This window comes from Raphanus sativus, chromosome 2 (genome assembly GCF_000801105.2).
Source record: "Raphanus sativus cultivar WK10039 chromosome 2, ASM80110v3, whole genome shotgun sequence".
Lineage (NCBI taxonomy): Eukaryota > Viridiplantae > Streptophyta > Magnoliopsida > Brassicales > Brassicaceae > Raphanus > Raphanus sativus.
Window position 1 is genome coordinate 21,205,162 of NC_079512.1, and position 142,424 is coordinate 21,347,585.

The 142,424-nt window shown below is 34.0% G+C and overlaps 18 protein-coding genes, 2 long non-coding RNA genes and 1 pseudogene across 27 annotated transcripts in view; 9 read left to right on the plus strand and 12 right to left on the minus strand.

Annotated features, from left to right (window-relative positions):
* Positions 1-159, minus strand: part of LOC108839959 (probable LRR receptor-like serine/threonine-protein kinase At5g59680) — a 2,568-nt gene extending 2,409 nt beyond the window's left edge. Inside the window, exon 1 of the mRNA XM_018612748.2 lies at positions 8-159. Within this exon, the coding sequence (XP_018468250.2) occupies positions 8-159 (152 nt within the window). The remainder of the gene's footprint in view (positions 1-7) is intronic.
* A 15-nt stretch (positions 160-174) lies between these two features.
* Positions 175-3,321, minus strand: LOC108832530 (probable LRR receptor-like serine/threonine-protein kinase At5g59680). The gene is made up of 3 exons (XM_057004210.1): positions 3,240-3,321; positions 2,586-3,126; positions 175-730 (listed from the first exon to the last, which is right to left on the minus strand). The coding sequence occupies exons 1-3, from the start codon at positions 3,319-3,321 to the stop codon at positions 175-177; spliced, it is 1,179 nt and encodes a 392-aa protein (XP_056860190.1).
* Positions 3,322-6,846: 3,525 nt separating this feature from the next.
* Positions 6,847-11,193, minus strand: LOC108828369 (receptor-like protein kinase At5g59670). The gene is made up of 13 exons (XM_057002578.1): positions 11,057-11,193; positions 10,439-10,979; positions 9,437-9,915; positions 9,202-9,346; positions 9,020-9,091; positions 8,855-8,926; positions 8,717-8,785; positions 8,446-8,609; positions 8,114-8,322; positions 7,876-8,002; positions 7,731-7,796; positions 7,455-7,641; positions 6,847-7,357 (listed from the first exon to the last, which is right to left on the minus strand). Exons 1-13 carry the CDS (start codon positions 11,127-11,129, stop codon positions 6,967-6,969), a joined length of 2,595 nt encoding a protein of 864 aa, XP_056858558.1. The 5' UTR covers positions 11,130-11,193; the 3' UTR covers positions 6,847-6,966.
* Positions 11,194-12,649: 1,456 nt separating this feature from the next.
* LOC108832531 (probable LRR receptor-like serine/threonine-protein kinase At5g59680) lies at positions 12,650-17,444 on the minus strand. Its single transcript, XM_018606009.2, has 13 exons — positions 17,350-17,444; positions 16,641-17,181; positions 16,021-16,496; positions 15,801-15,945; positions 15,638-15,709; positions 15,319-15,390; positions 15,178-15,246; positions 14,931-15,094; positions 14,577-14,806; positions 14,386-14,512; positions 13,649-13,714; positions 13,383-13,572; positions 12,650-13,269 (listed from the first exon to the last, which is right to left on the minus strand). Exons 1-13 carry the CDS (start codon positions 17,429-17,431, stop codon positions 12,879-12,881), a joined length of 2,625 nt encoding a protein of 874 aa, XP_018461511.1. The 5' UTR covers positions 17,432-17,444; the 3' UTR covers positions 12,650-12,878.
* A 3,625-nt stretch (positions 17,445-21,069) lies between these two features.
* LOC108827989 (ATP synthase small subunit 6-A, mitochondrial) lies at positions 21,070-21,451 on the plus strand. Its single transcript, XM_018601524.2, has 2 exons — positions 21,070-21,279; positions 21,405-21,451. Exons 1-2 carry the CDS (start codon positions 21,159-21,161, stop codon positions 21,449-21,451), a joined length of 168 nt encoding a protein of 55 aa, XP_018457026.1. The 5' UTR covers positions 21,070-21,158.
* Positions 21,452-22,124: 673 nt separating this feature from the next.
* On the minus strand, positions 22,125-23,307 carry LOC108827980 (putative pumilio homolog 19). The gene has a single exon (XM_057002579.1). The coding sequence runs from the start codon at positions 23,305-23,307 to the stop codon at positions 22,282-22,284; it is 1,026 nt and encodes a 341-aa protein (XP_056858559.1). The 3' UTR covers positions 22,125-22,281.
* Positions 23,308-39,204: 15,897 nt separating this feature from the next.
* Positions 39,205-40,966, minus strand: LOC108826147 (uncharacterized). 2 transcript variants are annotated; one of them, XM_018599530.2, is made up of 5 exons: positions 40,612-40,966; positions 40,338-40,509; positions 40,022-40,054; positions 39,780-39,874; positions 39,205-39,591 (listed from the first exon to the last, which is right to left on the minus strand). In XM_018599530.2, the coding sequence occupies exons 1-5, from the start codon at positions 40,930-40,932 to the stop codon at positions 39,367-39,369; spliced, it is 846 nt and encodes a 281-aa protein (XP_018455032.1). In that variant the 5' UTR covers positions 40,933-40,966; the 3' UTR covers positions 39,205-39,366. The 2 variants fall into 2 exon arrangements, with proteins under 2 accessions (XP_018455032.1, XP_018455038.1); XM_018599536.2 differs by lacking the exon at positions 40,022-40,054 and having other exon boundaries at positions 40,612-40,963.
* A 3,213-nt stretch (positions 40,967-44,179) lies between these two features.
* On the plus strand, positions 44,180-46,346 carry LOC108840315 (UDP-glycosyltransferase 76E2). Its single transcript, XM_018613149.2, has 2 exons — positions 44,180-44,783; positions 45,299-46,346. The coding sequence occupies exons 1-2, from the start codon at positions 44,300-44,302 to the stop codon at positions 46,186-46,188; spliced, it is 1,374 nt and encodes a 457-aa protein (XP_018468651.1). The 5' UTR covers positions 44,180-44,299; the 3' UTR covers positions 46,189-46,346.
* Positions 46,347-52,413: 6,067 nt separating this feature from the next.
* Positions 52,414-53,754, plus strand: LOC108821731 (protein SENSITIVITY TO RED LIGHT REDUCED 1). The gene is made up of 2 exons (XM_018594722.2): positions 52,414-52,590; positions 52,720-53,754. The coding sequence occupies exon 2, from the start codon at positions 52,774-52,776 to the stop codon at positions 53,611-53,613; it is 840 nt and encodes a 279-aa protein (XP_018450224.1). The 5' UTR covers positions 52,414-52,590; positions 52,720-52,773; the 3' UTR covers positions 53,614-53,754.
* An 803-nt stretch (positions 53,755-54,557) lies between these two features.
* Positions 54,558-55,906, plus strand: LOC108817093 (E3 ubiquitin-protein ligase RDUF2). Its single transcript, XM_018589700.2, has one exon. It carries the CDS (start codon positions 54,646-54,648, stop codon positions 55,831-55,833), a length of 1,188 nt encoding a protein of 395 aa, XP_018445202.2. The 5' UTR covers positions 54,558-54,645; the 3' UTR covers positions 55,834-55,906.
* A 7,068-nt stretch (positions 55,907-62,974) lies between these two features.
* On the plus strand, positions 62,975-64,783 carry LOC108841210 (zinc transporter 2). The gene is made up of 2 exons (XM_018613991.2): positions 62,975-63,666; positions 64,300-64,783. The coding sequence occupies exons 1-2, from the start codon at positions 62,994-62,996 to the stop codon at positions 64,689-64,691; spliced, it is 1,065 nt and encodes a 354-aa protein (XP_018469493.1). The 5' UTR covers positions 62,975-62,993; the 3' UTR covers positions 64,692-64,783.
* Positions 64,784-65,845: 1,062 nt separating this feature from the next.
* Positions 65,846-67,192, minus strand: LOC130508620 (small polypeptide DEVIL 18-like; annotated as a pseudogene).
* Positions 67,193-70,731: 3,539 nt separating this feature from the next.
* LOC130498618 (uncharacterized) lies at positions 70,732-73,248 on the minus strand. Of its 4 annotated transcripts, XR_008937508.1 has the most exons (3): positions 71,418-73,241; positions 71,217-71,252; positions 70,732-71,124 (listed from the first exon to the last, which is right to left on the minus strand). It is a non-coding gene; the product is annotated as an uncharacterized LOC130498618 (long non-coding RNA). The 4 variants fall into 4 exon arrangements; XR_008937502.1 differs by lacking the exon at positions 71,217-71,252 and having other exon boundaries at positions 71,418-73,248; XR_008937507.1 differs by having other exon boundaries at positions 70,732-71,252; positions 71,418-73,248.
* Positions 73,249-75,417: 2,169 nt separating this feature from the next.
* LOC130498880 (uncharacterized) lies at positions 75,418-76,908 on the plus strand. 4 transcript variants are annotated; one of them, XR_008937901.1, is made up of 4 exons: positions 75,418-75,885; positions 75,967-76,064; positions 76,202-76,291; positions 76,489-76,908. It is a non-coding gene; the product is annotated as an uncharacterized LOC130498880 (long non-coding RNA). The 4 variants fall into 4 exon arrangements; XR_008937899.1 differs by having other exon boundaries at positions 76,259-76,291; XR_008937900.1 differs by having other exon boundaries at positions 75,978-76,064.
* Positions 76,909-80,128: 3,220 nt separating this feature from the next.
* Positions 80,129-82,000, plus strand: LOC108843324 (suppressor of disruption of TFIIS). The gene is given in 8 exon segments (XM_018616502.2): positions 80,129-80,322; positions 80,420-80,485; positions 80,593-80,643; positions 80,646-80,689; positions 80,828-80,953; positions 81,055-81,267; positions 81,358-81,423; positions 81,568-82,000. Coding segments are annotated over 8 exon segments (789 nt in total). The 5' UTR covers positions 80,129-80,273; the 3' UTR covers positions 81,742-82,000.
* Positions 82,001-83,052: 1,052 nt separating this feature from the next.
* On the minus strand, positions 83,053-83,973 carry LOC108843325 (mannose-P-dolichol utilization defect 1 protein homolog 1). Its single transcript, XM_018616503.2, has 2 exons — positions 83,815-83,973; positions 83,053-83,724 (listed from the first exon to the last, which is right to left on the minus strand). Exons 1-2 carry the CDS (start codon positions 83,971-83,973, stop codon positions 83,155-83,157), a joined length of 729 nt encoding a protein of 242 aa, XP_018472005.2. The 3' UTR covers positions 83,053-83,154.
* Position 83,974: 1 nt separating this feature from the next.
* Positions 83,975-85,412, plus strand: LOC108843326 (uncharacterized). The gene is made up of 5 exons (XM_018616504.2): positions 83,975-84,246; positions 84,399-84,505; positions 84,692-84,773; positions 84,873-84,964; positions 85,041-85,412. The coding sequence occupies exons 1-5, from the start codon at positions 84,205-84,207 to the stop codon at positions 85,246-85,248; spliced, it is 531 nt and encodes a 176-aa protein (XP_018472006.1). The 5' UTR covers positions 83,975-84,204; the 3' UTR covers positions 85,249-85,412.
* A 7,634-nt stretch (positions 85,413-93,046) lies between these two features.
* LOC108825493 (methyl-CpG-binding domain-containing protein 6) lies at positions 93,047-94,350 on the minus strand. Its single transcript, XM_018598794.2, has 3 exons — positions 93,936-94,350; positions 93,594-93,719; positions 93,047-93,522 (listed from the first exon to the last, which is right to left on the minus strand). Exons 1-3 carry the CDS (start codon positions 94,248-94,250, stop codon positions 93,274-93,276), a joined length of 690 nt encoding a protein of 229 aa, XP_018454296.1. The 5' UTR covers positions 94,251-94,350; the 3' UTR covers positions 93,047-93,273.
* Positions 94,351-95,261: 911 nt separating this feature from the next.
* On the minus strand, positions 95,262-97,956 carry LOC108839632 (actin-12-like). Its single transcript, XM_018612387.2, has 5 exons — positions 97,602-97,956; positions 97,083-97,155; positions 96,615-97,008; positions 95,618-96,231; positions 95,262-95,532 (listed from the first exon to the last, which is right to left on the minus strand). Exons 2-5 carry the CDS (start codon positions 97,140-97,142, stop codon positions 95,467-95,469), a joined length of 1,134 nt encoding a protein of 377 aa, XP_018467889.1. The 5' UTR covers positions 97,143-97,155; positions 97,602-97,956; the 3' UTR covers positions 95,262-95,466.
* Positions 97,957-110,542: 12,586 nt separating this feature from the next.
* Positions 110,543-111,915, minus strand: LOC108822757 (uncharacterized). Its single transcript, XM_018595916.2, has one exon. The coding sequence runs from the start codon at positions 111,607-111,609 to the stop codon at positions 110,776-110,778; it is 834 nt and encodes a 277-aa protein (XP_018451418.1). The 5' UTR covers positions 111,610-111,915; the 3' UTR covers positions 110,543-110,775.
* Positions 111,916-136,280: 24,365 nt separating this feature from the next.
* Positions 136,281-137,445, plus strand: LOC108841333 (WUSCHEL-related homeobox 2). Its single transcript, XM_018614100.2, has 2 exons — positions 136,281-136,614; positions 136,911-137,445. The coding sequence occupies exons 1-2, from the start codon at positions 136,314-136,316 to the stop codon at positions 137,351-137,353; spliced, it is 744 nt and encodes a 247-aa protein (XP_018469602.2). The 5' UTR covers positions 136,281-136,313; the 3' UTR covers positions 137,354-137,445.
* The last annotated feature ends 4,979 nt before the right edge of the window (positions 137,446-142,424 follow it).

Genomic DNA, 142,424 nt, shown 5'->3' on the forward strand with positions numbered 1-142,424 from the left:
GACTTACAAAGAAGTGATTCTCGGTGGTGTGGAGATATCCACGTGGCTGCAGTTTAAAGCGTCCCACATAAGCTGTAAAGGGACACATGGATCGCCTTGCCAGTTGATTCTACTCAATCCATAAGTGGCTTCAATGTTTCTAATAGCAACCACTGACATAAATATTTTCAAGTATTAGAAATAAAAAAACAAAAGAATCGACCTTACATGAATAAAACTATTTATGTTGGAAACACACTGAAACATACCTTCGTTTTCGTTTGTTTCAGACTGTGGAAACTGGATAACTGTGTAGACTTCAAAAGCGTTAAGTAAAGGTGGAAGGGTAGATCTGTTGGTTCTTTTCAGCTGAAAAGTGCATTCCCCTTTAGCACAGGTTCTTGGCGTCACGCTTAAGATGGTAGTTATCTTTAACTCGTCAGGAATTATAGGGTCAGTCGACATAAGTTCCCCATTCCACACCATGTTGAATTCCCTGGTTTCATTAGTCTGCAAGTCTTGGATCTCAGCAAAGTGTCTATACAAGTAATATAGGTCATCAGGCTTCTCTGTATTAGTCCAGTCAATTGTCAATGGCTCACTAGCATTAGTAGGTACGGCTGCACTTGCAAGTGCGGCTTTTGGTGGTTCGTAGTTGTTGGAGTTTCCCACACTGCTAGTGGTGGTTATCTGAGTCCACTCTTTCCAAAAATAAGCAGTCCATATGCGATCATAGATATCATCCGGGTACCTTACGGTGGAAGACAGTAATGTTTAGCAGTGAAATAAGCAAATAAGAATTGATAACAATATGTAAATGTTTAGTAACAATCTAGGCTTTGAAAGCGCGAGTTTATTTTCCTTTATTTTTTTTTAAATTGACAAATATTTAGTAAATGTCATATTTTTATATATTTGTTTTTTTTTTTATAAAAGACTTAAGTTTTTTTTATCGTGTTTCATTTTAAAAGAGTATAGGCCAGAACACAATATTCGGACCCGAAGAACCAACCCGAAACCGACCCAAAAATCAGGGTCCCGAACCCGATCAGACTCGGGGTGAATATCCGAATGAGTTCTAAATTGCTATATCCGAAGAACCGGTCCCGAATCCGACCCAAACCGAGAACCAAATGAATACCCGAAGATATCCGAAATATATCTAAAAATATATGTTATAATTATATTTATAATTATTTTAATTTTTAAATTAATTTTATAAGTTAACTATAGTAGTTATTTTTGGTATTTTTGAGTATTTTTGGATAAAATATGATAGTTTGGATAAAAGTTTACCAAAAAAACTGTATGAAATGTATATTTTTGGTTACTATTGAATAATTTGGATACAAAAATTTGAACCGAATCAGATACTTTGGTTACTTTAAGTACAAATAACCGAACCCGTTAGATACTTTGGTTATTTGGTTATTTTGCAGGTTCTTATGCATGAGAACCGAACCCACCCGGATCCGGAAAGACCCGACTCGAACCCAACCCGAAATTTTATAATACCCGAATGAGGTTTAATTTCAAAACCCGAATGGGGTTTAATTTTAAAACCCGAAAAACTCGATATCCGAAAGAACCAATCCGTACCAGAATGGGTATCCGAACGTCCAGGTCTAATGAGTATTTATGTTTAGAAAATTAAACTTTATTTTTAATGAATTAAGTTGGTATAACTCTGATATATTAATTTTATTATGTGGTTAATTTTTTAATAAAAAAATATATACTTTTAATAAAGATTTATACTTTTCAATGAAAAAATTCAAATTTTTTTATGAATGCTTAAATTATATTAAAAATAAAAAACATAATAATTAAGTTATTAATTTTTGTTCACTACACAAAATATTAAGAATGATTGAAAATAAATTATTTGAATTAGAGAAAAAAATAAGAATTAGATCTGATTTCTTAATCAGCCCAAATGGCCTAAGAGAGATGATGTGGGCAGTGGGCTGGATCCAAAAAAAATGACCCAATAAAAATGTGTTATTAATATTACTTGATTGCCCTTAATGAAATAAGCAATGTGAATTAAAGAAAGGACATGTTTAGTAAAAAATTCAAATGTGATTGTACTTTAATAGCATAGATTCGTTAGGCCTTGAATCACAACCAGCTTAGAGCATAGCTCTTGAATACTGTAATCAAAGCATCTCAAATTATTTATGGACTATGTTAAAAAATATATTAATGGTATAATTAACATGTAATGAAATAGTTTAAATTTTTTATAAATTTATTTATATATATGACATGTTTTTGAAATTATCAGTTTTAAATTTAGTAATATATCTAAAAATTTAAAGTTTATATCATAATTTATATATTTATTTCAAAAAAATTTTTTTTTTTTTATTTTTCAATTCCGGCATATTTGACAGCTCAACCTGCACGTGCTGTTAGATTGCCTTATATTATTTTAGTCCGTTATAATATCATCAAATTGCTCTGTTTCATTTTTTTGTGTCTTGTTTAGTGTCCAGAAATAATCTTACACCTTGACATAGCTATCGAGTGTTAGGGTTAAGTTGTACATAGCCACACAAAGCAGAGCAAAAGAAAGAGACATTGTTATGTTGGAGTTGAGTTACCTTAGCGTTGTCTTTGATTCACTAAGATATACCCGAAAGAAAAGATTCAGAGAACCAAATTGAGTGCTATAAGAATCATTTCCTATGGGCCGTACTTCCAAGGTCGAGATCAACGGTGTAGTCGTCCCAGTCTTAACAAGACAGACCTGCAACTTGTTTGATGTTGGGATGTGAATGATCTCTTCTCGTGTACCATTCACTAGCCTACGCAAGTCTATAGTGGTCCATGGATTAGGTCCAAGATACAGATCAAACGTGGGGTTATTGTCAAGGCCATCATAGTTTCCATACAAAAACCTAGCCCTGATCAGATGATTTCTCCCCTTCTCGACGGGTAGGTTGTAGCAATTTCGTGTTCCATTAGGAAAGTATCTCAGCGTTGTGTATGGCTTCAGCAATCTACTCGCCAGAGTTGGCTGAATTCTACCAGTTTGTCCACTCTGGATGAATGTTGCATCTGAAGAGAACTGTAACCCTGTTGACTCCTCTTTATAAGGAGATGGTTCATTTGTTGGTAGCCCACAGTCCAAACTGATGAACCCTTTTAAGCGATACATAACAACAGAATTAAACGTTAAAAGAGAGAAGAACCAAAATGGTGATGAGGAGAAGCAGAATACACATATATGTTTTTGTCAATTAAGATGTGTATACCTTGTTGGCTCTGAGCTTGGACAATATGAATAATAGCCAAGGTTTTGATTATCAGCAACCAAAGTCCATGATACCTCGCCATATTCTCCTTACGAATAATCAAGAAAACCATTGGCTGAGGAGGATAAAAGGAGACTATATAAAGCAAACCAGATCCGAAACTGACAAAGAAAAGACTCTTCCAAGTCAATAAAAAGAATGAGTAAAAATGTGTTTTCTAGTGCAACTTTACCATTAGAAGAGGAATAGCCGAATAGGATATATATAAAACAATGTTCAACCATCGCTAATATGAAGTTGAATGAGGTCATTTGTGGAATAGTACATCAGTATAGTTTCTTGGTCAGACAATAATGCATCTTACTTCCTGAGAACCTTTCAATCACACAAAAAATATATTGATTTAAACTGCTACCACTACCAGTCTCACCACAATGATGCATGAAGAAATGTTCACAAAGAGTTGACATTCTAATGTTGGTTGACTTTTATATTTAGTAAACGTGGTTCTGTTTCAATCCATATCCAGTATAAAGCTTTAGACAGACAATGATCTATATGCTGACTAAATACGAACATTAGTAAGATGAATAATTTAACATGAGCTTGAAGAAGATGAATAATGATAAAGAGGTGAATGAAACTGTCCGTAGTCTCCGTTATTTCTAATGCTACTTTACCATATGAAGAAAGAACTAAAAGGGTAAATAATGTTGTAACATCACTATGAGTCTGTATAGTACTTTAGTTTCCTGGTCAGACAATATGCAACTTGCTTTAAATATATTAACTCCAAAGAATGTATCAAACTACGCAAAAAAAGATACTTGGCTTTAATTACCCACTAGACTCAAGCACCATTACGCAAGAAGAAAATCTGAGAAATAGTCAATTGGTCGCTGACTTTAATTTGTTTCGTAAAGACAACCTCTCCAACTTCCATTCAGATGACTAGTTGACATTTTTTTTTTTAGACATTTCTTTTGGTTGGTTTCATCATGAACATACAGCTTAAAACCCACAGTTAGGCCTGGGCACAAAAACCGGACCCGAGGACCCGAACCGGAACCGACCCGAAAAATCAGGGTATCGGGTTTACTCGGTTCTTCAGAAATAATCGTTTGGGTCCTAAACTGTTGTATCCGAAGAACCGGTATCCAACCCGACCCGAACCGAAAACCGAATGGGTATCCGAAGATATCCGAAATAAAATATATATTTCAAAATATTATTTATAATTATATGTATAATTATTTTAATTTTAATTATAAATTTAATATATTAGTTATTTTCAATAATTTTGTATATTTTCGGATAAAATATTGTAGTTTGGATAGAAGTACTTAAACAAAACTGTGTCAAATGAGTATTTTTGGTTATTTTTGGTACATCTGAGTAGTTTGGATATAAAATACCCGAACCGAATCGGGTAATATGGTTATTTTGGGTACTATTATCCGACCCCGTTACAGATACATTGGTTATTCGGTTATTTTCAGGTTCCTTTACATCAGAACCGAACCCACCCGAACCCAGAAAGATCCGACTCGAACCCGATCCAAAATTTTATAATACCCGAATGGGTTTTAATTTCCAAACCCAAAAAACCCGATACCCAAAAGAACCGATCCGTACCCGAATGGGTACCCGAACGCCCAGACCTACCCACAACAAATGAAAGGCTTCAAACTTAAAAGTTTAGACTCAGGGTATGACTATGTGCTTAATAGAGTAAAACTTTACTCTGGATTTGACATTTACTCTCGTTCCAACTTTTTTCACTAATCAAGTGAAATGTAAAATAAGATAAAAGTGCATTGGTGAACTATCTCTCTACTAAAATGAAGTAGAAATGAGACTAACACATTTTCTCCACTTTTCATTTTCTCTTTTTATTTCCACTAAGTTACGCTATTTGTCACCAATACGCGCCCAATGATTTACGCTAACGATGATAAATGATTCCGGACAAGCAGTACCATCAGAGCTCTATACTCATTTCCTAAGAGTTAAAAAGTTGAAAAAATGGATGTTCATCCAGTTCACTGCCATCTATTTAACAATGGACATTACATACAGTTTTTCTAGCTGCCTATAATTCTTAATGCCATAGTTTCAGTTGATCCGCTTGAAAAGCGTTTTCTTGTATCTTGCTAAGTGCATCCAGGGATAATACAACTAGGTCTGGGAATCAATCCGTATTAATCGGCTAATAACTCGTAATAAAAGATAAACCGCGATAAACGGCGTTTTGCGCGGAATGATTTTTTTTTTAAATATGTTATATTTAAATATTATAAATAATATATATTTTATCAATAACTTCTTTTGCATTTGATTAGGGATAGACATTCAGGTACCATTTGGTTCAGTTATGTTATGTTCTATTTGGATCTTTCAAAGTTTGGTTCAAATTTTTGTAGGTTTGATTTTGGGTTTAGGTTTGGATAACCTATTTATTTTATTTAAAAAAAATAAAGTTCATACATACTTTAAATTTCACAAAATCTAAAAATAAAATATAATATAAATTTGAATGATTTATGCCAAAATACTTAAACTTAATATAAAAGCTGGGTTAGCTTAAATATTTAGATAGAAAATCAATAGATATTATAAGTATTTTTGGTATTTTTGGTATTTTGAGTATTGTTTAGCTACTTTAAGCATGCACTTTTAACTATTTATATATATTTCTAAGTATTTTAGACAATTTAAAAACATTTTATGTATTTTGTATTCTCTTTTAGATACTAAATTTTAAAATAATTAATATATTTAAGTATATAAATCTGGTTCGAATATACTCGGATACCCGAAATATTTTGTTTCTGATCAGCTTCGGTATGGTTCTCTAGATATCAAAATTTTGAACTCGTTTGGGTATATAAACAATTTGGTTAAAATTTTGTACAACTTTTTCGGATTGAATTTGGTTCGGTTATTTGGATTCAGATATTTGCGCAACCCTATATTTTTTAATGTAACAAAATTTTAAACGAAAGTGATGATGGTTCATACTGATTTTGGATATGCAACAATTTTTAAATAAAAACATATTCTAATATGTATGTGGTCCATTCAGTTAATCATTAAAAAAATTCAAAGTCAATTAAAGATAAACGACATGCTGAAATAAAAAAACGTTACCATAATACCATTAATCACAAAAATTTCAGTGTGAGATTTTTACTATTTATAGTCATTTAAAAAAAATCAAAAAGTAACATATAAGAAAAAAAATCTAATTTTTATTAAATATTTAATGTGGTTGTTTAATTTATTTTAATAATACAAAATTAAATAAAAATACGGATGATAAAACCATTGTTATCAAATGTTTATTATTCATAATCATTAGTTGTGATATATATGTTAATCATAATAAGTAGTTTTTAAAAAATGTTAATCATATTAGATAATTTTATAGTTTTTATTTAAAAAATAATAGAAAATATTATTTTGTACACTACCAATTAATATAATAGATAATTTAATAAAAAAATATAATATATGTTTAGATGAACCGACCTAATTCTGATAATCATTTTTATGATTGGCTACAAAAAAAAATGTTGTAATGTTTCATGATCAATATGCAGAGGACTCGGCTTGAAAAATCAAGTAACTTGTCTTTCCACACTGGCAATTTTACGAATTATGCTATGTAAATAACAAATTTATTTGTTGAGTCTGTATTGGTACTACAGGTATACAACACTCAAAACTATCTTGCCCCAGGAACTAGCGAAGTATCCAAGCTAATGTTAATTTCTTGAGATTCTAAGCCTTGATTGTTACTCATCCTCGAGTTTTCACACGCAATACATTCTTTTAGCTCGTTGATAACCTGAGACATGACTGGTCGCTTTGAGGAAGAAGTATCAGTACATGCAACTGCCAGCTCAAGAGCTCTCCATGCAGAATTATAGTCATAACCCCCACAAAGGTTTGGATCCATGATCTCAGTTATATCACATTGGTTAAGCTTAGTGCCAACCCATTCTGCTATGTGATACTCTTCAGAGATCACGGGTTTGTTTGTGATCATCTCCAATAACACGACCCCATAACTATATACATCACTCTTTTCAGCCAACCGGTTTGTACGGTAATACCTATACAAGACAAGAACACGGTAAAACTATCTCTAACCATTTAAAATGCATAGAAAATTTCAGAACAAGCGTGCGTGTGTGTGTGTAAACTACTTACTCGGGATCAATGTATCCATGAGTACCAGCAACTTCCGTGAATTCCTGAGCTTCGCATCCACCGAAAGATCTTGAGATTCCAAAATCAGCAAGTTTAGCCTTAAAATTCTCGTCTAGCAATATGTTGGCAGTTTTGACATCTCTATGAACCATCGGTGGTGTGCATCCAATATGTAAGTACTCCAATCCTATGCAATAGAATCATCTATATCAACTGATTTGATGTAAACACAATTGAATTGATATCTTGTACTTGTTTTTTTTTTAACTTATTAACCTAGAGCTGTCTCCAAAGCTATTCGTAGACGAATACTCCAGTTGATGATGGATCTACCTCCTTTTCCTGCATACATAAATATCATTCAAATCATTCTGAGTTTCATGAGTCACTGCTACACGTGAAATCACTATAAAAAAGTCACCTGACAAATGTTGTTTTAAGTCTCCATTGGGCAGATTCTCGTAAATGAGGGCCAGATGATCTCCTTCATAGCAATAACCGACGAGACTCACCAAATTTGTATGGTGAACTCTCAGAAGAAGATCAACCTAAGGCAAGACACATATCAAGAAAATATTTAAATCTATAACCCATTAACCCTAGTGAATGTAGAAACATATCATATAGTTTAACTAGGAAGGCTAAAGAATTATGAAAACCTCTGCTTTGAATTGTTTGTAGCCTTGTGTTGAAGTTTGAGAGAGTAGTTTAACAGCCACTTCGGCACCATTTACAGTACCTTGATACACCATACAGGAACCTCCTTTGCCTATAACTCTTTGGAAGTTATTTGTCATTTCGACGACCTCGGAATATGTGAACCTTCTGCTTTTCTTATTAGCAAATGTATCATTCTCCGTAGGTGTACCTGAAGGCAGGGGGTAGATCTATAATCAGCATAAGGACGTTACCATATCGGTTTTTATATGTTATGAAAATTACAAGAACCGTTAGGTTTTTTTTTTTTTTTTAAAGTCTCTCTAGAAAGTACCTTGTACCGTTGCTGATTTTTTCTTTCTCAGTACAAGGAAAAGAACCAATACAGCAAAAATTACAGCTACAGAAGCAACTGATGCAACAATTGGCACAAGAATGTTCTTCTTAGGTCGTTTTCTACATGCATTAGAGAGACAAAGCATGGGGTTTCCTTCAACCCTACAAGAAGACAAGGGAGGGTTGTTGAGGACAACAATTGCACAACACAAAAGGGCTTGTGGATCGTTACTGAATATATTTCAAAAGATATGACGAAGGTTTCTTACAATAGCTCTAGTCCTTTCCTTTGCAGAGCTTGTGGAATTGAGCCACTAAGATTGTTCCGACTCAAGTTTCTGCGAAATATGACCATGATATGAAGTGAAATTCAGAAAGCATCAGAAAATATGTTGAGAGAAACTTACATGAACATCAAGGAGTTTATGTTGCCGAGAAACTCTGGCACTTCTCCAGTCAAGCTATTATTTGACAAGTCCCTAATGTAGCAAGTGAGAGTATGGTAACCATATCTTAGCCAATGTATCCCATCTAACAACGGTTCATCTCTAATCAGCAATAAAAATACTTACAGTTTTCCTAGTTGTGGAAGATTTTGAACGGCAGCTGCTATGTTTCCAGTTATACCACTTGAAGATAAGTTTCTAGGCATTATTGAAAATTACATTCAAAAGTGTTAATGATCACGATTAAATACTAAGAGATCTTGAAGAGTGAATGTGCATGCAAGTGTCCTAGTGAACTCACGACTTACAAAGAAGTGATTCTTGGCGGTATAGACATATCCGTGGTACTACAGTTTAACCCGTCCCACAAAAACTGTCTAGGGACGCATGGATCGCCTTGCCAATTGGTTCTACTCAAGCTATAGTTGCCCTCAATATTTTTAATAGCAGCCACTTTACATCAAAAACGTTTTGATGGTGTTATAAACTAATATATGAACTGCCACAAGTACTATATTATATTTGTGATTTGTTTCAACATACCATCATTTTCATCTGTTTTAGATTGCGGAAGTCGGATGCTTGTGAATATTTCCAAGGCATTAATTAGAGGTGGAAGAGTTGATCTGCTGGTCCTTGTGAGCTGCAAAAGGCATTCCCTTCCTTGGCAAGTTCCCACGCTTGAGACAGTAGTTATATCAAGCTTCTTAGGAATGATAGGGTCAGATAAAACTTCTCCGTTCAGTGAGATGTTGAATTCTCTGGTATCATTTGCCTGCAAGTCTTGGATCTCGGCAAAGTGTGCGTACAAGTAGTACTCTTCACCAGAACCTCCTGAAGGCAAAACAATCGTGAATGGTGCACTAGCATCAGTAACCGTGGCAGCATTTATCAGCACATCTTTTGGTGGAAGATATTTGTTGGAATTGTTCACTTCGAGAGCGGTGGAAATATTACTCCATTCCTTTTGAAAGTATTCTCCATATGACACCCATTCGCGATCGTAGACGTCTTTCATGTACCTTTTGAATAGTGTTGTTTTAGCAGTACGATAGGTAAATAAGACGAAAAGAAACTCACTCCTTTTTACATTAAGTGTCATTTTAGAATAACTTTTTGTTACAAATATAAATATCATTTTATAATTTTAATGCAATTTTGGTAATTAACTTATCTATTTTTATTACATTGGACGATAAAAAAACTTATCTATTTTTATTCCTAATTAAATGAAAAAAGAACAAGAAATGCTTTAGAATTTCAATAGTTAAAAACTGATAAAACTGAACATTTAATTTGTTTTTCTTAATTTGTTTAAAATGCTTTAAACAATATCAGAATTTGAAACGGATGACTGAAAAAAACAACTGGGAGTATCCTATTCTTTGTTTTTATCTTGTCAATGAAACCACCTATTGTCTTGTGGAACAGGTCAGAAAAGTGAGGTTGCAAAAAAAAAAAAAAACAGGTCAGAAAAGTGCAAACACATACAGAAGCAAACCAGAGCTTTAAACAAGAAACGTTGTTAAGCTGAAATTGACTTACCTTATATTAGATCCTGACTTGCTAAAGTATGTCCGCGAGAGACGCCTCATGGAACCAGACTTAGTGATATAAGAATCGTTTCCCAGTGCCCGTATCTCCAAAGCCGAAATAAACGGTGTAGTTTCACCAGTCTTGACAAGACAAATCTGCAACGAATCTGACGTTGGCATGTGTAAGATCTCTTCGGAAGTACTATCCGTCCCAAGTCTTTGCAGATCTATTGTGGTCCATAGATTAGGTCCAAGATACAGATCGAACTTTGGTTTAAGGTCAAAGCCATCGTAATTTCCATACACGAACCTAGCCACGATCATATACATCCTGCCTTTCTCAACTTTTAGACTGTAGCAGTTCCGTTTCCCTTCTGGAAAATATCTCAGCGTCGTGTATGGCTTCGCGAATCCCTCAGGATTTTTTGCGATTCGACCATTTCCTCCGCTACGTATGAACGTTTGGTCCGAAGAGAACAGCAGTTTAGTGTAACTCTCTTCATAAGGAGACGCTTCAGTCGAGGGTAAGCCGCAATCCAAACTGATGAATCCTGTTAACAGACATTGTAATGGTCCACTTCTGAGAACCAACACGTTTATAATGTCAAAAATATATAATTTATGATACCTTGTTGGCCTTGAGCTAGAATTATATGAATGATGGCGATTAGTGGCAGCAAAACCCCAATTTTTTTTTTCATGTTCTCTTACCTGCCAAGAAAATATCAAGAAAATCATTCCCAGGCTGCTGAAAATAAAGGGAGCATGTATAAGCTAAAAAGAAAGACTTTGTCAAGTCCTTTCTAAAAATAGACTTTGACAAGTCAACATAATGAGTAAACGCGTTTTCAAGACTTGTAGTGCAACTCCACCAATGGAATTAACGGACAAGAGTGGCCCAACATCACTATCATCAACGTATTCATGGAAAATATGGACCAGAGATAGAATTACGTCACGAAGGAACTGTTGCATGATAAAAGACGACTCAATTATATAAGGCTATAGTCCAACAGAAATCAACTTTCTTTGTTTGACTAGTCGCATATTATTTCTTTGAAGGGCAGATATAAATCAAAGACAAGAGATTACAAACATTTTCTGTTCCTTTAGTTTATATTGATAGAGAAGTTGATGTAGGACCGTGTCACATTTGGTACAACAGTAGTTTTTTTGATGTCACAGTTCCTTCACGTAACGTGATTCTGTTTCTTCTACATATTTTCCATGAATACGTTGATGATAGTGATGTTTCTTGGGTCACACACGATATGTATCTTTACACTTCCGAAGGAGCTATCAATCAAACAAAAATATATAAGAAGAAACAAGTTCAAGATGGGAAACACGATTTATTAACTAATGTTAGCACAACTCATACTTTTTTGGGTCAAGTTATCACAAATCATACTTACAAGGCCGTCTCAAACTTTTCACGGACCCTGTTCAAAAAAAGAAGATCTGTTTTAATAATCTGAAATAATTTTGATTCTTTTTACAAAATACCACTATAATATAAAATAAATACATTAATTTAACTATTTATAATGTAAATAACACCAATTTTCTTGTTATTAATGTAAAATCATTGATCAAATCACTGAACTTGAATATTTAGCATTTTTAATGCAAAATTATCGATCAAATTATCAAGTTTGAACATTTTTTTAACTTTTCAATTTTTTTACGTTATATCCACGATCAGAAATCATAATATATAAATATAATAGAGTAAAAAATCTAGATAGTAAGCTATATACTCTTGATTGGACAAGTCACTCTTTTTATTTGCAACAGTAGTTGTATGTTAGCTATATTTTCTTCGTGTTTGCTATTTTTAATTAAAAATGGTGAAGAAAATATATTTTTTCTCTGTATTTATAATCACTAATTGATAATTGTTTCCTAAACATAATCAATTAGAATATCAACTTTTTATACTACCATTGAATATTCTAACACACATCAACAACTATTTATTACTTTCCAAAATTTATAATTGATATAAATACTAATTACTGCCTAATTTATTGCCTTTTTAGTTGGTTACATAAAAAAAATTGCAATTTACATTTATTGGTTATAAATACGAAAACTAAATTAAAATATAGTTATTTCTGATATTTATAAAAATATGATTTTAAATTTATAACTATTAGTAAAACAAAAAAAAAGTTATAAACCTTCTAAAATTTTGGACCCTGTTCGACCGCTCCACTTGCACGTGCTAAAAGACGGCCCTGCATACTTAGAAGTTCAAATTCTCTCAGGAACTTGAGTCTAGGTAACTCGCAAGCAGTACTCTTAAGACAAATTGACATGTACTCAAGGCACGACGAAATCAAAAATCACCAAAGAACATAGAATATGAGATTTGTCAATTTCTCAAAGTCAAATGACTAATTGATTTGTTAATTCCATACTGGTACGACAGGTAGACAACATCAAAACTATCTTGCTCCAGGACCCACCGAAGTATCCAAGACAATGCTCATTTGTTGAGGTTCTAGGCCTCCATTGTTATTTATCCTCGAGTTTTCACACACAATACAATCTTTTAGCTCGCTAATAACCTGAGACATGGTTGGTCGTTTTGAGGAAAAAGGATCAGCGCATGCCATTGCCAGCTCAACAGCTCTCCACGCAGAGTTAGAGTCATAAGCCCCACCAAGGTTTGGATCCATGATATTAGTTATATCACCTCTCTTAAGCGTAGAGCCAACCCATTCTGTTATGTGACACTTTTCAGAGATCACAGGTTGGTTTGTGATCATCTCCAATAACACGACCCCGTAACCATAGACATCACTCTTCTCAGCCAACCTACGTGTACAAACATATCTGCAAGACAAGAATATGGTATATACTATTTTAACCATTGAGGAAGCCAAGGTATAGAAAAATTAAGATTAAACATGTGTTAGTTTGTATATGAAAGCTAAAACGAAACTTACTCAGGATCAAGGTATCCATGAGTACCAGCAATCACTGTTAATTCATGAGACTCGTTACCACCTTGAAAAGATCTTGAGAGCCCAAAATCAGCGAGTTTTGCCTTGAAACTCTCGTCCAACAATATGTTTGCAGTTTTGACATCTCTATGAACCATCGGCGGTGTGCATCCAGTATGTAAGTACTCCAGTCCTGTGAAATGGAATCATGTATTGACTGATTTGTTGTATAGATATCTTATCCTAAGGTTTATTAAGTTAGTACCAACCTAGTGCTGCCTCCAAAGCTATCTGAAGTCGAATTCTCCAGTTGATGATGGATCTACCTTCATTTCCTGTATGTTAGATTATCACATCTACTTCTGAGTTTTGTAAGTTAATGCAACACGTGATATAACTAAAAAACATTTGATTAGTATATTTGCGGAATGTGGAATGGTGTGTCAAATGCAATTCCGAAAATATTTTTACCGATCAACAAAATGTTGTGGAATGAAAAAATGCAAAACCGCATGTTTACTTTTTCGCTGACAAAAATATAAAGAAAAAGTTTATTAAGTGAATGTGTTTTAATAGATTATGGTGGAAAAATTTATAAACCAACACTTTCATGTTATTAAATTATATATTAATACTATCTTAAATTTTAAAACACATAGCAATATTTTTTTTAAATAATAAATAGTTACGTTGTAAATAAATTCATATTATAATTTGTATATTATTAAATCTCAATCTATTATTAAAACATATTGAAAGATAAGCAAGATATTTATAATAAGAACTAAAATATTTTTAATAAATTTTTGTTGTTTTCAAAATTTGTAATAATTAATTTAATTATTGATATTTGTATTTATTATAACACATTAAATACCATATAAAATAGTTTGATCAATTTAATATGTATTTCCACCATTCCGCAAATTTTAACATTTTCTGCAATTTAATTATTTTTTTCTGCATCTTAACTATTTTTTTCCGCGATTAAGCAATGTATGATTACCTGACAAATGTTGTTTCAAGTCTCCATTGGGCATAAACTCATAGATGAGGGCCAAGTGATGTCCTTCAAAGCAATACCCGACGAGGCTCACCAAATTTGTATGGTGAACTCTTAAAAGAAGATCAACCTAAGGTAATATTCCTTTCAATAAACTATTTACATTCATAACTGATGCTAAAAACAGATCATACCTCTGCTTTGAATTCTTTATAGCCTTGAGTTGAAGATTGAGAGAGTAGTTTAACGGCCACTTGTTCAGAACCATTAATAGAGCCGTGATACACCATGCCGAACCCTCCTTTACCTAAAACTCTTTGGAAGTTATTTGTCATTTTGATGACCTCTGAATATGTGAACTTTCTGCTGTTATTATTAGCAAATGTATCATTCACTGTTGGCGTACTTTGTGGCGGAGGTAGATCTGTTCATCAGAATAAGAACGTTACCATATCTTTCTTAGTCTGTTTCTCTCCTTCTAATGTAAAGGAGCAATGGCATTCAAAAGATTATAAGTTTTCTTATTTGATTGTCTCTCATGAAAATACCTTCTACAGTCTTTGATCTTTTCTTTCTGAATACAAGAAAAAGAACCAATACAGTAATGACAACGGCTGCAGAAGCAACTGATGCAACAATGGGCACAGAAACTTTATTCTTAAGCTGTTTTCTACTTGAATCGGACACACGAAGCCCTGGGTTTCCTTTGACACTGTTGTTAAGGACATCAAATGCATCAAAGGGTTGCAGATATTGACTGATAAAATTTCAAAAGCTATGTGGAAAGTATCTTACAATAGCTCTAGTCCTTTCCTTTGTAAGGCTTGAGGAAGTGAGCCATTAAGATTGTTCCCGCGTAGATTTCTGTCAAAATACGATTATTTGTCTGCGTTTAATTTCGGGAAGTACTAGAAATTTATTTTGAGAGAAACTTACATGACCAACAACGATTGCATGTTGCCTAGAAACTCCGGCACTTCTCCAGTCAAGTTATTATTCGACAAGTCCCTAATGATAGCGAGAAGTAATAAAGATACGAAGGTTGATAAATTTTATTCGGAAAAATAGCATAAAAACCAACACGTTGGATATTTAATATGTTATTGAAACAAGTTTTATTATTTAAAGCGTCATTAGTTGAGCTCCAAGGTTTAAAGTGTAAATTTTTGCCAATTTCATAATTTTCTATGTGATTTTCCGAATTTTATTCCCATCCATCCATATATATATATAATACCAATAATTTGTTACTTACAGTATTTCTAGTTGCGTAAGACTCTGAATGGCAGCTGCTATGGTTCCAGTTAAACCACTTGAAGACAAGTTTCTAGTGAAATGTTCAAAATCCCATTCAAAGTGTTAATTACTAAGCAGACTTGAAGAGTGTGTGTAGTATACTACTAAACTTTCTGACTTACAAAGTAGTGATTCTTGGTGGGATCGAGACAACCGTGTTGGTGCAGTTTAAACCGTCCCACCTAAGCCTCTGAGGGACGCATGGATCACCTTGCCAGTTGATTCTACTTAATGCATAGCTGGCGGCAATGCTTCTTATGGCACTCACTGACATCAGAAAGGTTATAATGTCTTCAGTTCTCTACTGTATAATAAGAAAACTGGAAAAGGAAAGTTACGCACCGTCGGTTTCCTCTGTTTCCGACTGTGGAAACTTAATGACGGTGTAGACTTCATAAGCATTAAGTAGAGGTGGAAGAGTTGATATGTTGGTTCGTATCAGCTGAACACTGCATTTCCCTCCATCGCAAGTTCTCGGTGACTTGCTAAAGAGAGTAGTTACACTTAATTTTGGAGGAGTTAAAGGGCCATGATAAAGTTCTCCATTCCAAAAACTGTTGAATTCCCTGGTTTGATTTGCCTGCAAGTCTTGGATCTCAGCAAAGTGTGCGTACAAGTAATATTGGGCATCAGGATTTGCTGAACTCCACTCAATCGTCAATGGCGCACTGGCATTAGTAGGTGTGGCAGAAACTTTTAGTGCATCTTTCGGTGGTTCATATTTGTTGCTATTATCCACGTCAAGAGTGGTGGAAATTTGGTTCCATTCCATCTTAAAGTACGATTCCCAAACCCGATCATAGGTATCGTTAGAGTACCTGGAAACAATATGGTATTTTAGAAATTGATTAGTGTATATTATTCATGTAAATGTTATTTAACAAATAACAGCACAAAGGTACAAAAGACAAGAAAACATATAGAATTAAGAAGAGCCGTTCTTTAGCTGAAATTCGGCTCACCTTAGATTAGATCCTGACTTTATAAGATTACTCCGGTGGTGTAGATTCAGGGAGCTAGAATTAGATATATAACAGCCATTTTCCACTGGACGTAGTTCCAAAGTCGAAATTAGCGGTATAGTTTTGCCAGTCTTAACAAGACAAACCTGCAACGAGTTTGATGTTGGCTTGTGTAAGATTTCTACCAGTGAACCATTCACCATCGTTTCTAAATCTATTGTCGCCCATCGATTAGGTCCAAGATAAAGATCGAACACTGGTTGAATGTTAAGACCATCGTAATTTCCATAAGTAAATGTTGCTCTGATCAAATGTCGACGCCATGACTGCACGTTCAGACTGTAGCAGTTCCGTGTTCCATCTGGAAAATATCTCACCGTTGTGTATGGCTTCATTAATCTACCCACCGAACTTGCCTGAATCTTACCAGTTTTCCCACCCTGGATGAATGTTGCGTCCGAGGAGAAGTTCAGTCCCGTGTTAGTCTCAATATAAGGAGACTGTTCGTTCGCAGGCAGCCCACAATCCAAACTGATGAACCCTGTTGAGTGTTTGAAATTTTACCATAGAAAAACAGAGTGCATTTCTGAGTATTAAAATAAAATTTGTCTTTGTGTTAAAAATTTTTAAAAAATAAAAAAAATAAAGTTCGCCATGCAGCCTAAAACAAAGATGTCTGTAGAAGACGTATATAGATAAAATAAGATACCTTGTTGGTCTTGAGATTGAACACTATGAAAGATGGCCAACGTTGCAATTAGCATCAACCAAAGCACAAGAGAACTCTCCATATTCTCTCGACTCCCAAGGAGAATTATGAAGAAAACCGGTGGCTGACCTATGGTAGATAAATAGTATATAAATCAGCATAACCCAAATCGCACATTACGAGAACTTTCTTTTTTTTGGCAAAGTCAATAATGTGTTTCCACCATGCAACGAGTACGGAATAAACAACAAAACCCAAATCATACACTAAAAAGAAAGAATTTGTTAGGTCAATGGTGAAAATTTGTTCTTGTGCCAGATTCACCCGGAGAAGAAGGATACAATATTATGTCCAAGAATATATGGAGTTGACCCAGAAGCACGTTATGGATCACATTGTTACACCAAGGTATAATCAATTCCAAGCGTAATTTCCTTTTCTTTTCTCACGAAATTACGCGAACCGCAAGCAGACAACTCTGCAAAGATTTGTTAGGGGACACGTCCTGGCCATATGTTAATTACTACACAACCTAACTTTTCCCAAGGAATATCCAAGTGGCCAAGCTCATTTTCAAAAGTTCTTCAGAAAATCTCCTTCATAATAGTAATTTTTTATGGCCATACTTCTATATCCAAAAGCATAATCATTAACAACAGACACGGCATGTCACTACGATTTCTACAGTCAGTGATTAAAAGATTCATATACAAATCAGTTTCAGATCCAAAAGAGTCAAACACATTTTACAAATGAGCAAATCATAAAGAAACTGATCCTCTTACATATTATTACATGGTCATGGTACGTTGTAGCACATACAAACTATCTTGCCCTGGGAAACATCCTCATGCTCACTTCAGGCGTACACTGACTCATACTTGAAATGTAAAATTCTCTCGGGAACTTGAGTTTAGGTAACTCACAAGCAGTATTCTTAAAAAAATTGACATGTACTCAAGGCACGACGAAACCAAAAATCACCAAAGAACATAGAATATGAGATTTGTCAATTTCTCAAAGTCAAATGACTAATTGATTTGTTAATTCCATACTGGTACAACAGGTAGACAACATCAAAACTATCTTGCTCCAGGACCCACCGAAGTATCCAAGACAATGCTCATTTGTTGAGGTTCTAGGCCTCCATTGTTATTCATCCTCGAGTTTTACACACAATACACTCTTTTAGCTCGCTAACAACTTGAGACATGGTTGGTCGTTTTGAGGAAAAGGGATCAGCGCATGACATTGCCAGCTCAACAGCTCTCCACGCAGAGTTAGAATCATAAGCCCCGCCAAGGTTTGGATCCATGATCTCAGTTATATCACCTCTCTTAAGCGTAGAGTCAGCCCATTCTGTTATGTGAAACTTCTCAGAAATCACAGGTTGGTTTGTGATCATCTCCAATAACACGACCCCGTAACCATAGACATCACTCTTCTAAGACAACCTACGTGTGCAAACATATCTGCAAGACAAGAATATGGTATATACTCTTTTAACCATTGAGGAAGGTATAGAAAAATTAAGATCAAACATGTGTTTGTATATGACAAGTCAATAATGTATTTCCACCATGCAACGAGTAGGGAATAAACAACCAAACCCAAATCATACACTAAGAAGAAAGACTTTGTTAGGTCAATGGTGAAAATGTGTTTTCTTGTGCCAGATTCACCCGGGGAAGAAGCAAACAATGTCCAAGAATATATGGAGTTGACCCAGAACCAGAAGTACTATCCAACCATATGTTAAATACTCGCAACCTAATTTTTTCACAAGGAATATCCAAGCGGTTTAAACTCATGTTCAAAAGTTCTTCAAAACATCTATGGGTTCTCTTTTGGTTTGGGGCCATACTTTTATATCCGAAAGCGTAACCATTAACAACAGTCACGGCATGTCACTACGGTTTGTACAGTCAGTGATTATAAAACTCATATACAAATCAGGTTCAGATCCAAAATAGTCAAACACATTTTACAAATAACCAAATCATACAGAAACTGATCCCGTTACATATTATTACATGGTCATGTGCCGTGTTACTTTGTAGCACATATCAAACTATCTTGCCTTGGGAAACATCCCAGTGCCAAAGCTCATGCTCTCACTTCAGGCATACTTTGAGAATCAATATTCATATTTCTCCTGGAGTTTTCAGATACAAGACACTCTTTCAGTTCATTAGCAATTTGAGACATATTTGGTCGTTCATTAGAGAAGGATTCACACACGACATTGCCAGTTCAAGAGCTCTCCATACAGAACGAGACTCGTTCTACAAGAAATGGAAAATGTGGATGAATCGAATGTGTCCCTGTGCAGGTTCGGACCCATCATGATCTTAGTAATATATCCTCGGTTAGTCTCAAACCCAACCATTGTGTTATGTGAGACTTTTGACGGGATTGGTAAATCACGGCTGGTTTGTGATCATCTCCTATAACACAATCCCGAAGCTGTACACATCACTTTCCTCACCCAGCCGACTAGTTCGTTAGTATCAGCGGATATATTTTTTGTTTTAATTTTTTTTTTGAAAAATTTTATTTTTATGTTTATGTTATTTTTTGTAATCATATTTTTGTTTAATATTAATTTAATTTAATATAAGTTTTTGGTAACTATATTAAAATGTCAAGTTGCATAACTATATACGTATATCATATGCATTTCATAAATTATCTTTAAACTTTATTCCTAAAATTTACAATATATTATATTTTTTATTAGTTACCTAGCATAATTAGTCGACAAGAATATTTGTATCCAAAAAATCGATTCAGAATCGATCCAAAAATCAAAGTCTCATACTCTATTAGATCTGGACTATATGCTCATGGTTCTTAAAGTGTTATATCCGAAAATAATATCAAATCCAATCCACACCGAAAACCAAACAAATTTTTTGAAAAATAATTTTTAATATATTCTGTTATATATATATATATATATATATATATATATATGTAAATGAGTTAATATAGTATTCACTAACTTTAAGTAAAATCATATTTAATAAAATATTTTTAATCGAATAACCTATTTAAACACCATTAAACTAAAACCCGTAGAATATATTCTTATAAATAATACTTCCATACAATTTAAATTAGATATTGTGCATATAATTAGGTACCAAATAGAAGATGGTTACGTTATATATTTAGATGCTATCTTCTAAAGAATTTAGATGCTGTTTTAAAATATGTTGATTGAAGTAATTATTAAATGGCGATTTTGATGCTATCTCACACTTTTCTCATCTTTATTTAATTTTAGTTTTTTGTTTGATTAAATAAGATATTGAGATGTAAATAGAATAAGTAGATCTCGATTATTATGCTGAAATGGTGGTTACATCCACAATATATAATTTGATGCAGTTAGTATTTTCTTAAATATAGATAGTTGAAAATAATTAGTTGGACTAAACCTCTATCAACTGGTCAAGTTTTTAATCTAATAGAATGGATTGTACTCATTTTCAACAACCGTAAAAGAAAATGAGAACTCATTTTCAGCACATTGTAGTTGGTTGACTACTGCTTGATATTACACTGGATCAAGGTATCCATTTTACACATAACCAAATCATAAAGAAACTGATTCTGTTATAAATACTAGTTATATTGGGCCGGTTTTGAGTGGGCCACTCAAAATCTTTGATCCATAATGAATTTGGATCCAATATAAGTCATGTACCACACTCGGCACTTTTATCGTCTAACGCGAAGCAGTCAACAGGAGCCGAAGTTTGAGAGAGAGAGAGAGAGAGAGAGAGAGAGAGAGAGAGAGAGAAATGAGGTTGTTCGATCCATGGCCAGTGTTCTTCAAGAGGGAATGGAAACGTTGCTGGCCGTTTCTCACCGGTTTCGCCGTAACCGGCGTCCTCATCACCAAGCTCACCGCTGGATTCACTGGTAACTCTTTTCAGATCTGTCCGTATTTTGTGGAATCAGATCGGATTTATCCGAGACTTTGTTATGTATTGTCGATTGTTGGATCGATTGCTGTGGGAACCCTAATTCATTTGATTGATTTGCAGAGGAAGACGCCAAGAACTCAAAGTTCGTCCAACAACACAGGCGGTAATGTTCTTACTCTTTCGAATCAATCATTAGTGTCGCGTTTCAATGTTCATTTACGATTTGGGAAATGAATTAGAAACTGAATGTGATTTGATTTCTCTGCATCTGTTAACTGCTCGTGATATTGTAATACTTATCAATCTTAACTCGTGATTTTGTCCTATGAAGTAACTATCGTCTTAACTAGCATTTTGTCTCATATCTCAGTGCCTAATGTTCGATTCTCTGCATAATCTGTTTTATGAGCCAGTTTGACTATGTATTATACTTCATGTAGATTTACTATAGGTGCTTGATCAGACTCATCTGTAAACTACCCTATTAATTATGACAAAAAGTCAAACCCTTGATTGGTTTGGTTATAAAACACTAACAATTCTCTTCACTTGTTTATGTTTACTTTGAGTTTCAGGTGATCACTTGTGTTTATGGAAAACCATTGCGCCAGTGCTTCCGCCTTTCGAACCTATTCCAATAACATCAAAAGAGAGACTTTTCTCTTTTCTCTTTTCCTTTTTTTTTTTGTTTTTTTCACAACTCTTGAAACAAGCTTTTAAATAAAGCCTTACATTTGCGAATGATTGAATTCATCAACAAAGCTTTTTGGTTCCTAGCTACGCATTCCTCATTTGCTTTAAAATTTGTTCCGTCTGCTATTGAATTGAAAACTTGGTTTGGTTAAACAATAGAATTCAGTACAAACACCAAATATCATTTACCATCATTAGTGGCAAATCTCATCATAAGAGTTTAGTTAAGAAAACCATAAAACCTCAGAGCTTTCAGCATACGTCAGTAGCAATAGAACCTAGTATTAACTAGTTTGAGACAAACCTAATCAACCGAGTTCAAGATTCCTGCAATTCCGTTAGAGTAAGAGCCACGCAAGAGATCACGAAAAGGCCTGAGCTTATTCACCAAATCCCTAAACAGATCAGCCGTAGCGTTAACCTCCGCCTGCGTGACTCTCAGTGCCTTGTACACCACGAAATTCCCATACGTACCCCTGGCTAGTCTCATCAACCTGTCTCCTTGGCACTCCAAGAGCTCTTCCACCACCACAACCATCGACTCCTTCGTATTCAAAAGCTTCTCCACGATGTAGCTCCCATACTTCTGGAACGAAAGCCCAACGCAATGGCCACGTAGACTAACCGCAATGTCACGCGTGCAATGCAAGTCGTTCAGGTCAAGCACGTGTTGGACCACGAAGTTACCATAAGCATGGTGGCTGAAGGGGACGGCGTTGACCACGACCGCGTGCAAGAAAAAGGTTCTGAAGTGAGGATCGTCCAACACGGTTATGCAAAGGTTGAGCGAGACGCAGCCGTGTTGGTCACAGGCCAGATAAACCGCGTGCTCGAGAATGTGGGGGAACAATGCCTCTTTCATCACGTTGCTGAACACTCTCAGCCCTTGAATGACAACTTTGGACGCCTCCTTGTCGGTCATGATCTCGAGGAAGCTGCGGAAGAAAGCGGCGAAGAAGAAGGTGTCCGCGTCGGCCGTTTTACCGAGGAGCTCCTGTAGGAGGTGGGAGCCGTTCTTGTTTCTTGCGATGCTCAAGAAGTAACGGGAGTTTGACGTTAGGAACGAAGCCATCTTCCGAAGATCGGCTGCGTCTAACTCTGAGATCACATCTCTAAACTGAGACGCACCACCGGTCATTAAGTTGCCCAACGATTGCATGAACGTGTCAGTTTCTTGAGGTGTAGTGGTGGCCGAGCGAAGTGCGTTGATTAAAGATCGATTATCTTCAGTGAGATTGACGACTCTTCTTGGAGGAGGAGGAGGAGGAACCATCGGAGACTCTTGTTCGAGGGATGATCTTGCGGCGGCAGAACGAGGCGTTGTCGTCATCGGAAAGGGATCGGCGCCGCCGTTCCGCAGTATATATATACGCTAACTCTCTACGGAGTTGGTAAGGGTTTTTGTGGTGTGATTGTAGAGAATGAGAAAGTGTTGAGATCTGTGGAGTGTTGAGGCTTATTAAAGGAAAAGTAAAAATAATATATATATGCATGGCGAGGTCGTTGGAGTAAATTTTTTTGGCAATGGTGAGGTAAAAGGCAAAGAGTGTATGGCTTTTCATTTTTGTGCCAAGTTTTTTTTTGAGTTTTATTTGTTTTATGTAAAGTTGGTTTTGTTCGTAATGCCCTGTCGTTTTTGCCTCACTTGCATATATCACTCACATGGTTTTATTTGTGATGATATGTTTGGTTTTATTATTACTCATGGATTTTTCTTCTTTGTGGTGTTATATTCATGTTGTTTTCTGTAGGAATTTGCAAAGATTACATCCCAACTGTTTTTATTATATTTTCGTGTTTGTGAATTTTATCTTTGTCTTCAAAAAGAATATTCTAAGATTTTTTTACGCTCAGAGACACATTTCATGATTTGAATTACACTTTAAAGCACTTACCACATGAGGCACACTTTTCGGTTGTGTAAAGTCTCTACTACCCTTTAACTCTAAAAGTTTGTTTTTTTTTGCGCAAAGAAAAAAAACAAGAGAGAGAATAAACCTGATTATCATTTCAGTCTTCTGAATCTCTCTCTCCCCTAAAATGTTATTGAGCACATAAGACCCAAACAACTAAACGATGATCCACCGCAAACAACATCGTTCAACCAATTTAACAATCAAAGAGTTTATATAATTTTGGAATGTATTCCTTCTTTTACCTTCGCTTTTCCTTCAATGGGATTTGCTCAGTCCGATTTTCCAAAAAAGATGTGGGGTATTCATGGCCAGATCTTCGAGGTCACTGGTTATTGCCTTTTCTCCGATTCAATTATATTCCCCTGTTTCGATTTTCTGAAAAGTTAGTTTTGTGTTCTTTTGGTTCAGTGGTTGGGTTCCAGAAATTGAAAGACACAAAATGGTTCTTAAGGCAAGTTTCATATCTTTTCCTGAGTATAGCGACACTCTAACCTCCTATCCTCGTAACAGTAGCTCGCGGTGGTCGTCATGCTCTGAATCCGCCCTGGCGGCTGGTCAGAGCCTTCGTCCTCGGTTCGATTGCAGAGAAACTTCGTGAAGCAACAATGGTCAAGTTCCTCTGTTTTACACATCTGGTCCTTTAGGTTTTGGATGTACGCAATTTGACCCCCAACATTCTTTAATTTACTTATAGATTCTCTTGTTTTTGTCCTGTACTTTTTAATTATACGTTTTAACCCCTAACAACAATTAACAACAATTCTATTATGAACAAAATTAATATCCACACTATTTACATCCATAAAAGTATCTAATAAAATAAAATTTAAAAATATCAAAAGGAAACAAAATATATATGCATTTTTATATACTATTAATGTTTTTAGATATTAGAAACAAAATAAAAAATGGTAAAAGTAATTTTAAAATAATAAAAATTAAAATAATCTCAATCACATTTCTATCATTGTTATAAGCTAAATCTTGTAGAGTTTTCTTTGCGTGTTTTCACTTGTCCACATCCACATTTTTTTGTTAACTGGATGTTGTCCACGACATTTTGCTTCCAAGATTATGTCCACAAAACCCAAGATATTATTAAAACAAAAAACTCTGATTTATATCTCTAATTTGATTTTATAAGCAATTATATTATCTATATTTCTCTAATCAACAAAATTCATCCACTTTTTATGTACACTACCCACAAAATACTCTCTAACCATATGTCCATGTTTTTGCTGGTGGTGATAGTGAGTGAGAAACGTGAACCAATTCAAAACGTGAGTGGCCAATACCCCACTGCTGCTTTCTCACCCGTCCACACATAACCCGTCCATACACACATCACCCGAGCATAAATCACTCGAACACAATTCAACCGACCACAATTCAGCCGACCACAACTCAGCCGACCACAAGGGCCATTTTGCACGACCCCCCTTCTCACACTGAACACAAGCAATTAAGTCTCATCCATTCGATTTAATAGTAACCATTTTAATCAAACGGTGAAAAGCCTCATCCATTCAATTTAATTGTATCACTAGATTTTGACCCGCGCTTTCAAAGCGCGGGTTTATGTTTGGTGAAAATTTTATATAATCACATTTATATAATCCGTCTTGTATATGTATTTATATAATCTGTCTCATATATGTATTTTATATCCAGATTTATGTTCGGTAAAACTATATTATACATGTATTTTTAGGTTTTTAATTTTGAATTAGATATTTTAAATATAAATCAATATAACAGTTTTATAGTTTTGATCGGTGTTTTGAAATTCGACTGAGACCTGCGGTTGAACGAATTACCGGTTGATCAAAGATAAATTCAGTTCGGGTTTGAAAAAAAAACCAAAATTTAAAAATCCAATAAAAACTACTGAAATCGAAATCCAGTTACCGGTTGAACTACTGGTTGAACCAATAAACAATTTTTATTTTTTATAAATAATTTTTGTTAGATAGTTGGGATTATAGAAAAAAGCGGTTTAAAACCAAACCATTAAATAGTTTGAGAAAAAAAGATGCAGTTTCAAACATGTCCGGTTGGAAAAATATTAAAATGATGCAGTATCAAACACGGAATAATCACATACCAAAATTGAATTAGGAAACCGGTGGTTAATGACAAACCAAAAACAATTAAAAAAGAAACCAATGCAAAATGTCCAAAATATCATTAATGAATACAAAAGAAAGCCTCTTTAATAGGGGTAAACAGAGTAAAAATTCAAATGTGCTTGTACTTTAATAGTATAGATTTTTAATCTAACGGTGGAAACTAGAATCCTTTTCCTATAAACCAAAAAAATAAATATAACAAAAATTATTCGTTTGAAAACAGCGACAAAAATAAAGAAATGAAAAGAAACTAAACTTTCTCTCTAGCGAAACACCATCTTTCCTTACAAGGGTAATTTTGACAAATCAAGCCCTTGGTCCCACCAAAAAGTGCTCCACATGTGAGAAGTGTCCCTTAATGTAAACCAAAGACAAAATGTGTCTTTTTATGTAATCAACTCATATTCTAATGGAGATATGTTATTTGAGACCGAGTGATTGTGGTTTAGTGGTAAGGAGACGGGATTTGGACGCTAACACGTTTCATATTTGATTCACCTGCTGCGCGAAATTAAGTCACAATTATCTTGGTCACCTTACACGGATATAGACCTATGTTTTAGGATCCATTTGAATACCCGAAAAGAGGGTCTATCCGTGGATTGCAACTCCTCTTGGGGATTAGTCTGGACCTCTCCATGTATCTGAAATACCCCCAGATTAATAAAAAAAAATGTTATTTGAAGAAAAATTCATATACAGGCGAAAGAAAAAAAAAACAATGCAATATAATTTAAAAGATTGTTACAATATAAATTTCAAATAAACGCATAATTTATTATTATCATCATTATTTAGAAGATTGGTACAATACTTTATTATTCTTATTTATATTATAACCACAAAATTGAAAACACCAAAAAGTGCTCCACATGTGTGAAGTGTCCCTTAATGTAAACCAAAGACAAAATGTGTCTTTTTATGTAATCAACTCATATTCTAATGGAGATATGTTATTTGAGACCGAGTGATTGTGGTTTAGTGGTAAGGAGACGGGATTTGGACGCTAACACGTTTCATATTTGATTCACCTGCTGCGCGAAATTAAGTCACAATTATCTTGGTCACCTTACACGGATATAGACCTATGTTTTAGGATCCATTTGAATACCCGAAAAGAGGGTCTATCCGTGGATTGCAACTCCTCTTGGGGATTAGTCTGGACCTCTCCATGGATCTGAAATACCCCCAGATTAATAAAAAAAAATGTTATTTGAAGAAAAATTCATATACAGGCGAAAGAAAAAAAAAACAATGCAATATAATTTAAAAGATTGTTACAATATAAATTTCAAATAAACGCATAATTTATTATTATCATCATTATTTAGAAGATTGGTACAATACTTTATTATTCTTATTTATATTATAACCACAAAATTGAAAAATATATGACTTAAAGTACAAGGTACAGAAAAAAAATTCAGCTTCATAAATACTAGTCTCAAAAGAAAAGAAGAAATACACTATATGCCCTCCATATTGTCATTCTTTAGTCCAGGTAAAGAATTCTTTGGCCGGTTCTTTATTTTTCATTAAGGAAACGCCTTTGACTTCAGCAATATATTCGCGTATCTGACCACATCGAGCTCGGGCAGCTCCTCTATATGCCCTCCATATTGTAAGATAAATTCCACTCCTTTTATCCCATAATCGACATTTCCATACTATTCTCGGTGATCCTTTCTCGTTAACCGAAAGGCCGTTTATTGAATTGGGTAATACCATAAGGGTACCATGGGTTTCGCGTCTGTTTGACCAGCAGTTTACAGTGAGTACATGACCATTTCCAAATCGGTTTCTAAATAGTAAACTGTTTGGAGCGCATCCAAAACTCTCTTTAAATCCAAAACACATAGCAAGAACTAACATTAAAATGTGACGATTCATTTTTCTATCTAAAAACTCAATGACCTAATGTGTAGTATTTATATATTTTTTTGTGTGATAAATAAGGTAATTGGCTAAATATAGACACACATATATAAACCAACTACTTATGGTCGGATGAGCATTCAGTGTCAGAAAAGTAAGGTAATTCCATAAGATCAGATCAGGTAATTTAAACTCGCAATTTAATGTTGATCACTATAATTAAAGAAACCAAAAAGTCTAAGATCGTCGAAAAATTATGCAAGTGTAATACCGAGAAAGTCTCTTCGCATCACTTACTCTCTTCTTGGTAACAGAATGTATTTCATATGCTGGTCTTTAGCTCGCATGGATTCTTGTCTAATCTAAAACCAGCTATCAGTTGCGAATAAGATGAATGAAGCAAACATTAATTCCAATTTGAATGGTTCAACAAAAATCCTAGACCAACTCTCATTGCGAATGAATTTCTAGTCCAACAAGATTCGGGTTTCGTTTATCGTTTACACTCTCGTGTTTCTCAATTGTCCTATGACCCTAAGTTCTTTCTAGTTAATTACTCTAGATTATAGTATCACAAGCTATGCTGATGTAGAAATCTATGAATAACCCTAAAAATCAATGATTATCAGTTTGACATTAAGCTTATGAAAATTTCTAATTAATCTAAAAAGTGGTTTACTCATATATAATCAAAGAAACATAATCATAGATAGAATAACTGTATAATATAGCTCGAGAAAGAAATACTCGAGTTCCAATTAATCTCTCTAAAGGTGTTTACTGATTTTTTTCCAAATTTTTCTAATGTAAAAAAGACAATAATAATAAAAAAATAAAGCGTAGCTCAAACAGTTGGTTAAAAACATAAGACCATCCACAATGAAGGTGTTGAAGTTTGGAACATAACTATGTGGCATCAACAAGTGTTGTAAACTTTCGACAGCTGAAACTTTCTTTGTGTGGATCTGTGTCGCCACATGGCGCAATTGGATTGGGAGAAATTGTTGGACAGATTTTTTTAATTTTTATTTTCACCCAATAATTCAAACTTATTTAATTTATAATAGAATTATTTTTTAGAAAATAAAAATTATATCAAAATTCATGATTATTTGTGATCTATAAATACAGATTATTTTCATTTCATTTGGATATAGAGAAAAACGTTATTTTATTATTATAATCAACTATTTTATTTTTTTTAATAATACTAATTATCACATAAATTTGTTTTAAAACGACCGATACATAAATAAAATAAAAAACTATTGAAAATATGTTATTTTAGATTTTAAGTTAATTATAATCAAATTATTAATATGTAATAATTATATTGAAAATGATAAATATAGAAATTAAAAATAGTGGGGTAGGGTGTTGAATCTTTTAAAACAAATTATTGTAGATGTTAAAAATAAGATGAGTATTGAATAAGTTAGGTGAAAGAAAGAGAAGATGATGTGGAATGTTAAAAAGAAAGAATGAGGGTGTTGAAAATGAAATGAGTGTTGAAACCAATGACATGGTCTAATATAGGTCTACAACTTGTAGGAGTTTCTTTGCAAATACTGAAGACTTTGGACTAACTTGCAGTTCTGTAAACTTGTGTTGGCTGGCTCCAAAAGTAAGGGTGTCAAGCGACACTCATGAGGAATCGATCAACACTTAATCAAAATCACGAATTCGCTTCAATAATGAATGACAAATCTCATTACGAGAGTTTAGTTAATAAAAAACTTAAAAAACTTTCAGCGTATGTCGTAGAACCTAGTAGGGGGCAGAGGCAGCTAACAAGGAAGGGAGGGGGGGGGGGGGGTCGTCAGCTGACCCCATTACTTAAAGTGTTTGATCAGACTGCTATAGATACATGTAGCTCAGTTTGAATCCTTAATGGATTTTGGATTTCACAGAATCTAAATCACTAACTATCTTCTGCATTTTTTCATGGTTGGTTTGAAATTTCGGCTGATCTGTAGAACCTGAAAATACATAGCTGATTGCAACCAAATTTTTTTTTTTAGAATAAAAGGGTTAAACCCAGGTCTATTAAAGATACAGATCTAATTCCAGGTGGAAGTACAATCCACAGATAGACATTTTCCTAGGCATTCAAATGAACCGAAAACAATAGCCCATATCGGTGTGGTCAGTAGAGTTTAAACCCATGTTCGCCGTATTGGGTTTTTAATTCCCTAGCGCCACTGGACTACCACCACTGGTCTGCAACCATAGTTTCCAAGCAGAAATATAATGATCTTCTAAATTATCGCGAGACAATTAAGCCGTTACACTTAATCTTGACTATGTGAAATCTTCGAAGTCTTATATGCACTTGAAGTTTGACCTCGTATGTTCTATTATCTAGTAGCTTATGTTCCAAGCAACTCAAAATGTTTGAACCCTTTGGCACATCTTGGTCAAGATTCTCTTATCCTGTTTCCTTAACCAACATTGTTATGGCTGATTTAATATACACCGTTAATTTGTGTATGTAGGAAATCGACTTCCAGACCATTTTCTTTCAGGACAGGGGAAAAAAACAAAGAAGAACGCAGAATTGATTTGATAACTGTTTGATGAAAAAACTAAGTAAATAGTTAGCAACTAGTAACGAAACCTATTTAACTGCAATAATAATTTTACTGAGCAAGATATATCTCCAATAGTGTTTCTAGAGTAGAGAGGAAATTAACTAATCTTGATCCATCCGTTGCACATTGGAAGCATGGTCTTCATCACGTGTCAACTCTTGGGTCCACTCTTCATCCAGTTCTGTCAGTATAGATATGTCTCCAAGACGAGGATGAGGAGCGGATGCTGGTGGTGGTGGTTTTTGATCCTTGGAATCAATGATCGTGGTGAGAACAGCTTCTAATCCCTTTGACGCGTATATTTCCATGAGATCTTCTATCCAATCTCCTTCTTCTATATCCATGGCTTCGACTTGTTCATCCTTCTCGATCATGGTTTCTGTTGGTGGGGCCGTTTTCTCCTCTTCCACGGGTGCGGCAAAACAGATATGTTGTAAAGCATTAAGCATCGTCGACGTTGAAAAAGAATCCACGCTTGCCATCGTGTATTAGTTTTTTTTTCAAATTTGTATCAGACCACCGGTGTGCTGGGTTAGTGGCGTAGGGGTTTTGTTCTGTTGTGCTCCTAGTTCGAGTCTGGGTCGGATGCAAAGGCTGGTTCTGGGAAGCTCCTCCTGGAATTAAAAGAAAATTGTATGTGTTAAGATTTCTGTAGTGATGCGTATTTATACTACTTTAAGCTTTTTTTTTTTTGAATGACTAAGCTTTTTGTTTTAATATTACCTTCTCCATGTTGTAGATAAACATGAAATTAACTTAAGGAGTAAATAAAAGCAATCCTAAGAGAATTAGGATTAGGATAGTTAATACCTAAGAATTTAGGAAATCTATTAGCTATATAATGATATGCAAGAGTGTTGCATAGATTATAAGTTTTATGAGTTTGTGTTTGAGTGCTTAAGTTTTGAAAAGTTTCTTAAGCTAATAAAGAGTGTTCTTTATATATTGAGATCTTGTGTTCTTTATATGTAGTCTATATTGCTAAAAGAGAAAGGAGAAGCATTTGAGAAGTTTAAGAGTTTTAAACAGATAGTTGAGCATGAAGCAGGTACAACTATAAAGACATTAAGAACGGATCGAGGTGGAGAGTTCACCAGCACAGAGTTTCGAGTGTTCTGCGAGAAGGCGGGAATACAACGACATCTGACCGCTCCATACACGCCACAACAGAATGGAGTAGTAGAGAGGCGTAACAGGACGTTGCTAGAGATGACTAGAAGCATATTAGCACACACGAGCGTACCAAATCACCTATGGGGGGAAGCAGTTAGGCACTCTACGTACCTAATAAACCGTATTGCGACCAAGACCTTAGTCTCTCAGACCCCATACGAAGCATTCAAAGGAAGAAAACCAAATATTGAGCACATTCGAGTGTTTGGATGTGTGGCTCATGCAAAGGTAGAGTCAGCAGGCTTGAAGAAATTAGATAGCAGATCTCGTACCTTAATACACTTAGGAACCGAGCCCGGTTCTAAAGCCTACAGGCTGTTTGACCCTACACACCAAAAGATTCTGGTCAGTCGAGATGTCGTGTTTGAAGAAAATAAAAGTTGGGATTGGAACAAATCAAGAGGAAAAGAAGCAGAGGAACCAGGAAGTTTCAAAATTATCTTTGGAGAATATGGTAACCAAGGTCTCGAGGAGATTACAGATGATGGCGTTACAGATAAAGAGACTATCAAAGATATTAAAGGAGAAAGTACCGACGCAACGGAGGAAGAGAACAACGACTCTCAAAATAGAGTTAGATGAAGAAACAGAGGAAACAGAGTTGCAAACCCGAAGATCTACCAGAATCACTAAGAAACCGAGTTACCTCGATGACTATATACTTCTAGCTGAAACAGAAGGAGAGCGGTTATTATTCATGTTAGACGAAGAACCATGGGATTTCAAGAGCGCAATGGAAGAGCAGGTATGGCGTGATGCGTGCGAGGACGAGATCAGTTCGATTGTCAAGAACAAAACATGGAATTTAGTTGATCTTCCACCAGAAGCCAAAGCAATAGGGTTAAAGTGGATATTCAAGATCAAACGAAACGCAGATGGGAGCATAAATAAATATAAATCGAGATTGGTGGCTAAGGGGTATATTCAAAGACATGGCATTGATTTCGAAGAAGTATTCGCGCCGGTTGCTCGTATTGAAACTGTGAGGTTTCTCGTTGCTCTTGTAGCACCAAAGAGATGGGTGATCCATCATCTAGACGTAAAAACCGCTTTCCTCAACGGTGACCTAAAGGAGGAGGTATACGTCAAGCAACCCGAGGCATTCGAGGTACAGGGAGAAGAAAGTAAAGTTTACAGACTTAATAAAGCTCTGTACGGGCTAAGACAAGCACCCAGAGCGTGGAACGAGAAACTAAACAAAGTGTTAGAGCAGCTACTATTCAAACGATGTTCAAAAGAACCAGCCTTGTATCGCAAGCAAGAAGACGACCAACTTCTCCTTGTTGCGGTGTACGTTGATGACCTTTTGGTCACTGGTTCCGATGAACACATGATACACGAGTTTAAGAAGCAAATGCCTAGCAACTTTGATATGAGCGACCTTGGATTACTAACTTACTATCTCGGGATCGAGGTAACACAAGAGAAGGGGAGGATCACTTTGAGTCAAGCTAGATATGCGAAGAAAATCTTAAGTGAAGCTGGTATGGACGAGTGTAATGCTACTCATACACCTATGGAGTTTGGTCTAAAGTTATCAAAAGCAGAGGAAGAAGATGACATCGATCCGAAAGAATACAGGCGAATGATTGGGTGCTTAAGGTATGTACTACACACACGACCAGACCTTGCTTTCCCCGTGGGTCTACTTAGTCGTTATATGCATCAACCGAAACGTTCGCACGGAGCGGCGCTAAAACAAGTACTAAGGTATCTAAAGGGAACGACATGAGTAGGTCTCGTGTACAAGGAAGCAAGTTCAATGATATTGGAAGGTTTTAGTGATTCAAGTCACAATATTGATGAGGATGATGGTAGGAGTACCACTGGACATATATTTTACTTGAATGATAGTCCTAATACTTGGTGTTCTCGGAAGCAGGAAACGGTGGCGTTATCTTCTTGTGAGGCTGAGTTCATGGCAGCAACCGAAGCCGCGAAACAAGCCATATGCATGGCTGCAAGAACTACTAGGAGAAGTCGTTGGAGGTTGTGATGATCAAGTCACCATAAGACTTGATAATAAATCTGCCATAGCACTTACAAAGAATCCGGTCTTCCACGGTCGCAGCAAGCACATTCACAAGCGTTACCACTTCATACGAGAATGCATCGAGAATGAGCTAGTAGATGTTCAACATGTTCCAGGAACTGAACAAAGGGCCGATATTCTGACTAAAGCTTTGGGAAGAATCAAGTTCAAGGAAATGAAAGATCTAGTTGGAGTTCAAGACATTGAAGAAGTTAACTTTAAGTTTAAAGGGGAGAATGTTGGAGATAAACATGAAGTTAACTTAAGGAGCAAGTAAAAGCAATTCTAAGAGAATTAGGATTAGGATAGTTAATACCTAAGAGTTTAGGAAATCTATTAGCTATATAATGATATGCAAGAGTGTTGCATAGATTATGAGTTTTATGAGTTTGTGTTTGAGTGCTTAAGTTTTGAGAAGTTTCTTAAGCTAATAAAGAGAGTTCTTTATATATTGAGATCTTGTGTTTTTATACATACGACTGAGATAATACTCCAGTAGGAAAATAAAGGTTAAAAGGTTTCCTTTCTTCTGCTGTAAATCATATTTAGGATTTCCTTGATCGATTGTTTTTTTTATAGCAGATAATGAAGTTGTTATTTACTACTAGGACTAGGACCGGCAAGAAAACAAAAACTCAGTTCTGAAATTTATATATAGGATTAACACAAATGATAGAGAATTGGGGATCAATGTCACTTTCCATGGAGTTTTCAACTCATATCCTGATACTTAATGCCGGAAGGCTAACCAATGGCATAATTGTGAAACTGAAATCCATTTTTTTTTTAACAATGGTTAATATCTTACAACAAACAATATGAAAATAAACTCCTGATCACTTTTTTTTAATATAGGTAAATCACCACTACCTTATCATATAATCTATAGTCCTATTGGATATGATAATCAACTAGCTAGCTATAACATATGCATTGATGAATAATTTAACTAATAATGATTCATGATGAAATCTATTCTATTAATTATTCAACATGTCCAATTGATATTAGTTGTGTCCATTTAAAAAACTCCAACTTTTACATAATTATATATTAATCTATTTAATATAAAGCGATTTTCTATCTAACTACAAGCAGTTACGTTTTCTTTATTAAAACGGTTGGATTTATGTATTTACCTTTTTCGTGTATCAAAGGATACGTGGTTAATTTCTCCTCAAATCATCCTTTTATACCCAGATTATTAAAAACAACCACTGGAATTTCAAATATCTCCATAACCCAGTTTATCAAAATAATTCATTTTTTCTATTTTTGAATCATTGCAATCGAATACTGGCTATCAGATCTGTATATTTGATGAAAAACAATAAGAAAAAGGCTAAGTCATAGTCATTATTACGATGGAAAAAGTTGCAGGAAACTTGAAAACTGTCTTGAGGAGAAAGACAGTTTAATTACAATTGTACCATTAATAAAAAAAAATCAAAACAAAAAAGAAACATACAGGTTCGAACAAGAGAGCAGTTACCATATAATCCCTTCCACGACCACTAGACCAGAATATCTTATTACCATAACTGTCCTATTCTCTATACATATCAAAATATAACTAGAATTTATTTCAATTTCATGAATTACAAATTATTTGACTAATTTATCTACCAAATTAGGATTTTGCCTATAAATTAGTAAATAATTATTATTATGAAATTAAATTTAAGTTGAATTTTTAAAAAAATTATTAGATTTATCTAGGTTTTTATCGGGTCAACCATTGCCAGATCACATATCAATGACGAACTTTTGAAGTTTTTAATTGGATTTTATGGAGTTCTAAAATATAATTTTATAAGTAATCCTAAATTTGAGCTGGATTATATGAGGATCACTAAATTTACCTTTTTTATCCCGGATTTGGATCTAAAATGAAAACATCGCAATCAATATTTTCGAGTATATAGACTAGACTTAATGGGATTTGAGATCCAGACTTCTGGGTAGGTTCCACATTGATTTGACCAATAGATACTATTTTCACCGAGAGGCATTTTTTCACCTTTTACGAAAGAAAATATATACTATTTTCACCGACTATTGCAGTATAACATTTAATTATAATAAAATTTGATATTTTCTACAAAAATCATTATCGCAATAGGAAATCATAACTTACATCACAGCTCAAGAAATTATGATTTATTCAACCATACATTAATTTATTTAAATTTTAAATATGGCACATACATTAAATTTATCAATTAACAAAGCACATATGATGTTAAAAAGAGAGTTTAATAAGGTTTAAGTGGATTTATAATAGAAATAATTATTTATATAACTTATTTAGGTTAACGGGTTTTAAATAGGTTATTCGATTAAAATATACTTGATTAATTATGTTAGGTAACTGGTAAGAAAATATAACATGTTGTAACTTCTGTTAATAAGATTTAAAAATAATTTCAGAAGTGCTTATGGTATAAGAGAATAGTAATGAAACTTTATAAATTTAATATAGTTACCAAAAATTATAGTAGATTAAATTAATATTAAACATAAATATAATTACAAAAAAATACAAATATAAAAATAATTCTCAAAAAAATAAAACAAAAATATATCCGCCATGTTAAAGACGGGTCAGAATCTATTACTTATTAATTCAGTAAACCATGGGACATAATCAGACGCCGATGCAAACCAAACCACAAAGTTTTTCAGATTACATATAAAATTACAAAAACACAAAATATATATGACAATTTTTATATTTTATATAAAAAAACAGTTTAAGATAAAATCTTCTCACTCTTAATCCTCTGACGTCTCTTTAAAAACTTTCTCTTGGTATATTCAGTTAATTTGAGTTCATTTAAAAACAATTTTTAATCTGATTAAATTAGGAATGTGTCCAATTAACAATAGTTGATAGATGTATGATATTAAAAAAAATATCACACATTTTCTCAACTGTTTAAAATTTTAATTTAAACAATGTTAAAGAAAATACATTTGAAATATTTTTTATCTTTTAAAAAAAATATTAAAAATATTTAAATAGGTTTAGAAAGGTGTTATGCATCTCCAACTCAACTGCATAATTTGCTGCAAAATGGTAAAAAATGCAGTTATGAGCAAATAAAGAAATTATTACTCCAAAAAAGCATTACTCTAAGATCAATATAATTGTCAGGTTCAAAATGAGTAATCCTATAAGATTTAAATTAAATAGGTCATATTTATTGTATTGTAAAAGTTTTACACATATATATATGTACATACAAATATACATATATATTTTGAATACTCATTCGTTTTTTGTTGCGATCTGATATGGTATCAATTTTTCGAATATAGAATTTTAAAACATGTTCAAATATACAGGTCATATCTTAATCGGGTTGGAAACCCTGATTTTTATAACAGTTCCAAGTCGAAATTATGTCGGTTTTCAAGTACGGATATTATTAGCTAATTACATTAATAACTCATTAATGCTAATAAATGCAAAAAGACACCTACCTAAAATTGTAACTATAGTTTGTTATTTAAAAAATAATAACTATCTTGAAAAAAATTAATAACTATTTTGGAATAAAGTTTAAAATTAATGTGTAAGATGGCTATAACGCAAGTGTTTAGTTATGTAACATCACAAATTCAATACAATTATCAAAACCTCTTCCTACTAATTCTTTAAGAAAATACTAGATCATGACCCGCGCGACCGCGCGGATTTTATTTTTGTTTTAACACATAACATATATTCTATAGTAGTTAATACAATTTGAAATTTTTTCTTTTCACATACAGTAGTTTTATATAATTTCGAGTTTATCCAAAATGTATTGTTTAAGAATAATGTTAAAACTGTTTTTTGTATTCAAAGTTTTTCATTGGTATATTAGAGATATGTATGGTGCAAACACGATTAAAATATCAGTATATTATAGATGCAATTGTGAAGCACTAATCTAATAGTAACCAATACGATTTGGACTAACATAATAGATGTAAAGGGAAAACACTAATCTAATATTAACCAATACGATTTAGACTAACACAACTGAAGTCTTCATTATAATTTTAATAAAATAGTTATAAATTATAAGATACATAAAACAAAAAAATTTATGGAAAATTAAGAAATAGCAAGAAAGATTAAACGTGCGGATATATAAATGTTTTATATTTGGTCAAATAATTTAAATGAAACTGTCGTCTATATGAGTCTGTAATGCTGCTGACAAAAAAAATAATTTAAATGAAACTGTATTAACCGTAAAATATTCCATAACCTATTAAGTTAGATATAATAAATACAAAATCTCATGACACCGAGATTTTAGGTATAGTAGAGTAAACTTGGAGAATGGGATTTTCCATATTTATGATTTTTCAAATATGACAATTTGATTGTGAATATTTGATTGCCACTGAGACTTTAGGCATGATAGACTCATAATCGTTTTTTTTGTTTAAATTGATGTATCTGTTATTGAGATAAGAATATATGTTAATTAGTTATTCTATTTAGTTTATATTCATAACTTGGTGAAGGGGTTTTCCCATAATCTATTATTTTTAAAGTATAAATGGATGTTTCTGTTATTGAAATAAGAATATACGTCAAGTTATTCTATTTAGTGTATATCTTTAGTATTGAGTTTCAAAAAATTTACGATGTGGTTGAAACATGTTCTTAAATTATTTGGTTAATTGAATTAATTGGTTTGGGAGATAACCGGACCAAGATAGTCAAAATTATATAATGACTGGCTAAGGACTCGTTTATTATTTATATTTTTAGTAACATGTGTAATATTTATTTTTATTTCTATTTATTTATATTTATATTTTTAAGAACTCAGATTCGTATAATATTTATATTGAGACATTTGTTGTATTCATTTGAGTATAATAAAAGAAAGGGATTGTTATATTTGTACTATGATAATGTTAGTATACTCTTAACGAAAGAATAGATATTTTGTTAATAATTTACGGTGGAGCTAAAGAGTTTTGTTAATAGTATACGTTGATATTAAACTACGGTGGAGAATATGTTGAATGAAAGAATATATACAGCAAATGTGATGTTAAATGATAATTATGGTGGAGTTAAATGATAGAAGTTTGGTATTAAACTCTTTAAGGAAATATTTAAATGAAAGGTTAGGCTAAGAATAATAATGTAAGGTTAGGCTAAAAATAATAATGTAATGTCCAACTTAAAAATCCACCTAGAAAAAGTTACAATGTTTCTGTTTTAATAAGATAGATTATATACGAATATGATTATCAGAATCTAGTTTTCCTTAAAACACTTACATTGAGACATATAATTTATTTTCGATAAACAGAGTCTTTTCGTAGCAAACGACCACAACAAATAATTCTGCTTACATTACTTTGAAACCTTCGATATACTTAATACTTTACAACCTATATTCAAAAAACAATGTATTGCCTGAGATTCAAATTCCATTTTTTAAACTAAAATTGCATTGTTTGGAATTCAAAGCTATTGTAAATCATGATCTCTTCTATACAAAACACTATTGCTTTCATGAAACAAATATTCTATAAGATATACACGTTCTCAACACTTTTAGAGACAAAATCTTTAATGGCTTGAAAGAAACATGAGAATATCTAAACCAAGCTAAGAAGAGGACGTTTCACTGCAATATTCGAGATTGTTTATTATTGCAAGCCAAGATCTTTTTTCAACTGAGCTAGCGTTGCTTCGATCTCATCAATATTGTCTTCTATACTGTTCTTCGTGCTACTACTATTCCCTGGTGATTTCCCCGTTGAGGAGCGTTCATCAAAATCAAATCTTTCTCCTTTTTTGCTTGATCCATCATCCTCTTCATCGGTTATGTTTAGTTCTTTCTCAAGGAACTCCACAAACTCTTCCCCAATTTCCTGATGACAAACAAATTAATGATAAGGTTTTAGTCTACATTCATCAGAACAAAAGTTCCCAGGGTCAAAGAAAAATCTAAAGTATACACATTACCATAACAAATCAGAGGAACTAGGTTTCTATAGAATTAGGTACAAGGTTTATTGAAGAAACTAAAACTATTTTTATCAGTAGTTTTGGGGCTTACCGCTAGTTCTTCCCAAAGACTTTTAGGTTTTCCTTGTGAAGACGCACTTGCTTCCCAGTTCTTGAACTCTTCTTGAAGATCTTTGAAGAAATCCCCTGTCAATACCCCGCAGACAGAAAGTGAGCTTCTAAGTAAACAATTATACGATGTCCTGTGCATCAATAACTCTAGACGTGCCAAAAAAAAAAAGAAGAAAAAATCTAATTACAGAAAGAAAATAGATTTAACAAGGTTGCATCTACCGATTGTTATTTGAACATCCTTCACGAATTCACCTGCATTATAAAGTGTGCTGTGCATAAGATCACACTGACCTCAATCAACCCTAACTCCCCCCCCCCACCCCCACACCCATAAAACAACACATGAGAGAGAACACCTCACAACATGACTTCTAAACACTATGCACATTTTCACATACTCTATTCAGCATTTATGTGAATACTTAGACCATAAAAAGTTTCCCACTTTACAAAGCAGGATCCATTAAAAAAAAACACATTTCATTACAACTTAATAATGGTGCATTCAGTGGGTTAGTCAGGGTTGGTGTTTTACCAAGTCCGTAGAAATCTTCCTCGACTTGACTATTGCTTTTCCGGCTTGTTTGTTGACCCGTAGAGTAACCAGACGACGCACGAGTATCTGAACCGTACTTACGCCGTGAATCAGAGTTAATCAAAGTGGTGTACGCATGCTTTATCCTCAGAAACTTCTCCTGCGCATTTGCCTGTAAACACCAAATAACACAAGCCAAGAAACACAATATAGAATCACAATTTCATGACTTTATACATAACATATAAGCATAGTTCCAATTCGATTAAGTAACCTCTTTATTAACATCAGGGTGATACTTGAGAGCAAGTTTGCGGTAAGCCCTCTTTATATCTTGAGGAGTAGCTGATGGAGAGACGCCAAGAACCTCGTAAGGAGAGGCTCTAGCTCTCGGCACCATGATTCGATTCCTCTGTCGTCGTCTTTCATCGCAGCTCCTTCGGTTATAGAACGAACCGCCGCCGCCATAGCACCGATTCGTTACGGGAAAACCCAGAAATTTAATCCGATAAAGGAACTGGATTTGAGGAAGATGAGAGGAAAGGAAGAGACTTTGTGGTGTTGGAGACAGAACCGAAGATGTTGCGGCATACATAACTGTAGTTTGTCTCGATGGATCGAATGAATGTCTGGTCTCCCTTTTTGGACAAATCGAATGCTGGTTTTTTTTTTAACCGCTCTTCTGGTTTACGGTTTATTCTTAACCGTACCGTTCTTGTCTAACTTATAACCGCCGCTAAACTCTGTTTTTTTTTTTGTTGTAAACTACCGCTAAACTCTGTTTCTTGTTTGAATAAAGTTCGAAGCTTTGATCTTCACTTCACGCATGAACAGATTTCTCGTTTTCCGAGGAAGAAATCTTCATGATCATCTAGTGGCATCTCTGTTGATGCGAATTGCAGCTAAGCTTGTTGGATGGAATGTGGGAAAGTTGCAGACGCTAAGAAGGTGTTCGATGAAATGCCTAAGAGAGACATTATTGGTTATTTTGCTATCTTTAGAGAAATTAATGAAGAAGGTATATAGTTTTGATGCTTTCATCGTTCCTAGTCTTTTTAATCTGCTTGGTCAAGAATTTGAGAAGATGATACATTGTACGCTGCTCAAGTGTTCGTTTGAGTCTGATGCTTTTATAGTTGTTAGCTCGCTTATTTGATATGTACTCGAAGTTTGGGGAGGCAGAGAATGCGGTGATCAGCGATTTGGTTGTGTTCAACGCTACGATCTCTGGTTAAGCTAACAATAGTCAAGCGGATGAGATTGGTGAAAGATATGTTTGTGGGAATGCTCTGATTGCAGGAGTTTCGCCTATGGGAAATGAAGAGAAAGTATGTGAGGATCTTGAGATTGATGTGTTTGGATGGGTCACAAACCCGACGTTGTGTCCTGAACGTCTACTATATCAGGCCTTGTATATAACTTTCAGAATGCGAAAGTGTTAAGTTTCTTGGGCTTCCACTTAAAATCAATTGGCAATTAGTGGAGTGGCAGAGTCCTTTATATATTATTAATGTCCCTTTCATATTTTCGATGTGGAATCTTCTCTCCAATACCCTCCCTCGAGATAATGGTGCGTATAACCATTAATCTCGCAGAATCCATCATACTCCTCCGAGATAATGCTCTTTTTCTAGCTATCTCGAAGAACTGAGCCTTCTCTGGGCCATCAGCTAATGGGTTGATCGGGCCACTGTCCGGGCCGGATTAATGGGCCGGCTCTAATACCATGATAAGTTTCTTGGGCTTCCACTTAAAACCAAGGGCTTCCACTTAAAACCAATTGGCAATTAGTGGAGTGGCTCAAGTCCTTTATATATTACTAATGTCCCTTTCATATTTTCGATGTGGGATCTTCTCTCCTCTCCAATAGAAAGCCTTTGAGCTTTTAAACAGATATTAATAGATGGTTTTAAACAGATTGGAGCTATATGCTTGTATGGTGGATCTTCTTATAGCTGTAAACTGGTCGAGTCCACATCCATTAGCCCGTATCCATTTGTCCATTTATTGTTTGTGTACAAAGAGTGACCATGTCCATTAGAACCATGTCCACTAAGAACCATATCCACTAAAACCCATATTTTTATGGGCTGCCATAGAGTCCATAATAGACCATATAAGAAAACTTTAAATTTTAATTTATAAGCCTATAATTTATAAGCCTATAATTATATATACAAGTTCATAAAATTAAAATTAATCTATAAATACAACAATACATTAGTTCACAAATACAACAATTTTGGTTTTGGCAAGAAAACTTGATTTTGCGATTTTAACGGAAAATTTTGATTTTACGATTTTGGCGGGAAAACCTGATTTTCCGGTTATGGCAGAAAATCTCGATTTTGCGGTTTTGGCAGGAAAACTCGATTTTGCAGTTTGACGGGAAAATCGATTTTGCGGTTTTGGCCGGAAAACCCGATTTTATGGTTTTGGCGGGAAACCCCGATTTTACGGTTTTGGCGGGAAAATCTGATTTTACGGTTTTGGCGGGAAAACCCGATTTTTCGGTTTTGGCGGGAAACCCTGATTTTATGGTTTTGACGGAATAACCCGATTTTAAGGTTTTGGCGGGAAAACCTGATTTTTCCGATTTTGGCGGGAAAACTCGATTTTCCGGTTTTGGCGGGAAAACCCGATTTTCCGGTTTTGGCGGGAAAACCCGATTTCTCAGTTTTGGGAGAAACCCCGATTTTACGGTTTTGGCAATTTTACGGTTTTAGCGGAAAATTCGATTTCCCGATTTTGGCAAGAAAACTCGATTTTTCCGGTTTTGGCGGAAAAAATTCGATTTCTCAGTTTTGGCGGGAAAACCCAATTTCTCAATTTTCACGGAAAACCCCGATTTTACGATTTTGACAGAGAAAATTCAATTTTCCGGTTTTGGCGAGAAAACCCGATTTCTCGGTTTTTGTAGAAAAATTCAATTTTTTTTTGAAACCCTAAATTTTTTTTTGTCCATTGGACAACCCATGTCCATGAAACCCAAAACTCGTAAAGACCATTTTAAATGGTCATCCATATTTTGTCCATTAATAACCCATGGAAAAAATGGATGTGTCCATATTAAGTCCATTTAAATATGGACGTGGACGACCAATGCACGACCCGCCCATTTAACACCTATAGATCTTCTGGGCCGAGCAGGGAAGCTTGTTGAAGCCTATGAGATGCTCAAGGCTATTGCTAATGCAGCCAGATTTGTTTGTGTGGGGGTGCTTTGTTAGGCGCGTGTAGGAATCATGGGAGATTGCAGATCACGGTTGGCAGAGCTCGAACCAGAGAACTCAGGGAATGAGTTACTTCTGTCCAATGCTGGTAGTTGGGAATGTGTTGTAAGAATGAAGAAGAAGACAATAAAGAAGAAAAGTAGAAGAAGTTGAGAAGGTTTGTTGGCTATTATTTTCGTATATAGACTTTAATTAGAAAAAAGACAAAGTAAGACTTTAACTGAAAGTCCAGCCATGGGCCACGTGTGTTTGTGCATGTGCTGGTACTTCCTTACAGTTACCAATTAAGAAAAAGTTGTTAGACCATCTCCAACCCACCTCTATTTTAATCTCTATATTTTCCTCTAAAATAGAGAAACTCTATTATAGAGGTGGATTTACTCCAATGTATGCTTCTATAATAGAGTTCTTCTATTTATAGAGGAAAATATAGAGATATGCTATTTTCACCTTTAAATATAGAGACAAAAAGTAGAATTCCTCTATATTTTCCTCTAAAATAGAGAAACTCTATTATAGAGGCATACATTGGAGCAAATCCACCTCTATAATAGAGTTTCTCTATTTTAGAGAAAAAAATAGAGGTGTACATTGGAGATGCTCTTAAAGCTTTCGGTTTCATTCTAATTATGAATAAAGAAATTAATAAAATCTTTAGAGCAGAGAAACAGCGAATGTCTCAACCTATATATCAGATTCAGACCATATCAAGGTGAAAGTATTGAGAGAATGGAGGAAAAGCGAGTGAAGAGAAGGATCGTTTTAGTTCCGGTTCCAGCACAAGGTCATGTCACTCCTATTATGCAACTCGGGAAAGCTCTTCACTCCAAAGGCTTCTCCATCACCGTCGTTCAGACACAGTATAATCGAGTTACCTCTTCCAAAGACTTCTCTGATTTTCACTTTCTCACCATCCCAGGTAGTTTAACCGAGTCTGATCTCAAAAACCTCGGTATACTCCAGTTTCTGGTGAAGCTCAATCAAATCTGTGAGGCGTCTTTCAAGCAATGCTTAGGTCAACTGCTGAAGGAACAGGGTGACGGTGATGAGGTTGTTTGTGTTGTCTATGATGAGTACATGCATTTCTCAAAAGCTGCAGCGAAGGAGTTTCAGCTTCCTAGTGTTGTCTTCAGTACTACGAGTGCTACTGCCTTTCTCTGCCGCTCTGTTTTAGCCAAAGTCAACGCAGAGAGGTTCTTGATCGACATGAAAGGTAACCAAGATTCTTTTCCTTTTTACCTGCCCCCAAACCGGACCGGACCTTTTCAGTTTTCGGTTTGGTTACTGGATTTTGAAAAATAATTCAGTTTTTGGTTTGTGATTTTCAGAAATTTCTTTTTCTTTTAAAAACCCAAAAATCGAAAATTAACCAAAATAACCAAACTTGAAACAAACTAACCGTTGACAAAAAAAAAGGAATCAAACTAACCAAAAATATCCAAAACTATCATAATTTTTTAAATAATTATACCGAAAATTAACCAAAATAATCAAACTAACTGAAAATAACAAAAAAAAAACGAAAATAACTGAAACTTTCCTAATCTTTAAAATAATTATATGAAATCTAACCGAAATGGAAAAAAAATATAAAACTGAAAACCAGACCGGACCAATTTTATTTTTGGTGGGATTGTGGCCTAACCAAATTAAATCAAACCGAAAATACCCGAACCTTAGAAACTGAAACCGCAGTCTAAACGCTGTTTGGTTTTGTCTACTATGCAGATGTTGAAATGCAAGACAAGCTTTTTCCAGGGTTGCATCCTCTAAGGTACAAGGATCTACCAACTTCAGCGTTTGGACCAATAGAGAGTATGCTCAGGGTTTACACTCAAACTGTTAACACTGGAACAGCTTCCGCTGTTATCATTAACTCAGCGAGCTGTCTTGAAAGCTCTTCTTTGGCACGGTTGCAAGAAGAACTACAAGTTCCAGTATATCCCATTGGTCCGCTTCACATTGCAGCTTCTGCACCTTCTAGTTTGCTTGAAGAGGACAGAAGCTGCATCGAGTGGTTGAACTTGCAGAAACCAAGATCTGTTATATACATAAGCTTAGGGAGCTTAGCTCTAATGGAAACCAAAGACGCCTTGGAGATGGCTTGGGGGTTGAGTAATAGCAACCAACCTTTCTTGTGGGTGATCAGACCAGGTTCCATTCCTCCCTCGGAGTGGACAGAGTCCTTACCAGAGGAGTTCAGCAAGTTAGTTTCAGAGAGAGGTTACATTGTGAAATGGGCACCGCAGATGGAAGTTCTCAGACATCCTGCAGTGGGAGGGTTTTGGAGTCACTGTGGATGGAACTCGACGCTAGAGAGCATTGGGGAAGGTGTTCCAATGATTTGTAGGCCTTTCACAGGTGATCAGAAAGTGAATGCGAGGTACTTAGAGAGAGCTTGGAGAAATGGGGTTCAGTTGGAGGGGGAGCTGGATAAAGAAGCTGTGGAGAGAGCTGTGAAGAGGTTGCTTGTGGATGAAGAAGGAGCAGAAATGAGGAAGAGTATTGTTGATTTGAAAGAGAAACTAGAAGCCTCTGTTAGAAGTGGAGGTTCATCATGCAGCTCATTAGACAACTTTGTTAACTCCTTGAAAACGAAGAATTTCATGCAGCAATGAGATAATTCATTTAGTATTATATATCAATTGGCATAAAGAAAAAGAAAGAACATTATTCTAATTTTTTTTTTGTTCAACCCATTATTCTAATTTCTATTTGAAGTGTAATGATTTGGCAGTTATCACTAAATAAAAGAGTTGAAAGGCTTGAGCTTCTCCATTACAGCTGCTAAAGTCATTTTCACTTTGATACCAAAACAAACAATTCAACTGAGTCGGATACGGACTGGTTGGTTTCTGATTAAGATCAGCAAAGACAGGGGAAGTTTCAAGGTCAGTTAGAGTCAGTTGTTGCATGTGTCATCATCTAACATGAAGATCTTGTTCTCTGCTAAACCTGCTCTGAGCTTGCTAATGGTAGGAGAGAGGATGAAGAGAAGATCATGTCCTCGCAGTAAAGGACATTGTGACAATCATGAAGTTAACATAGCAACATTACTAGTTCCTAGAAATTTGCACCATATCTACATCTGAAAGTTATTCTTGGATTGATCCAACAAAGATTCCTCCACTGAAGAATCTTTAGAAGAAAGAGTGGATGATTGACTTTAGATATGAACCTGGTTCTTGATAGAAGGAATCTATGTCGAATCAATCCAAGATTCTTGCTACTTTTAATGTAAGTATATGAGGTGAAAAGAGCTTATTGTGGAAATGAGACATTAATGGCTAAAACTACTAACTCTTTAATACTCCCTCCGTTCGAATTTACATTAAGTTCTACTGCTTTTCTTTTGTGTCGATATATAGGTCGTTCAAGAAATTCAATGCAAAAGATAATAAAAATTACTTTTACTATCCCTGTAATTAATGATCTGTAGTGATAATAATATGATGCCAATTCGACATTGAACACTAACGAAAAGGTTAGAATAGACATTACATCAACTTTCTTAATTTAAGTGAAACGTTGTCGAATGTTATGTAATTACGAACGGAGGGAGTAACAAAAAAGGCTACTAACTAACTATTCGTGGACAAAGAAAAGGAAAACATAATGCCTTCACTTCTAGTTGGAATGTCACTTTCTTCCTTTTGTTGGGATTTATTGGTGTGTACCCTTCGACATAATCAAAGCATAAATTACTACTCAAGCAAGAGAAACGTGCGAATAGTTTTTCCCCGTTCATGAGGGTCTTCCATGCCAGCTTACTCGGTTCATATCTCATTCTATTCCATGCGAGAAGTGGTGCATTAATTTTTCTAAAGTTCAAAAATTTTGTTTACTAAATATGCAATCACCATAAAATCATTTTGCTAATGATTTCCTAGTAGATCATCTATCCTTATATTACTCCAGTTAAAACATATTTTCTAAATAGATGTGTAACCGCAAAAATAAATACACTTTGTTAACATACAAATAGTTAAATCAATTCTTTTTACGTCAATCCATATATTATAATCTGAAATGTTATAATTCACCATTTAAAAAAACGTCTTGTTACGTCCAAAATTGTTACCATATATCCACACTCGTTTTAAGTTAGGCTCTCTATAAAGCTCACATTATCAACAACATTCTAATTCCAAAGAGTGAACTAAACATAAATTGTAAATATTGATACAAATTGACCCAAAAAAAAAATATTGATACAAATATAGTTCAATATCCAACAACTAGAGAACATATAAGAGAATTCTCAAGAGAGTTGAATAAGCGGAGCAAGAAACTTTTTATACCGGGGTCAAATTTCTTTTTCAAAAACATAATTTATAAACCATTAAAAACTATTAATTATAACTTTTCTTTTTAATGTTTATAATAATTTTAGTGGAATTATATTTTGGTGGAATCAAATTTTATATTTTAATGGGGCCAATAATTTTTTCTTTAAAAAAACAAATAATAAAAAAACAGTAAAGTCAGCTGACTCCACTCTTCATTGGCTATCTCCGCCCCTGATTGAATATATATATATATATATAATAATTAGGATGTTAAAACATATCTAGCAACCGAGTAAAAATTAGCAGTAAAGAACAATAATGAATAGCCCAAGATGTAAAAATTAGCAGTAAGGAACAATAATGAATAGCCCAAGATTTATTATGTACCATAATCGCGCCTCTGTGGTTGGGTGGTTAAGGCTAGGGCTGCGACTTTTAACCGGAACCGAGCATCCGAACCGGATCCGATCCGATTTTGACCGGTTCGGTTTACCTTCGGTACAGTCAAATTTAACCGATGGATAATAATATTAAAAACCACGGGTAACGGGTCGGATCCGGGTTTTACCGGAGCCAAATCAGATACCCGATATCATCCGAAGTTAAGTCTCCCCGACATAGCCGTTACACGCGTGTAACCAGAATCGAGACAATCCCCAATTCCCAAAATTCGAAGTTATGAACCCTACCTTTTCGATTCATCTTATCCATATAGCAATCGAGAAGTGTGAAGGTCTCTGACTCTCAATACAAATAGAGCAACTGGTGTTACCAAAAACATTCAAGCTGGAGACATTAGTCGATTCTCTTCTATCTCCATCGTCTGCATCTTCCAGAATTCATTCAGAGGTGAGCTGCGAGCATCGATTTTGATTGTTTGATTATGAAAGTTTGATACTTTGATTTCAATTATTTATGTTATCGCTTAAGCTATATTGATTTTTACTATCTATGACTATGTAGATGGATTCTTCTCCAACTCATCAACAAGACGAAGCCAATCATCAACCAATGAATGAAGATCTTTCTTCAGATGAAGATGTAGAAACACCGGGTTCAGAAAAAAGGAACGGAAGAGATGAAGATGTTGGTTTTGGTGAAGGGTCAAGGAAAAAGACGAGGTCTGATGTCTGGGACCATTTCAACAGGCTACCAGACAACTATGACAGATGCAGATGCCGCTACTGTAAGAAGGAGTTCAGCTGTCCAACGAAGTCTGGAACCTCTAATCTCAGGAAGCACAAAAATGGTTGTAGGGCATACTTTGCGTGGAAGGCTGCAAATAAATCCAAGAACCAGCCAAAGATATCTCCCGATGAAGAAGGCAACATGTATTTGTTTAAGGTGTCTGACCAAGTCTTCAAAGATGCTACGAATGAGATGATCGTCTTAGCCGAGTTACCATAGCATTTGTGGAAAGCGTAGCGTGGAAGCACTTCTGCAAGAAAGTCCAGTTAGATCCGCCTGTATGCAGGAAGACATGCACAAAGGAGATTGTGGCAATGTATAAGGCGAGGAAGGCATAGATGAAGAAAGTTCTTGGACAGAACAACCAAAGACTCTTTCTCACAACTGATATCTGGACTGCTCCCTACACTGCGGTTAGCTATATGGTAATTACTGCTCACTTTATTGACTCAAGTTGGAAGCTTAGAAAGATGATAATGGGATTCAAGAACGTTGACGATCATAAAGGATCTACTATTGCGAGAGTGCTTGTTGATTGTTTAGCAGAGGGGGAGATAAAATGAGTGTTCTGCATCACAGTTGACAATGCCACAACTAACACATCAGCCATGACGAAGTTCAAGGAAGAGTTCATGAACCATGGTGAAGATACACTGGTTTTGAATGGTGAGTTCTTGCACGTTAGGTGTGCAACGCATATTCTGAACCTGATTGTGAAGGAAGGGTTAAATGAGGTGGATGATAGCTTGACTGCGATTCAAAATGGGATTCAGTATGTGAGGTCTTCAACCAATAGACTCAAGTCTTTCGAGTTTCGGGTTGATACAGGAAAGATGAGCAAAGGAAGCCTTCCCTTAGATGTCAAGACAAGATGGAACTCAACGTATCTCATGCTAGACCAAGCAATCAAATTCAGGGCAGCATTCGAGAAGATGGAGGCTGAAGACAAACCGTACAATGACTACTTCTTGGAGCTTGAAAATGGAAAAAAGACTTGGACCAACGACTAGAAAAGATTGGGAAGAAGCTGAGAGGTTGGTACATTTTTTAGTGATCTTTTACAATTCAACTTTGATGCTTTCGGCTACAAAGAGCATTACGTCGCACAAGATCTACACAGAGATTGTCACCATCACAAGGAATGTCAGTAAGCTAAGCTCTGCACCAGGTCCTGATGAAACATTGCGACTTAAAGCTTTGGCAATGATGGGGAAGCTAAGGAAGTAATGGAATCCGCTTTGGGAAGGAACTGAGACTGAGAGCAGTAAGTCAAAGAGCTGATCGTTGCTACTGTTTTTGATCCATCTAATAAGATGCACTTTGCTAACCTCTGCTTTGAGAAGCTTTATGGAAAAGAAAGCATCGAGTATACTCTGCTTTCTGAATCAATTATGGACATCCTGAGGCATCTATATGAAGAGTATTGTCTTCGATACAGAACTAGTAGTGGAGGATCAGGTGGTTCGCAGTCTCAGGGAGGATCATCTTCTCAAACTCAAACTCAAGACAGTGGTGGATCATGTGCAATTTTACAAAGTCAAGTTATAGGCAGTGGTATCAGATATGAGAGAATGGATAATCTATACGCTGAGCTTCTACAAGAAACAAGTACACAAGATTCTAGTAATGAGTTAGAAGTTTATTTGAGAGAGAAAGTAGAGGTTTCAAAGGGTGTTACTGGACTTGGAACAGAGTTTGATGTTTTATCATGGTGGAGAAGAAACAGTGTGAAGTTCCCGGTCTTGTCTCAGATAGCTGCTGATGTTCTCGCGGTTCAAGCATCTTCTGTAGCATCAGAAAGTGCATTTAGCACTAGTGGGCGAGTCTTAGACGCATATAGGAGCTGCTTGACACACTTTATGGTGGAGGTGTTGGTGTGCACAGAACAGTGGTTGAAATCTGAGATTCATATCAATGAGAAAAGCATTCATACAATAGAGCAGCTACTTTCAGATGTGGAGCAACAAGATGATCTTATGAGAGGTATGATTCACGTCTTTTCATCTCTTTACAAGATGATCTTGATGTTAGAACTTAGAACACTTATAGGATTATGGTTTTGTTTTCATAGAGTTTGAAGTTGGATGCAATATCGAATAAAGAGTGGATTCTGGAAGTGTGGAGACTCGTCAGAGTTGCAGGCCTATGTTGAATGACGAGTCAGAGTCGAGACTCAAGTACTACTACTACTTATGTTTCTGTTTTTGAGTTGTTGTTCTTGTTTGAGACTTGGAAGTACTTATGTTTCTGGTGTGTTTTACTTCGTTGCAGTTTTTACTTTTTGTTTTCTTGTTTAACAAGGCTTGTTATTGTGCTTTGACATTTGATGAGTTTGGTTTAAATTTCGGTTTTCTTTTGGTTACAAATCTTATTTCGGATACATTTTATCCGAACCGGTTAGGACCCAATTGGTTTGGATCTGATTTCGGTACTTTTTTAAACCGAAAATTAGGTACCCAATTATTTCGGATAAAATATGTTTACTTTCATCAAATAATTGAACCGATCCGGAACCGGTTGGAAGCGATCCGAAACCGAATCAAAAGTCTTCAAAGTAATCATTGGATACAATTTTCTTATAACCGAATACCCGGACCCGAACGGATCCTACCCGAAACCGACCCGAATACCCGAAATCCCAACCCTAGTTAAAGCGTTCCGTGAATTCCTAAAGGATCCGAGTTTGAATTTACATCATACAACATTTCCACGCGCCACCGGAGCTTTCGTATTCTTTTTTCCTAGGAAATGGTTAACCGTTTTTTTAGTTATGTACCATAGACCTTTTAGATATTTTTTTCTAGTTGTTCACGCTATTACCACCAACTGAAGGAAAAGTCACCAGAGACGAACCTACCTTATGAGAGATCACCAGGGACGAACCTACCTTATGACTTTATGAGATGTGGAAGTTGTCAACCATTATCTTTTCAATCAGAATAATTTTATACTAAGTTTTAAAAATGCCTCAGATAAAAATTTAAATTTGTAAATATATTAATAGTGTTTTAGTTGTTTCTAGATCTGCCACTAGAAGTCACCATTGATCCTAACTTATCCAGCTGCATCATATATGGGTTTGACCAAGTGAGGCACGATAACGGAGGTAAGTTGCGATCCTTCTAGAAATTGCTCTTTTCATCACCAAATGATTTAACCAAATGCTGTTTTTCTATATGAAGACATCACCAAATGTTTTAACCAAATGCTGTTTTTCTATATGAAGACGAAATTCTCATACAAACTTCTACGCACTTTTACGAAATCTCATTTCTGCAAACATTGCAAACAGTTAAGGCCCTAGTATTTTACTTAGTGGGCCGTAAATAAGCCCATTTTATATTTACATCCGCCCGAATATCTATCTTCCATTCCATATCTTCGCATACGAGCGAGTCGCCGGTTTCGCATCGCTTCAGGACTCAGGAGTCAGAACTCATAAGCACCAAACTCAGCCCCAATGTCTCACTGAGTCCACCCGGGGTGCTTCGTATTCCAAGTTCTATCTTGTTCCATCGTCCTCTCGTATTTTCGTTTCTAATTGTAAGTCTTTTATATCTGTTATTCCTCGAAGGTTTTTTTCTTCTCGATCTCAAAGTAGACAGACAGATCTAAGATCAATAAATGTAGTTGGTCCTGCTCTAATCATAGAAACTTAATTGTGATGTTTAGGTAATGCAATCGTTGCAGAAACCCTAATTTCGGAGGGTTGTGTAAAAAGTAGCAATGGTTAAAAACGCAATTAGTGATGGTGAGTGGACAGTGGTCTTACCTAGTAAACGAAGACATGGGAAAATAAAACCTAAACCTAAGATTCAGGAAGAAGAAGAAGAAGAAGAAGAAGAAGAAGAAGAGAAGCCGTGGAAGTCTGATGATCTTGAAGTTGATCCCCAAAGGCAAGCAAGAGTAAAGCAGAAGATGGAAAACTCTATCAAGAAAGTCGAGAGCTCAAAATTCTACGCAGCATTCTTAGAAAAGCTCAAATGCCCCGAGGTTTCGGACCAGTTTCGCCTGGTGTTAGGTGACGAAACACAGCTTCAGATGGTTATGTACGGTATAGGAAGCATCGAGTCTTACGAATCTCCAAGGTTTCAGCTCAGCGTTGCAATCTTGATGAAGAGGGAGTTTGAATGGGTTGGTAACATTGAAGTGTTCGATCCGGTCCTCTCGGTGACTGAATCTAGTGTCTTGGAATCTCTGGGGTGTACTGTTTTGTCTGTGAACGAGCAAGCTCGTAGGGAAGCTTTGAAGCCTACTCTTTTCTTCATGCCGCACTGTGAGGCTAATCTGTATAGCAACCTGTTGCAAGCGAACTGGAGGATGGATCGGTTGCGCAGGATTGCATTGTTTGGGAACAGCTTTCAGATGTATGAGGAGCAGGTGACGTTTAAACCGAATGTCATCCGTGCTACCAAACGGATCATAGCTGCACGGGGATTCACTAGTGAGTTTGCTATTGAGACTGTATCTGATGATTATTTTCCAGCGTTCCATGATTCGAGCTGGCATTTTTTCAGCCCCGGTTTAGATTCGGAGCTGCCATTGTTGGTTTCAGAGGGATTATAGATCATTGCTTTTTTGCACTTGTCAGGTCTTTGTGTTTGTCTATCCTCTTCCTGCATAAGTTTAACCATTTGAAGTTGTTGACTTATCATTGGTTTAATATTTGCTTGAAACAATGAAATATGTTATCACAAATTTTCATAATCTCTTCAGTAAGTTGTATTTAGTTTTCACAGCTAAGTTGTTGTTCTTGGCTATATTTGTGTTTGTTCTGACTCCAAGTTGTGGTAATCAGTTGGTAGAATTGCAATTTGTCTGTTTTCATTAGTTGCCAACAAATTAGAGGAGACAAAGACAAAAGTTAGTTGAGCAATATCAGTCTTTCTTTAACTATAATATTAAAAAGACCAAGTACAAAAGGTTTTCATGTATGTATAATGTATTTTATCAACTTGGCACCTATGTACTAGTATCAATTAGTCAAATGCATATATAGATACGAGTTGGTTTTAGGTAATGTATTTTATCAGTTTATTGAGCCACCAACGTGTAAGAAATCTAATTTTCCAAGGTATCTACCTTCCACCTCATTGCCAAACATTATAGCCAGATTATAGCATGTCACATATTGTTTTACTTAACTAACAAATGTAAAGTACAGCATTTAAGTTATAAAAAGTGATAGAATTATTAAGCAAGTCAGCACACTTTTGCTTGTGTCATGATTTACAGGCCGAAACGATGTCGTCTGATGGCTATTTTCCCAGAAAAAACGGAGATCAAATGGGTTCCACATTAAGGCCCACAAACAGCGGACACGGCGATACTTTTGACTTTTCTTCAAAAACGTTCAGCGTTTGGTCAAAACACCTTATAGACGCATCGAACGTTCCTCTTCTAGACATAACGACTGTTTATACCTCCGCTATCTTCTACCCAGTCAAACACTTGCCACGTGTCTAATTACCGTCTAATCCAACGTCGTTAAATCCGCTCCCACGACCGCCTTATAAACCGCATTTTCATTTTCTCATTTCTCAAATTCTCTCATTTAATTCTCTCAGATCCTCTTAGCGAGTCAGAAAGTTCCAAAAGATGCCGTCAACGCCGCCGACAACACCCATCACGACGTCGTATTGGTGTTACAGCTGCACGCGATTCGTCAGCGTCTGGGCCGAACACGGCGCCACCACCGACGGCCTCGCTTGTCCACACTGCGACGGCGGTTTCATCGAAGAAGTAACCGATTCCTCCTCCCCCGCCGCCGCAACCGGATTAACCACCCCAGCTTCCGACGAAGTTAGATCCGTAAACAGCAGCCGTAGATCCGTGATCAGACGGCGGAGATCCAGTCGCCGCCCGTCGTTTAACCCCGTCATCGTCCTCCAAGGCGGAGGCGCCGGCGAGGGAGAAGAAGGAGACGCCGCGGCTAGGGAACGGCGCGCTTTCGAGTTCTACTACGACGACGGATCCGGATCGGGCCTTCGACCGCTTCCGGATTCCGTATCGGAGATCTTGATGGGATCCGGATTCGAGCGGTTGCTCGAGCAGCTGAGTCAGATCGAGGCGACGGGGGGCGGAATCGGGAGATCCGGGAACCCGCCGGCGTCGAAATCGGCGATCGAGTCTCTGCCGAGAGTCGAAATCTCCGGTCGCCATCTAACGGCGGAGGCGAACTGCGCGGTTTGCACGGAGGTTTTCGAGGCGGAGGAGACGGAGGCGCGTGAGATGCCGTGTAAGCATATATTTCACGAGGACTGTATAGTGCCGTGGCTCTCGATACGGAACTCGTGCCCAGTCTGTAGATTCGAGATACCTTCGGAGAGTAACCAACGGAGCAGCGAGGAGGAGGATAACGCTGTTGGGATGACGATATGGAGACTCCCCGGAGGGGGGTTTGCTGTCGGGAGGTTTAACGCGGCGATGAGAGATGGGGAGAGAGTGTTGCCGGTGGTTTTGACGGAGATGGATGGTGGTGGGCTTGGTGGTAACAGCGAGGGTCCTAGACGGATCTCGTGGGTTAGAGGTAACGGGGGAGTTGAATCAGATGGCAGTAACGGTGGTGGATCCGGGTCGGGAGGGAGGTTGAGACGGATGGTTCGTGGAGTTGTGTCTTTGATGAGGAGAGTGAGACCTAACCGTGGGTCTAATAATTCCTCTTCTGCTGCTGTGTCGTCTTCGGACAGTGAAGTGGAATCTAGGGTTATGGATCGGTCGAATTCAGTGCTGAGGAGATACTTTGGGAGGAACAGAAGTAACAGAGGTTCTTCAGTTCTGCATTGATATATATGTAATGGTTTGTTTGTTCATTATTCAAGAGTGTATATATAATATTGCAACTCCTTTTATTTTAGAATTTGATTGATTCTTCGTATGTTACATTACATTACATCAAAATGTCTAATGTTCATTCAAGTTTTCATCTTTTTTTGTTTTGTTTAGCTTTAGCTTTTGTCTCCTCGAAAGTTTTACCGAGATTTTGGCTGTTTTGGTTTCCGAGAAAATCCGAGAAAGTAATAAGAATGCTTGTCGTTTAAGCTTTATTTTTTCCTCGGATGCTGAGAGACTTAATAGTGGGGCCTAGCTGAGAAATGAGAATTGATTGTTAAGTTGCCAAATTTGAATTCAAATTCAACTTCAAGTCACCTTCTCATTCATACCTCGACCGTGCCGTTCTATTTCGGTCCGAACGGTTGACCGGGTCAAAAATGTTAAGTTCAAACACTTAATTACGACAAGTTACTTAGTGTGTGTCCGTGACAGAGAGACATTTTCCATGTAATCCGTCAGACATAGTCAGAAATCCACAAGAAAACAGACATGTTCGGTCCCACACACTAATGATCAACCGTCGGTTCTCAATCTTCCCTTTTTTCATTCTTAATTTTGCTTTATGTTTTCTTCTAACCAAACAAGAAACATCTTGCAGCTGATAACGAATTAGAAGTTTGTAAGCGTGGATCATACGGAGCTGGCGAATGGACAAAGACCAAGGATCTCGGTAGCAAGCTTTTTAGCTCAAGTAAACGTCCCAATTTCTCCATTTTATGGACTGGTGAAAGAGCTCGAGTCTGAAGTTAACCATCCAAATACAGAGACATAAACCATAAAAGAATACACAGAAGGATCCTTTGTGAAAGGTCTCGATGGTGAAAATCCCATCTGTTCGAAGTTCAGCATATGGAAGCAAAACCACAGCAAAATAATTTGTGTGTTTCTTAGCAGAAACTACTCTGTTCTTAGCAACAAAAAAAAAAACTAATCTGTTCTTGGCTCTTGTAGTTAAACCATGTAGCAAATATAAAAAGAATAGCGTCTCTGCAGTGTGCGTATATGTGTTTGAGCTAGTCTGTATTTTTGATCTTTATACTTAAGCCATATGTAACAGACTACATATCAGAATTCATTGCAATTATTTGATCCAAAGATTCAAAACTTTATTTTCTTACTACCTCTTCAGCTCATGTCTGAGAACTGAGACAACGAAGATTTTTTTCAGTTACCATCAAGAGTATAGTATACCACAGCAGTTTTGAATTTGATTACTTGATACGATAACGAATTTATGGATAGCTCAACCGGTGTACTAGCTGACCGGGAGACAGCTTAGACATCCATTTAATTCCTTCTGGTCCAAAACTTCTTGGAAACTGTTAAGGTAAATCCAATAACAATAGATAGATCCAGTCAGAGAACTTACTGAGAACTCGAGAACCGGTAATAGATCACGAAAAAAGAAGGATCAACCGAAAGAACAGAGATGATTTAATGGTGGATGATAAAGAACATGAACAGAGAGAGAGTTAGGGTTTAGAATATCTACAATTATTTATGCTCGGTTTCGTCATGCCCTCCATCACCAGCTGATTATGTAAATATTTTATTTATCTAATATATTACAAAGGTACTGGCCATATAAACACTTGTTTTCCTTCAATTTCTTATAAGATTTCTTGGCTTTATGGACGTTACACTTTGTCCTACACACATACAGAGAGGCTCCATATCAAACCCTAAATCGAAACCTAAGCGATTATGAACTTACTGCATTAAAAGGTATGTATAATAGGGACTTTATGAGGATCACCATTGTGTAACCAGATTACATATGGAATAAAGAGCGAACAAACTTCAAGCAAAATAAAAACAAAAACAAACAGATTGTCAACAAACACGAGTCAGGCAACCACCTTTTCTTTTGTGTTGCCTTGATCTGGAGTCGGGTAAAACCATCTCAAGTTTACCTCTATTTTAACCTCTATGTTTCTCCTAAAATAGAGGAATTCTATTATAAAAAAAAAATTGTTCCAATGTATAACTCTATAACTTTATAATAGAGTTTTTGTATTTAAGGAAAAATATAGATAATTGATATTTTCATCTCTAAATATAGAAGCAAAAAATATAAATTTTTATTTTTATTTTCTAAAATAAAAGAACTCTATTATATAGACATATACTTTGGAGAATATCCATCTTTGTAATAAAGAAAAATATAAAAGGTATATCGGAGATGCTATAACTGGAGGTGGAGGTCCGCTAGAACATTATTTTACCATGGACTGGACTTCTATTGTTCAGGTTTTGGTCAAGAACGACAAGAATGTCCGGAATCGTCTCATTCTGCTAGTCAACTCTTACGAGAAGAGCAACATGAGGGGTTTCTTTGGCTTTGCACTTGATGTTTGTAAAAAAATTAATGAAAATACAATTTGACATTATTAGAAAAAAATAATCCCACATCCATATTAAATTATTTACGTAAATAATTCTGTCGATAAGTATTGAAGAAGTAAAACGAGTCTACTTAATTCAATGTATTTTATATATTATCATTATATTATATGGACGAAAGATAGATTGATGTTATGATATACCTGTCATTATGCTCGGATTCGTCATGCACGCCATCACCAACTAAATATTTGAGTATTAATTTTATAATTTGATAGATCATTATTTTATCAAATTATAGATAATCAAAGAACGGGCACGGTCTCGGTCTATATAATAGTCTTTTTCAATTTCTATGCAAGATGTGATGGTTTTGTGGACGTGTTACCCTTTGACGCAAGGTTGCTTAAAACCACAATCAGAACTTGGATGATTCGGAACTTAATGCACTATTAAGTCTTGCATTGTTGGATAACACGGCACCATGCATGATTGCGTAAAATCATAGCATAAAAAGTGAAATAATATGAGATGAGATCACTGATCAAAGTTGTAAATTAGGAGACGTGCGAGGCTATAATAACACACCCTGTTTGAGGCTGAAATTGTGTATCAAAGTCTGTATGACCGACAAACATACAAAACTAGCTAGAAGATTACAGAGCAGTTGTCTTGGCCAAAATGCGTAGATCTTTTGAGTCTTTGACGTATAATTTTTGCAAAAATCATTTGTAATCTCTGACCAATAAAAAAGAAAGGAAGAGGCAGGGGGGGATCTAGAAACACTTGGAGTTTGGGGCACTACAATAATTTTGGAAGGAGTTGGGGGCATTTTCATTGAATTTAAGCTAATTACACTGAATAAATTAAAGGTATTGTACTAATTATTCAAGAAAACTAAATTTTTAGTTGGGGGTATAACCCCGCACGCTACAACATGCATCCGTCCCTGGGAAGAGGATCAGCTGTTGTCTTCGTTGGTAATGCATATATATGAGTCATATGACTGAATAACCGATAATATCAGTTGCGGAGCCAGATTTTTTTTTTTTTTTTTTACAAAAAAAATTATAAATAATATTACTCAACTAAAACATATGATGCATTCATTGTAAAAAAAAGTTTTTGAATTAAATAAATTTAACTTTCATTAACAAAAAAAAATATGCAGGATCGAAAAGATCACATCAACAAAAGTAGATACAAGGAGACAACATAAAATCAACTTAAATGTATAACGTACATTAGAACAAATTTTACCACATTTTTACTGAAATTTTAACAAATTTTAGCACTTAAACCGTGTAATTTTATAATGACAACAAATAGACAAATTATTTCAATATTTAGGGAGCGGCTGCCCCTACCCTCCTCCCTCCCTCTGCCACTGGAATATAGGATCTCGAAGAGTTGAAATCTTATTCTTCTGTTTTATGCTTCTATTTAAATTTTAAATATTAACTAGATCTCGACCCGCACAACCGTGCGGGTAATTATTTTCATTTTTATACATGTAACTATCTAGTTTACATTGGTGATATATAATTTTAATATTTACCAAATTATTAATAGTTTTATAGCATTTTCAAATATAACAATTTTATAGTTTGCATGCAGTAATTTATTATTTTGTTTCAAATTATTAGTGATATCTCTCTTATTAAAACATGAACACTAATTAAAATATTGCATTCTTTGATATTTACGATAAAATCCATTCAAATTAATATTAACTTAGATATTAATTTCCTTAAAAGTATACTTGTATTTTAGGTTTTGATCATACATATATGTTAATCAAATTATTTGTATGATTTAAATATTTGACTGAATAAATGTAATTTATGCTAATGACAAAATTTGGTATAATATCTATTGTATTTTCAAAATTGCACAAGATAAAAAATACAAAACAATCACATTAATGAATAGTATATGAATATGGTTTATATAAAAATAAACTTGATTATATTTTTGTAAATGAAATAGTCATATACTTCTATTATCGAAATATGAAATAAAACCATCTATTATATTTAATAACATTTAAAATAGCACTTAAAATAGAAACTGAATGCACTTTTAAATAAAATTTGTAGACCTATTGCTCATATTGATGACATATTTTTCAATCATGTGATACAAATATTAACAAATCTTAATTGTTAGAGATCAAAGATTTAATTGAAAAATATTATATAAATTTATATCACAAACTAATACAAAATTGTACATAGGTTTAATATAATTACAAAATTAATTAGATACTTAAAGTGTTTATTTTAATAAAAATAAAATATACATCGAGTCTATTATTAATTACGAAATTAATTAAATATTTAAAAGATTTGTAAAGTGAAAAACGAATTATAACATTAATATTTTAAATAAAAACGAATATATATTTATATAGTAAATAAATAGATTTGAAAAGATTTTATTTGGATGTAATTAAGAGAAAATCTAGGAATATTTATTTATAACATATTAAGGAAACAAATATGTTTATGTATATCATTAATGATTGAAAAATGTTATGTGACCAAGTCTTGTAAGTAGTCCATTTTTTAAAATATCACACATAGATGAAAAGTCATGACTTCTCTTTTAATAGATTAGATGCTATATTTTTTTTAAATAACCGGGAAAAACCGTTTGGGACCCTTGATAACTCGACTGTGTTTTTTTTGGTCTAACTCAAAAGTAGCTGTTATGAACTCGTGACTCATAAACGGGCCTGGTCATAGACACAGAAAAGGTTTTTGACAGAAAAAAAGACATAGAAAAGGAAACAATGGTCTAAAACCCTTAACTATTTTAAAGGTAATATATTAAACATTTTTTTTCAAAAAGAAAATATATATATTAAACATTTACATGGATGCTTCATCGGACATTTTCGCTTCCCGCTTCGGAATCGGAATCTTGTGAAATTTTAAAGAATCTTGCTTTCAAAACGCTTTTTAAATATCATATTTAAAAATATGTTAAAAACTTACCATTCCATTTTGGAATTACGATTCCATTTAGAAAAAAATACAATGTCAGAAGTAAATAAAAAATATAAAAATTGTTTTGTTTTTAATATAAATCTAAAATTTAATAGAAGTAAAATAGATTATATAAATATACAAATATTAGAACTAATACTACAAATTATCTCTATGCATTGAGGATTTATTTGAGATTTATAATATATATTCAAATATATTGTGTCAATTATTTATGAAATATTAAAAAAATAATTTGTATAATTATTTTTTATAAACTTAATTTATGTATATTTTCACGGGTTTAACATGAAATCATTTAAAATTACTATAAATGAATTAATAAGTGCTTTATTTTAATTTGAATCATATAATTTTAGTTGTATTTGTAATTTATTATATATACATATATAAATATATGCTTTCTTGCGAGAAGTACCTACTTCTTAATTTTTAAAAAGTCTCGCTTCTACGCTTTCATACGATTCTTCTTTCGTGTATCCGCTTCCGTTTCAATGTAATATAGCTTCAAACTATTAAAAACAAATTTAATTAATTTTAGATAAATTGTCTATAACTTGTACGTGGATCTTAATCATTACAGATGATAGAGTTTCCAAATTCGTACTAATTACGTAATAGTATAAGTGTATAACTGATAAATCCCCTAAAAGATAAAAAAAAATAACCGGGCTTCGTAGCCTGGTGGTAATGGAACCTTAGCTGAGGTGCCCGCCACCCAGCTTCGAAACCCGACCACAGCGATTTAACATCCTTACTGCTGGAGCGCTGGACCCCTTCGGGGGATATTTGGGAAAGTGGCTGCCCAAACACCAGAGATATCAAAAAAAAAAAAAGATAAAAAAAAATCTAGAGATCTCTTAAATACATGCTGACAGTAAACGAGATACAGATACAGTGATACACAATCCATATTCATCCTGCCTATTTCAAGATACAGATACAGTGATACACAATCCATATTCATCCTGCCTATTTCAAGCAGTGCCGTGCGAAGAGTTATAGGGGCCTAAGACAAGTTTTTAAAATAAACTTATTTATAGCTGTGAAAACAATTTTCAAATAAAATATATCATTTTTCACCAAATATACAAATCTAACAGAATAAATTTATCATGTGCTATATTATGTCATATAGAAAACAAATATACATGAATTCAGAAGGTGAGTTAGTTAGTCGACTCTAGGTGGAAAATATTTTTTTTTAAACTAAATCTAAACCACTAAAACATAAATTGATTAAAATTTTGGGGTTCTAAGAGTGTTATATAAATTGGGGGCCTGAGGCGAGTGCCTTTTCCAATACACTATAGGCACGCCTCTGATTTCAAGACTCATATGAATCAATAAATTTGACATATTTTGCATAAATTTGAAATTTTAATCCATTTTCAGGATTCAGAACTCAGACATATCAATATTTCTGTCATTTTTCAAAAACATTGATAAAGCAATAAACCAATCTAAAGAAAGCTTTCATAAAAAAATTGAATACTACTTTTTGTCAACGTTATGATTCTAATAATTATAAATATACAATGATTGTATCCGGTACAGGGTATTTCACAAGGAACCAGCTCTTCGGTCGCCGGCTATTAGTTTTGTAGTACAACTTCCGAATGATATTACCGTTGTACTGTCACAGAAAATCTCTTACAATAAAGTCAACACTGTACTACAAACACAACCATATATATACATAAGTCCATACACTATTTAAGTTCATGAAGTGAAAAAAGTACAACACAAACAAGACTAATGGCTTTCTCTTCCAAAACCCTAAGGTCAACTCTCTTCTTCCTCTCTATTCTCTTCCTTTGTTTTTCCCTAATCCTAGCTCACGGCGGCTCAGACCACAACGAAGAGGAGGAGGCTGCTAACCAACCACCTCCGGCCGCTGGCACAACCGCCGTGGATCTCCGGTCCAAGAGCTTAGTGCGTGTGAAGATCTACTGTCTTATAATACTCTTCTTTAGCACATTCTTGGCGGGAATTTCTCCTTACTTTTACCGGTGGAATGAGTCTTTTCTCCTTCTCGGAACTCAATTCTCCGGCGGTATATTCCTCGCCACCGCTCTAATTCATTTCCTCAGCGATGCCAACGAGACTTTCCGAGGGTTGAAACACAAAGAGTATCCTTACGCCTTTATGTTAGCAGCCGGTGGATATTGCCTTACGATGCTAGCAGATGTGGCGGTTGCGTTTGTAGCGGCTGGGAGTAGTAAACACAATCACAACGGGGCTAGTGGAGCCGGAGAGTCGAGAGTGGATGATGCCTTGGAGGTGAAGGAAGAAGGTCGCCGTCAGACTGGAAGTAATGTTGATGTGAATCAAACGATTTTGCGTACGAGTGGATTTGGAGACACGGCTTTGCTTATTGTTGCGCTTTGTTTTCACTCCGTCTTCGAGGGAATCGCTATTGGTGTGTCAGGTAACAAATACTGAAACACGCTTCTTGATTGAACAACGTTAACCAAGTGGATATGTACTTATATCTAGATGGATTGGTGTAGTAATTATAATTGCTTTAGGTAAACCTAAGCTATATGATCCCCTAAGATTTCATTCATTTTATGCAGTTTGGGTAGTCTACTATATGCATGGTTAGATAGAGGAAAGTTATTTATAGGCAGCGTACATAACTTTAGAATTACGTCTCATGTCCTTTTTTCTGCGTTTACATTTGGGATTTCATGTTTTTTTTTTGGTGATTTCATGTTATATATACACGCAAATGGAAACGAAACAAGCGTGGCTTAGCCGAGACACTCTTGTTAAGTGTCACTTTCTGCTACAAGACAATTATATATGACCTATTGTTACTAGTGTTCTGAATTATACATAAATTCAATTAGCTATTTTTAAATTCACGGAACCTTGTTAATAACATTACACAAGCTTTAAATGGCTACCTAGTATTAGCTTATTCTAGCTAAATACTACTATCCAACGATAATATAAATTTAAGTTGGATCCAGTGTAGGTATATAATACTATAGATATAAAGTCTGATACCTAAATCCTTTTAATTTATAAAGTTATCTAATGACCATATATTGAACAGACACTAAACGCGACGCATGGAGAAACCTATGGACAATATCTCTGCACAAGATCTTTGCGGCCGTAGCAATGGGAATAGCTCTCCTCAAGCTAATCCCTAAACGACCATTCTTCCTCACAGCTGTCTATTCCTTTGCCTTCGGGATTTCGAGTCCTTTAGGCGTGGGGATTGGCATCGGCATCAATGCTACGAGCCAAGGAGCCGCAGGTGATTGGACTTACGCAATATCAATGAGCATTGCATGTGGAGTCTTCATGTATGTTTCGATTCATCACCTTATCGCAAAAGGCTATAAGCCTCGTGAGGAGTGTCACTTCGACAAGCCAATCTACAAGTTTCTTGCTGTCTTCCTCGGTGTTATCGTGCTCTCTATTGTTATGATTTGGGATTGATTTTGTTCACACTTTTAGTTTCACCAATTCCTTTGTTAAATCTGTTTCATCATCTTTCAAGTTCATTTTCGAGAAATTTAACAATTCAATGTAAATCATTGAAAAAAGTTTGTATCACTCTCTTAGTTCCACTTGCATTTGTCTCTTCAGGAACTTGCTAAACCTTCTTTAAGTTCTCTAAGTGTTTTTATCTTCTTTGTGCACTTAGAAACCATCAAGCTATTAAAGCAAAATAGGATCCAAGCTTCTACATTGTATATCAACCATTCGTTTTCATTAATGATACTCACATTTAAAAAAAAAAAGATTTGAGTGTACCACTCATAAAACCTAGCAATTGGTTAATTATCATCACATACATGTTTTCTGTTTGGTCCATCACATAATTGTTCGGCAAATGCAAAGTGTGACACAAGCCCAACAATGCAAATCAACCAAAAGGAACAAAAAGCAATGTTGGTTAATTTGCTAACGGTTCTTTTAAAAAAAAAACTTACTAACAGGTATATCTAGGGGATGGTATTTTATTTGTTAAATCTGATTTATCTGTAAGATGGACCGACATATATAAAATGCGAACAGTGGAGCGGAACACCGGTACAGTTTTGTTTATGTCTTTTAAATTCCCAATGTTTCAGAGGGTATCTTTCTCACTTCAATACAACTATACAAGCACACAATAATTAGAAGAAAATGATTACAAAATACTCGTGTGAAAGTATAGCTTGAGCTTAATTTTTTGTGGGTTCATAATATAATTTTTTTTATTAAAGTGTCATTTGGTGGACTCCTTGTTCGGGAATACGTTAGGCGCTACGCGTGCGCTCGGGTAGCGCCTAGCGATTAATGAAAAAATCGGAGACTAATCGAAGATTAATCGGGGATTAATTTTAGGGCATCTATCAAACAGAAGAGTTATATTAAAAATATGTCTGTGAATCCCGAAGATTAGTTGGGGTCTAGTGGTCTGCTCCCTTCTATAAGTTTCAATCAACCAGGGTTCAAATCTCAGTGTTGCCTTTTTTTGTTTTTTTCACTGCTAGGTTAAATAAAATGGGAAAAGACAAAACTGTCCCCATCTTCAACCTAAGGTCCTGCGTTTTTTTGGCTGCCGTTTTATTTTTTTTTCTTGCGATTTCATCTTTGTCACATCTCTATAAGGAATTCTAGGCGTGTTTGTGCCAACATACGAGCATGGAAACGCAGCGTTTCAAGATGTAGAAGCGGGACATATGCTCCTTCGCTACATTACGACACTTTCGGGTCACGGAAGCGCCTCTTTGAGACAAGCTCCGAGAGATGGAGCACTTGGTAGCTGTGTCAGCTTGGCCTTTCGTCGAACTGCTTCTAGATAGAAACGGAAGTTTCCTTTTTTTTTTGTGACACCGTTCATTCATTAAAATTAAAAAGCCTCAGGTCCAAGTCATTCCCAAAAGATCCATTACAGAGAAAGATGAAAAGTCTGTTTTGCCAAAAAATCGGCATCACAGTTGTGCAAACGAGAAATATGAGAGAAGGTTATCGCGACAAAAGCAGAGGTCATTTGTTGGATGTCTTTCACGATTCCAAAGATTTCCGAAACCTGCGTGTCGTTAGAGATTGTTCTGATGAGCGTTTTGTTGTCGGAGAACAGTTTGAGATGTGTAATCTCACGGTCCACCGCAGAGAGGATTGCTGATCTGAGGGCTAGTGCTTCAGCAATTAGAGGAGATCCGATGGAGTCCTGGGCTGTAGAGCCTTGTCCGATCTTGGTACCTGTTGAGTCCGTGAAGATCCAGGCGAGACCTACTCGTTTTGATGTATTGTCAAAAGCCGCATCTGATTTGCATGTCTTGAACGGCGTTGCTTCCAGTTGATCCATCATTGAGCGGGAGATGGCAGGTAATATAACTGTTGATTTGCCTTTCTTCTCTTGTGCAAAGTTCCATTCTCTCGCTAATCTGAACCCTCTTGTTGCTACCTCCATTGGTGACAGATATCTTTTCTCGAAGAGTGCAAGATTTCTGGTTGTCCAAATCGCCCAACAAATCCAAAAAACGGAAGTTTCTTAGGAGTGGGTTTTGGAGAGAAACTCTCCATAAAGATGGGCTCTAAAGAAGAATACAAAGTACATTTTCTCGAGAAACTTCTTGGCAAGATGGGTTTTGAAGAAGAAGAAGAAGAAGTAGCTTTTCTTGAGAAGTTTCGTCTGAAAAAGTCGGGTTTTGAAAAAAAATGAGTTGTCTCGAATATGGAATCTTTCTTGGAAACTCTCCACAACTTTACATCATCCATGAATGATGAATCAAGAATGGATGTCTCGGTACTTTCGATCCAATTAACTCTGTATATAGATGCACACTAATGTAGAATGTGTGTTGTTTGATGTTTGAAAATAGAGCTAGGAAATTGATAGAGAACTTGGAATGAAATAGGTCAAAGCTTTTGAAACACTTCTTATAATAGTATAGAGCAAAATAGAGATAGGTGTACTGTGTACATACACATATTTAATACTCATTCTGTTTCAATATATTTGATGTTTTGGTTGTATGCACAATAATTAAGGTAAACACTCTTTCCTAAAAAGTAACATTAAAAGTATAAATCAAAACTAATTCAGCAAATTCTTTAAAATAAGTACTAAACATTATTGGTCACACAGTTTTCTATAAACTAAGAATAATATAAAAATATCAAAACATCAACTATTTTGAAACATAAAAAACTCTCTAAAACATCGTGTATTTTGAAACGGAGGGAGTATATCTAAAACAAAAGTTGAAACATTGTAGTTTAGAGATTCGTTTTGACCAAAAACAAAGGGTTTCACCCTTTTTCTTTTAACAATTGTTATAGTTTTAGTAAAATACAATTTCGTTCTATAGCTAACTTGGTAAGCAACTAAATTCCAACTTGATACATATGAGCTGTTTCGAAATTTTAAGCAATTCCTATTTAAAATAGCCTACCTAGTTCGTGATAAGCTACGCTGGGTGACATATTGATGAATGATACCAGTACAAAATCAGTAGACTACATGTAGTGTTATTTGTTGCCAAGCGTGTTTATATGATGGATAACCAATATAGGATATGTGGAGTTTCGATATAAATTCCAACATATTATAAGTTTTCTCTTCACAATTACCATGGCATAAATCGAGATTATGGTTGCTCGATCTTCATATAAAAATACCAAGCACAGAATCTTATTTAACAATTTGTTGACGTCATTACTTACTTTTTGTTGACGTTAATTACTTAAAAAAGGCAGGTTAATTGATTTTTTTAGGAATTGGGGACCATAAGTGTACGATTTAGCAAAAAGAAACTCATCTACAAATATCTTTTAGAAATGTAAAACAAACAGCAACTGAAATTGGAATTTACTTTTTCCAACTAAACCCACCAACTTATGTAGGATTTGAAAATTCAATATGCATTTATTTCCAGTGAAACTTTCAAAGATGTTATTATTTTCATCAATACCATTAAAACATGAACAAACAAAAAAAATCATTAATGGTATTAGTGTCTTTTGATTTTATGGGCTTATTTCAACATTTAGATGGACTTGCTAACTAATTAAATAAGTTGTGTTTTTATATAATCAAATTCAAATTCCATAAACTTTTTAATATCAATACCACAAATTAAAGTCTGCAATAATTTTAATAAGTTGATATTAAAGATTGAAATTTTGTAACTACACGGGATAAGACTTAATCAAAAATATTATTGATCAGTTTATATGTTTAGCAATATTTTATATAAATTATAAATCTTTAAAATTATATAATAGCCCAAATAAAAATTTCGGATAACAATGTTTTGAAAACTGACCCGAACACTGAACCGGAAAATTTACCGGGTTACTGGGTCATTGAGTCGACTGCAGGTAAACCGCGGGTGAAACGTAATAAATGAATTAATTTTATTATATAATAATATATTAGCTAATAAAATAAAAAAATAAAATATATAAAACTAAACTTACTACTTTCTAAATATATTTAAAACATAAAATAATAGTTTGGATATGTATATATTTATGTTTAATAAACATTTAGAATACTTAACTTAACTTTTTATATTTTTATTTTCATTTGATATACAACTAAAAAAATATTCTACTGGTTCAACCGATAGTTCAACTGGTACCGGGTTTTGGGTTTTAGTGGGTTTGAGCGGGTTTTTGCGAGTTTTTAAATTTTGGGTTTTGTACCCGAATTTATTTCAGGTCACCCGGTTTTCCGTTTCAACTGCGGGTCCGGATCAGATTTCAAAATACTGGATAAAACTATTGTTTAACTTATTTACAAACATAAAACGGTTGGAGCGCATTTTAAATTTCGTCATACAGTACACACTATAACAAACCCGCATAATTGAAACTTGATCATGTCACAGTTTATATAATTAAAACGAAGAATTATCAATCTTTTATATTGAAAAAACAACAGAAAAATATCCGCCCTTTTAAGGGCGGGTCAGAATCTAGTTCTCTATTAATTTTCCCCCAAGTAAAACTTGTTTTAACAAGGAAATTGTGCCTCGAGATTCATATGATCCATGTGGAAAAATGTTTTATTTGTCATTATCGGGTCAAAGAAACTATATAATTACATATATACCTTGGGAACCATACGCAAGGAACTGACCAAAGAACATTTATGGACCATTTACACATGTGACCATGTGAGTTCCCACATAGAATAACCACAAGAGACTTCTCACTTCTGAGGTCTACTGTAGTCTGTACTTTTTCCAACTAAACCCACAAACCAATAACCACAAGAGCCATTCATTATAGAAGAGAAATTTACGCCTAGAGTCACATTTTGTCTTCTTTATATTAGAGTAGGTCACTTATTACTCCTAAAGCACTTTTGCACAAGAAACCATACATATGAGCATGCGAAATTTCCAAATTATCCTTATCACTTTCTCATTTTTTTTTTAATTTAACCTAATTTCTTTTAGATAAACTTCAATTCTCCCACGTGCTTTTTTTGTCCCTGAATCCTCTTGCTTTCATCTCTCTCTCTCTCTCTCTCTCTCTCTCTCTCTCTCTCTCTCTCTCTCTCTCTCTTTTGGATCAACTCTCTCTCTCTCTGTAAATACTGTATAATCTAACTTTCGTCCATGGCAGTATATTTGTGACCTTGATCCACTCAAAACCAACAGATTCACTCTCATCTCTTCACTTTTGTCATTTTCACAACAAGGTGCTCCCTCTCTCTCTCTCCACCGTCGGTGTTATAGCTGATTCTCATGTCCGAGAGAATCATCTATTGGAAACAAACTCCAAACAGGGAGAAAGGCTGGAGTTTGTGGAGTATGTGAGGTTTTGTCTTTGTATTGAAAAATGGAAGATTCACGAGAAAGCACCGAGCAGGTTTTCAATTGACCCCTAGATTTCCCCAAAAAATAAACTGTTTTCATCTATAGAGGTTGCAACGAGTGTTTCTTTGTTCAGATTAGGTTTCCTCTAGTTTCTTTGTTCGGTTTGGTTTTTAAGATAAAGCTTTAACATTTGACAATGTGTGTACTTCTCTGAACTGAATTGTTGAAATCTGGGTCTAAAAAAAACTAATTCTTTGGTTGTATTTAGGAGAAGATAACGGCCGAGGAGATGAGTGTCATTGCCTCTTGCCATCTCAAGGTTTTGCGGACTGCTGCTGGGTTTAGCTGGTGGTTTAGGTTGGCAATGTTAGTAGTACTTTTTGATTCATTTGCCTCACCAAGTGTAGTGGAAGTTTCTTCATAGCTTTAAAGTTACATTTGCAATATTGTATTTGCTGGATTTTTTAAGAAAATTGTCCAGCGCATAAACTATCCATGTGTACATAATATTTAGGCATAGTGTGTACACGTAATTCATAAGTGTACAGTTTCCAAAATAACTATATGTGGACATTTACAAGTGGTTTTATCTAAGTGACAATATCCGACTTTCATATGTGAAGATGATATGTTTTAGAATGTGGACATTTACAAGTGATTTTACTAAAAACATCTGACTTTCATAAACACATTTACATAGCCATAACCAAAAAGGAAGCAAAGACCGTATTGCCTATGTACATATGTACATGTATTTCATAAACACATCTATATAGTAATCACCGTATTGCCTATGTACATATGTACATGTATTTTGTGGAAAGGTTTGTAAAACATATATACATATGTTTTGGTGTACATATGTACATGTACTTTGGTGTACATATGTACATGTATTTTGTGGAAAGGAAATACATAAGAGGAAAATGATTGTTAGCTGAAATTACATAAAGGAAAATGAAATACCAATACCAAAAGAAAAAGAAGTCAAAAAGGAAAACTTCCATGGATGCTACATCTGTGTAATTCTCGAAAAGAGTGCTTAAAGCTTCCATGGGTGCTACTGCTATTCTTGCTGCAAATACTACTTGCGACGGAGACACTTCCTGTTGTGGTTACAGAGAAGAGATATCAAGTTAGTACACTCAGAAAAAATCTGCAATACTAAAATCTGAGCATTAACATTTCATACACCTACATCTCCTTTGTAGTAGCCCTTGTGATTGCTCAATATCTCAAAAGTATAAACAAAGATGTTAACAAAAGAGACTAAATAATAATTTCAGTAACAACATCGTTACCTACACATCATAGACTCTGTCAAACACTTATGATTCTAAGAATTTCATAAAGAAACTAATTCAACAGGAGAAAGCAAATAGAGGAAACACATTCTTACCTCTCTTGATCAGCAATATCCCAAATCTGAGCTTTGACAACTTTGCTTTTGAAGTTGAGTGTCTTCGTAGCAAACTTGACACTAGATACATAGAGTAGGCCCCAGATTGGATGGAATCTAATTGAAACCAACCTGTGAAAAATCTAGTCCACACACTGATACTAAATGATGCATATGTATCCATGGAAGTAGATGAGCATATAAAACAGATTATATAGAGAGAAAGATATATTCTGTAATTTGACTACCCAAAAAATTGAACGGAGGAGAACAAAAACAAGATCTGGATTTCATCACCTCTGGTTTTCATCTTCATTGCTTCAACTGTAGTAGTTGCGCCGCCACCGTTATCATCTTCTTTGCCGATCCTCCATCCACCGCCTTGGCTACACTCACAACTTCTCCACCATTTCCGTCATCCACCGCCGTAAGATCTAAGTCGGAACCGCCGGGAGAGTAAATCGTAGAACTCGTAAAAAACTACCTTTTCACTTTCCTATCGAGCAGAAAAAGGAAAAAAAAACCCATCTAATTTTAACCTCGGGTCAACCACAGAAACCTTTTTTTGAAATTCAAAACCAAAACCAAGAAAAAAAATCAAATTAACTAAATCCATTTTTGCTTTTTCCAGGGATAAAATGGTATTCAACCAGCCATAATGTGTCCTAGTAGTCCAAAGTGACTTTTTATGATAGAGAAACTCAAAAAGTGACCCAAATTGTTAATTTCTCATTATAGAATCATATCAAGGTCTACTGTACTTTAAAATATAATGGGTACACGATTTTTGATAGTTTTTAAGCATGTGTGGGATCCGTTGACAGCTCTACATGTGAATGGTTTTGCCAAACAACAAAATCAAGAAAGAAACATCATCATCGTAAGGATATTTCACAATATGGGCGTGATCAAGAAATTATGAAAGAGTCGGAAACAAGAAAAAGAGACTTTACCTTCTGTTTTTAGTCCTTTTCGGCAAGACATCTTTACTTTCTTCATTACAGAACGAGAAGCCATGTATATGCTGATGCAGCATCATCAAGATTCTCATTCGAGATGACCCCTTTGTTTTCGAATAGAGAGGTGAAAACAAAAGAAACTACATCTGTTGTGAATCTTAATGATGCTGCATCTGCAAGTACCGGCTGTTAGCAACTATCTCACGCTAGATTCTAAGTCTTTTTCATCAGAACCCATAAAAACAACCACAAACGAAAGACCCTTATCGGTTAGAGTGATTCAGAAAGCAAATCAATCATCAAGATGATCTGGGGGGTAAGCAACTAAGAGAGAGAGAGGTGCATGAATATATAAACTACTTGGTCGATGTAAAATCACTTGGAAAGGGACATAACTAGCATGAGGAGGAAACCTATCTGATGATTAACTATTGAAAGGAAGAGAGAGAGATATATCACATCAATATTACACAAGCCCACTTCATAAGCAATATCTGAAAATCTCGAGTGTGTTTATACACAAACTGACAAACCTCAAAACTTTTTTTTATCTCCAAAGTGATATGAAGAAGTCATTAAAGAAACATTTCCAGGTGGAAATGGCTAATGGGTTGCAAATGCAAAGGGCGACAAATTAAAGGTTTATCAAGGATGGAAGAAATTATTTAAAATAATCTTTGATTGATTAGTGTGGAACAAGTGGGATTAGGAAAAGTATTAGATTAGCAATGGTCACTTACTCACTTTATTAAACTAACTAATCATGATTAAGATTGTTTCCTTTGCGGTTTCTTACGTGTAAAGGAGAAAACAGTCAGAAAGCAAACAGCTTTAGGTTTTTAACTGGAGGTATTCATACACTTTAAGTTTGATTCGCCTGAACTCTTAAACTAAAATAATCACTGAGAAATATCCTGAACTGGAGGTTAAGAGAAGCCACGAATAGTACAAACGCATATCTTTTTCATAAGCCTAACATTCCAATAAAAATGAAAAAAATAAAATACAACTCAACTTCATTCATACATCTTTGACGGATAGATACCAGATAATTAGACACAAGTCACACAACACATGATCTTCTAAAGCAATAATAAACAAAAGGAACGAACTTGTGCCTAACCTTATCAGCATAATCCGAATAGTTTTCCCAAAAACTCTCCACCATTTTAACTCTTCCTTTAGCTTTGCCTTCTTATGTAGTAAACCAAACAAACCGCTACAAGAAACAACAGGCTCGAAGGCGCACACAGGGCAGTTCAGTATGTCTCGAAAAGAAGCATTTATAGGATGTCTGTTCCATCAATAAGGACCAAACTGCATAAGCATTGTAACCACAATCAAAACCCATATCTCTACATTAACCCAACCACCGTTCAATATAATCGTTGAAATAAGCAGGAGGCACAAGTGTAAGCTATGTGAAGACTGAAGTTACAATACTAGGTATTAGCTTTACCGTGAGATTCTTGTACATCTTCCCCGCTCGGCGATTGAGAATGGGCCTATAAGCTATGAGAGTATGGTCCAATGGGCTACTCTGAAAATAGTCAAAAGGTCTTTCAAGAAAAAGACCGTCGAAGGTTCTAATATCTAGTTGTGTTCACTTTAACACCGGCAGGTCCTTCTCATGGAAACTAGGGGTCTCAATTCGGGCTGGTTCGGTCCGACCCGGTTTTTTTAGGGCTATAGGGTTTTTCAGTTTTTTGAGTTTTTCGAAAAATAATTTGTTATTGTCACTTCTACCGTTTTAATACATATAAATTTCATAAAAAAATCAGTTTGAACTTTTAAAAAAAATGTAAAGTGATTTTCAACTTTTCTTTTTTTTATCAAAAATATTTTACTTTTTCGTATGTTTTAAAAAACATATTATAAATGAACCAAATTTAATAAGATTTAAATAATCAAATATAAATTTAAACTAAACATATAAGAGAACAAAATTTATGGTAAACATGATCACACGTTTCATACTTTCCATGTTGAAAAAACTATGTTATAAAAGAAGAAGTTGCATTTGTAAAATTTAAAATATGACATTTGTAATGATCAAACAATAAGGTGTATTAACAAATTTTATAGATTTTTATTAGAATTTGGATTAAAGAGATTAAAATAATATGTTAATACTAATAAATGTTTTAATTGCAAGAATGATAATATTTAAAGTAAAATACAAAGTTTTGGATTTTCGGCCCGGCTCTAGTTCAGACGAACTTATGTTCAATATATCCAAAACCTAAATGGGATTAGCCCGAAAGATCCGATTATTTTTGGGTTTATAAAATTAAGGTTGCCAGTAATTTTTAGGATCAGGTAGATCTGGATTGTAGGTTTCGATCCTAATTGACATGTCTAGTGGAAACCGACTGGTTGCACACGGATCAGCTGGGAAGAGAAGTTGCTTCCAAGTGTTATTTTCCAACGTGAAAAACATGCAACTATTTACATTAGTATGAAAAGAGAAAATATATAAAAGGAATCAAACCCTTTTACAAGTTCATTACTGAAAAATGAAACAAAGATAGAAAACGTTACAGAATAAAAAAATATAAAGGAATCACAAAATGTTTTTTTTTGCTTAAACTACAAAATGGTTTTCAATAAAGGAATCAACTACAAAATCTTTTTGTGACAGGACACCCGTATTTTGGTACGAATATCTCACAAGTATTTTGTAGTTCATTTGTCTTAAATCATATGAAAAACGTGACATGATCAAGAGAATAATGTACAACTATTGACGTGGGACTTTATGATCTGCCTTCTTTTTTAAGTATTCATCTATTTTTGACTCAGAAAAAAAGGCATTCATCTACTGACGCGCGGATTTTAAATTATAGAGTATTTGCATTCTACACATAAACAAAATCCTATAATTAGGTAAATACACTTTTCAGAATTACTTAGATATTGTCGACAATTCTATGACCAAATTACCCCTATCTCTTATCTAATCATAACCTAATGTATCTCTATTTCTATATTTCTATATTTTATTTATTTTCTCACTGTTATCACTTCGTTTCGTAATTTCCTTATTATTGTAAAATTTCGAGTTTATACGGAAAAAAATAAATCAGTCGAGATTCATAAGTACGAAGCTCTGTCTCCTGAGCATTATATTTCGCCTTTGTCATCTAATTCAATTACATCTCTGTATTTCCTTGGGAACCTTCTCAAGAACGAGAAAGTTTTAAGTTTCTAAGAATTTTATCACATGGAGCCGCGGCGAAGACGATCTTCTGAGGAGGTAAACAGAAGTTAGGATATAGACTACTCAGGCGCGGAGCGATAAGCTTCCACCTCCGAAGCCTCAGTTACTAGTGTAGTAGTTCGTAACAGTCTGCTCCACCGTTTTGGTCTGACCGACCTGTTTGATTCAGTTTTTCGCCGCGCCGGTGAGCTTTGGCATACCCAGATCTTAACTGGTTTAGCCAATCACATTTCCAGATTCTCATCTCCCATGGAACCAGTTCCATTGCCGCCTCCTCTTCCTCCTTTGAGTCGGTTAATTAGAGTTATATTTGTTTTCGTCTTTGCTGGTGCTTGAGTGTTTGTTTAATCTTGACGCATTTCTTTTTTAGATTTTTTTTAGATTTGTGACATGGTGGCTGTTGATCGGCTATTGAACCTCACTCGTATTTCCTGAGGTTGACAAAACATCTTTTTGGGCTGATCCTTGGTACTGATCTCTCATGTTTGATCATACAACTTAATTGTTTTCTTGCGTTAGTAGATTGTTGATGAAAGTAGATTGTTGATGAAAGTAGATTGTTGATGAAAGTTTTGATGTAATGGTGTGGTGCCTAACGTTCCAAGAAATGGGTTTTCTTTGTTATATCGATTGGTGTCTGCCCCTTGATATTAACTATAAAGGATGCTGATTCTACAACAGAGAAACAGAATGAGGTATTCAAAATCCTATAAGCCTCAATCTTAGTCTTCAGTTCTCCTGCTGGCAAAGTTTTTTTTTTTTTATGTTGGTAATCTTTTCAGTTTCCTCTAACAGATAACTCAAGACTTAACCATCTAATTAACTTATTTTCAAGAAAAATCTATAGTTATTTTGTCTAGTGACTGTGGCTTGTGTTGTGATGCATTTGCAGGATCTGATGCAGTGTCTTCTCAGCCAAATGAAAATAGTCAAGTATGTGCTACGGATTTACGGGAAGTTTGAATTTTTTTTCTTTTTTCTATTAGCTTTTGTAGCTTACTTACACTCATTGTTTGACATTCTACCATTCTTGGTTCATTTTTGCAGGCAGGTTACAGTGTCAAAGATAATTTAACGAAAGTGAATATCTGAGATAGTGGCTGCTTTTGTTGGACAGACATTTACATATTTTTCGAGACAATACCAATTTTAGCTAGATATTATTGTACATGCCAAATCCAGTTGACAAAATCAATACATAGACGGATATCATTTCAGATTATCTATTCAAATTCATTATTAGACGGCTAACAATATTTAATTATGTATAACAATTAAGTTATCAGTCGAATTATGCAAAATATTTTAAAACTATGCCATTTCTAACCATTTCTAACCATTTCTAACCATTTATAAATTGTTTTAGCTCGCTAATTATTATAATATCGGAGTATGCTTTTTGGTATAGAAGTAGTGTGATTTCTCAAACTCATCTCAAAATCGTTTGACATAATATTTCATGTCCAACAAATAAAAGTCAAGACAGTGTAATAAAATGTAACGATTTATTAGTTTGCTAACATGTTTAATAGCACAAACACCTATTGTTAAACGGCTAACAATTTTAATGGCTCAAAAGACAATTTTGTTTCTCGAGATTCAGCATCATTTGGTCCACCAAATGATAGCCAAGAAAAAATCATCCACCATGAACAGCATGAAGTTTAGTAGATGGCTCTTCTGTTCTAATCATCATCCAATCAACCAACAACAACAACACACCTTTTTAGTTTTTCACAAGTTTTCAAAATAAAAGATATCAATCTGAAAGCACAACAACAATCACTATTTTACGGTGAGGAAGTTTTCACAGTTTTGGCCTTTTGGTATGAAATATTGATTAGTGTTTCCTCTAACATTTCCAAGTATATGTCTGAAGTTTGATATAGGCAACAACTTGAAAATAAGACAATTTCATTATATGAGAATATATTACATCATCAATTACAAAAAAGTTTAACAAGCTAAAAGTGGAAAAAGATGCTAAATTTTCAGATTACCGGTTTAGTAAAAGCCTTCCACGATTACACAAGAATTATCAACCCAAAAATAAACTTAATCAGGCTAAGCTTGATTATATACATCTATTTCACAATAGAAAGGCCAAATCAACTCTTGGATTTAGAAATCTCCACACCCATCACTGGCTCCAATTCCATCACGTGAGGAAGAAGAAGATCCCAATTACAGAAATGTATACAAATTCATCTAAAGCTTGAAGGTTTCACCTTTTGCTAGAACCAGTAGGTTGTCCGCTCATCTCCTTAACTCCATCCCCCCCCCTCCCTCAGCAACTGTCTCTACTAAGTTGGCTAACAGTGAAAGAAGAAGGTCCGGAAACAAAATCCAGGGATGCCGTTCTTGGTCGCCGTTGTTCTTTCAGTTACCTTATAGCGGGCACACTGAACCATTTCTTTAAAAAGTACACAATGAATATTATTCAGAAACAAAACAAGAACACAAAGTCACCACAATTTGGTCGAGAACTATATTTCAGTAAAAATAAAAAAAGAAACACAGGAAGAAGATGGAGAAGAAGATAAGAAGAGAGAGAGAGAGAGAGAGAGAGAAAGAGATCTTTTTTTGTTTAATTTTTAGAAATCGTAATCTGTACCAAATCTTTATAATATTTTTAAATATATGTGACAGCTAATAACCTATAAACTTAACCCGTAGACAATATATCAGAGGGTTTGATTGTAATTTTGTATACTCTTTAACCCCGTACTTTATTGTGTTGGGTATATTCCTAATTTCCCATTTCTTTATGGATTTTAAGCTAATTGACTCTAAATTATATGCCTATTGAATAGTTTATTATACTAATTCATTACTTTTTTGAATTGCACATCAACGGGTATCACGATAACAGTTTTGTACTCTTTTTGTTTATAACTACAATAATGCACTCGATTAAACAAAGAATATAGAGACATAAATAAACTCTTTTTCTTCTCTCTCTTCTCTCCCTTCCATCTCTACGAACAACTAAACCTTATCTTCTTCCGTTCAACTCCGGCGTCGGAGGCTCGGATTCTCGTCCGGTGCTCGCGTTAGCTTCGGCGCCGGAGGCTCCTCTCTTCTCCTCTCCTCGTTTTTTCCTTTGCTTCTCTGGTTGTCTTGTCCTACTTACCGCCTTGCTTGTTGCTCTGTGTTTGAAGCTCTTCCTGCGGCGTCTTCGCTCGAGAGAAGAAACGCTGCTGGTCCGAGTCTATTAGACATGGTGCTGCGGTGCGGTGGGTGCTGGCGGGTGCTATTGGAGGAGTCGGCGTTTTAGGGTTTTGGAGGCGGTCCCTTAAGCTGCTTCCAGAGTTGGCGGCGCGTGGAGGTGTGACCCGGGCTCCTGTTGCAGATCTGACCTTCGGTCCTCTAGATCCGAGGTTTCTACTGGTCTGTGATGTTGCGGCGGAGGCTACAGTTCAGTTGCTCTATCCTCGGTGTCTTGGTAAGGGTGCGTCCTGTTTTGTCTTCATCTATGGTGTATCGGAGCTTTCTCTAGTTCGATTGCGAGCTTAGCCAAGGGCGGTGGTGCGTATCTCTGCTTGCGGTGTTGGCTTGTGGTGGGTTCAGTGGCGTGGTGTTGGCGTTGGTCGTCTATGGCCGCTCCGAGACGTCCCTGTGACCTCCCTCCTATCTGGCCTCTCTCTTCCTAGTTCGTATTCAGGACCAGTCCCTTGAAGCTTTGTCGACTGGCTTCTTTGGTCTTGCTCGTGTGATTATTTGGTCTAGATTGTCCGTTGTCACCGGTCGCAATCTCCGGCAGTGATAAAGCTGTTCGCTTTAGGTTCTCTAAGGCGACGTTTGGCGATGGTGCTAAAGGCTCGTGTGGTCTGCGGGTTTCTTTGGTATTGTCGGTGACTCCAGACGGTGTTGCGCACATCCCGATACCGGGGCGTCCCCTTGGTTGCTCTCGGTAGTGTTAGCATCACTAATGCTTTTTGCAGGTCTCCGAGCAGTTCTGATATACGTGCAGCTTCCTTCTCATTCCCAAGTTTTTCGTACTGCTCTTGGTGTGGAGACTTTGTTTCTCTATGCCATTGATCGGTTGGGCGCTTTTGGAGATTGTACAGAGGGACATGGATCAATTTTCAATGGTATGTGCTCTATTTCCCTTCTTCGATAGCGTCTGTGCGCAAGGAGGTGACGATTATAAGCTTCGAGGAGATCATCGAGATCTAGCTACTCCGTAGACGACACGAGAATTCCCGACATCCATGGAAACAAGGAGAACCTCACTTTTCCGTGGTTATCGTCGAGGGTTGAGAACAGAAATCGATTTCTAATGTTTACTAAAATCAGATTAGCGGATTGTGCCGGGTTAAGTGGGTGGGCGAAGCTATTTCTTGTAATACGTAGACTTGGAAGCTTTTGTTTGAATCAAGCATGTAACCAAAACTATTTCCCGTTTACGGGTTGATTTATAATATATATTTAAAAAAAAAAAAAAAAAAAAAAAAAAAAAATAAACAAAGAATATAGAGTACCTGTCGTCTGTTCATTAATAGTGAGTTTAGCTGCACGCGTTTAGCTGTTTCTTATATAATCATATCTGCACTCTCTTCTTCTCTTCATCAAATAGTTTTTCTTCATCATCGTTTCTCTCCGTCTATTATTTCATCTCTTCTTTTGTTTGAAGTAACTTCTTTTAAACCACGAGATCTTGCAGTTTTCTGGAAAATGGAATTCGTGAATAGCTCCACACCAAGATATGACTGTCTCCTCTTTGGTAAGAAGTGCTTTGTAAAATGTGTTTTCTATATAAACATGAAAAAATTGTAAGTAATATTTATTGATCTGTCTTTTTGTTTGTTTCCAATATATAGATTTGGATGATACTCTTTATCCTCTAAGCTCTGGTTTATCACAAGCATGCGCCAACAACATCATAGGTATATAAATATATAGTTTTCCTTCAAATTTCACAATTAATATATTTACTATTTCATATAGAGGGAAAAAATCTTTAAAATAAACCAATTACCCTTCTCTTGTGCAGAATTCATGGTTGAAAAGCTTGGAATAGATGAAGAAGGAGTTGTTGAACTAAACAAATTCTCTACAAAAAGTATGGAACTTCAATGGCTGGTCTAAAGGTAATTAATTTACCATTATGTTGACCAAAATTGATTTATCACTAGAATCATGCATATATATACACAATTTCACCACCATATAATTAATCGCATGACAATGCATGATTTATTGGTTAACTAAACTGATAATTAATGCAGGCTGTTGGTTATGAATTCGACAATGATGAGTATCACAGTTTTGTTCATGGAAGATTACCTTATGAGAACCTTAAACCGGACTGGGTTCTGAGAAATCTCCTCCTTACTCTACCTTTGCGAAAATTGGTACGTATATCTTTTTGCTTAATTTAAGTTTACAAATATATATATATATATATATATATATATATTAGTCTAATTATGGGTTATGTTTTTCTTGTGTTAAGGTTTTCTCGAACGGAGATGAGGCTCATGTGACCAAGGCTCTAAAGAGGCTCGGCATCGAAGATTGTTTTGAGAAAATCATAAGTTTCGAGACCTTAAACCCTAAGATCAATGAGACTTTAGATTACCTTCCTGAGATCCCGGTTGTCTGTAAACCAGCAGAGATTGCTTTTGAGAAAGCCTTCAACATTGCACAGCTCAATCCTAACACAACCGTAAGCTTCAAGAACTAATTAATCAGTAACTATATACAAACAAACTTCTATCTTATCTTTAATTAATGTTATTAATGAATCTTGGTTCAGTTGTTCTTCGACGACAGCGTCCGTAACATCCAAACAGGAAAAGCCATGGGTCTCCATACAGTCCTGGTAAGAGTGGGATAAAATCTTGAACCAAACCAACTAAAACCGATTTTATTATCTCTCAAACATGTGTTGAAGACGTGCATGTATAACCAAACTTTTAAAAACATAACTAATCGATCGAAAACATAATTTTGAAATATATTTTAGGTTGGTAAATCGGAAAAAGTGGAAGGAAGTGATCATGCGTTAAAAAGCATTCACAACATGAAAGAAGCATTCCCGGAGTTATGGTCGGAATCCATTAACAACAACATGAACAAAAAATCTGAAAGAATTGGTTACGCTACACAGATCTCGATTGAAACTTATGTTCAAGCTTAACTAATTTAACATGTTTATTTTTACTTTCCTAAAAAGTTTACATATATAAATAATGAATAATAAAATAACAGTATCCAAGAAATACACCGTTTATTGTTGCTGCAACGGTTGATATACAAGGTCTCTATGTATTTGAACAATAAAAACATGTATTCTATGCTTTTGTAACACTTTCGTTAACTAGAAAAACCAAGTGGTGGCCTAGTGGTAAAAAGTTTAAAACCGTGAATACCGCCTTAAGTTTGATTTTTCTTACCCACTAGAACATCCTAAGTTGTAGGAAAACAAGGATCCTCCGAACCTCGGGTTTCGTGGTGATTAGTCTTTAAGTTTAAAAAGCTTTGGGATCATACCACGATTATCGCAAATAAAATCTAGAAAACAAATGATTAAATTTTACTTAGTGTCATTTAGACAGTTTTCATATATATTAAAAATGACTAGAATATTTAAGTCGTTATAGTTACACGTTTTTTAATCAATAATATTCAAGATAGGTAAATTATTTATAAAATCAATGTATTTTGTAATTAATATGAAATTTAAAATAAAATATAAATTGTATAGAAATTCAAAAATAACAATTTTTGTGTAACAATAAAAGTATCAAAATAAAATATTTTTGTGAACTGAGGAATAGTTGAGGATGGAGGCATTCTGCTCATGTTGCCGACTGCTGATTAGTGATTATGGGCGGGCCTGTTACATCTTGAACAAAGTAAACAGTTTCTGAATAAAAGAAGGCGCATCTTAATTTTTGAATAAGTGTTCTTGACCTTTACGTTCATCTATACCAAGTTTCTGAGTAATATACTCAAAAATGGCAGCAACAACAACGACAGGTTCCAGGTATTACTTGCGCCTTGCATTTCGCTTTATAAAGTGACCAACATCAATCCTCAGAACTCAGAATGAACACAACCAAATCTCTACGTCTCTCTCTCTCTCTCTCTTTTGTTCATTTTACCTAATAAAAAAAGCTTAATAAGTTCCAAAAATTCATTATACGTAATTTCAGTTGTTCTTAGATGACAGCAACCGTAAATATTCAACCCGGGAAACGTGTGGGTGTCCACACCGTATGTGTGTTTTATGATCTCATACAATGAACAAGGGGTAGATATTGCATTCACAACAAACGTGAAGCTCTTCCTCAGCTATATGTGAAAGCTGTTGCCTACAAAGCCATGGAGATTAGATACATGCAAAAAGGTCGCCATTGAAACAATTGCTTTAAAAACATTTCTCAAGCTGATAGTAGCTTAAAAATATAAAATTTCGAGATCACAGAACTGTGAAATGGAAATGTAATGAAACAAATTGAGTTTTATTTAATTGATAATATATGAGACCAAACATCTTCTTCTTTTTTTTTGTAATCATTTTTACAAAGCCAACAAGTACATGACTTTATCATGACAACTTTTTATCATTCACTTGCTTTCCTTCTCCTCTTCTCCAATACAAAAGAATCTGACTCATGATAATACCATTGGTGAAAACAGCAAGAACAACACCCACTACCATACTAAACGGAGCATTCACCTGAACGCTAGTGAAAACCCTCGCCATTGACCCACCCAGGTTCATCAAACAAGTCAAGAAACTAAGCTGCCCAGTACTCTTACTCCCGAAATTCTTCCAGATCTGAGGCACCCTCGCAGACAAGAAAATCAAATGCTTCGAAGCGTAGAGAGCTTCAAAGACAAAACCATCAATCTTCCCAGCGAACAAAGCCGGGGTCAACGCAAAGTACACAACCGCTCTGACCCAAGTGGAAACAGAGAGAGGCTTGGAGTAGTGATAGATACAGCCCATCAAGATCAAAGCTTGGACCAGAAGAAACGCGAGTTCGCCGAAAGACGAGAAGGGAAGCTTCTTGTGGAGACAGTATGCGAGTGAGATCGTGTAGCCCACGACTTCTAGCTCGAATGCTGTGACGCTGAGGCCTCTTACGCTCTTCTTGTCCACGATTTTCATTATCTAAAAAACAGAGTTATAAAGTTAGAGACTTTTTTTTTTTTTTTTTCGAAATGTGAATCTTGGGGTGGGGATTAGAGTTTTGGGAACAACCTGAGGAAGCTTGACGGTCATTGAAGCAGCGACGAGGAAGTAGCTGAGGAGGTTCGTGAGGAGAGGGAAGAGGCAGTCTTTCGCCGGAAAGTGGCCGTGCCGGAGGGAATCGGTGGCGCAGAGAAGGTCGATTCCGAGATAATCCATCGCTTTCTCCATCGTTGGGGCTCAAACGAGAGGACATATGTTGACTTGGTTTTGGTTTGTTATTATAGCCAAATAAAACTAAACCAATTCGATTTCGGTTTGGTTATTATTTTAATTTTTAATTTGGTACGGTTCGAACCGGTTACGGGGCTTGTTGAAATCAGAAATTAAACCTAATTTACACGAAAACACTCGAGTTGTTGTTGTTCCTCCTCCTCCTCTCCGGCACCGGGTAAGTATACGATGGCGAAGAGAGAGATTAGTAGCACTCTGAGAAACCTAAAGGTATGTTCTTTGTCAATCAGTATGTACACATGATTGATTGCCTTCTATAAAAAAAGCTAACCTTTAGAGCTTAGCGCAAGTTATAGAGTTGATTTGGGGAACAAAGTTGCAAACTTTCGACCTTGTAGTGATTGGTGGCTCTATGTGTGTAGTTTATGCAAAGGTCTGCTCTGAAAGAGGAGGAGAAAAAGAAGAAGACTGATGAAGAGCCTAACGGGAGTTTACCTTCCCTTGGAACTGTTGTTGCGAAGAAGAAGTGGTACTTGTTCGTTTAGCTTACTTGTATGATTAATGTTTTGTTTTTGTTGTTTTTGAGATCTTGATTGATTACTTCATTGTGTTCATGAATCATAACAGTAGTTCTTATAGTTTTGTCATGTATGTTTGGTTGTGTTTTCTGAAATCTTGAATTGTGTGATTTTTTTTATTTTTATTTCCAATGCAGTGTGGTCATAACAGACTGGGATCCTCAGCCAGGAGCATTGTTAGGACGCATGTCGTTTCAATCTTTCAACCCCTCTATTGAGGTCTGTGTCTGTGGTGTGCTAATGCCTGATGATGTTCCTCTTCCCTTTTGGCTTTTTCTATAATAATAAAAAAAAAAACTCTTTCTTTCTTTCTTTTAGAAACTAAATGAAGAGGCGATAAGCAGCGGTGGGGAAACAGATGCTCCTCCCACAAGCTCTAGCAGTAGTAGTGGCGGAAAGATGTCTTATAGGTACTGTTACCCTCCGCTATCAACAAATTAGTTTCCTAAGAGAATATGCATCAGTGCGAATGTAATCCTCTTTCAGTGAACCGAACAAGGTTGAGAGAAGCCGGGAAACAACAAATGGTGGTGGTGACTTCAAAAGGAAACAGCCTGAGGAACAACAACACCATCCAAGCAAGTCCATGAGGAGCAGTGACAAACCATCACCCAGCAACAGACAAACCGATGGTTTCAAGAAACCCAAGAGCTGGAGCGGTTTGAAACCACCAAAAACTCAAACCAAAAATTAGCTTAAGCGCAGCGAACCTAGTTCACATGTTTTAGTAGATCATGTTTGTATCATCAATTCATTCACATGGTGTTGATGCTTGTTTTATGCTTGTGTTTAGCTCCAGATATATGATGAAACAGTTTTTTCTTTTGTCTTTTCAATTAAGTTTTACTACAAGTACCATTCATGTGATCAAACAAACTCTACTATACCCTTGGTAAACAAAGTAACAATTTGTTTTTCAAAGGATTAGATCAATGGCGTTAAGTTTCTTTTTTTTATAGTCTTGGATATCTGGGTATTGCGTTGTTATGATTCGACATGTAAGCTTCACTAGTGATACAGCTGACGACGGATGGTGGGGGTCACTTGTTTTCATATACAATTCATCATCATATCTCTAAAAAGGCAAAATTTCTACTAATCGTAATAATTTCTTTTAGAAAACAAATCTTGAGAAGTCACTTAACGATTGAATCCATTAATACAAGTTGCCAAATAATACAAATAACATAGCAAAATAATGATTGATGATAACTCATTGTAGAATCATAGAAAGAAATATATTGTTTCATCTATTTGTTTATTTTTATCAATTATTTATTTACTAGGTGATTTTCCCGTGCTCATGCACGGGTATAAATTTATAAAATAAATATATTATAATAATTGATTGTTATTTAATTTTAATTTTATTAATAAATTTATGCATAATATTATAATAATTATAATTATATTAAATTAATTTAATTAGACATGATTTTAGATATGTTATATCTAGTTGGTTTATTGTTTTTACGGTTAATTTAATTATCATTTGGATATATTGAATTGCATTTGTTTCTCTAAATTTAAATATAATATTTTTTACTAAATATATTAAATTTTAATTTTGTTATTCATATTTAGGTTGTTTGTTTGTCTTAGATATATAAATATATTTAGGAATATTATGTATAACTCAAGATATATTGTGCTTAGATTAAAATAAAAATAAACCAAAATGTCTGATTCCAAATTACATAAATTAATATAACGATAATATATTGTGCATATATATTATTATATTTTTACCAAATAACTAAATTGTAACAGTTGGTTAATATTTTATTTTCATTGTTAATATGTTTTGAGTTATCCTATAATCTATATTTAAAAATAAATTATTATTCTAAAATTATATATTTTTATTGCAGTTAAGTTTATGATTTTATATTTAAGTTGAATTAGTTGAGTCACTCATGCTGTGAATATATTTAGTTAAATATATTCTTTCAAATTCAAACTTAAATATAATTATTTTATTATATTTAAGTTAAATCAAATTAGTCTTATTTATCATTTAAATGTGCATGTGTTTTCATAGTATTTATCAAATTATATATTGTTTATTAAAAAATATTAGATATAAGCGATGATCAATAGGAAATTACAATTTAAGTAACTGTTACATTTTTGAAAGTTCATGAATATATATCAATATTACAATAATTAAAATGTTTTATAAATTCTAAATAATTCATTCCTTAGATTTATTGAATTGTAACTAAGCTAAAATTTATTTTAAATAATCATAAAATGAGAATTCAGATTTGTCTTGGTATTTTAATTATGGTTATATTAACTTTCACAAACATTAAAACATAAAATTTAAAAATAAGTTTAATATTAAGAAAATAAATAATTTCAATAGTGATAAAATGTAATATACCTACCTTGTCAGAGTATATAGTGCTATGTTATTTTAAATATTTTGTAATTATTTGATCAAAAGATGTTTAGTTTTTTTTTTTTTAGTTTCTAATATCTCTTAAAAATAAGCAATAAAAATAGTGTGCTAGTATTTGAGAAGTCATATTATATAATTAAAAATACAGTTTTAGATATTTGTTTGCTCTACCTGAAATATATTATAGTCAACTAAATATAAAGAATAAATAGAATATTTCAATACTAATTATTAATTTTTTTAGTCAAATAAAAATATATCAATTAATGTTACTTAAGAAAAGGATAGATATATAAAAATACTTCTATTACATTGAAAATATATGTTTTTATATTGTTAAATTATATTTTAAAATAAATAATATTTCTTTTTCTATATCACGATTATATGTGTGAAACTTCTTTTATGAAATCACATTATATAAAAATATAAAATTTTCATCTAAGAAAATATTTTATCACTGCAAAAGTATTTTTATGTTATTTAAAATATATATTTTTTTAAAATGGAATATTACTATTTTGTAAAATTTCCGTTTTGATAAAATCACATTATATATACATATATTTCGTTTTAAATTGATTTTTTACTTTATACATGTTTCCTTTATATTATATATGTTATTTGTAAATTTTTAAAAAGAAAGTAAATATCTCAACAATAATATTTAAATGTAATAATTTTAATTCATTAAGGGTATCACTGTAATCAACCATCGTGAGAGTAAACGTGAGTGCGACACATAAGAAACTGACTTCTCAAATAATATTATAGAGATAATTATGGGGAATTTTCAAAAATACCACTTTTAAGTTACCATTGTTCATCTTTACCACCACTAAGGACACATTTTCAAAAATACCTTATTTATTGAAATGAGTAAAACTCTTATATCTTTGTTTTTATATGCTTTTCAAAATTCTAATCCCAAATTCTAAATCCTAAACCTCTAATTCTAAACCCTAAACCCAAAATCTTCAACTCTAAACCCTAAACCCTAAACTATATACCCTGAATTCAATATCCTAAACCTTAAACCCTAAAGTCTAAACTATAAACCCTAAATCCTCAACTCTAAACCCTAAATCCTCAATTCTAAACCCTAAACTATATACCTTAAACTCTAAAACATCAAATCTAAACCCTAAATCCTAAACCTTCAAATCTAAACCCTTCATTAAAAGTAGTGGTAAAAGTGGTTAGTGTAAACATGAAAAGTGGTACTATGAAAATGGTATTTTTGGCAATTTCTCGATAATTATATAAATACTTAAATATTTTTACAGAAATAAATATAGTGGTTGTATATTCTTACAAAAAATATTTTATGTACTGCATATTAGAACTTTTTATGTTTATAAAACCCACACATGATATATAAATAATTCATAAAGATTTTGAAATTTGTTAAGAACATTTTTATATTGAGAAAAAGACAAAGATAGCACTAAACCAAATTTTTGTCACAAAATAGCATCACAAAGAGGAAAATGACCAAATTATTTTTATTGAAGGGTAAATATACATTTATAACATTTGTGTTAATTAATTTAAGACTTATGGTTTATAGTTAAGGGGTGGGTTTTAGGAATGAGTTCAAATTTTTAAAAATAAAAATAAATATTAAAATTTTCAAAACAAAAAGATGATATTTTAGTCTTTTTATTTTTTGAATGCTATTTTTGTGATAAAAACTTAAAAATTGTTATTTCAGAGAATTGCCCTTTTATATTCTAGCATACAAAATCATTTTATTAGAGTTCATGTATAGTTTATAATACTTTTATTAAATTATTTATAAATGTTTAAAACACTTTTATTAAATTATTTCTAAGACTTATAAAATGTTATAGGATCATTTGTAAATGCTTCTAAATCTATTTATTATTCTAAAATGTATATTTATAATGATTTATATAAATCATCATTAATGATTTATATAAATAAAAAATATTTCACATTTTTTATTTATTTATTTATTTATGTTTTTATGAAATACACTATGATTATAGGTGAAATCTTAAAAATTGTGATGATTTTGATAGGAATTTTGGATTTGACTTTTTATCGATTCTAAAATAAATTTAATTATAAAATCAACTATTTCAACTTTTAAATTGAAGTACAATTTTTTTTCACTTAAATTATGGATTGTACTATTAAGCCATGTAAATAAAGAGTTGTAAACAAGGTGAACAACAAAACTTTATAAACTTGAAGCTAATTGTATGTAAATGGTTATACACATATATTTTTAATTGTATAAATGAATATTTATAAGGATTTAAAAACATATAAAATTATATCACACTTTTTATTATATATTAAAAGTTAATAAGAGACTTTGTTACAGGTTCATAAATGAAATCATAAAAATTGTTACAATTTCAATAGTTAATGATTTTAGATTTTTATTTATTTTTATCAGTGCTAAATGAAAAATAATTATACAATCAATTATCAGCATTTTTAAATTTGAATACCTTATTCATATCGACAAATAAAATGTTATTAAATTTAGTCATATCCAAAACCGATTTTGAAAACTATTTTGAAAGACACATAAAAGAACAACTATATTTTTGTTAAATTTAAAATAAGTTAAAAATAATAAAACGAATAAAAATCGTAAATAAAAAAATTCAGCAAATCTGATGTCGGAGCTATAGAAGCGTCCGACCATCATCTTGGAGATATTAAAAAAGTGATTTTATTTCTCTAAAAGACAGAGCACTTACGATTTTCACGTATCAAAATAAAATAAAAGTTGATTCTGTAACCAATTACCTAAACCAATTATATTTGTTTTCATGTAAGAAGAAGTTTTTAGTGATTCAGATTTATGTCGTTGAAATATCTTAAATTTCACATCTCTTCTAAAAATATATGTTGATTTTTTCTGTTATCAAACTATTTAAAGTTAAAATTTTAATATTTTTAGTTATTATTCAATAACTATAACGTTGTAAACATAATATATATTTTTCGAATAATATTACTCTCCCGGAAATCGCGGCAAACACCTAGTCTTTTGTTATTTAACTGTTTACTTATTTAACCTAAATCTCCAACGGAGTTTCCTGTTCGAAACAAAAAAAACAGAAAAAGAGATTAGCAAATTATGGAAGATTTAATTGGGAAATATAGGTATAACACAAACGGATTCAAGTAGGGAATTTTGTGATTTCGTGTTCTTCAAGATTCACATTACCATCCTCGGCCACAAGCTTATCCCTCAAATCCAATTCAACAAAGCTTCTCCTTGATCTCGACGCTATCATCGTGGAGACATCATCCTGTCATTGATTCAGAGGTCTTCCTCCATGCTTTCATCTCGAAATTAAAGCATGTTCCCATAGATAAAAACAAATAATAATTGTGTGAATTAAAATTGTAAAAGACATGATATAAATGTTAAATTTATATGTATTTTTTAATAGAGAAAAAAGTTTCGATGTTACTCATCAGTAATTAGTAGCAGCAACTCCGTAGAACTAGCCAAAATGTCTTAAAACTGATATTAGTTGATGTGTTTATGTTTATTGATGGTAATTTTATCGATGCAAAATATATAATGAAAGCTTGAAAATATAAATGATTTTACATACAAGACACAAAAATTTCAGTCTCATAAATATCTATACTATTAAAAGTTAAAACTGAAGTACAAAATTTTAAAATGTTTGGAAACAAGAATACTAGATTAAATGGGGATTATTTGGAAACATGAATTATAGATTAAATATTTTTTATTTATTTATACATTTAGTTTTTACATTTATAATAAATTAATTATTTTTGTTTTTCTTTTTTATTTGTAGATTTTTCCACTTCATTTAAAATCAAATATTAAAATTAATTAATTATAATGAGAAAGAAATAAACAAAGCACTTAATTTATTAATATAGATGTTTTCGGATCTGACAAAGGAATATACTCTGTTATGCTTAATTGATTGAAATCATTATTTTTCCAGAAATAATTACATGTAAAAAACTAATCTACTGTGATTTTCTACAAATCTAACATTTCAATTTAGATTTTGATTTGTTTTTATATAAAATAATCTAACCCAACTCTTTAAATAATTGACATATTAATTTTTATATAAAATAAAGTGAACTGCAATATTTTTTGTGAAATTTATGGTTGTTGTTTCTTTCCAGTGAAAATAAAAACCATAAACTGTAATATATAGAAAAAAAAAAAAAAAAAAAAAAATATTAATTTGCTACATAAATTAAAAAAATCATAAAATTAATAATAATTCATAGAAAACTACTGTAAAATAAATAATTTTTATTCTTAAAAGAAGAAGACAAAAAAGAAAAAATACACTATTTAGTCCAATGAAAAAATTCTTTGGCCGGTTTATTATTTTTCATTAATGAAACACCTTTAAGTTCAACGATATATTCGCGTATCTGACGACATCGAGAAGTGGAGGCTCCTCTATATGCTCTCCATATTACAAGATGAGCCTTATTCTTTATATCCCTTAATTCACATTTCCATACTATTCTCCCTTTTCCTTTTTCGTCAACCATGAAGCTGTATGTTTCATTGAACAATACATTTTTGATACCTTTGTTTTCGCCTCTGTTGGACCAGCAGTTTACAGTTAGTACATGAGCAGCTCCAAGTTGGTTTTTAAATCGTAAAATGTTTGGAGCGCATATAGAACTTTCTTTAAAACTAAAACACATAGCAAGAACTAACATAAAAATAATAAAATGATTCATTTTTGGATCTGAAGACTCAGTGACTCAAAATATAGTATTTATAATTTATTTTAAGTTGATAAATAAGGTAATAGGTTAAATATAGGCACGCAAATATAGACCAACTAAACTTATGGTCGGATAAGCATTCAGTGTCGAAAAGTAAGGTAATTCCATAAGATCAGATCAAATAACTTTAAACTTGCAAATTAATGTTGACCACTATAACTAAAGAAACCAAGAATTCTAAGATTGTCAAAAAATTATGGAAGTGTAATACCAAGAGGGTCTCTACGCATCACTTACTCTCTTCTTGGTAATATAATGTATTTCATATGCTGGTCTGCAGAATGCACGGATTAACATAATAATATTATAGAGATTGCATTACTTTTTTTTCTTTTGCTTGTATATAAATTTTCTCGTCAAATAACCTATCTCCGCTCAAATATTCTCTTTGAAGACAAGATAAAATTTATTGGCAAAAAAATAAAAATAAAACAGTTTGGATTAATCTTCGCAAATTCCCATAAAAATCAACATGAAAATAACACCAAAAAGTCACCACATAGAAGAAAAAATTCATGAGTAATAATAAAACCAAACATATGAGTAATAATCACCACATAGAAGAAAATGAGAGAAAATCAAGTCTTGCACAAATAAAACCATGTGAATGACATGGAGCCACTCACTAAGCTTTTTTGTTTCTTTTACAAAATTTGAATATAAAGTTGGGTTACAAAATAGGTTAAGACAAAGCGTTTTATGGCAAAAAAAAGAAGAAGATAAAAACCATAAAGAAATTTGAGTACGTAATCTATCCTAGGAGGTTAGATTAGAGATTAGACAAAGCTTTTTATTTGATTCATTAAGAAAATCCATTGTGTGGCCTACTTACTATCTTGCTTGCTTTAACGGTTGAATAAGGTTGGCCTTTTCCTTATGTTCCAAAATAAATAAACTTTCTTTGAGGTAAATCCTCTCTTCTCTGCGACAAAAACGCAAGAAACAAGATCTAGATTACTATACGGGTTGCTTGGATATCAACATCTCTTTCGTTTGTTATTCACCAATAGCCTTCAAAATCAAGCTTTTTTGGCTCTTCCATCTTAGACTTTTTGTGCTATTGGCTCTCCAACAAAATAGACACTGCCTGAACTGTGATCATGTATCTCTCTAGATTTGCTCTTACCACTACTTTTCTTCACCCTTGGGATTTCAAAAAAACCAAGACTTGTCAAACATTAGTTCTTGAAAATGACATTGACATAATATAAGAGCTACTTCAGCATTTCGTAGACACAAAAGTACAAGACTATTGAAAATTGAAAAGTTCCATGTCCGAGAAGAAAAGCTTCGTCACTGAATAAAGTCTTCATCCTTTTACTAGTCAAAAAATGATGTCCATAACTTGCCAAAGGCAAACAAAGATGTGTATATCCCATTATCATATTACAGTACAACTTAACTAAAATCATGTGAAGCAAAACATCACCCAGTCAAAATAGCCCTACTACCATCTCCGTTAATCTTTCAATAGATGCAATCATATCATGCAACAACCCCCCAAAAAAATCGCCACCTTGTAAATCATCTACTTGGGTTTTTGGTAGTGATGACTGTAAAGGCAGTGCACCAATCTCGTCTCACTGAGTCTTGAACCCTGCCGTCCCCAATAAAAGGTGTCCAAGCTTCTTCTCCTGCGTTTTCCATACACCAGCTTACCTTCTCTGGTGCATCCTCAAAATCAAACTTCAATGGCGGCAATGGCGGCAATGGCGGCGGCGGCGGCTCTTTAGCCTTTCTGCTGGACTTGTTCCTTCCTTTCGCTTCCAGATGCTGCAAATACAAGATTTCCATATGTAATCACGAGTATGAAAAATGTGAAAGGTTCAAACTTGTGAACTCACGCCTGAACTGGAAACGGTGTTCTTAGCTTTCTTGCTTCCTTTCTTAGGGGTGGTTCCATGTTCCAAGTAGTACAGTACTTCGGTCCTGGACCGAAACTTACGCCCTGTGATTGGTTCGAGATAGTACTACAAAAGCCAGAAGTAAAAGATATAATGTCATATCTATATTGGACGTTACAAAATAACCAGAGGAATCTAACTAACGATAAGCACATTTATAATAGCCTCAGCACATCTATAACCTTACCAATTCAAGAACTTTCTTATCAGATAAAATTGATTGTAACAGCGGTAAATCCACAATTCTAAACCAAAGAGGACAAGAGCAATCAAATAATCCACCTTGTCCACGGTGCCAGCTGTAGCACCGGAGGTTCGAACCTTGTCTTCAACTCTCCAGCCAGGAGGCAGCCAGTTGTCTAACGGCGCCGAACGCTTCCGCGACTTCGATTCCGAGTTATCCGGCGACGGATTCACCTGATCCGACCTCCCGATTGCTTCGCTTCCTCCCTGAATCGGTGGTTGCGTTCCTCCTCCTAGGGTTCCGTCGCCGGCGGTGGTGGGCGAGGAGATGAAGGAGCCGGTGGAGAGAAGCGGATCGGGAGGGAAATCGCCGGCGATGGATCCGGGTTGGGTTGCGCGATCCGAGATTGACATAGGAGTTAAGGTAATGTTTCGATTGTGATTCGTCGTTTCTGTTTTCTCTGGGTTTCGAGTTGGGTCAAAGTTAAACCCGAAATCGAATACTATATCACTCTCTTATCTGTATTACAACTATTACTATCCGCACTGTACCGAACCGTCCTCGTTTCACAATGTCACGTACCAACCAAAAAAAAAAGATAATAATAACAAGAGCCAATTGGGATGTAATGTTTAGACCATTTTCGATGTATTTTGCTATTTTTGACTTTAAACTATAGAAATTTTATAATACATGTGGAGTTTGTTTCAATGTATTTTCTAAATAATAATTTCTAGTTATATAATAAAAATAATTGCTATTTCTTTCTTTATTTATAAAGAAAAATAGCAATTTTAATTTTAGAAAAAAGGAAGTAAATTGAAATAAATTTATCTCTAAGTATTATTATAGAAGTACATATAGAATGAAGCCGAAGATGTTCTAACAAAATATTAGAATTCCAGCTGGTCCACAAGTCATATGGTTTGAGTTTGGAGACCACGGTTTTCTTGTTTAACGAAAACTCTAATTCTTTAAGTATCTAAGTTTTGAAACTGTAAATGGACGAACAGAATCTTGTGGTCTAGTAGTGGACGGATTTTGGATGCAAATATATTTCAGTTCGATCCTTGCAGAAATTAGGTCACATTATTTTCACCAAAGCTGCGGATCCGTATAAATATCCATGAGAGAATTCGTTGTGGACTACATCTCTCATCTAGAGATTGGATATTTGTTTTTAATAGATATGGGTTTAGTCCGTCTTTTAACAAAAAAAAACTGTAAAAAGATGATTGAGTGTTTGTTAACTCTTACTCTTCAATTCTTGACATGATATTTGTATCAAGTTAATCTTCTTTTAGTTATATTCTTGCAAATTCACAACGTAGTTGTAAGTACAGTAGGAGGGGAAAATTTTGAAAATTATACGAGGAAAAAAATAAATGAAGAGATTAATCAAAATCAGAATGACAATAAAAAGAAACACTATTGATATGGTATACATAATTATTAAAGAATTTTACTGACATTGGTTAAGTTGCTTCGAAACAAAATTACAAAGAACAATTTGCATAAAAATGTAACTAAACAAAAATTGCAATTGGTAGAAAAGATCGAAATGTTTTAAGTTTTTTTTTGACAACGTTTTTTCTTTCACTTCGGATATCATTCGCATGAGTTGTTTGATTAGAAACACTTTCTATGCACAATTGATGGTCCAGATTCATCGTACTCCGCTTTTGCAATCCACATCTATAAATTAAATTGCAATATTTAGATCACAGAGAAATTATTAAAAATGTTAATATTAAAAATGTTAATTATGTTATGTTTTCACCTGTTGGAAAGTACTGAGTGAAGCCAATATAGAACCACCGATCCAAACACTGTACTTCCTTTCTGGTGGAGCCACGACCTTAATCTTCATACTACTAGGAGCCAAGGCCGTAATCTCTTTGCTCATTCTATCACCAATCCCACCAAACATTGTGGTTCCACCACTTAGCACAATGTTCCCATACAAATCTTTCCTAATATCCACATCACATTTCATGATAGAATTATATGTGGTTTCATGGATTCCTGGATTTTCCATTCCAATCAGTGATGGCTGAAACAGAACTTCTGGACACCGGAACCGCTCTGCTCCAATAGTTATCACTTGTCCGTCAGGTAGCTCGAAGCTTTTTTCAACTGAAGAGCTTGTGTTGGAAGTCTCTAGCTCTTGTTCGTAATCTAAAGCAATGTAAGAGAGCTTCTCTTTCATGTCTCTAACGATTTCACGTTCAGCACTCGTGGTGAAAGAGTAGCCACGCTCTGTCAGGATTTTCATAAGGTAGTCGGTTAGGTCACGACCCGCTAGGTCAAGACGTAAGATTGCGTGTGGAAGAGCGTAACCCTCGTAGATTGGTACCGTGTGGCTCACACCATCTCCAGAGTCCAAAACAATACCTAACCCACCAATTGCAAAAGAACCAATTAGTGTGACCATTAAAACCGAGTTTGATTTAAAAAAAAATCCATATCTGACTGAACAGTTACAATGTTTTTATCCAAGCCAAAACATAAATAGAGCAAATAGAAAATAATCAAGTATACTGGAATTAGTATTAAGCTAAACGAAATACCAGACTAAAACCAAACGTATGTAACAAAACCAAATAAACCTAAGATCACTGTAATTTATATGCACTAGAAATAAAATACAATATAAAGTTTTTTTCAATACAGAACAGACTGGTTCAATGCCCTAGCCGAGGACCAACCAAATCAATAGTGAATTCATCAAGCATAAACCTAACTGAACTAATGCAATGGTTCAGAAAATTAATTACCAGTTGTACGACCACTGGCATAGAGTGAGAGAACAGCTTGAATGGCAACATACATAGCTGGAGCATTGAATGTCTCAAACATGATCTGAGTCATCTTCTCACGGTTAGCTTTTGGATTAAGAGGAGCTTCGGTTAAGAGAACTGGATGTTCTTCAGGGGCGACACGAAGCTCGTTATAGAAAGTGTGATGCCAAATCTTCTCCATGTCATCCCAATTGTTAACAATTCCATGCTCAATGGGGTATTTGAGAGTCAAGATACCACGTTTTGACTGAGCCTCGTCTCCAACATAAGCATCCTTTTGTCCCATCCCAACCATCACACCCGTGTGACGAGGGCGGCCTACAATGCTCGGGAAAACCGCTCTTGGTGCATCATCACCCGCAAACCCCGCCTAGACCATAATATCTTGCTTAAGCATATTTTATGGTATATTTATGCGACACATAACATTTATAGAAACTTTACCTTAACCATTCCAGTTCCATTATCACAAACAAGTGGTTGAATGTCTTCACCGTCAGCCATCTTGAAGTACTATCTGTATATAAATCAAGACCAGTGACAAAAACATTTTGGGTCGCAAAAATAATTCTCGTAGAAGTGAATATGTTTATAACCGAATCCATGGCCACGTAAATTCATATTGAACATAGTATCTATGGCCACGTTCAATACTTTTTCGATTATAAATTTCATTAAACTATTCCTAAATCTGTTCCAAAAGACTATTCCTAAATCCATAATATTCAATTCGTTATCAATCATTTATGCCATGAAAACCCCCAAAGAATGTTTCATATAACGAGCCCTGTTAAATGAAAATGATTTACAACACCTTTTTTAATAAAAACTTAAATGATATAAAACACATTCAAGTAAAGTATTCTAAAAACGTACTAGACATTTCGGTGTGTCTTAACAATTTCGATGGAAGTAAACCAAAACTGATACTAAAATGCCAAATAACAAAAGGTAATCACTCACCTGGTGGATTCAACGACGAAGAGATCCTGAAGAACCCGTTCTGATTAGGTTCAAAATTTCTGAAAATATCAAATGAGCTTTCCTTTATATCGCTCGAATGCTAACAGATCCTTGGTTGTTCTCGTTTTCGCTGGAACCTATATCTAAGGGTATGATGACAAGTGTACACCTATTTTTGGACTAGGGAATAAATTACAGCCAAACCTGTACGCAAACTACGGTTTTGGTCCTGGTTCTCCGGAATAATCGGGTCGGTGAAAACTCGTTACTGAAATAGCCTTGTCAAAATATGGATCATTGGGTGATAAAATTACTGAGAGACGATAACGGTGACGTTTTAACAACTAACCTCATTCATGTTTCAAGGACAATAGGGCAGATGATTAGTTTCATAGCGGTTTTGGATTATAGAAGGGTTTAATCGTGTTTTCAAATAGCGGAATTTTACTTAAAATCCAAAATTAATTATATACGGATTATTTTATTTAGCGATTTGTCCGCGCTGCGGATTTAGATTGGATATGAAAACACTAAGACACAACTAATGTAAATGTATTAAGTTGCAAAATTTTAAAACACATAATCTTATAGTTACCAAATATATTTCTATATCTTATAAATAAGAATTTTTTTTTTTAAAGAAAATTTCGCGCTTCCAAAATGCGGATTAAAATCTAGTGAGATATTTAAAACAACATCAACGGTAAATATCTCAAAATCAGGTTCTAATCTCAAAAGTAATAATAATTTAGTCAATGTATAATTTTGTAATTTAAATTTATTTATGTTAAGAAAAATAACCAATTAACCGTTGACATATGACAACTCAATATTAGAAGCGATTTTGGATGTTTATATTTAAGCATCATATTTCTATTTTTTTACTCCTTTTTCATTATTTTAATATATTTATAATTTAAGAACTTCAATGAGAAACACTTGATGGGCAAACTCTTAAAATATTTGTACTGCAGTGATGAGAAAGAATATCTTAAAAATTACAAATTGCAGCATCAACAATGAGAGATTGCCAGAATTCTAAGATAGTTAAAAAAAGTTTTTATATAAAATTAATATTTTTAATTTTCTTAAATATAAAAGCCAACAAATAAATGACACATGTAGAATTAGTATCTAAAAACTTTTTGCATAGAACTCTCCCTTTTTCTCCTACGTGATTTTAGATTATTTTTATACATACATGATTTATTTTTAATTTTTAATAGGAATTTTTTTTTTAAATATCATTGTTGGACTTGCTCTATGAAACAAGATCTAGAGTAAGCATCTCCAAACTTGGAAAAAAATCCAAACTCTTTTCATTCTAATAGCATATGTTTATTTGTAATGGTACAGCTGTAAATTTAGTAAACCTTGATTGAATAAGTAATTATAAATATTAATATTAATTGGATTATAAACTTTTTTTTTTTGGATTATAAACTTATTTGAGAAATTCCACCGATACAGATAGATGATCTAAATTTATGTTTTTCTTCTCACCAAGAGTCCAAGACCTGTTTTATGTCCAGCTTATTAATGTCCATAAACCATGGATATGGTTAATCTATCTCAATCAAGAAGTCTACGTTTTGAATATCTTGGTTGAGATAGATTAACCATATCCATGGTTTTATGGACATTAATAAGCTTAGGATCCTCTATTTATCAAAAGTAAGGTAATGAGGAAACGTTGACATTTTGAATATCTTGGGCGTTAGGGAACTTTACGATTGAATCAGGCAATTTTCAGTGAAATATATTTGACTTTTTCCCCCCAACCCCACAAAAGCAAACATGCGTCCGTGTTGATCATCCCCACAGTTATCTTATCGTTACGAAAATATTCCTCTCTCGAGGTAAATCTCACTTTATATATATTGTTTGGGAAATTGCATTGTACAGCCATCAAACAAATTTTAATTTTAATTCACTTCATAGCTAAAACCCCTAGATTATCTATATATCAGCTCCATAATATAAAAAATAGCCATATTAACTCTTAGTTGTAACTTGTTTAACCTGCTGAGAAATATTTATTAAAATAAATATTAAATAAACTATATGATAAATTGTGGCTACCATTGATACACATTTCTTCTCTTCTTCTTCCTCTTTTCACCAGTTCTTTGTTTTTTCTTGGTACGTACAAACGCACATCACTTCATCTCAAATCAAGGAAAAACAAGGGTGGAGAAGAAGATGGTATCGTAGAGATTGAGTTGATTTTACTCTGTTTGTTTTTGTTTTTATACTATGTTCTATTTTAATTTTTATATTGTGTTTATGTTTCTGTTTCTGATTTTTACTCTGTTTTTGTTCTTGCTTTAGTATTCCAATGGTGAAAAACAACAACGACGGACTGGTAAAAACATCGTTGTGTCAGAAAAAAGAGAAATGAAGAAGATGAACTAGTCGTCTATACTATATTCGGTGAACGAAATAGTATACTATATATTCTTTAGTGTAATTATTTATTCAAGGATACCATACTATTCGTGATATATTTCTATACTATTTTTTAAACATGTAATAATCTGGTTACTGTCAATATTTCTGAGCAGAGGGAAATTGTTAATATTCTGGATGTGGGTTGACATTTCCGGGTTAGGGTATAGTTTTACTATCTAAGTTGAATTTCACTAACTCACCATGAATTATAGAATGAGCCCGTACACTTTAAAAGTACTATACTATATGCACCATGTAGTATAGTATTATGAATCTGGTGAATGTCATAATTTGAAAACGGGAAAAACTGTTTATATCTGGGATTTGGGTTGACATTTCCAAGTTAGGGTTTAGTGTTATCATCTGGATGAGGGTTTCACTAATTCATCCTTGTTGCTCTGTTACTTGTATTAGTGATATGAATTCATCTATATCGTAATGTCAATCTATCTATTCAATAATATATTAATATAGCATATAATTAACCTTCGTCATAAAATTCCTTGAATTATTGAATGAAACCATAATTTATTTCACAATTTATTTCACAGTACACTGTAAACGTAGTATACTATATCCACTATGTAGTATAATATTATGAGCGCATGTGATTTGTATGTGTGTGATGTGGCCTTATTATTAGCCATATTTAATTTGATTGATGTGGCATTATCTTCTTCCTTTCACCTGCTACCTGTATTAAAGAAGGTCATAACCGGATAAAAAGAAACACAATTGTTAGTTATTTAATTATGTCAACATCATAGACATTCACTTAATTTCACTTATGATTTAGGTTATTCAGCAAATAAACCCATATTGTTTCTTTATATTTAAAATTAAAACTAGATATTGACAGTGCGAGTAATACTTTAATATGGTTACATTTACTTGTTATTTAAAGTAGATATGGGCATAAATTGGTAATCCAGATTCCAAACTGATCCAAACTAAAAAACACTTAATCTATACTCGGTCAAAAATGTAAGAAATACAAAAATTGATCTTGAAGTTATTTAGTTCCGTATAGTAGGCTAGGGTATATATTTAAAAATAATTAAGTTAGATATTATTAAAAATAATATGAAACCTAATTAAAATTAAATGTAATGGTTAAGCCTATAAAAACATCATTACCTATAGATCTAACCATATTTCAACAATAATAAAATAAACTAGAACATATTGTTAATATTTTTTCATTAAAATTCTAAAACAACATTTATTTTGAAACAAAAATTTTACTCTACAACGAAAATTAAACTAAAACGGAAAGAGTATATATATGTGTACAATAAGCTAAGGATCTGTTGTACTGGTACATTAGAGGAGAGAAACAAAAACTAAGTGTCTAACTAGTTCAAACTCATCGGTTGCGGTTGCAGGTGGTTGTGATTTCAAATGTTATTAACTTGATGATAATAGACTGCTAGCGAAGCATCCTTATGCGAGCAAGTTGTAAAGAAGGTCCGTCGGGGGCAGTTACGACTGATCGGCTAGTTGTCTTGTTGCTAGAGCGCAGTAAAGAATACCTCTGCCGGAACCTAAACTCCAAGTTCTTCGGCTGTTTCAGGAGCTGCAGAAACGAATGTTTTAGTTGTTAAGGCGTTGACGAGTTCAACTCTCGATTGTTCAAGCTTAGATACCTCTTTGATTTGGGATTAGCGTTTTGTATGATTAGCATACAATATAATGTGTAGAAGTTATTGCGTTTGCGGGTCATTTCTGTCTTGTTTACCCATGAACATGTGTACCATCTATGTCTCAATGCAAGCAACATAGGGCATTGATAACATCACTAAATTTTGTTGTAACAGTCCATTGTGCGACTTGAAATTCTTCTGCTATGCTCTTTTGTGATGGGTTATGTCCCAATTTTTTTAGAGATTATACCTAAAGCAACCTCAGCTCTTATCCAATGAGAGTTTTTAAATCGTATGATTTTAGTATATTTAAGAGTTTAAATAAAAGTAACCTCAGAAGCCATGTGAAGTCGTTCAAATAAATTATTATTGTAGTGCTATAATATCAATCAATAAATGACTGACCTCAGAAAAATTCACTGAGAACTAAAATCAAACAGAAACAAAAGAAGGTACTCATAGTCAAAAGTAAAATGCAAACATAAAAATACAATTCCCATGAAAAGAAAAACTAACGCTAATCATCAAAAAGTCGTTATGGGACTCCGTTGTTTGAATGTGTGTTAGATGTAAAGGATGTCATATGTTCTAGAATACCATTTTGGTCTTCCATGGTCGCAGCAATACGATCGAGCGTGGAGTCCATTGTATGTGAATAGTTTTTTTTTTTTTGTCATCTGAAATTTTATTAATTTTAACCCAAACATGGGTTGATACAAGTCTGAAACATTACAAACCCAAACATGGCCAAGTCGGAATAACACCTAAAAACCAAAGCCACAAGCCGGCAGTTGCTAAAGAAACACCCCAGAACCTAGATAAAACTCCCAAAAGAGATTGGAGTTTAAGACAAACACAGACAACACAAAGACTAAAACCCTAGATGGTAATCAGACTGAGAATGAGAGAAGCCAACACGGTTGGTTAGTAAACGAAACCGTAGCTGTAAGTATCCACCAACTCCAACTAGACTCGCCATTGGACCTTGGACGGGCTCCCCACGCGCCTCCTATGCGCCACCACACCACGGCAAAGCTTACAGCTTTCCGTTCACAGACCTTATTAAAACAGCCGGTAACCGAATACTAGCCACCACAGACCACCACAGACCACCAGATCTGTTAAGATTGGAGTCCGCATAGATCAAATTGAAACTCTCTGATTTAGATCTGAGATTCGACCCTCCAAAACAGACGTAGAGTACCATCTAGAAAAAGAAAACAAAGGGATCTAAGACTATTTAAAACACAAGATTCACCTTCTCGCAGTACGACCGACGAGATGCCGTCGACTGGAGAAGGCGAAGACGCTAAGTTCTCTTGTTTTTTCTCTCTCTCTCTGTTTTTTTTTTGGTTATGAATTGTATGTGAATAGTTAGGATACAGGAAATCCAAAATCTAATTTAAAAGTTTGATATTTATTTTTCCAATGGCAACAACGGCAAACGTTTGCGGGAAGTATCTTTTTGTTTGGAGTGGTACAAAGCGGTTCAAAACGATAAAACGGTTTGTATGATTGTTTCGAAACGTTGTACCAATCGCAAAAACTGCATTTACGGGTAGTAGTGGGAAACCAGTCAACCCCTAAAACACACATCCTAGAGTTTTTTTTAACACAAACTTGCTTTCATTAGATCTTAAACTTCTTCACTACAATAAAAAGGGAATATTCATAATCTTTTGACCATAAACATAAACTACAAAGGAAACATAAGTTAAAAGAGATAAGTTTTCAATCAAAGATTACAGCAAATTTGAGATGAAGCTTGAATGCGTCGGGAGAGTTTTCACAACAAAGTTGAGCAGCTGGAGAATAGTCACATAATAAACAAACTGATGGGGAAACTGAAACACACGCTCGGCAATGAGGCCGTGTAATCATATCTTTCTAAAGAAAGAGGGTATGATGGTAAAGACTTCTCCTCAGACAAGAAAGATGATCGAAATAAAACCGAACCCGGTGAACCCACCAGTAAATTCTTCAAGAAAGAGAAACAGAGCAATATTCGCAGAATAAAGGTCTTAGTGAATCCACTGAAAATCCTTTCAACCTTTGCCACACCAATTAAATCATCACAATCCATAACCATGGACTTGAGGTTTGATGGGTCAATATGTGGGCTGACATAAGAAGAATCCATTGAAGCCCAGGTCCACATAGCTGAAACTCTCGGCATGTCAAGAAATCGCGGTTTGGTTGGGAGCAGAGACTCCTTTAATACATCGTATCTTACTGAATCCAGAGGCTTTCAAAACAGAGACCTGTCGGGATAGGGATCAAGGTTGTCGTTCTGTTCAAACTATGCACTTCCAAATAGAGACGACGGGTCCTGCGTGGAGCCCCACAGACACGATCGTCTGTTCATCTGTAGCGAAAGGAGAGAAGAGAACCTGCGGTGAGATGGAGATAGATTTACGGTGAAAGTCTTTGGTGAGGAACCTCTGTGTGGCATTGAAGAATACTTGACTCTCGATGACCATATTCAGTTATGAAAATTATCCGCATATTCAGTTAGGCACAATACATAACAAGTCAGTGTCATGGATCATCTAATATTTCTTTCCCATAAAACGAAAGGAACTCATCATAGAAATTTGTGAAATATAAGTTTTAAGTCACCATCCTAATAACATAAAATATCGAAAACCAAACTAATTTATAAAGGCCAAAACTGTTTCAAACAAATATAAAATTTATTTTTCGATAAAAATATGATTTAACTATTTTTTTATATAAACTCTCATCCTAGTTAGTTAAAAACGACGAACTGGACAAGAAGTGAAAGACGGAACTGGAAAGCCACTCACTGCAGAAGATAATGCCTATCTCGGATAGGATTGAGTCTTATACAATGGCAAATAAGTTAATCCAACTGAATCTGAACGAAACCACAATAACATAATTGTTTAGTTAAGTTGTCTTTTCATACATACTGGCATAGATATCTTAATTAGATACTAATTAGTAATGGCAGTTGGTCATATTTCTTGTTTGTCGGCAGCACTGGTCATTTAGGAACTGACTCCTGCAGTATAATTATTATGGCACGTCGTATATTCAAACGGTATTAAAGTATTAACAATTTCAAATAAGAAACAATTACACCATAGGACACTTTCAAGTTATTTATTACAAAATGGGGCAGTTTCTTCTACTGAGACAGTTTTTTCTAACCAATTGTCTTTTTCCAAACGAGCTAGTTAACTTCTAACCAATTATATGACTAACTAATGATAGTGTATTGGCGGGAATTAACCTCATCCACACATCTTTATCCTACATCAATGGTCCAGATTAATTATGCATTTGTGACAAGACATATATCTATTTCTTTTTTCAACAATTGGATTTTTTGCTGTACTTTATTCATCAACGATTCAGATTTCTTTTGTTTAATTAAGCACATCTCTATTTTTTTTTGTTTTTTTTTTAAGTTCTTCTGGAAAAAATCATCTTTTTGGATTACTACTGCTAAAAAAAATTTTGTTCACTTATACCTAATTAACCTAATCGTTTTACCATAATTTAACGTGCTCTCTTATCACCCACATATTCCCATGGTCGACCATTGCATGATTATCCCCGGAGAATGGACCACTATCAGCTCTCTATGGGAGTTTGTAAGCGACTATTTTATGTACGTTATTTCAGGTACCAAAAAAAAAACAAAAACTAATAGATGCGGCCGCTGTGGTGGTTCTAGACACAACGAGACCAACTCGTTGCTTGTTACGTTGTACACTCACCAAATGGACTGTACTATTTTTGCTGAGTTTGATTTGTGTCCACATGTACATCCTCCATCAAACATATAACTACACTTGGCTTGTTACGCGAACACGTTTTCACCTTCAACAGACAAACATCCCTCAATTACATATGCACTATTTTTAGACGTTCACCAACTGTCTATTAAGACTAATTATTCTTTAATAGATAAAAACACATGACATATTTACCGGTTGTACACATATACATTCTCTACATGCCTCCTAACGTACACATGTACATTCTCTATCATGCATATAGAGTGGTCTTTTAAATGCTTGCACCTACGTATACATGTACACCCAACAACATGTACATAAATTGTTCTGTGTTTACCATGCTCATAGCAATACCTAAACACGTCTTCTTAAGTTGTCCATGCTATCACCTTATACACATGTACATCCATAAATATGAACACATATTGCAGTGTTTAAGACAATCACCTAGTGTCTATTAAGCCCACTACAAAGTTAGCAAACAAAAACACACGATATTTACAAGTTGTCCACATGTATATTTTTTACCGGTTGTATACATGTACATTCTCTATCATGTACATTTACAATTTGTCCACATGTACATTTACAAGTTGGCCACATGTACATTCTTTACCGGTTGTACACATGTACATTATCTATCATGCACATGGAAAAACCTATACATGCCTCATAACGTACACATGTACATTCTCTATCATGCATATAAAGTGGTCTTTTAAATGCTTGCACCTACGTATACATGTACATCCAACAACATGTACACAAATTGTTGTGTGTTTACCATGCACATAGCAATACCTAAACATGTCTTCTTAAGCTGTCCATTCTATCACCTTATACACATGTACATCCAAAAATATGAACACATATTGCAGTGTTTAAGACAGTCACTTAATGTCTATTAAGCCCACTACAAAGTTAGCAAACAAAAACACCCAACATTTACAAGTTGTCCACATGTACATCCTTTATTATGCTTGTCCATTAACAAAACATGTACACATAATTGAAGTATTTTAGACATTTATCCAGTCCATATTTAATCCAACTTATCCGTTAACAAATCATAAAACGCATACATAACAAAACATAAAACGCGTATATACCAACGAGAACCAAAACTAGCAACCAACACCGGCCCCTCCTCCTTTGTTGGCGAAGAAAAGCATTTACTTAAGTCATCCTTCTCGTTCTTCCCACTATCTATATTGGCTCCCTGTTCGTGAACTTCAGGTGTCACCCCAACCCCACGATCTTTTTTACCTTTCCACTTCTGACCTTTTTCGACGCTTGTTAGTGCTCTTTCTTTTCATTATGTTTTTCCATTTTTCCATCTTCCTTGTCTGCTTCTCACACACACCATTCAACCTACCAAGTTCACTGCAGATCTCTTTCAAACAGCTCTCCATCTTTGCGTGTTCTCACCATCTACAACAATCCCATGTTTGAAATACTCGCTCATCATATGATGTTTCAAACAAGGTCCACCATCACTTTCATCAGGATCTTTTACTTTCCTCTCTTTTTTTATTTGCCTCGTTATATACAAAAGTGGCTCTCTGGCATCATCACCACCCTAATCAGACTTTGTAAATTAGGGTCTTTCGCCTAGCAGCCTAAGCAAGTACTCAACCTTCTTATCACGCTTGTCTTTATCCCAAAGGCCCCACCTCTTCTCATGCTCCCCACGTCCATGTGTACGTCTACTGTATTGGTTGCATTTTTTAAATATGTGTACACATCCACAAACAATGTGTACACACGCATTACATTTTTTGGTACATTAAAATGATTGTACACGCATACACTTACCCAGTAACAATGCTTTCACATCCTTCACCTCTGCTTCTACCGCTGCTGCAACCACCAAACAACAACGACGAATCAAAAACCCGATTCGCTCTCGACTAAGAAATAAATAAAAAAAAGTAAAACTCAAGGGAATATTCACCGTCGGCGATCTCCTTCCCACATATGCTCTGTATTGTACTCATCGTACTCCGTCGCTCGTCGTCGGTGCTTTCTACCGGAAAATATAAAGTCTGCTCTTTCTCCACACTAAACTCGAGTCTCTGATTTTCCACGTCTTCCTCAGATTATGTTTCAGAAAATAAACAAAAAGGACAGAGTTTTACCAAAGAGAAAGAAAAGCACGTCTCTTTATTTTTTTATTCAATTAAGTTTTGAGTTTGCATCGGGTTCAACATCTTTTGAATTTTAAAATGAATTAAAAACCTAACTAAAAACATAAGTCAAAAGCACTAGTTCGTGTATAAAGTAAGGGCAAGTTAAGACATTTCACCCAAAAACTACCTCTCCTGCACTAACTGTCATATCTTGTAATAAAAACTCAGAAACTGCCCTGCAGTGTAAAAAGCTCTTCAAATAAAGGATTACTCATGCTCATAAAAGAGCATGAAAAAATAGAAAACAAAAATGTGAATGATATGTTTATTTGAGGAGCTTATACCTCTATTGTGCAAGAAAATAAGAAATAGAAAGAGTTACTTAAACACCAAAAGGCTAAAGAAGTAAAGAAGTTCGACTAATATTTCACAAAAGGAGAGGTAAGACAAATATTTACACTACTCTAGCGACTTGAATAAAACCTTAAGCACGTGGGTTTCATTAGGCTTGTTGCATATAATGGGGCTAGATGGTTTAATACTAAAGTGTACGGAATAGTTTTTTTATAACTATATTAAAAAGTTATATGCAGAACACAGTCAGGACAAGTATCACAGTATAAGAGGCCATTGTTTAGAAATAAAGCAAGCAAAATATAAGCTTTAAAGATTTTCCTAGAATGCAGGTTTGAGTTTTATGACGCAATCAATATTCAGGTTGCTATCGTTATACGACCATGGTTAGATTTTGAGGGCCTATTGCAATGTCTATGTAAAGAATTTTGGAGCTTAAAAATTGTTTTTTGGGGTTTATGTCTATATAATTTTCTTCAAAAATTTCGAGGATTTTTTGCAAATGTTTCATTACACATGGTCCAGGGCCGATCTTTGTATACGACAAAGTTGTAAATAATCTTTGGGTGTTTGATTCCTTGTGCTTATTGAATTATCAAGCAGAATAGCAATATGGGTAGCAATATGGGGATGTAGGAACTGTTGCATACTAGGAATAATGTCACAACTTACAATGGACACGAAGTACTTTGTTATAGCTCTGTCACATTTTACCCAAAACACGTTGCTGCAAAACTTTATCACAAAATAAATGATGCCATGCAGTGTTTAGTAATCACTTTCTACCCAATGCCAAAAAAGGAAATATTTAATGTGTTAGTCAAAAGAAAAAAGATATTTAATGTGCAGAAAATGTTTACCTCTTTGATCAATATGAGGTGTAGCCTGCAAAAGTTAAAGAAATGAGGGTAATTTCACAAATTTTGCATCTTAACAAAAAACAATTATGGATCTTGATTCGTGTTCAGGTTGAATACGACGAATCGGTTATTGACTTACTGTATCTAGTAATTTGCTCTACGAACGTATAATAAGTTTCAATGTGGATATAGTCTTGATTATTTTAAAACTGAATGATAATGTTAACATGTGATGAGTTGAATTATTTCCAAGTGTCATCGGTGAAGATTATGCTTCGTCACTCAGTTGTATTGGTTAAATATTAAAATTTGATTATCGAAATTGGAATCTCTGTATATTTTTGGTGGTGTTTGTCTTCATATGTAATTTATTGGTTAGAACATTAGAAGAAGTTATAGCATCTGATATATAACTTGCTAACACGATATTTTATTCAAGGGTTAACAAATAAATCATAGTTAATTATGAATATTTGGCAAAATTGGGCTCCAGTGTCCAAAGCGAATTTCGAAATTAACAATTAAGGTGGGACTCAAGATGTTGACGAGTGTTCTCGGCCCCTTCTCCTTTTCTTGTCTCTTTGAGTTTGGTTCTTTCACGTGCCGCCATGTTCACATTTGTCATCAAATATGTAGATACATACGTATTGGCAGTATGATTAACGTATATTGTACACATATACGTACAATTTTCCCTATTGCATAAGGATATATGTACGTGTACTTTAACAGAATACATTTTCGTTTTTTTATACATACAGGGTTTGACAATGGTAGTATTTTTGCTGCATTTTCTGATTCAAATAAAATTTTGAGATATAAACAACACTGTAGTGATTTTAAAATTTGTTTTGTTTTCATCACCTATTCACCAATTTTATGTTCTTTTATTCAAATAAACATTCAAAAGTAAACAGTTGTTGTGCTGTCGCTAACATCCATTTTGTCATATTGATTGAAAATAACAGATTTTGTGACGAGAAAAGTGTCGCTACCTCACCGCTAATAAAGTCTTACCAGTTGTTACGTGGTCCTATAAGACTCTTTGGCACTTCAAGTAAAATTTTCATGCTTGGAAATTCTTATATAAGTTTGTTGTCATATTCTCTGTTCGATTTATTATACAGAAACCGCTAGTAAATTAATTGATAGCTAACTAATCTTATCTTTTGGTAGCTTAAACCTGGAATCAAACACACCTGTTAAATGTTGATAGGTATCTATATTCCTGAAAGAAAACTTTGGAAAATGCAAATGAAAATAAAACAAACCTTTCGGCGATACATCGCGTGATGCCATGAACTTTTCTAGTTCAGACAACACAAAAGGTGTATATATTTGTTTCTTACAAGTTTCAATTCATTCACATAGTCTAAATGTAAATTTAAACATAAAGCATCAAACTAAATAATAATCATTAATCAAAAGTGTGGGTTTGCTTTCCTCCTAAAAGAAAAAAAATCACATGTGTGGAAGAAAAGATTTATTCATGATATATTATATGCCATAATTTCCGGGATTAAAAAGCATTTATTGTCCTAATTATATCAAAGAACATTGCACTTTTAACATTTAGTTGAAATAGTAACATTTTAATCAAACTGGAAAGATAAAAGAACTTAAGAAGGCAGAAAATTTCAAACTTGTGGCGCCGTAAAGATTTAAATTATTAACCCCAATTTCAAAAAAACCTAACACCAATTTTATTTTAACTTATTTCCCGAAAGCTATATACAATTTACAACTTTTTGTTTTAACTTTTTCCTTCAAACGAAATTCAAACAAGCATCTGAAGACTTTCCAGATTGGTTACGCACAGACGAAATCATTCCCAAAGAAAGGAAAGATGAATCACATTTCACACAACTAAAATTGAAATTCTTATAAAATTTCAACCAAAAAAATAAAAATTAAGGCAAGAGAGGTCTAAATACTAAACAACCAGTGCAAATGATTTCTGGTCTAACGTTCTAAGATTTTGTACCTGATGAAGTACGAAACGACACCGTTTCAACAGATTCTTGATTACTCTGTTTCTTCTCTCTGTTCACCGTCGCAGGAGTCATGAACTTCAAGAACGAACCTTCTGACGTAATCGAAAGCTCCTGTTTCTGCTCCCTCCTCTTGGCTTCTTCGATCATTCTCCTCCTCAGCTTCTCTTCCGCGTCTCTCAGGAACTTGAACTTCGGCGGAGGCGAAGAAGAAGACGACCTGAAAAACTTGTTAAACTCGAGCTCACCCTCTGTTTCGAACAGAGGATTGAACTCATGGTGTGAGTAAGACCCCAAAGGTGTCGACTTTATTGTTGCCGGAGAAGCCAATGGTGTGAGTCCAGGGGTATTACAGTCATTTACTCCAGCCGGAACATCGCTCAAGCTCCTCGTCCTCGATCTCGACTTCCCATCATCAGATTCCAAATCAGCTTTCGTCTCTTCCATGATTGTGAAGAGAAACCTCTGGTTATGTAGCTTCATGAGCTCTGCTTCGAACCCTTCTCCTTCCAGATGTTTCATCAGGCCAAGCTCCAAATCTTGATTCCTCGAGACTTCTTCTCCTTCTCTTCCACCATCGTTGTTGGCATGTAAAGACTGAGGCTTTTTGAAGCAGAAGAGCTGGATGAGTTCCTTAGCGTACCCAGTTTGTTGTTGTTGCTCTTCTTCTTTCTCTTCTTCACTTTCTTGGCTGATGACTCTCTTCTTGTGCTTCTTCCATCTCAGAAGGTAATAGACTTCTGCAATAAGTGCTAAGAGAAGAAACCCAAACACCAAACTCAACCCAATCCCTAACCCAATTATAGTCTTCATTTCTTTCTCACCCAAAATGCTCACATCACATGGGAAGAACAAACAAAAAAACCCCTAATTTTTGGGTCCTTTGTGTGAAATTACAGAGGAATGAAGCAGATTTAGTTACCCTTTGGCAAGATATTTTAGTAGCAATTAATATTGTTAGAGGAGCAAAAATATGGAAACTTGCCTTGATGGTGAGAAAAAATTACGGTTGAAAGAGAAAGATTAGATTTTGCGCGTGCGTGTGTGTGTGTGTGTGTGTGTGTGATATAGATAGAAAAACTTCTCTTTCAAAGCAATTTTGGTTTCACAAGTTGGGTACCCTTGTGAATACTTGGCACATGAGGGGGCCAAGTCTTGGTGCCTTTAACGCAACAATTTGAAATAAAGAAAGCACTTTATGTTTTAGAGTAACAAAATCGGTTCTACGATCCTCTCACCCTTTTCCTCGTCGCCAGATTTGCTCGCTATTACATTATCAATGCGCTTCCATCACATTAAGCCCTTTCAAGCATCAACATTTCTTCACAGACTAAATTTCAGATTCACCTAGTTTTTTTGGTAAGTCTTATTGGGGTTAAAGCGAGTGTTCTTGTTTCAGCGCCAAATAAGGTTAGATCGAACTCTGTACTCCCAATGTTAATTACGGTCTTGGAGCTTCTCACCTTAAGTTCTTACTAATCAACATTCCAACTTCTTCTTATAGGTGTATTAACGTCGTTTTCGACTATCAATTGTTTTTTAGAACAATCGCCATGGGAACAAAAGTAGAGTTTTCTTTTGGGTTTTTTCATTTCGCTGAACATGACTTGTTCCTAAATGATTTTATCTTTAGTTGTTTTGTAATGTCTTTTAGCTTCACTTTACCGTCGAGCATGGCTCCAGTATCTTCTGTTTCAATTGTAAACGTTGATGCTCATTGAGCCTTGTATAATATAAGTTGTTATTGAAAACTAAATTTAGATGTCAAACAATTGCAACCCGTTAGAAAGTAGGTTTTACAGATTAATCATGTTTATCTTTATAATATTATTTAAAATGTCAGTTAACTATGTATTACGCTAACGTTAATTATATTACAATGATAATGAAAACCTTAATGTATCAAATATACATGATTTTTATTATTAAAAAGTATTTTATTTTATTTTTATTTTCTGTCAGCAAATTAAACAGATCCCCTTAGTATTAATAGAGGAGCAATTAAAAAGAACAATATTTAAAGAGTAGAATTATTACTATGTTGCCATTTTGCATAGGTGTCTTCCTCACAATTCATCTCAACCTTCCTATGCATTAATCCTTAAATTACTAGATTATTTACATCAGTTGCCATTGGTATGTCACAAATTTACAGCATGATTTTTCATTACATTTTGACTAACAAAATTGATATTTGTTCTTGATGATCTAAACTATGTAACATAGTGGTAACTGAAACTATGCGGTTTTTTCTTGACATTTTAAATGCATTTACGTGCACCAAATTAATGATTGACCGTGTAGAGACAAATAGCAAACTATTTCTATAATTACGACCATGACTTATTCAAAATGTAAATGTTAATGTGTCTCGCTCTCTCTCTTACTTTTAGATTGTTAAAATTTTTACAATACGAAAATCTCTTTATTATTAATCAAGAATAGATTTATTACATCAAATGCCATTGGTACTACTAATATTTAGTGCATTATTTTATATCATTTATCATGGGAATTGAATTTTAATATAGCGTATGTTATACCTTTTACGTGGATTGACATATTAGAAGTATCTGCATATACAAAAAATCAGTATGATAGCTATAGGAAAATGGAAAAATATCTCTGATATATTAACAATTTTTCTCTGATATATTAACATGTTATATGCTACAGAATTTTATATGTATCTTTTTATATTTATGCTTCGGTGTATATAAATTCAGTAAGGTGTTAGGGATCCTCTTCTCTCTAAACTATAAGTTCTAAAATGTAATTTTTTTCCACGAAAACGATCTTATTGTATATCCCTCAAATGGGAGTTTAGACAACTTACATGAATATAACAAATTCGTTAGTATCATAACTATAGCTAAAAACTTTATTTTTTTGTCCTTACATAAACATGTTTCTAAAAGTTATCGATCCTCAGCTGTCAAACTTTTGAACCAGAATGTGAATGAATTTTGTTACACATAATAGATATAAACGTGTAAATCTGGCTTATCCTATATATTAACAGATATATAATATTGTATATATTAACATTAACATTATATTGTATATTGTATATAAATTTATTGATATTGATTTAAATATTTGAAGGCTATTGTTCTTGCAAAACCCTTTCCCAGTTTTGTGACGACATACAATTTGATTCGAAAATTGTATGATTGATTCAAAAATATTATTTGGGGTTCATATGAGTTAATGTAATTTTTAAACTGTTTTCTATAAATTGTTTTTATCATTAAAGACTATTAGTCAATATTTCTGATTCCTAATATTAAGCTGCCATGATAAGTGCTGCAATTATGATTGATTGTAGCGTTTTTTTAAACAAGATTGATTGTAGCTTTTTGTTTCCTAATCCACGTTATTTTTTTTTGTATTCAGACTTAGATATTAAATCACGCAAAACTTGATTCACAAGTTTAATCTTTAAAACATTTAATAATTAGTCCAAGATTGACGCTAATTAACACTATTCACGCAAAGTAATTTCGTATTCAAAAGAAAAAGCAAATATGACATAAACTGATTTAGTAGTCAATCACATTATAAACTGATTTCGTATTCCCTTAAATTGTATATGCAAATTTATTGTTTAAGCAACTGCTTTACTAGATATACACATATGTGGGAGGAGACCCATATATCACTCAGCTTTTATCGTTTTCATATACTTTATTTTTCAAAATGACCAGACTTTATTTCGTTTCTTAAAAAATTGTCTAAACACTTTTCTGAAAAAAAAATTTCCAATTTTTTTAATCATATTACCGGCTTCATATATTTAAGTGACCCATTTTGAAAAAAATTGATAGATTCGTTTATACTTAAATGAACCCAAATCTATACTAATATAATTTTATATAATCTTGTCCTGGTGTCCACCTACAATTTGTCTACAAAAGATATGGTATTATATTTTTTAATTCGTAATGTATGTTTTTGCGTTATCTTTTTTATTCTTATTTTACTTTACGTCTGCATACAATATATATTGATAAATATGTTATTTTAATAATGATATATTAAATTCATCTCGTATCTACTTATAGATTTTATTGTATATAAATTAAAAATATGCTGTCCTTTTGTTAAAAAAATTATGTTTTTTTATTTTTTGTTCAAAAAAATTTAAAATATAATGTACATTTAAATATTAAATATTTATCTCACTCCGCGCAAGGCGCGGATCATATCCTAGTTTATATAGATTCTCCAAACCAAATTGGTATCTTCACATCCATTGGATGGACAACAAACGATAGTTGCTTTTTTGCATTACGTACGAGATTATTCGCCTTTTAATTTTGCGTTCATGGTATATGAAAGAGCTCTGAATTGTTGAAACTTCTCTTCAAAATCTTTATATCTTCCAAATAACTTGCAAAGGCTAGTCATTCTTTTAATTCTGAAACCGTCTTTATCAACTGAGAACAATCCGTTGCAAATGTACCAGTAAACTGTCTTAGATTCCTCATGCATTTCATTGCCTAAATGATGACTTCTATTTTTAAGTGAGGTATTGACTGATTCGCTCTTGTATTCCTCGCTCCAATTAAACCATATATAATAAAAACATTATTTTATTTTTCCTTTTTAGGTTTCCTTTTTTCAAATAACATATATAATAAAGAAAATTTCAAAAAGGAAAATTATTATTTTATATATAGTGTGATTTATAAGAAGGAAAGTTCACAAAAGAATATTGATTTTAAAGTAAAGAAATAATGTTCTATTTGAAAAGATAATCCTAGACAACATAATATATATATTAAAAGTAATAAGTATTTTACTCAAATCGATATATTTCTAAAATTATCACGCATAAAAACATAACCGATAAATTTTAAAGGGAATATTATTTCTTTACTTTAATATTAAGATTATATTTCTAAATTTCCTTTTTATGAAATCAAATTATGTATAAATACTTTTTGGTTTAAATTTTATAAATGTTTTCCTTGTTATATATGTTATTAGGAACAATATTATAGAGACACATATTCTTACTAAACTATTATTCAGATCTAAGAGAAGAATCAGACTAAATACAAATAACAAAGTTTATCAAATTTATAATCTATAGAACAAAAATATCATGGTTGAATCGAAAAAGTAAATATTCTCTTATATATCCAAATAATAACTAAACATACAAGATATATATTTCTAAAATTATATTTATAACTAAATAATATAATAGTTTTTGAAATTAATAATGCATAATGATTATAATATAAATATATTATTTCTTTACTTTAAAATCAGTATTATTTTGTGAACTTTCCTTTTATGGATCACAATATATATAAAAAATAATAATTTTCCTTTTTGAAATTTTGAAAATTTTGAATTTTTCTTTACTATATAAGTTATTTTAAAAAAGAAAACCTAAATTAAAAGGAAAAAATAATAATGACAATTATGTATATTTGATTCATAAAAGATAATCCTAGACAACATAATATATATTTTTAGATTAATAAGTATTTTATTTAAATCAATATGTTTCTAAAATTACTACGCATAAAAAAATAACCAATAAGTTTAAAAGGGAAGATTATTTCTTTACTTTGATATTAATATTATATTTCTAAGTTTTCCTTTTTTATAAAATCAAATTATGTATAAATAATATTTTAGGTTTAAATTTTATAAATGGTTTCCTTATTATATATGTTATCTGGAAACAACATTATAGAGACACATGATCTTACTAAATTATATTTACAAATCTACGAGAAGAATCAAAATAAATACAAATAACAAAATTAATTAAAGTTATAATCTATAGAATAAAAATATCATGGTTGAATCAAAAAAATTAAATGTTCTCTCATATATCCAAATAATAACTAAACATACAAAGAAATATATTTCCAGAATCATTATATCTAAAAATAAGTATTTAAAATTTAAATAAATATTTTTTGACATGCACCAGACCTTTGCAACCACTCTCAAACCATACATGTCTCTATCCTTTAGACCATGCAAGTTGTAATGAAAACATAAAAGCTGCTGCTTCTCCTTGACAAGCTGAGTGAATGTTCTCAGCTACACTTTTTACTAAAATGAGTGAATGCCATTAAAACCTTTACCAAGTTTCATACTTTGAACTTTTAAAGTTATAATATAACTACTTCAGGAAAACAAACCTTTTCTTTATTGGAAGGAAAGAATAGATGCGCTCTTAAGAATTTTTCTGCTTATACATTGAAAAGTAGACCCTTGATTTTCCATCCTCGTTATGTCTTCCACAACTTTACACATCTCTATATAGACATATGGGCATACGTTTATATTTCAAGGTTAGTGTATTTAAAATGCAGTATAATGTTATCATCTCAATTAAAAATGTTGTAAGTTAGTAAAAAGGTTATGTGAATCAGTGAATGTTTATTCAGTTGATTGGCATAGTTATAATACATTTGATCGGGTGTGTGAATTATCAAACTAGTAAGGATACAAATTTGACTCATCTCTACTATTAAGTGAATATATACTATTAGAGAAATAAATAAATTAACAAGATTCTACAATGACCATTTTACGTTATATATGGTGAAGATGTAAGATGTTTGTCCAAGTGGTGAACACCATCTGGATACAAGTTGCTGACCTGTAATCGTGTAGACTTGAAGAGTAAGTGTGTATTTTGGAAAAAAAAAATGAATAAATTTGGTAAACAAATTTATAACTTAAAGAAAAAAAAATAAGTGCATTCCAAAAAAAGAAAATTACACTTATTGTTATGAAAAATATTTATATAATTAGTTCCTTAGAGATTAGGATTTCAGGAACGTGGAGAATAATATAAGATAGCTTTGGAATCATATGTAGAGAGAGAGAGACATAGAGGTTGATTTTATAGAAAGAAAAAAACTCTTGTAACATGCTGAAGCAGTGACTGAAGTATTTGACGAAAAAAGTACAAACGGATAACTTAAGAATCTTTGAATAGCGTCTGTTAGGATATTAACACTAAACATCTAAAAAATGAATTAAGCATGTCTTATAATAAATTGTTTAAAGAATATTCTAATAAAGCGTAGTGGTTGTTTGTATTGTTTTATATTTGGGTTTATTTTCTGGAGTACTATTGTGTTTGTATCCTGCACTAACGTATGGCTGTGAGAAATAAAGCTTAAGCGCTTAAATCTTGGGCTCACGAATTAGGCATACGCTCGTTTCTAGAAAAAAATGTTATGCAAACTATATCTTTATTTTCTACAGTTAGAGTTAAACGTGCTTAACTACTGCAATATGGAAATTTTAGCACAAAAAAACCCTGGAATATGGGAAGCCTTTATGAGTGACTGATTAGAATTTGGTGTTGCTTGTACAATAAATTTGTAAAAGGAAAACGTATTATTCAGAGAAAATATAGCAAAGTTTTTAAAATGAATAATAAGTGGAGATGCCAGGAGGGGAGCCCAGGAAATATTATTGAATAAGATAATAAATAGACAACCCTCGCCATCATCACACCAGCATGTCTTGCTACTCAACCTTTTCCTCCAATAGCTTCATCAATTTCAAATAAATTTTGGAAATGAGAGAATTCAATAGACCCAGCCGTCTCACAGCTCCACCATCTCCGGAATCCATCTTCCTCAACTAGCTCTTTTTCAAGACAATGCTTAATATCTGTTCCAACTTTGAGGTTTCTAAAGCTAGAATCATCAAGCCCTCTAAAATTATCCTTTGTGAGTAATTTTAGTCAAACTTCCTCTCGACAGGGCCGAAAGAGATCTTTCACCAGTTCCTCCTTATCAAAGGAGAGAATCCTTGCACTACAATCCTTCAATTCAAGCGTTGTCACCAATAGTTCAGTGGTGTTATATCGAAAGGCTTCAACAACTTCCTCCTTAGCCAGGGAGAGACTATTTTCATCTTCCTTTTTGTTAAGGAAGATATCACTTTTGTCTTTCTTCCTTACCCAGAAAAGACTATTACAAACGACAGCCTCCTTTGTGGCATCGCCTATTAGTGCGGAAATTTTGACGTTGCGAAAAACCATGAACTCTGCTTTTCAGTGTGGGATTAACGCTCTTTTGATATTCTCGGGACATTCAGAGATCGCTGTTCTTCTCAACGACATCAAGCTCCTATCTGCTCTATTTCGTGCTGTTGATTTTAAGTATATCTTTAGAATAGCTAATTTTAGAGTTGACCTTGTGGCCATTCAAGCTCTATGTTTATTGTACCAATCCTAAATTATGAAATGAATTGTTTTACAACAAAAAAAAAGACAACCCTCGCCCACGAACTCATTTTAGCTGTTTGTTATCCCCTCTTGTAGTCTTGTTTCTGTTCCATTAACATCGGTTGTTTTTTAACTAACATAAAGACAGAATGTTTGTTTTAATATTGGTTGATTTTTTTGTTGTGTGTGTATTTTTTTTTTCGATTAACTTGGGTATCTCAAGTCTATGGAAAAGTCCAGACTAGTCTCCAATGGGAGGTGCAATCCATCGATAGACAATTTCTCCAAATATTCAAATGAATCCTAAAACATATATTTATATCCGTGTAAAGTGACCAGGATAATAATGACTTAGTTGTTATGAAATCTATTGTGTGGATGGACCATAACCAAGTACTTAACCAAGTACTATACAAGTCCAACATATACAAGAGGAAGTGCAAGGAGGTTTACATCCGGTCTACATCGGTTCATCTACAAACCGGACCGAGATCAGAAGACTCAGTCAACCTTGAAGTTATCACCATGACCAAGTCTTCTCTATGACATCAATGTAGTCAATGTAATCAATGTGTAGATTTTATTCCTTGTAAAGCATTTGTAAACTCTTGTATCAAACTACTATATATTGTGGTGTTGGCTAATGAGAAATACACACAACTTTCTCACAAATCACTCTCCACATTCTCTTTAGTTTATAACACGTTATCAGCACGATAGTGCTCTCCACCTGAGAAGTCTCTCTCCACCTGAGCTCTCTTTTCCGGCCATCTTTTCCGGCCAGAAAATCTTAAATTCAGGCGTAACTTTAAACCGCCGTATCTCTCAAACCCTGTGGATCCAGACGACGATCCACCTATCAAACTGAAGCCCAAGACGAGAGGAATCCGTTGCCGAAGACGGCTTGTCGATCCGATCTCTGACGCGTCATGAATAGCATATACAATCCGCGCTGCCGACTCATGGTTTTTCCGGCCAGCTCCTCCACCTCTCTCTCAACCAGCTGATCTGTGGATCAACTCTCTCTCATGGTGGTCCATTCAGATTCTTGTGGTGTAAAATGGTAAACTAATCTATCCATAAAATCTAAGAACACCATTATATTTGAAAAGAAATCTAAGGATCTATATGAATCCATAATATTAAACTTGTTTCTATGATCCATTGATCCATAAGAAACTTGATTCTGAATTATTTTGAATCCATAAAAGTTATAATTCTCTAAAGGTTCTAAGTATCTCAAAACAGATTAAAATACCTAAAGATCTGTATGAATCTTGATTATAAAATTCTTATAAAATAAAATGTTAAATCATAAATCCCCTTCTTAGTTTGTAAGCCATAAATCGGCTCTACCTTTCTCCTATATGATCCGACCTTAAATCCGGATTTGTCTAAAAGATTGAAACCAATAATCAAACCTTTGTCCATTCGCATCACCAGCTGTTCCAGCAGGTTGTATAAGTCGTTTATCAATACCATCAAAACCCTTAAACCTCTTGCTTGGTTTTTCAACCAGCAAAATCGAAAATCCAAAGATCAAAACCATGAATCCAGTCAACCAAAATAAAATCGAAATTAAATCCCATCATTGCATATCTTTGAATATTGATGTTTGCTTTGTAACTGTTAAAAGTTTTATGATTTTTATAAATGCAAAATCGGATTTTATAAATGCATATTTGATTTTATTAAATGCATATCTTTGACTGAAAATGTTTATAAAATTTTTATAACATATAGTCTTGATTTTAATAAGATAGAATAAATATGCATGAAATCATTTGATCATATAGGTTGATAGCTAAATAATTGAACCTTGAATAGATTTCATATCATATTGAATATTGATCACATAAGTTGATAGTTAATCTTGATCTTTTACCATGCTTGAAATTGATGATTAAAATTATATAGTAATCTTGTTGCATACTTGGTTGCATAAGTTTAGTAAAAATTTGAATCATCTTGAATCATCTTGAACCAACTTTGAATGCATGCTTGCTTTTATTAAAATATAAACCTTCCTTGAAACCAATTGATTGAAAATATAATTGAATTTGGTTTAGACATTTGCTGAAAATTATAAATTTTCTTGTCTTGGTTTACCCGGTAAAGGGGGGAAGGAATCGGTTATTATTTTATGATTTTTGAAAACCAAATATCCTCATGCATTAAGAATCACATTTATATTATTTTGGTCCAATGCTTAGGACAGAACATCCGATTAGTTCTTGAGCCATGCATTTATCATTCGACCATTGTGATTGATTTTCATCCATATTGATTGATCTCATTTAAAATTATGATTGATCCTTCTTCAAAATTCTAAAGGGCTTGGAAACCATATATGAAATTATATACATATATATAATCAATCCAAATATGAATTATAATTAAAAGGATCACTAGATGCAGTGATCAAATTGATCATTGTCATACTAGAAATGCTTAAAGCAAATATATTATATGATTTGGGGGAAGCCTTATTAAATCATATAAATTAAATCATATAAATTAAGGCTTCTATTGCTTGCATAAATTCTTGATGCTTGAAAGCAATGTTAATTCAGATGTTGAAAATCATCTTGAAATCTAAATCTTGGTGACTATATCTAAATTTCTCACTTTTGAGATAGATACAAGGCGATTTTCTTAATCATAAGCCATCACCTTACTGAAAGTCTCAATGATCAATATCTCACTATTGAGAATCCTCTCGACCTTTGGATAAATCTTAAATCCAGAAATGATCACCATAATACGGTGCTATTACCAAAGGTTCTATATGATTTGAGGGACCTAAAGACCCAAGACTATAAGTCTGTGGATGAGTATAACTCGGCTCTATTCATGATAGTCTCATAGTTGAAACTGTGTGGAGAGACTATCACATATGCTGACATGTTAGAGAAGAAATTCTCTACATTCCACAAGCAATGTTTTGCTTCAGCAATAATACCGAGAAAAGGGTTCCTCCACATATGCAAATTTAATCTCTTGTTTGTTGCTTGCTAAGCAAAATAATGAGTTACTCATGAGGAATAGTGAGATGAGGCCTCCTGGATTTTAAGGCATTGCCTAAGGCATATACGGCCAAAGAGCCATATGAAAGAGTCAAACCATGGCCATGTAAAAGGCCATGGAAGATGGCAAGGGTGTGCGTGGATATCACCCACAGTCACTCCATAGTCGAGGCCGAGGCCAAGGTTATCAACCTAGCCGTGGGTATAAGTCCGATTTTAAAAACCCATGCCTCGACAAAATTTGCTTGCCATCGGTGTGGGCTGAACAACCATTGGGCCAACCAATGTAGAACTCCCAAACACCTTATTGAACTCTACCAGGAGAGCATAAAGGGATAAAACCCTATGACCCATTGGGTCCATCTAGATGGTGCGAATGATTTCGACCATAAAAATGATGATCAACTTGAATACGAGACTTCATATTGCCTTAAAGAGGCCAATTAGATTTTGACATCATTTTACTTTGTCTTTGTTCTCTATTGTGGACCAAGCCACATTACATTATGAGACAAAAAAAAATATTTTATTCAAGGTCATGGCTAGTCCAACCTCATGATGCCTAAAGGCACACATTTAAAAATCTCTGATGCATAACATTCCACATAAATCAAAGTGGAATTTATCAAAGTTTCAAAGACATTCATATGAATGGTCTATATATTGAAACTATGGGCAAAGGAAAGAAAGAATTCCTTATGATTTATGAAAATGTCCAAGGCCAAAGGAAAGTCCTAGAGACTATGCCTACTATATCTATAGGCCTTCATTAAGCCAAGATAAATATGATTGTGGGTTAATACTCCAAATCACTTTCCAGAGAGTTCAGAGAAGCCTTTAACATATGGCACGACATGCTCGACCATCTAGGCTCTATTATGATGCATAATATACTCTTGAACTCAACTCGACATTCCTTGAAAGAAAGGAAAAACGGTCCGACCAAGGCATTGCCTAAAAGGCATTATATTCACCCTATAAGACCCATTGAATTAAGAAGAAAATATGGTTTCCAACAATGGACAAAAGCGAATAAGATTACCTAAATTAAAATCGCCTAAATGGCGAGACTACATTATCTATTGATCTAGAGATCAATATGATATTAGGCAAATAGCCAGGACAATCATAATCATGTTTGATTGACCCACGAAAATTATCACTTAGATGGCATTACCATACTTAGCCATCTGAATTATGATGCAAAGATTTAAAAAGGCACAAAAGCTATCCCATAAGATCTCACGTTTGTGCAATTTATATCTATGCACAAGGGAATTTATTGTCCCAAGCACCACGAATTAGAGTATGTTCATGAGGGGGAGTGAGGACAAATCCCATGATACATGACCATACTAAAATCCGTGAAACATGGTCCACAACCACATTACATATTGGTTAAATTTATGATATTATGACCATTACCTATAAGGTTCAAAATCTAAAAGTCCATATGCTTGGGGACATCATGAGTTATAAAAGGTTAACTTGCATCAGGCCATTGATATTATATCAGGCCATATAAGTGATAATAAATATTCCCACCTCAGACTAATATGGGTCATGAGTCCAGACATATATCATATTAAGATATTATGAATTAAGATATTATGAATGAATCCACCACAAATATATGTGCCATCTAAAGATCATATGATCTTAGAATCTCATAAGGAGGATTGAGAATATATGTTGGATATATATTATGAATATACTTTCTCCATAAATTTAAAAGAAACCTTGAGCCAAAATGGGTGATTTAATCATAGGCCAAGGAACAAGGATTACATAGAGTTTATGAATCCTAATATCCAACATTTGAAAGGAGAAGTAGTAAGCTGGTAAAGAATGGTATCAACCATCATTGTCTTGGCAAAGATCCTCGGACTAGAAAAGATTTATAGACGTCCATATGCTACAATGATAGCAAAATAAAATGCCAGACACATTGACCCGAGAAAGAATGACTATGTCATCCCAGCTTAGCACCACACGGTTTTGATGTCTTAAAGACATTAACCAAGTTGCTACAGAGTCTAATATAAGACCGAATATATGTTCCAAAAGGAACCTCGGAAATTAAAGAAAGGTGCAAAAAGAAACCGAGGTCATAGACTTTCCAGACAAGGCCGAAATGGCTATGCCGTCAGTATCAACACTTGGGGTTCGGGACGCCGGGCCTCATGGTACTGAAGGCATTGATAATGATGAGATCTCAATGAATTATTTGATGTCTGGAAGGAAACCATATATATATAAATGTGTCGACACAATACATTCATAAGAAAAAGCGCGAATATGTAGCACATGAATACTGAATCGAGGATCATGAACCCACGCAAGAGTACTCATAATAATGAATAAAGAAGGAAACGTGGGGTTTCTAAAAGTGACAGATAAAGGCGTATTGAATTGGCCATGAATATGTAAACGCCATATGATACCCAGTGAATAAATAAATCCTGAAAGAAGGATAAATCGTGAGACAGACCAAGGGAGGTCTATATAATCCAAAGTGGTGGATAATACTACATATGTCACTACATATAATGTCTGGAAGAAATTCAAAAGATGTAGTATGTTATATATGACTCACTGGATGATGATAAAATTCAAAATATACTGAGCTCAGAATCATAAGATGAGAAAAGAAGTTCTCATGAACAGCATTTTCCTAAAGCTGTCCATGGACTGAATTAAATTGCTACATGTAAGCAAATGAAAAGGTTCTATAAGAACAATTCAAATCAGTCCATAGAGGAATTTTTAAATTTCTTGTGATATACTAACCAGCCTAAGATAGGTTAAATGGTTATTCATCAAACCTTAGAAGGGTTATAGACCATCACCACAAATTAGTCAAATTTTGGTAATACTTATGGTTGGTCAAAATTCTCAGCATGAACCAACCAAGCTGTGGTATGAATGAATAAGGTATCATAAAGATAAGCTATAAGATCAAAGTTCATCTTTGAACAAAAGGTATAGGACCGCATTATGCGTCCATATGCGACCCAACGGGTCCGACCATATTATAAGATTTGGTCCATGATAAAGCTGTAGATCATGGATGTCATTAGACATAAATTTGAGGATCAATTAGATCAATTCTATGTCATGACCGTGTCCGGCCTAGATCAGTCCAATCGTCCATATATATATATGTGTACGAATTGCCAGCACACTAAGATTGACAATGTCTCAGATCAATCATAGATCATCTATGGACATATGTAAATAAGGATCATGATCTAACCGACATGACCTATGTTTAAAGTTGTTTATGGCAAATAATATTATACTCATAAAGCTAAGGCATATCCATAAGTCCTAGAGAGCTAAGTAACTCATACTTGATATAATGATGATCCATATTATACAAAGGATCTAAAGTACTAGCCAGCCAATATTATGGAAAGGCATATAAGAGTGATTTGGTCAAGGACCATAATCAAAACTACCAGAGTATAAAATAGTACATTTTATCTAAAGTACTAAAGTGGTCGATATCAAAGTGGTACATTTTCTAAAGTACCATCAGGATTCTAAGAGACATGATATGTCCGAACAATACAAGATTGTTCAAGTAAAGAATCCATGAACATCTATTCAGCAAGTGATGTTCAAATCAAGGGGAGTAGTATGTGTTGTACTCTTTTTCCTTAACTATGGTTTTATCCCAATGGGTTTTCCTAGTAAGGTTTTAATGAGGCAACATTAAGCATATTACGAACTCATATGGTTATGGCATCCAAGGGGGAGTGTTATGAAATCTATTGTGTGGATGGACCATAACCAAGTACTTAACCAAGTACTATACAAGTCCAACATATACAAGAGGAAGTGCAAGGAGGTTTACATCCGGTCTACATCGGTTCATCTACAAACCGGACCGAGATCAGAAGACTCAGTCAACCTTGAAGTTATCACCATGACCAAGTCTTCTCTATGACATCAATGTAGTCAATGTAATCAATGTGTAGATTTTATTCCTTGTAAAGCATTTGTAAACTCTTGTATCAAACCACTATATATTGTGGTGTTGGCTAATGAGAAATACACACAACTTTCTCACAAATCACTCTCCACATTCTCTTTAGTTTATAACATTAATTTCTTTGTTGTGGTTTTCTTTGTTCTATTTTCTGTTATCTACGTGTCGTTTGGCAGAAAATTCAAGTTCAAACTTTTTTCCATTCGACTCATATATGTTTCTGGTTCACGATTTAATCTGGTCTACCTGCAGGTTTAGATTAGATTGAAAACTGCTTTACATGACTGATTACTTATTTTATCATCTTAACAAACCATCTGATATATTTTTATTAGATTTTTAAAAGTATAATTCTCTACGTTTTAAAAATTCAGATTAAAATCTAGTTGAATTATTAAATGAATTATACATTTATTTTTCATTTAATACGTACAAATCGAATTCTTGGTTAACAGATAATTCAAAATATTAATGTTAAATTTAAAAAAAAAACATTGATGTTGTTAGACATAAAATAATTGTGTTTGATTTCAAATAGGGTGGGTATTTTGGTTTAATTATTGTTCCGTTTGGGTTCAGTTTGGTTTGGTTAATTTGGGTATAGAAAAATCTTAACCAAAATCAATCCAAATTAGTTTAATTTTAGTTCATATTTGGTTTGGTTCGGTTTTACTTCGGTTTGGTGTATATTCAGTTTGGTTTGGTTTGGTTTGGTTTGTGTTTGGTTCGGTTTAGTTTTTTTGTGTTTGTTCAGTTCAATCGAGTTGACTTTTTGAGTTTTTTTAGTTTTGTTACAAAATATAATTTATAAAACATAAATAAATCGTCATTTGACACTAGATCATTATTTTCTTCATATTTAAATGTAAATCAATACATCACACTAAAAATCTAGAAGATGTAATCCGATAACATTATATTATTATCTTCAAACTTAATACAAATATCAAAAGCAATTTTTCGGTTTTGATTTTAATATATGATATTCATATTCTTTTATTTTATTTTTAGTTATGTTTATTATATTCTTTTAAAGGTAAAATGTATAATTTTTTATTAGTTGTTTAAATTAAATGTTTAAATATATTAAATCTTAATATTATAAATATATTTAATTAATTTCACTATAAATACTTTGATTTTCCGGTTTAGTTTGGTTTAAAACCAAACCAAATAGAACCACTTGAGTTGACAAAATCTTGAACCAATTAGTTTAAACATAGATTTTGGTTGGTCTGAATCGGTTTGAGTTTGATTAGATCGGTTTAGTTTGGTTCAGTTTGTTTTCTTTGTACATCCCTAATATCAAAATAGCTTTTTGAATCTTAAAATATTTTGGATATACAATAATTGCTGAATAAAAGAAGCACATGACTTGTTTTGGCCCGTTCAGACCAAAATTTCTAAACGGGCCTTGCAATACATTCGGCAAAAGCTTTGGGCTTTTTATTTTTCTTGTTGTACTCCAGAAAAGAGAATAAATCCAAACTAAGATATGAAACAAAACTCCATATCAATCCGTACTATTATTTGCGAAGTGATTTTCATTTATAAACTCTCACGTCAAAGTTAGAGTGGTTAAAGTCATTCATATTTTTAATAATAAAATTATATATTTATTTATGAAAAATTAATATAATACATTCAAAAATAAAAACTATATAAATGTTAATTAAAATCATGTGTATTATGTACAAAAATTATTTCTATCATATAATGTTTTTTAAATATATAAATCTCTATATATTTATTATGCATATAATGATAAATATTCGTAAAATGACAATGTCCGTATATGTGGGCAAAACACCTAGTTTCTCTAATATTACAAAACATTTCTTGCATGATTTTGAATGTAAATTAATATACACTTATGTGAATTTGAAAATATACATTGTATCATACTATTATTTTCGAAGTTATTTTTCATTTATGAATTCTCAAATTAAAAGTTAGAATGGTTAAAACTGTTGTTACTTTTAATAAATATTTATATATTATCTAGATATCATTTATAAAAAAAATATAGTACATTAAAAAGATAAACTATATGAATGCTAATTAGAATCATTATCTAAAAATAATATGTATTGTGTTATCATCCAAAAATTATTTTATGTTTTACAAATTTTTTAAAGAAAAATGTAGATCTCTATATACATTTATCAAGCATATAATTTAAATATTTGTAAAATGATTAAGTCTATACATGAGGACGAAAAATGTCTTTTCTATTAAAAACTATAAAATAGTCATACAAGGTCCATATATTCAATTACATTTATTTGATTATTTACATTATTATATTAAATATGTTATATTTCTAATAATCTAAATAATTAAAAAGATACTAATAACAAATAAGTTTTAACTGTAAATTTAAATTTTAGTAATAAACAAATCTGTTGAGAAAAAATCTAAACAAATCTTACAAGAATAAGTATATTTTTAAATCAATGCATTGGTTAATTTCGTAACTAGTAGTATAATATCATTATAAATTAATTTTATTTAACATTTTATTATAGACAAAATAAAATAAAATTTATGTTGTTCTATAAATAAGATATCATTCACAGTTTAAAAGGATTAAAATATCATTCACCATTTAAGAGAATTAAAATTAATAGATATGTAATAGTTTATACAAAAATTAAAATTGTTAGCATATGTTAAAATTTTATGTTTATAACAATATATTATCTATTTTAAAAATGATAGTAATATATTATCCAAAAATTATTATATACAATATATTATCCAAAAATTATTATATACAATATATAATTTGAAAATTATATATTTATAAAATGAAAGGCTATCCGCATATCCATAAATTATTGTAATAATTTATAAAAACTATTTTTATAAAAATATGTTAAATTTTTATGTTTAAAACTATTTATATATCTATTTTTAAATGATAGTAATATATTATCTAAAAATAAATATTTTCATTATATAATTTGAAAAATATATATTTATAAAATGAAAGGCTGCCTGCACGGATGTGCGGATCAAAATCTAGTAATTTCTATAATATTACAGAAAGGTTCTCGTATGAGTTTGAATGTAAATTAATATACACTTATGTGAATTTGAATAATATACATTGTATATTTGAATTTAGATAGTCTAGCATTTTTTGACTTTAAAAAGTAGGTTCAGTACTATTATAACTTCTTTATAGAAAAACAAGCTCTTTTCATTAGAAAAGAATAGGAAAAAGAAAACAAGCTCTTCTTTCTTGAGAACTCACATAATTGACTGGTAAAGAGTGGACGTTTTGACATTAGCAAAATAATTTCCGTATATATAATTTTTTCTTAGTTATCGGACCTCTTAAACTATATATCGAACCAGGTCGACCTCTTCCAAAATCTTTTTATATTACTTGATTAACAGTTCCTACTTTTAGAGTTTAGATATTAGAACAAATATAAAAAGGTTTGGCAGTTCTCTCTCTTAAATAACCCTCTGCCTTCTCTCTACCAAAGAGTACTTCTCCGTCGTGATTCCAGTCTCCGGCCGACGGGTGGGCTCCCACAACCACCGCGTCGGTCCGGTTTGTGCTTCTTAGTTTTTTTTTTCTTTTCGTTTTCTGCATGTATAGTACGGTGAGAGAGATCACTTTTCTCTCCTTTTGATTCTGGGTGGAAAGCTTCTTCAGTTCCTTCACCGCCGGCTTTTGACTCCGGGAGGTAGAGGCGTTCGCGGCCTTGCGTCTCCGGCTTTAGGTTTCCAATCGGTGGTCAGGATGGGGTTATCGGTGACGCGTTTCAGTCTTCTCGAAGCGGCGGTTTGGGTGAGATCTCGAACAAGATCGAGTGATGCTCTCCAAAATTGAAACCGCGGCGAGGAAGTTTAACGGGAAGGAAGTTCGAGCCATCTCCAATCTGGTGTTTGGTGGCTCTGGAGGAGACCGCGACGAGGGTCGCTTTAAGTTTCTCCGCAAATAGGAGCACAGCCGTAGATGATGCAGAGGATTCCGGTGGGATTTCGGCGAAGCTTAGTCTGGTTTCGCCGGCGGTGGGAAAAAGATGGGTATGGTAACACGTGTTTCTTCATTGTGGAGGTGTAAACATGTGTTTTAGACGTGGAAGTTCGGCCCAATTGTTGTGGACTTTCGTGGTTTTAGTTTGTAATAGTAGTATGGGCCTGTAGTTTGGGCTTATGTTTGTAGTTCTTTTCAGGTCTGGTCTTGTCGGACTTGGGCTATAATAATAAATCCTTTAGACGGAAAAAAAGATATTAGAACAAATATAAGGAAGTTGTTGATGACGGCGCAAGAATACTTTGGCTGAATGCTTAAAAACAGTAAACATAACACATAGGAAAACAACATGCTCTGGGCCGTCTCAAACTTCGTATAGACCCTGTTAAAAAAAAAATTAAAACCCTTTCAATGATCCGAATAATTTAGATTTTTTACAAAATATCATTAAAGTATAAAATAAATATTTCAATTTTATATTTAAATAATGCCTCATCATTTTTTAGTTTTAATGAAAAATCATTGAAAATGATCATTTGGCATTTTTCAATGCAAAATCATCAAATTTGATCATTCTTCTAGCCATTCTTCTAGCTTTTTCAATTTTCTTTTACATTTACTATACTCTTGATTAGACACAACACTCTTTTTTCTTGTCGACAGAAATTGTAGATTAGTTTTTTCCTTTGTGGTTGCTACTCCCTCTGTTCACTTTACTTGTCGTTTTAGGTTCGTGCACACGGACTACGAAAATATTTAATTTTGTACATTTTCAAAATAAAAACATCATTATCCATACATCTAACCATATTTCAACCAATAGAAAAATAAATAGAAGAATCTTATTAATAAATTTTGCATTAAAATCATAAAACGACATTTATTTTGAAACGAATTATTTTCTCTACAACGACAACCAATATGATACGAAAAGAGTATTTTTTATTAAAAAGAAAAGTGAAGAAAATATATCTTGTTCTCCCTATTTATAATCACTAATTGATCAAATTAGAATGTTAACTTTCTATACTTTCATTGAATATTCAAACACACATCAATAACTATTTTTTACTTTCCAAAATATATAATTGATATAAATACTAATTACTTCATAATTTATTGCATTTTTAGTTTAAATAGAGAATTGTAATTTATATTCATTGGTTATAAATATGAAAATTAAATTCAAATATTGTTTTCTGATTTTTTGTAATTATATTACTTTAAATTTATAACTATTATTAAACCAAAAAAATTGTAAACCCTCTAAAATTTTTAGATCTTATTCGACCGCTTCATTTGCACGTGCTAAAAGATGGCCATGATGCTCAGTCAAAAAAGAAAGCATGTACGCACAAAAAAACATATACAGTACGTGCATAGAATGTGAACTCATTCATTCGTACGTGTACAAGCTTAGCTTCAAGCCTACAAGTGTCAGCCACACCCAGCGACACCACACGAAGGACAGAAGATTGCCTTTTAGGGCAGTTAGCGTACATATACGTATTTTTGCTCATGAAGAGACACACTTGCTACAGGCCTACAAGTGTCAGCCACACCAAGCGACACCACACGAAGGACACAAGATTGCCTTTTAGGGCAGTTAGACGTACATATATGTATTTTTGCTCATGAAGAGACACACTGCAGTAGATTGGAATCCATTTTACGATATAGTATATCTTTAGCATTAGATGACTATGGAGACTCTTTTTGTAAATGCCCTTTGGCAAATCAAAGGGACCTTCCTTGCTAGAATAATTTATTTTTTTTGGCCAAAATAATGCTCAAATATAGCACTGATTAAATTTATGCTTCTGTCACATAATTTTTTTTAAAAGATGTATAATAATATACTAATTTTAGTAAAAAAAAAGCGACATATCTAAGTTTCAAAAAATAAAAATCGACATATCCTTTAGTTAAACGTAGAAATATAAAACCAACACTATCAAATAAAATAATTTTGCGCTTTATTTTCTATACCAAAAAAATCGTAAGAGCATTTTTAAGCCATCAAACCTTCAATTTTTGAGGTTATTGACTCTCCAAGAGATCCTTAAATCCTCAAATTTTGAGGATCTGAATAGTGAAATCTCAAATTTGAGGTTTCGGTATTCAGACTCTCAAAATACTATTTACTTTTTAATTTAGAGAATTTCTAAGGGTTTACTCTATTTTTTAATTTAAAATAGATTGACTCTATAATAGAGATAGAATTTGCTCTAATGGTACTCTATTTTAGAGTAAAAAATAGAGTGATGAACAAAAAAAACTTACTCTATATTTGGAGTAAACCTATTTTTTACTCTATTATAGAGTGAGAAATAGAGTACCATTGGAATATGTTTTACTCTAAACTATATTTTAGAGTGAAATATAGAGTGGGGTTAGTCCTTATAAAAATCGATTCCAAGAGTTTTTAACTCGTATTCTTCAGATTAAAAATCAAGAGATTAATTTTTTACTTCAAAATGGGTTAATTGATCATATATAGAAACACTATGGAAATAACACTAGTGAGTAATTTGTATTTTTATTTTTTATGAATCAATGTGGATTTTGTATTATTACTTTATGTATTTCTGTGTTATAATAGATTATATTTATAAATATTATTTTTTAATATTTTTTCATATGTATGTTTTATTTATCTATATAAAGTTTAGGAACTATGATTAATTTATATTAAAGTTGAAGACTAAGATGCAAATTACATAAAATTTCAAAAATAAATTTGAAGTTTCTTCTCGGAGCACTTCACCATCAAACCCTTATTTTGAGGATTTTTCACCCACAGAATGAGGTTCATTCTTAGAGATGCTCTACCTCCATAACTGTAAGTTTTAATTAAACCCTACTTTGTTTTAATGGAATGAAAATAAAAGAATAAACAAAAAATAATCACTATAAATCAAATGGGATATAATTTTTTTCTTACTTTTAAAGTAAAACATGAAATATGAATTTGAGATACTCTATGAGACATCAGAATATCAAATTTTGATGTAATTGTCTCTTTAATGAAACACTTAAAATAATACTATACACAGAATATTGTAAAAATATATTTTGTTGTTTCATTTTAAAATATATTTAAATTAGTATTTTAGTTTGTTTAAATTTACAGGTAAAATAATATGTTGAATTATTTTATATTTTCATTTTATTTTCGCAGAATTAAAATTTATTTTGTTTTAGAATTAATAACCGCTAAATGTGTCATTCTACTGTCAATGCCAGGTCGGTGGTAGTTTACAGATGATTCTTGCAAAGATAATTATTTTTTCTCAGGACAAGGTACGTATAGCATTCTAAAAGGGTTTAATGGTTTGATGGGGCAAGGAATGTCCAGGCGAGTCTCTCCCCTTTTCATTCGAAGGTGGAGGCGCTATTCTGGAAAATTGAGTGTACGAGGAATTTGCGTCAGTTTCGGGTTATGTTTGCAACGAATTGTTCTCAATTGGTGATGATGGTTTCAGAACCAGAAAAATTGCCAGCTTTTGCAAGTTATTTGAAAGACATCAAATTCCGGCAAGAAAATTTCCTCAATTCAGAGATCATTCATGTACCACGAACGCATAATTTAAGTACGATAATCTAGTCCGAAGTATCATGAATCAACTGTTTTTCATCATCCACATAAATGCAGAGTTACAAAAAGATATAAGTATGCTTTTAAGTTGATGATAAAAAAACATCACTAAATGTGTATTATCATTTACATTATATTGAAATAAAAAATATCCTAGATACTTTATATATTTATTTTAATAATATAAAATTTTAATTGTAATTAAATTTTCTATAAAGTATAAAATTACAAAATTTTGAAAAAACATAAAATCTATATTATTGTTTTGGTTTGAAATTTTGTATTATGGTTTGGCTTAGAAAAAAGTATGAAACCAGAACACAAACTTTAATGTTATTTGAACATCATCTTTGATGACTTGGCTAACCAAAAAAAAAAAGTTATTGTGTTTCTAATATCAAGATTCTATTGAAAATCTGATAGAGTTTGAAACATCAAGAAATCTTGGTTCCTTGGTCAAAATAAAAATAAATAATAAAGTTAACATTTTTTTAGAAAAGGGTTTACTTCAAATTTGCCATTTTATGGTTTTGATCGGATTGAGATCATGAGATGTCGAAAACGATCAACAAATATATATCATGAAATTCTAGGATATCGTCTGCCATTTGTGTTCACCAATGGTGTTTTATTTTTCATGGATATGTAAGATTCCATCCATTAAAAAAAAGATTCCACCCATTTCATTGTTAGTATATTTACTAGTAAACAGAAGTTTTAAAAAGTATTTATTGAAAAGAAAGAAAATGCTTACAGTAAAAATTTAAAAGTATATATGTGGGAGTATGTCACACTCTTTCTCGAGGCAAATCTCTGCTCCTATAGATTCGTAGGTGCCTAAAAGACTCACATCGAAGCCATGCATGTCTTTTGCTTCACAATTTGTCATTCCCCATGAACTTCTAACAACTCATACAACTCATATAGTCACATATATTGAGAGTATTTGCAGAATACATATTTCTATATAAAAAATTCTTGGCGTAACACAATAATTTTTTTGGTGTAAATGTTAAACTAATTGATAGTTGTACGATGCATCACTCTATTAGTCAAAGAAGTCAGAACTGTAGAAAGTTGTTCTTTTCTTTGATTAGTCTAGAATTCAGGTTTGTAAGCTAACTTATGAAAGATGAAATTATAATAGTTTCTGTAGGCAGTCATTATCGTGGTGTAATATTTCGCTAATACTTCTTCTATAAGTGTAACATTCTAGATTTTTTTTTACTGAATATCTTCCCTTGGTGAACATTCTATAGGCTGTTTAGATATCATATAATAAAGCTAGATACAAATTTAATAGAGTAATCTCCAAGTAAAGCTAATCACAAAATACAATCTACAATGTTCCAATAAAGAGAATGACGAAATAATATCTAGTTCCAGAAATGGAGTATTTCATCATGAAGGACAAGATCTCGCTTAATCATTTACACAGTGTGTGGGTAGACATTTATGTCATCTCACACAGTTATTTTGCCCGTAGTCTTTAATTAAAACTTTTAAGTAGTCTTATAAAACACATGTACGGCTTTGTATACTTGTATAGTGACAAGACGTATTTTTATATTATCTGGTATAATCATTTTTTTGTGTCTGCACCAATTTGTTTTTCGAGAGTATTTTATTAGAAACGATATACGATATACGTACAAGTATCATAAGTTAAATCTGATGAAATGTATTTTCTTGTACGTATATCATAAACTAACAATCTGAAAAGAAAAAGACGCAGCCATATCTGAACTCGCCATTTCGTCCTCACCTTGATTAGAAGTACTAAGATAAGATCGACATGGCGGATTTGAGGAACGAGACCAAGAGGCGAAGCAACTAACCCACTAGAATTTTCTATTTTGACGGTTTACTATAAATAGGATCACGGTTTTGTTTCTGCCAAAACATTTTGAAATATCTGAAATCGTTAAGAAATCGAAGAGCCAAGCGGCTCGACTTCTTATTGTCGTGTTATATAAATATATATAGAATGTATATAAGACATGGTAATACTAGAATATAAGATATGTTCATTTCCGAAGCAAACTAGATGTATAGGCTTCTCATGACCTACAAAGAACACAATCCAACCAGCTATCTTTTGCCGCCCTATTATATTAACGTTCGTATTTATCCTTACTGTCTCTTTCATTCCCAAGACCCTCCTTCATCAAAACACTTTAAAAAACATCCGTAATCCCCAGAAAGGATGAGAAAATTATTAAAATCACTTAATTTTAAACAGGTACTACTTATAAAACATTAAATTTCACGTGGGAATAATGTTTAATATGTAGTGAACAATTTGACATTGACAGGTAGTATTGTGTTATCATTTTCTATTAGCCGCAGTCTATGACAAATTAATTAACCGATATTTTAATCTTACGAGTAATGATTAATTTTACAGAAAAATAAACAGAATGGTCGAAATTGTTTTTTTTCCTATTTGTCTTTTCATAAAGATTAACCTCTTTTTTACCATTTCAGCCGCTCCGTGCCATGTTTTCAGAGTCTTCAGCACAGAATACGACACGCATGTCACTGTCTCTCTCTTCATTTCTCATTTGACCCTGTTCCACTCCCTCACTAAATTGCTATATAAATATAAGGGCCTCCCCATGAGTTTCATGCATCATTCAAACCCCCAAAATCTGCATCCAATAAATCCTCCCAAGAACCTCATTATGGAAAACGAAGGGAAGGCAGGAACGGTAAGCAGTTCAAGGTGGAACCCAACGAAAGAACAAATAACGCTTCTTGAGAATCTTTACAAGGAAGGGATACGAACACCAAACGCCGATCAGATACAGCAAATCACCGGTAGGCTCCGTGTGCACGGCCATATAGAGGGTAAAAATGTCTTTTACTGGTTCCAGAACCATAAGGCTAGACAACGCCAAAAGCAGAAACAGGAGCGCATTGCTTACTTCAATCGTCTCCTCCACAAAACCTCCCGTTTCTTCCGCCCACCGCTTTGCTCAAACGGCACGTAGTTCTCCTCCATTTTCTCTCGTATACCTGCTTTCTTATTGATCACGTAAAATATAATATCTATAATGTACTGAAATCTAGTACACAAAACATATATCATCGGTTTCTTGTTGATTACGTCTCTTTTTCTGTATCAAAGATTTGAACGGATCGTTTTCTATCATAGAAACGTCCTGAGATGTCTATTAGCATATATATAGTCTAACAGTTTTCTTCAGTAGTTCAGTTTTATTATATTTATACGATCTAAACGTGCTAAACTTAATTGTAATTTTGTTCTTGTTGTGAAGTGGGTTGTGTTAGTCCGTATTATTTACAGCAAGTAGGTGATCATCACAATCAACATGGGCATGGAAGTGAATACAGACACGGTAACAATGTGATGAATCCAAGTGGTGGCTACGATAAACGCACAATCACAGATCATAAGAAGCAACTTTCAGACATGACAACGGCTGCAGCTAGAATGGCAATGCCATCGAGTTCACTTAGATTTGACAGATTCACCCTTCGTGATCACGGTTATAACGGCGAGGACATTAATGTCAATTCAAATGGACGGAAGACGCTTCCACTTTTTCCTCTTCAGCCTTTGGACGTGGCTAGTGACGATTGTGTTAGAAATTCCAGTTGTGCCCCTGGTCATGACTCTCCGGTGACTTGTTTCGGTGATGGTGGCGGACGAGAGCAGCCGTTTATTGATTTTTTTGCTGGTTGTTCTAGTAGGTTTTGATAAACTGCGAATGGGTTGTAACAAAGGGTTAAATGGGAATAAACATTTTCTTTTTATCATTTTGTCCATTTATTTACAATTGTGTTGAAACGACATGAAAAACTAGTTTATCCGAATCTAAGTAATTTTTTCACGTTTAAAATAAATATAAAGTAATATCTTCTCTAATAAAAGAGAACAACCATTTTTACAGGTTGAAAGATGACTCTAAATTCTCTCTCAAAAGGCAATTTTCTTTTGGCCAATCAGAAGAGAGCTTATTTCCGGAAGGCAATATTTCTTGCCGGCAATGAGATTTATTCAAATTTTATCCAAAATATTTTTGGAAATCTTCAAAAATCTTGTGAAAATATCAATATTTTCCTTAAATCTTCATCCAAAATTGGTGTTTATCTAGGTTTCTCCTTTACGCCGCCGCCTTTTACCTCTCTACTTTGGATTTCTCTGCGTATCTCTTCTCATCGCAAAGAAATATTTTTGCTTCTAATGGACGAGACCTTGGCTGGAGTGATGCAAGGGATGTCGTTAGAAGATGATGTTCCTATTGTTTTACCGGAAGACGAGGATTACAGTGCAGTGGTGAGAAACAGCCGGTCTCTTGGGCAGATTTCTTAATCCACCATGTCAGAACATGGCGAGAATGCTCCGCACGATGCCTAAGATCTGGAAAGTTTATGAAAGAGTCCGTGGAATTGCCTTGACGAAGGAAAGCTTCCAGTTCATCTTCGAGTTGGAATCGGACATACAAACGGTCTTGAAGCAAGGGTTCTGGACCTTTGATGATTGGGGAATGGCGCTTGATAGATGGGTGGAGTGTCCGCCAAGCAACTTCCTACAAACCTCACCAATTTGGATAAGGATATCCAATATCCCAGTTAACTATCTCACTATCAAAACCATTGATGCGGTGGCTAGAGCTATTGGTTATGTGAAGGATATTGAGTGGGATCCTGAGAAACCATTATTACAAGACTACATCAGAGTGCAGATTATTATGGATCTCAGTCTCCCAGTAAGAGAGAAGAAGAGCGTAACTTTACCAAAAGGAGGTGGCACTGCAATGATTGACATTGAATATGAGAGGGTCCGGAAGAAGTGCTTCCATTGTTTTAGATTATCACATGAGAAAAAAGCTTGTCCTATTTTCAATGGTAACAGAGCGGGAGGAAGCAAAGGGAAGGAGATGCAGAGTTCAGCCAGTTTTCAGAGATTGTCTCAGCGTCAACATAACTATACGTTATCAAAAGACATCATGCCACTGCTTGCTCCTTCAGTTCCACCAGGCTTCGAACCTCCGACAGGATTGATAGCTCCGGAAGTCTTTGAACAAATGCAGTTATACATGAACTGTATAGACCCTGAAGAGAGAAGAATCAGAGAGTTCAGAATGAAGAAGGCTCTTGATGAGTTATCGAAAGATCCACTTTCGCAAAGAGCAGGTTTGAGAATGGAGGATGCTCCGGTTATTTCCAAAGCTGTAAACAAAGACAAGGGTTTGGTCTTTGACTTCAGTGGAGTTGCAGAGGATGATCCTGACACCACGTCCGAATCTTCTAGTCATAATGGTGGTCACAGAAAGCGTATGAATACTGGCAATACTCTTGCTCTGGTTACTGATCATCATCAGAGATCAATGCCTGCTATGAAGCTCAATGGAGCTAGTGAGAAGAGCAGTGATCATCAACATGATACACAACAGGATGAAGGTGATACCTTTGGCCTAACGAAAACTACAGTCTTTGGAGGTTTTGAGATGGGCAGTGGAGGTGCTGATATGACTTTAATGAGCGGTGGCTCTAAAAGCTCTGCAAGGAAGGCGTCTTCATGGACAAGACGGGGAAAACGTACTACACAAGCGAATAATAAACCGGCTCTGGCGAACGAAGTCGATGGCGTTTTGAAGAGAAAAGCAGATGTGGAAGCTGAGGTTACATCTAAGTTGTCAAAATCTACTGGAGGTTTGATGGTTCACCAGAAACCATCCAATCCTCAATGACGACGCTCAGTTGGAACTGTCGGGGTTTGAGGAGCATCCTGACAGTTCGACGTCTGGAGGAGATGTGTCGTGAGCATCTCCCTGATTTCCTGTTTTTCCTAGAGACTAAAAACTCTAGTGATCACGTAGAAGGTTTCAAGAGATCGTTAGGTTACGATCATTTATTTCTGGTGAATCTTGTGGGTCTCAGTGGTGGCTTAGCATTATTTTGGCGGGATTCACATGAGGTGGAGATTTTATCAGCAAGTGACAGAATTATTGATGTGAAAGTGAAACAAAGAGACTTAGTTTACTTCATATCTTTTGTCTATGGTGACCCTGTTCGGCACAAACGACATATTGTTTGGGACAACTTGAAGACGATTGGTCTGAACAGGAACGCAGGGTGGTGTTTAGTTGGTGACTTTAATGAAATGATGAACACTTCTGAGAAAAGTGGTGGTCCAGTTCGTGAAGAATCTTCCTTTTATCCGTTTCGATCGATGGCAAGAGACTGTAGGATTAAGGAAATCCCAAGCTCTGGCGACAAATTATCATGGGCTGGTGTCAGAGAGGTGATCACAAATGGTGTGAAAGAGAACGTATGGGTTCAATGCAGACTGGATAGAGCGTTCGGGAACTCAGAGTGGTTCAGAATGTTCCCTCGCTCACACACGACGTACATGGAGCGGCTTGGCTCTGATCATAGGCCGATACTAACAAACATCAGAGGTATTGTTTCTAAGCGTGTGGGACGTTTATTATATGACAAGAGATGGAGCAATAAACCTGAAGTAGTGGAGATCATACGCAAAGGATGGAACTCCCATACGATGACTAGAGGGGCCTCAGTTTCAGAACGCATTGAAACTTGCAGGAAGTTATTATCGAAGTGGAAGCGCTCTGAAGTGAGCAACTCTAAGAAGATGATTGTGAAACTACGAGTGGAGTTAGAGCAGGAAGAAATGAAACTGGTACCTTCCATGTCAAGAATCGTGTACTTGAAGCTGGAACTAGGAAAGCTGTTTCAAGAAGAAGAGGAGTATTGGAAGCTCAGAAGCAAGAATAACTGGTTACAGTCAGGAGACAAAAACACAAAAGTGTTTCATGGTTGGGCTAAAACAAGAAAGATGAAGAATAACATCTCAAGCCTCACTGATTCTGGTGGGATAGAGCACACAACTGAGGAGGCAAAGGGTGACATAGCTATCAAATACTTCTCTGAGCTATTCAAGTCTTCTAATCCCACGGATGCTGCTGATCTCCTCCGAGACTTTGAGCCGAGGGTTACTCTCAGGATGAATGAAAGATTAATCAAGCCGGTTACGGACGCAGAGATAAAGAAAGCGGTCAAAGCCATAAAGAGTGATAGCTCACCTGGAGCTGATGGGATGTCTGGACATTTCTTTCAAAAGTTTTGGGAGATTACTGGTCCGCAGGTGGTAGCAGAAGTTAAGAGCTTCTTCATCGAAGGAGAGATCCCTCAAGACTGGAACTTCACTCAAATATGCCTACTCCCAAAGAAGCCGAATCCTACTTACATGACGGACTTGAGACCAATAAGTCTTTGTGCAGTATCTTACAAGATTGTTTCCAACATCTTATGTGCACGCCTGAAAGGCATACTTCCCTCTCTAGTATCACCTACTCAGGGTGCTTTTGTGGCGGGAAGACTGATCTCTGATAACCTACTGATAGCACATGAGATGGTGCATGGTTTAAAGACCAACCCGAATTGCAAAGGAGACTTCATTGCAATCAAAACTGATATGTCCAAGGCTTACGATCGAGTAGAATGGGGTTTTCTAGAGGTTTTGCTCCAGAGAATGGGTTTCGACAGCAAATGGATCCAGTGGATCATGATGTGCATCAGTTCGGTTACTTATACTGTACTCATCAATGGACAACCTTATGGAAGGATCACTCCGGAACGTGGTCTCAGGCAAGGAGACCCTCTCTCACCATTCTTATTCATATTGTGTGCAGAAGCATTAGTCCACGTTATGAATCAAGCTGAAATTGAAGGTAACATCACTGGGATGCGATTGACGAAGAACTGTCCTCCTATCCAACATCTACTCATTGCCGATGACAGTTTGTTTCTATGCAAAGCAACATTGAAAGAATGTACAAGTTTCCTGCACTGCCTGAAGTTATATGGCAACGCATCGGGTCAAGAGATCAATTTTCACAAATCATCTATTACCTTTGGCGCTGACATTGATCCAGTAATGAAACGCCTTATAGTGGAGTTGTTAGAGATTGATTTCGAGGGTGGAGCTGGTACTTACCTGGGTCTTCCGGAATGCTTTAGTGGCTCAAAGCAAAAACTGTTAGCCTTTATAGGTGAGAAACTAGGTAAAAGACTAAGTGGAAGGTATTCCAAAACCCTTTCACTTGGTGGGAAGGAGGTGTTACTAAAGTCCATTGCCATGGCTCTGCCGGTATATGCTATGTCCTGTTTCAGACTGACGAAGCACCATTGTCAAAAAATTATGAGTGCAATGTCATCTTTTTGGTGGAATGCGTGCAGTGATAAGCAGAAGATACACTGGGTCTCTTGGCCAAAACTCTGTCTTCCAAAGGATCTTGGTGGTCTAGGCTTTCATGACATAGAGGATTTCAATCAAGCCTTGATGGCGAAACAGGCTTGGAAGTTGTTAAATGAACCACAAAGTCTTCTTGCGCAAGTGTTTAAAGGGAGATACTACGCCAACAAAGACTTTCTAGACTGTGGGCAAGGTTATAGACCTTCTTATGCTTGGCGAAGCATTTTGTTTGGACGTGAACTACTACAGAGGGGGCTCATCAAATCGATTGGGAATGGACGAGATACATATGTTTGGGGAGAGAAATGGATTCTAGATGAGGTACCTCGGAGACCTATAAATCGCCAACTCCTCTTTGACGTAATGCTCAAGGTGTCGGCATTAACAGATGGCTCAGGTGGTTGGGATAATGACAAACTTGCAGAGTTATTTCCCCCTAATGAGACCCATAGAATACAGCAAATGAGGCCAGGTGAAACTGATGACTGTTATATATGGGCTTTTTCACGCCATGGAGCGTATACTGTGAAAACTGGATACGAGATGT

Coding starts and splice junctions, on each gene's coding strand:
- LOC108832530 (XM_057004210.1), bottom strand. CDS start 3,321: ATGGCGAGGTATCATGGACTTTGGTTGCTGATAATCAAAACCTTGGCT. Junction 3,127..3,239: donor CCAAGCTCAGAGCCAACAAG/GTATACACATCT, acceptor ATCGCTTAAAAG/GGTTCATCAGTTTGGACTGT. Junction 731..2,585: donor GAATCAAAGACAACGCTAAG/GTAACTCAACTC, acceptor TTCCACCGTAAG/GTACCCGGATGATATCTATG.
- LOC108828369 (XM_057002578.1), bottom strand. CDS start 11,129: ATGAAAAAAAAAATTGGGGTTTTGCTGCCACTAATCGCCATCATTCAT. Junction 8,927..9,019: donor CTTCCACAACTAGGAAAACT/GTAAGTATTTTT, acceptor TTGCTACATTAG/GGACTTGTCAAATAATAGCT. Junction 8,786..8,854: donor ATAAACTCCTTGATGTTCAT/GTAAGTTTCTCT, acceptor CATATTTCGCAG/AAACTTGAGTCGGAACAATC.
- LOC108832531 (XM_018606009.2), bottom strand. CDS start 17,431: ATGGAGAGTTCTCTTGTGCTTTGGTTGATGCTAATTGCAACGTTGGCC. Junction 15,946..16,020: donor GGAAACAGAGGAAACCGACG/GTGCGTAACTTT, acceptor TTCTGATGTCAG/TGAGTGCCATAAGAAGCATT. Junction 15,710..15,800: donor CCACCAAGAATCACTACTTT/GTAAGTCAGAAA, acceptor ACATTTCACTAG/AAACTTGTCTTCAAGTGGTT.
- LOC108827989 (XM_018601524.2), top strand. CDS start 21,159: ATGAGGTTGTTCGATCCATGGCCAGTGTTCTTCAAGAGGGAATGGAAA. Junction 21,280..21,404: donor GCTCACCGCTGGATTCACTG/GTAACTCTTTTC, acceptor ATTGATTTGCAG/AGGAAGACGCCAAGAACTCA.
- LOC108827980 (XM_057002579.1), bottom strand. CDS start 23,307: ATGACGACAACGCCTCGTTCTGCCGCCGCAAGATCATCCCTCGAACAA.
- LOC108826147 (XM_018599530.2), bottom strand. CDS start 40,932: ATGTATGCCGCAACATCTTCGGTTCTGTCTCCAACACCACAAAGTCTC. Junction 39,875..40,021: donor GGATGTTCAAATAACAATCG/GTAGATGCAACC, acceptor GGGTATTGACAG/GGGATTTCTTCAAAGATCTT. Junction 39,592..39,779: donor GTCTTTGGGAAGAACTAGCG/GTAAGCCCCAAA, acceptor GTTTGTCATCAG/GAAATTGGGGAAGAGTTTGT.
- LOC108840315 (XM_018613149.2), top strand. CDS start 44,300: ATGGAGGAAAAGCGAGTGAAGAGAAGGATCGTTTTAGTTCCGGTTCCA. Junction 44,784..45,298: donor GTTCTTGATCGACATGAAAG/GTAACCAAGATT, acceptor TCTACTATGCAG/ATGTTGAAATGCAAGACAAG.
- LOC108821731 (XM_018594722.2), top strand. CDS start 52,774: ATGGTTAAAAACGCAATTAGTGATGGTGAGTGGACAGTGGTCTTACCT.
- LOC108817093 (XM_018589700.2), top strand. CDS start 54,646: ATGCCGTCAACGCCGCCGACAACACCCATCACGACGTCGTATTGGTGT.
- LOC108841210 (XM_018613991.2), top strand. CDS start 62,994: ATGGCTTTCTCTTCCAAAACCCTAAGGTCAACTCTCTTCTTCCTCTCT. Junction 63,667..64,299: donor AATCGCTATTGGTGTGTCAG/GTAACAAATACT, acceptor TATATTGAACAG/ACACTAAACGCGACGCATGG.
- LOC108843325 (XM_018616503.2), bottom strand. CDS start 83,973: ATGGAGAAAGCGATGGATTATCTCGGAATCGACCTTCTCTGCGCCACC. Junction 83,725..83,814: donor TGACCGTCAAGCTTCCTCAG/GTTGTTCCCAAA, acceptor TCTGTTTTTTAG/ATAATGAAAATCGTGGACAA.
- LOC108843326 (XM_018616504.2), top strand. CDS start 84,205: ATGGCGAAGAGAGAGATTAGTAGCACTCTGAGAAACCTAAAG. Junction 84,247..84,398: donor GCACTCTGAGAAACCTAAAG/GTATGTTCTTTG, acceptor CTATGTGTGTAG/TTTATGCAAAGGTCTGCTCT. Junction 84,506..84,691: donor GTTGTTGCGAAGAAGAAGTG/GTACTTGTTCGT, acceptor TTTCCAATGCAG/TGTGGTCATAACAGACTGGG.
- LOC108825493 (XM_018598794.2), bottom strand. CDS start 94,250: ATGTCAATCTCGGATCGCGCAACCCAACCCGGATCCATCGCCGGCGAT. Junction 93,720..93,935: donor CAGCTGGCACCGTGGACAAG/GTGGATTATTTG, acceptor TGGCTTTTGTAG/TACTATCTCGAACCAATCAC. Junction 93,523..93,593: donor ACACCGTTTCCAGTTCAGGC/GTGAGTTCACAA, acceptor TTGTATTTGCAG/CATCTGGAAGCGAAAGGAAG.
- LOC108839632 (XM_018612387.2), bottom strand. CDS start 97,142: ATGGCTGACGGTGAAGACATTCAACCACTTGTTTGTGATAATGGAACT. Junction 96,232..96,614: donor TGCCAGTGGTCGTACAACTG/GTAATTAATTTT, acceptor TTGGTGGGTTAG/GTATTGTTTTGGACTCTGGA. Junction 95,533..95,617: donor CACTCAGTACTTTCCAACAG/GTGAAAACATAA, acceptor TTTAATTTATAG/ATGTGGATTGCAAAAGCGGA.
- LOC108822757 (XM_018595916.2), bottom strand. CDS start 111,609: ATGAAGACTATAATTGGGTTAGGGATTGGGTTGAGTTTGGTGTTTGGG.
- LOC108841333 (XM_018614100.2), top strand. CDS start 136,314: ATGGAAAACGAAGGGAAGGCAGGAACGGTAAGCAGTTCAAGGTGGAAC. Junction 136,615..136,910: donor CCCACCGCTTTGCTCAAACG/GCACGTAGTTCT, acceptor CTTGTTGTGAAG/TGGGTTGTGTTAGTCCGTAT.